Source organism: Anser anser, assembly GCF_964211835.1.
Source record: "Anser anser genome assembly, chromosome: 13".
In the NCBI taxonomy this organism is placed as follows: domain Eukaryota; kingdom Metazoa; phylum Chordata; class Aves; order Anseriformes; family Anatidae; genus Anser; species Anser anser.
This window is the reverse complement of record NC_139734.1, coordinates 69,227-211,292: the sequence shown is the minus strand read 5'-3', so window position 1 is coordinate 211,292 and position 142,066 is coordinate 69,227. Positions and strand designations below refer to the sequence as shown.

General features: G+C 41.4%; 6 protein-coding genes and 2 long non-coding RNA genes across 8 annotated transcripts; all 8 read left to right on the top strand.

The window, feature by feature from the left end:
* Positions 1–9,634: 9,634 nt before the first annotated feature.
* Positions 9,635–11,880, top strand: LOC310880681. Its single transcript, XR_014571851.1, has 3 exons — positions 9,635–9,728; positions 9,811–9,933; positions 11,770–11,880. It is a non-coding gene; the product is annotated as an uncharacterized lncRNA (long non-coding RNA).
* Positions 11,881–31,654: 19,774 nt separating this feature from the next.
* Positions 31,655–33,360, top strand: LOC310880679. The gene is made up of 3 exons (XR_014571850.1): positions 31,655–31,846; positions 32,373–32,418; positions 33,237–33,360. It is a non-coding gene; the product is annotated as an uncharacterized lncRNA (long non-coding RNA).
* Positions 33,361–38,647: 5,287 nt separating this feature from the next.
* LOC310880706 (nuclear pore complex protein Nup153-like) lies at positions 38,648–41,535 on the top strand (the record flags this gene model as incomplete). Its single annotated transcript, XM_083796908.1, has 2 exons — positions 38,648–38,877; positions 41,317–41,535. Exons 1-2 carry the CDS (start codon positions 38,656–38,658, stop codon positions 41,533–41,535), a joined length of 441 nt encoding a protein of 146 aa, XP_083653034.1. The 5' UTR covers positions 38,648–38,655.
* A 10,606-nt stretch (positions 41,536–52,141) lies between these two features.
* Positions 52,142–58,442, top strand: LOC310880705 (uncharacterized protein; the record flags this gene model as incomplete). Its single annotated transcript, XM_083796907.1, has 4 exons — positions 52,142–52,188; positions 54,872–54,998; positions 56,623–57,069; positions 58,311–58,442. The coding sequence occupies exons 2-4, from the start codon at positions 54,948–54,950 to the stop codon at positions 58,440–58,442; spliced, it is 630 nt and encodes a 209-aa protein (XP_083653033.1). The 5' UTR covers positions 52,142–52,188; positions 54,872–54,947.
* An 8,934-nt stretch (positions 58,443–67,376) lies between these two features.
* LOC310880678 (uncharacterized protein C6orf52) lies at positions 67,377–69,409 on the top strand. The gene is made up of 3 exons (XM_083796863.1): positions 67,377–67,625; positions 68,152–68,197; positions 69,016–69,409. The coding sequence occupies exons 1-3, from the start codon at positions 67,566–67,568 to the stop codon at positions 69,150–69,152; spliced, it is 243 nt and encodes an 80-aa protein (XP_083652989.1). The 5' UTR covers positions 67,377–67,565; the 3' UTR covers positions 69,153–69,409.
* A 5,172-nt stretch (positions 69,410–74,581) lies between these two features.
* LOC310880677 (nuclear pore complex protein Nup153-like) lies at positions 74,582–105,000 on the top strand. The gene is made up of 10 exons (XM_083796862.1): positions 74,582–74,656; positions 77,160–77,370; positions 79,502–79,750; positions 81,008–81,099; positions 81,182–81,304; positions 83,141–83,251; positions 87,644–87,696; positions 103,020–103,215; positions 103,742–103,787; positions 104,606–105,000. Exons 2-10 carry the CDS (start codon positions 77,175–77,177, stop codon positions 104,740–104,742), a joined length of 1,203 nt encoding a protein of 400 aa, XP_083652988.1. The 5' UTR covers positions 74,582–74,656; positions 77,160–77,174; the 3' UTR covers positions 104,743–105,000.
* A 13,712-nt stretch (positions 105,001–118,712) lies between these two features.
* LOC310880704 (nuclear pore complex protein Nup153-like) lies at positions 118,713–129,224 on the top strand (the record flags this gene model as incomplete). The annotated part of the gene is made up of 8 exons (XM_083796906.1): positions 118,713–118,824; positions 118,962–119,000; positions 119,100–119,153; positions 121,408–121,566; positions 122,662–122,714; positions 125,397–125,523; positions 127,144–127,377; positions 129,216–129,224. The coding sequence occupies exons 2-8, from the start codon at positions 118,974–118,976 to the stop codon at positions 129,222–129,224; spliced, it is 663 nt and encodes a 220-aa protein (XP_083653032.1). The 5' UTR covers positions 118,713–118,824; positions 118,962–118,973.
* Positions 129,225–136,808: 7,584 nt separating this feature from the next.
* Positions 136,809–139,312, top strand: LOC310881017 (tRNA selenocysteine 1-associated protein 1-like). The gene is made up of 4 exons (XM_083797677.1): positions 136,809–137,011; positions 137,193–137,388; positions 137,915–137,960; positions 138,779–139,312. Exons 1-4 carry the CDS (start codon positions 136,941–136,943, stop codon positions 138,913–138,915), a joined length of 450 nt encoding a protein of 149 aa, XP_083653803.1. The 5' UTR covers positions 136,809–136,940; the 3' UTR covers positions 138,916–139,312.
* Positions 139,313–142,066: the final 2,754 nt, after the last annotated feature.

The following is a 142,066-nucleotide window of genomic DNA, read 5'->3' as shown; positions in this document are numbered from 1 at the left end:
AAATGGGATGCTACAGATATGTGTTGGCCCAGCAGTATCAGTGCTGGTTTTTGGCCTTTGAGAGGTTGGTCCATAACATGTGACCTGTGTAACGAGAGGCCCACATAGATTGGTGACTTCATTAAGTCTGATGCTGTGGTGGTGTGTGACCCAAGGCCCTGAACGTCAGAAAATCAGGCTGTGGCCACCTATTTTATGCAGACTTTGCCTATTAACAAGGTCTCTACACTGTACGTTAGAGACGTGCGCCTCCTTTTCCGGACTAGATAGCGAAAATACCAGTTTTGTAGTTCAGTGAATGAGATTGGTTGGGCTGTTTGTTCTCCAGAGCTGAAAAATGTTGGGAGTGTATTCTCTTGGAGTCCACAGAAATGAAAATGATGAGAGGAAGAGAACGTTGGTTGCAGCCCGCGTGCTGCTGTTATAAAGTAGTTCTCTGATGTCTTTTTCCCTCTGCTGAGACTTATCAGCCTATCGTCCTTTCCTGTTAGGAGCGCATACCTGGCTTGGGATGGTGTGCGCAGGGCAGATTCTTTACCGTAAGAGCACAGTGAATGCCAGACTTCTTCCTGTACTGCCGTGTTAACCGTGAGTCACAAATTCAGGAAGCAGTGATTGCATCGGAACTGCTAGAATGCTTTGCGGAGTCTTTTTACTGGGTAAACTTCACAGCTGCAGTTACAACTTCCAGCCTGTGTTAGCTGAACACATCGTACTGGTGCCCGCCATCAGTTTGACAAAGATGGGATTGCAGTAGGAACTTGCTTTCTTCCTTCTTTTTAATTAAACAAGTCTTTGAAGCAACTTTTCCAACACCGCCATACTTCACTTCTTCCAGTTATTTTCTGTTTTACTTAGCTGAAATGTTTTTTTTTCTTCCAAGCTTGAGGAAGTTTTCTACAAGAATGTCCCGTAATGATTTCATAAACTCTTTTCGTTGTACCTAGCTGCAACAGAGAGTGGGGGGAAGATTGATCAAATGGTGATGATCGCTGTCATTCTGCTGGACACGCAGATACTTGCCTTTTGTTTTGGCTCATTTCTAATACCAATTAACTTCAGTGCCTCGCGTTAATAGACACCGTTTGACTGCATCGGCAAATGTTTCTGAGTCGTGAGTGTCATTAAAGGCCTGTCACCCTATGGAAATCCTTCTAAATAAGAAAAATGGCATTCAAATAAATAAATAAAGCAGCGTTTGAACTTATGAGCAAACCTAGCGTAGCTGCCTTTGACGCTGATCTGGAGGAGAAAAATCACGTTATCACACTACTATGGTTGCCTTAATAGGTTTGGTGTACATGAGGGAGGGAAGTATTATGTGATGTTTGCCTAGCTATTACATGGCCGATGCAGGAGGGGTTTTAGTCAGTTCCCTGAGCACGTATTGTTGCAGAAGTCGGTGATTTCACTGCCCAATGTCTGTTATTAAGGGCACGATTCATGTCCCGTTATCGTTTTTATTCTTTATTTATGTGTTTATTTTCTGGGGCGGCGATCTGTCACGATGCCCATCGTTCCCCTGCCGTGGGGTAGAATTTAGCGTGACGACTGCCTCCCGGACCAACGGGGCCACGAATCCGGCCTAAAACACTGCTTGTGCGTTGGTTGTCGGCGTGGGGGCTGTTGGTTGTCGGTGCGGGGGTATCGGTTGTCGGTGCGGGGCTTTTCTGACGAGCACTGTGGGCTCGGGGCGCCGTCCCACGCCCGGCGCGGTGCTGCGGCACACCAGCGGTCGGCGCCACGGCGCGGGGAGGCTCTGGAGGTGACTCCTAGCCCCGTGCTTACGGTGGCCGGGCCGGGGTTCATTATGGCGGCCGGGTCCTGAGGGCGGGAGCGGGAGGGCGGCGGGACCGGGACGGGACCGGGGCGGGGCGAGGAACGGGAGCGGCAGCGGGAGGGGGGGGCGCGCGTTCCCGTGAGGGGAGGGGGCGCGCGAGGGAGGGAGGGGGAGGGTGTGAGAAACACTCCGTAGCCAATAACTTGGGCTCAGGCGAGGAGCTCGGCGAAGCAGGAATTTATTCGCGATCGCAGTGGCGGGCGTCCCGTCCGTGCGAGGACTACCGCACACCAAATTTCCCTGGTGTATTGCCAAGCACTTCCCCGTGCAAGGGCTTACCATACACCACATTTCCCGAGACTCTTCCTTTCTCTCCCTTATCTCACGCTTCGTCCGTCTCCGGCCGCGCCCCTCGCGGAGCTGCGGAACCGCGGATCAGGACTCCACACTCGCTCCGTACAAAAGTACGTCTCAATCACACGGCACACAGAGTCTCACCCGACCCCCAAGGCAATACTTCCTATTTCTTACCTTGGTCTGTGCACAGAGTTACCGGATCAATTCTCAAAGCCGGAGTGCCTGCCTTCTTCCCTTCCCCACTCCTTCACGGATCCTGCCTCTTTCATCAGTCTCGGGCCCTCTGTCAGCTCTCCGCAGAACCGCCGCCGTCGATGCACAGGACCGCTGAAATCAGCGGGGCATGCCTTCCTGCTGCTGCGGCGGTGGGGCTCCCCAGTAGGCGACTGGCTCCCGGACGAGCCCCCAAATTGTGAGAAACACTCCGTAGCCAATAACTTGGGCTCAGGCGAGGAGCTCAGCGAAGCAGGAATTTATTCGCGATCGCAGTGGCGGGCGTCCCACGAGCAGGAGCGCCCCTGCTGGTTCCAAAACCCAGTTTATATACTTTTTGATGACGGGACCCTCCCCTGTTTCCCCACTGAGGGGGTGATCCAGGCTCACAATCTGTCTGATGCTTCCCAGACAATGCATGGCCTTCAGTTGCCGGCCTGTTAAATTTCGAATTTCTTTCGACTTTTTTACTGGTTGAAGCGGTAATGGTTCTTCACTTACCTGACTTGACTCAACACCGTGATTTTCCCCGAATTGTTCTACGGAGTCTGGTTGTCTGCATTTTACAAGGTCGCCTGCTAAGCGTTCTTATCGCTGCAAGCACACCTCGATACCCCATTCCTTACCTTTAAACAACGTAACTCTGCAAAAACAACATTTTTATTCCCACGAGGGGCAGGGCAGGCCCCGCGGCGCGTGGCGGCGGGGGGCGGGGGGGCCCCGTGACGGCACCGAACGCGGGGGGGGGGCGGTATGGCCTCGGGCGGCGCGACCGGTAGCGGCGCGACCGGCAGCGGCATGGCCGGCGGTGGCAGGGCCGGTGGCGGCGGGGCGCCGGGCGGCAGCCCAGGAGCCCGATCAGGAGGAGGAGGAGCAGGAGGAGGAGGAGGAGGAGGAGGAGCGGCCGGCGGCAAGGTGAAGAGGCGGCGCCACCGTTTGGGCGCCGCGAAGCCCCCCTGTGCCAGGAGCAAGCGGGTGAGGAGCGGCCCCCCCACAGCGGGCCCTTCCCCCTCAGCCCGCCAGTTACCCCCTTACTTACCCCCTTACCTTACCCGCCCCTTTATCCCCTTAGTTACCCCCTACCCACCTCCTTACCCCCTTAGTTACCCCCTCGACCGCTTAGTTACCCCCTTAGTTACCCCCTCAACGGCTTAGTTACCCCCTTAGTTACCCCCTCAACCGTTTAGTTACCCCCTTAGTTACCCCCTCAGCCCCTTCCTAACCCCCTCAGTTACCCCCTCAGCCCCTTACTTACCCCCTTACCCCTCTACCCAGCCCATTACCCCCCTCCTCCCCCTCCCCTTCACCCCCAGCCCGCTGCCCTCAGGACCCCCAGTGCCACCCCCAGGGCTTTCCCCGCTCCCTGCACCCCTCCTCAGCCCATCATCAATTCTCTGAACGTTACCTGCCAGGCTTTGCTTCTCGTTTGTGCTGTAGGGTACAGCAGGTTGATGGTGAAAGCGGTCCGTCAATTCGGGGTGTGAAAATCCCCGTGCTGGAGGGGGGACGCGCCGAGATCCCTCCCAGCAGCTCTTTGCTAAGAAATGTCAGGACGCCCAGAGAGATGCTCTGGAGATGCCCTCTGCACATGTTTGTTCAGCCAAAACCTCTCCGCTATTAAATGAGCAACGTAGCTGAGGGGATTGATTATCATATGCAAAACCAAGGGAGCGCTACGCATGGATAGCTGCTCAATTAGGTTTTTATCACTTGCAGAAATGCCAAGTCCCTTATACCACATATTGACAATCAATCTTGTCCATCTAAAGCTGGCCTGGAAGGGCAATGCAAACATTCCCCACGCTTACAGAGCAACCGTTGAAACCTCTGGCTTGAACAGTGCATTAATGTTGAAAGTGCCATAGCTTGCGTGTGCCGACACTGTGTAGCTAACTGATAAACCTTACACGTGGATTGAAAATAATCAGTGGAGATGGTTTTCTAACTTTTCCATTGTCTGTTATCTCTGCGTGTTTTCCAGTAGGTTTATTTAAAGAGTGTGCCAGAGCAAACACGTGCGTGGGGATATCTGGGGGATTCTGCACAGAGAATGGCTGCTGCACATCCAGCGCAGATCAAATTAACAGTAACTTATCGGGGAAGAGTTTTAATGATTTGATAAATAGACAAACTGATAGGTGTTACATGTGTGCATTTATTATAGCAGTTAGCTTTGTAACCAGACGAATCGTGCAAATGTTCATAACGTAAAAGGACGAGCTTTGAGCAGATAGCTTGCTTAGAGCATTTGTCAATTAATTTCAGTTTATTTTCAATATCATGTCCACTCTGCAGAAGGTTCTGTGGCTTAATGTTAATTGTCTCTCAGTGATGCAGTTGGGGAGGCACGAAAGCGACCGATGCGATTTTGTGAGGTTATACCTCTGGTTCTGATCCCTACCCCGCTGTTTTTCTCATCCTTCCCCCTACAACTTTAGTCGATAAGTCGATTCTTAGAAATACTTAAATAGATGTGTTTTGTGTGCTTGTGATCGTAATTACAGCCCACCAAACCCTCTGTCTCTTACCATTAAGCTCCGAAGGTGCCTGGGCACTGTAGACAGTATAGTTAGCAGCTTCAAAGTTCCTGGGAACTAGTCCTGGATCTAATTTACCTTTTTTTTTTCCCCCTGCCTGCAGGAGGGATGATTAGCAGGATGCCTAGCTCATGATTGTCAGCTTTCTGGATATTAATTTTTATTATTAATTTTTATTATTAATTATATTCATTTATATTAATGTATCTTTTATTTAACCGTAGTTCCTGGGGCTTTCGGTCAGGTGGGAATTCTCCGATCGTACCCGATGTATGCCGCAGAGTCAGTCTTCTACAAAATACAGCAACAGCTTTAGAAGGCTCTTGCAAGAGGAGGTGCTGGTGCTATAGCTATAGCTGTGTTTCTTCCAGGACATCTTCTGGGTTAGCCTGACTGTTGAGAGCAGAACTGGTTTTTGTGCGTATAGTCACTGCAATTCAGCATTACTAAAATTGAAAATATTTAGATTCACTGATTTTAATGGGTAGTATGGTCCTGACTGTCGCAGTAGATAATTGCTGAACTTCTGGTTTAGTTGGTTTTCACGGGAGGGTGCGAAGAGGAAGAGTCCTGGAACAAGTCTGTAGGTCAGGAGCTGTTCAGGCGTAGAGTTTCCTGATAGCCTTGCAGATTGACGACCTGCTGGTGAATTTTGGCAGAGGTTTCAAAACTTTGAACCTTGCCAAGGTCACTTGGAAGTGCAGACAGTGATAGGTAGTTGTAAATCAATCTTAGGTGAATTTAGGTTTACCAGAAGTGTAGCGATCCTATGCCAGGGATCAACCTCGTCGTCGTCTTCTGAATATTTGCTGTATAATATCTGTCTTCAAGGTCCGTGGAAGGTGGTATCCCAGCATATGCTGTTGACTGCGTTTCTGTAATTAAACAAGTGTTTTTTCTTTCAAGCAGGGATTAATTAGCAGAATGACAGAAACTGTGAAAAATATTGTACCGGCCTGGCTGCAGAAGTATTTCAATAAGCGTGAGGAGGAGTGTGTAGACAGAAATGAATCTGCAAACCAGGAGGAGACTCCGGTAAACTATCACCACGATTATTCAGATGAAGATACCATAATCGATGAGAGATTCACGCCTGAACCAGCAGGAATTAGTAGACGAGGTATGTGAAAAATCATTTGGAATTCTGGCCATCTGTATTTATTCACAGATTTCTAGTTTTGAATCTGAATTTCAAAAGGAAATTGGAATGAGGGTTTTGACAGAATGAAAAAAACCCAAAAAAAGTCAAAACAACTGTTTGTGAAACCGTCTTAGCTTTAAACTGTATACACAGTTACGAAGCATACATCTTATGCTCTTGGAAGGCATCAGTTAACTTTAGGTACTCTATTAGCCAGGTGCTAAATGCTGAAAATAAGTCATTTGCAAGTGTGCTGGGTTGCATTTTCCATCTTTTAAAAGATATGGAATGAAAATCTGTCTAATTGCCTAAGGCAATTAAAAAAATTAATTTGTTTTGCAGTCTTCGAAACAAAAGACTAGATGCTAGAATGGCAGAGGAAAATTCCGTCTCGTGTCCTGAGTTTGTTTGTTTTGTTTTGGTTTTTTTTGTTCTGGGCTTTGATCAATTTAGTAAAGTTCCTTGTTAACTTGATGGTGAACTGGGGAACTTGTGCACGGATGTGGTTTATGAGATTATTATCCTTAAAATATTCAATAATTTTAAGGTCTACGCGGGGGGAGGGGGTGTCTTTGAAAAGGTATTTGACCGTTGGCAACGAGGTTTGCAACTCCTTTACCTCATGAAAGATTAATTTGTCTTATATCCAGTGCCTCTCACTGTTCCTGTAGTCCTGTTGTATAAATTTGCATCTATTCTTATTTGAGTTTCTCTTAAATTAGCTGTTTTGGGGAAGTCAGCTTTTAATAAGTGAAGAAGTTTTGTCTGAGCGTGCGTAGGTAACCATAGATAATGTGGAAAGTCAGTTGCTTCTGTTGTTGGCAGAATCAAAAAATAAGGAGGAAATATCTTTGCCTCCAATCTCATCTAATTGTAAACAAGGAGATTGATGGCTTTCTGTGTAGCTGTAGCTTGGGAATGAGTTTGGAGAAAAGAATAGAGAAGGTCTTCGTGACTGAGGAACACATGTTGGCTTTCCTATGTAACTGCGTGAAAGGAGCTTTCATTAAGAACAGCTGCACTGCAAGCTTGCTAACTCCAGGAGATCAGGAGCAGGTGGACACCCTGGAACCTTTTGCAGCTTATGTTGCTGTCCGTGGGTGTTGCTTACTATGCTTAAGAATAAGATTATTTTTTTTAATTATTACTACATTTTGAAACCAATGTGTTTCTTCAGTTCTGAGGTATCAGTGTGCTGGAGCCTATATTGGGTGGCCTTCCGCCTGAAGAACTTTCTGTATCTCAAACGGTGCTGTCCTAAAAATCTGCTCATGGTTTGGAGAGCTAATTAGTGGTACTGCAGTGGTTATGAAGATTGAACTAACTAGTTTAAGCTTCAGTTCAAGTATCAAGAGGATAGTGGCTCAAAGTCATTTGAATTGCCCAGATTCCTGGGAGAGACAGTAGGCTTTCATCAGGCAAAATACCCATGAATAGTTCCATTCATTTAGCAAGATAGACTTCAAGGCCACCTATTCCAGGCCACTGGCATTGTTTGCAGACCCTTTGCTTCAAGAGGGAAAAATGCTCATCTGGTTACTTGGGTCAACATCCTTGTCCCTTGGGTCAAAATCCCAATAGTTAATGGGTAGGAGATGATGTTTTGCCTCTAACGTGAGCTGATATGGAAGAACTTGGGAAAAAAGTACTGCAAACGTTCATTTTCATGTTGTGTATTCAGATTAATGTAACCTTTGTTCCAATATTATGGAAGCTGCAGTGTTATCTGTAATTTACCGTGTAATCTCAAATTTTGTAAAGCTTATTGCAAGCTGTACATGGGAGAAGGAGTATATATGTTTGATTTAGTGAACGGCCAAGTCAGCGTTAGAGCATTTGAGCACGGGGTCAGAATGTGGTGTTGTAAAACCTCATAGTTAACTACTTCTGGATGCAACATTAATACTGTGTATCGCAAGCAGTGTTGTTGTTGTAGCCAGACAGTTAGATGCAACCGTATCTGGGTGAGGAAGAAGTTAAATTTGGCTTCTCTCTTTTTGCGCTTAGAACTTGGCAATAGCATGGCTGTCGATAGGAAACAGGTTTTGGCTTCTGTGAGCTTGTCTATAGCAAAGCTAATTATCTCCCTGTTCTTGTCTAGAACCATCCACAAGTAGATCAGCACTGAACTTCCCAGTTGTGTTAACAAGGCCCTCTCTTCATCGGAGCCGTCTGAATTATACCATGCTGGATTCTCCTGTCCCACCTTGTCAGCCCTCGACATCTTCTGTATTTGGCATTGGCAGTCCTAGGCTGTCCTTCATAAAAGAAATAGAAGATTCTACCTCTCAACAAGACGATGATAACATCTCAACAACCAGTGATTCCTCCTCTAGAGCATCTGATGAAGGTGATTTTTGTGTTCTCTGTTTAATTGACTTTTTTTTTAATGTGAAGTACCTTGCGTTCTTTAATATTCCACATCACCTTAGTAAATAAAATAGGTGAATGTCAACTTTGGATGCGAGAATTAAATTGAATTTTTAGTGTTTTAGAAGTATATAATCCTATCACCTTTTTAATAGAAGCGTGCTTTGGAATACGTTTATGATACCCTGATGTTAGAAAGAGTCAATGCTGAAATATACACATTCAGCTAGGTTATATGTAAATTTTGAACTGGGACGGTAGGAAATCAGGCTGACTTGCCGTAGCTTGACAACTAGGCTGATTGTCTAGAAGGAAGAGTGACTCAGAATATCTAACAGACAGCTGGTTAAATGTGAATAAGTGCAGGTGACAAATAGGAACACGAGATGTTTTCCTGTGTTTCAGCAAGAGAAGATAAAGAAACTACTCTGACATAAGCTATAGGCTGTTTTTTGACCTTTCTTGGTAGAAGGCTTCAGCTGTCAATACTTTTCATGTCTTTTGCCAAATTCATTGAGGAAAGCACACCATTTTAAAATAAAAAATAAGCATCGTGTCGATGTAGGTTGGTACGTAGGTCTTCTCGCTGAAAGGGCGAACAGCAGGTTTGCAGCTTTTTCTAGTCCCCCATATAGACAGGGACTGACGTGTGCTCAGCAGGTTTTGCAGAGAACTTTTGTACAGCTGAGTAGTAGAGTAGAGTTGCTGGGCTTTAGCAATATAACCTGAGTGCACTAGAACTTTCTGGTGTGTCTTCGTAAAACATACATGGGCAGAAGATCGTTAACTCTTAGAGCAGCCTTTGGGGAATCTTCCAGGTTTAAAACCTGTGCGATTATGATCTGTGCTGGCCTCCAGCCTTTTACCAACACAGAAAAAAGCTTTGTCCGTACAAATGCACTGATGTTTATGCGGTCCTCTTTTATCTTAGCCTGAAGGAAAAAAATATCTGCATTGGAAGCACAGTATTAACTTGGTAAGATTGCTGAAAACTACTTGCAGCTCTGTGAACAGTTTTCAAGTTTGTAGGTGATACTTGGTTTTCAGTCTGTACGTGAAGTTGATCTATTTAAAGAAGCTGAAGTCATGCTTATTTTTCTGTATTGAAGAACTTGAATTAGTGTGATCTTTATTGTTAAAGTTCTGTACGTACGAGAGGCATTTACATCTAGCATACGTCATTTTGGCAGATGTTGCAGTTTTAAAAAATACTTCATCATCACTGCTCTTGCCCGCAGGAGCTGAAAGAACTCATTCCCTCTCGCAGCATTCTGCAGCTAGCTCTAAGAAACCTGCATTCGGTTTATCTGCTTTTGGAGGACTGTGTCCTGTAAGTACTGCACAGTATTTCTTTTAATCAGTTTGAATGTGTACCTGTTTTTCTATCCACCTATCGTACTGTGTTTCCGTAGGCACGTGGAAGCACATCTGTTTTTAAGCAAAACCAGCTTGGGTTTTCTCCATTTTACCCCGGAAAGACGGCCTATGGTGGTGCAGCTGTAAGATCAAGGCAGCGAAGAACGGAACCTTATCGGGTATGACAAAAGTAGTGTAGTATTAGTAGTCAAATGTAGTAGTCAAACCTGGCTAATATTTATCTGTGGATCTTCTTTTCCAAGCATGCCTACATTCATGCTATGGATATGTTGTATAAACCTGCAGTCTTTGAAAATATCTAAAATCAACTTTGCTGATCCTTTGTTCTTCTGGTACACAGAGGCATGCAGGACTAAATGCAGTCTCAAGATAAGCAGTAACATGCTTTCTGTTTTGAACGATTCATATAGTTCTTGGAGAGAGTTATTTGCCCCCAAGTGTTCTTGGAAATAGCAAATAAAAACTGCTGACAACTCTGATTAGCTAGAGCTGAATCGAAAAGGAAAGTCAAGTCAGGTTTGGTAGGAATGTATTTAAATGAAAGTGACTTTTATCGATAAATCAAAAGGAATTTTAAGAAAATGAAAACGCGGGTTTGCTGGCTCTGTTCTGACAGTCCATTTGTGCAACGGAAAAAGGGCAGTACAAGTACCTCACTTACGGGAAACCTTGAAACCTTGTGGTGCAAAGCTGGGAACCCTCTTTGGTCGGCTATTTTTGTTTTTTACAATATTACTGCATTATGGTAAAAAGAGGAACCAAAATACTAGGCTTTTAAAGGAGAGAGTAGCTTGCTTCTTGCTGCTTGCTGTGAATGACAGCAAGGTACTAGAGAGTCCAGCGAAGGGCCACCAAGATGGTCAAGGGACTGGGAGCACCTCTCCTCTGAGGAGAGGCAGGGACTGCTGGGCCTGTTTAGCATGGAGGAGAGGAGGTGCAGGGGGGATCTTATTGGTGTATATAAATACCTGAATGGATGGTGCAAAGAGCATAGAGAGCCATTGTGTTTTCAGCGGTGCCCAGTGCCAGGTCAAGAGGCAACAGGCACAAACTGAAACGTGAGGCTCTGTCTGAGCATCAGGAAATGCTTTTGCACTGTGCGGCTGATGGAGCCCTGGCACGGGTTGCCCGGAGAGGCTGTGGAGTCTCCCTCTTTGGAGGTCTTCAAGAGCTGACTTGACATGGTCCTGGGCAACCTGCTCGGGGTGGCCCTGCTTGAGCGGGGGGGTAGACCAGGCGATCTCTAGAGGTCACTTCCAACCTTAACCATTCTGTGGTTCTGTGAGTCTCACTTGTGTTTTTACATGCTGCGTGGTCTGCTTCCTGTCTTCACATCGTGTGATAAGCACAGTGTGGTTATATGAGGGGTTTAACCTGGGAAGAAAAAAAGTCACACCAAAGGAAGTTTTTGACTGATATTTGAAGTTGGGTGGTGCAAATAAACAGTTTACTTTTTCAGTGTAATGTTTAGATCTGTTACAGTTTAAATCAGATCTTTATCTTTTAAGACAAAGATTTGCAGCCAACTTTAATCTTGGGGGAAGGGAGGAAGCAAGAGAGAAGTAAAACTAGTTCCTGGTTATGATTGTATACACTGATTTTAAGATGGTACACTTAGACCATCGTGAAACTCTGAGGTCTGTGTTGTTACTGAAAATGCTTTCTGTACCACAAGCCTTTTCTTGAGTTCTGTTTCCCTGATTACTGCTTCGGAGGCCTTAGCAGTCCTAGCATCATCCGTCTTGACCTTTTACAAGTACGGAGTTCTTTTATTGCTCGTGCAACAAGCACGTGCAAGATGCACTGAGGCCCAAGGTAAACTTCATTAAACTCCGAATGTATTCTCTTCTTTATGGCTTAAACTCCCAGTGACTGCATTTTTCTCTGTCATCAGAATATATTGATTGTATCATCAGTGTAGCCTTGGGACGTAAAATACATGCCTCTTTAGCTCAGAATTGACCATTGTAACACTTAAAATGCTAATTTTTCAGGCACAAAGGAGAGCGAAAGCTAGACAAGAAACTGTGTGGTCCCACGCTACCTTGAGTACCTCAGCACGGCGCATCTTGGAGGCAATGGAGAAGCTGTCAAGCCCTTTGTTGGTAAATAGCACTTCTTTTAATCTGTTTTTGCTTCATGTGTTTATAAAACTTAGTAAATGTGCCATCAAAGCATAAAGATAAAACTATTCTTCCTTACGTTGTGGCCGGTTTAATTTATTGCGCTGTTTTTTCAACAGGATGCTAAAAGAATGGCATCTGTTTTGCCGCTGTGTTGTGTAAGTTGACCATGAACCCCCACATTTTTGTTGCAGGGAACCCTCTCTCTCAGGAAAAAAAAAAATGCCCTCTAATATTTATGCTTTGTTTTTTCCCTTAGCCTCCGGACATAGATAAACCGGATATTACTGACTTCCAGTCCAAACGAAGAAAGGTAAGAACCAATAATGTCTTAAGCTGAGGTAGATAACTTTTTCAATGCTTTATCACTATTAGAAAAATTTTCTCAAACCTCAGTGACGACATAGACATCAAATCAAGTTAATATTGGCATGTATCCACAATAGATGATGGGTTGTGAAGATTACTCAGGTTAAGAATTATGTTATCTTTGTAAGTTGAGAGCAACAACTCTAGAACACACCAAGTCGTTTTATCTTGTCCCCCAACTTGGGGTGAAGCTGCATATTAAAATTCCTGTTGAGGCAAGTTTTCTCTTGAAGAAATGATCACAAATAGAAAAATACTGATTGAGTGGTCATATAGACTTTGTACAGACTTCCGTGTTCATTCGGGCACAGAAAACTAGTTTTTGTGCTTTTTATCACCATTCAAAGTAAAGAGGAGGAAAATTGTTAATTTCCGACGCTATAAATCTTACGCTCCTAAATTCCTATTTGGAGGTAGCACAGAACTGGTGATAATGCTGTGGTAAAGCATGATTTCCTTTCATTTTCTTTAAAAAATGAAAACTAGTCATCTTTTTTTGATGACTTTAGTTAGGGGTATCATTAAACTGCAAAACTGTACCAGGCACAATAGCTCTTGGTGTATTAAATGCCTAACTGGGGGAATTAATATTTTTCATTTTTACCTTTAAAACCAGCGATGAACCATCGTTGGAGTCTGATAAATTTTCCATAAAATTAAATGGGCATCTCTTTCTGCGAAAACATCTGTGTTTCCAGTATCAGTCTGAGTGTACAAATGACCACTTGTTAAGTGTATGGGCTTCTTAGGCTGGAAATCAAAGTGGACAGTAATACTGGTTGCTTATTGCTTTTAACTCTTTCAATCTCTGTATTGTTTAGCCAGCACAATCTCCATTTGGTAAAGTTCTAAAATGAATGTAGCAGCAACTGCTTAGTTTTTAGGGGGGTAGAGGTTTTTTTTTTCTTTTTCTTTTTCGACGCTATAAATCTTAACGCTCCTAAATTCCTATTTGGAGGTAGCACAGAACTGGTGATAATGCTGTGGTAAAGCATGATTTCCTTTCATTTTCTTTAAAAAATGAAAACTAGTCATCTTTTTTTGACGACTTTAGTTAGGGGTATCCTTGGGCTTATTAAATTGCAAAACCCTTAAATGACCACTTGAAGATCAGGTGACTGAAGGAAATAACAAGATGTGCAAACTTTTCATCTTCTGTTCTAATGAGCAAAGGGACAGTGTCTCAAGAAGTTTCTGTGCTAATTCCTTGATTGGATGGATGTATAATTAAGTTTACAATCACTTCAGAGTTTACAAACATCTCAGATTTCCTGGACCATCTTTTCACCATCTGCCAAATTACAAGGGCATGGAGAAGTGAAGTATATCATAAATATTATCCAAATAACTAAAACCAAATCTGGTGTGAATTCTCAGTTATATTATAGCAATATACCTGTGATAAGGCATTAAGAAAGATCTGCCAGATTTGCAACAGAGAGCCTGAAATTGTCAGCCACTAAATGAATGTTGCACGCAGCTGTCAGTGGGTGAAAGGAGATAGATTGTCTATTCATAATACTAGAATTCATAATGGTGGCGGGAGAAGGGTAGCCCGCAATGAGAAGCAATTATTTGCTGAGGAGATGATCGTTTGTTTTCCTGCTAAAGTGAACATGCGGTTGACGGAACACTTGTGCACTCAGGCTAAACTTCTGCAGTGGGTAGCAGTGATGTGGTATTTTTCTTATTTCAAGGAACTGTACCAGGCAGAATAGCTCTTGGTGTATTGAATGCCTAACTGGGGGAATTAATATTTTTCATTTTTACCTTTAAAACCAGCAATGAACCGTCGTTCACTCGAAGTAGATTTGTGAACTTACATAAAACATGTCTTATTCAAGGTTTCAAACTGAATGTAATATTTTTTAGAAAGATGTATTTTTGTATACTTTAGAGAGAGTGTGAATCCTATTACTAAGAGCTGGGAGATACTGTGAAATTAAAGCTGCAGCGTAAACAATTTCCTGTTGGTATTGATTTGAACAATAGCATGCTTCCTAAGACTGTATTTTCTGATCCTTAAGACCGCAGGCGGAGCCATCGGTAAATCTTGTAGCCTTTAGGGTTTGTTTTCTGTCTGACAGTTCAGTTAAGTCAGTTTTGCAGAACACGCAGTGGTCTGTGTTAAAAATTAACTCTGGTCTGTGAAAATGCTTTGAAAAGGGAAGTCAAACCCACTACTTGAAGTGCATCTAATGCACATGTAAAGCATTGGATCATATTTTAATGAATGAGATTATTGTAAGATTGACAAGTTGTTTTTTTTTTGAGTGTGTTCTATTGTTTGTGTAACTTTGAAGAGGGAAAATGTAGGGAATGTGAAGCCCAGAAGCCTGTATAATTAGTTGCTTAACACTTCGAATGTTAAATTAATGAATTAAGCTACTAAAAAAAAAAAATCACAGTGTGGGCAGAGGAAAAGATAGGAGCATATTCTAGGAACATGGGTTATTTTAATTATGGTAGCATGAATTATTTTGTCTATGAAGCTAACTGCCAAATTTTGAAATGGAATTCAGTCAGACTTTGGCTACTTATATATAGCTTTATGGATTTTGTTACTGGTTTTCTGGTGATTTCCCTCTACAAGTTGAACGGTCTTCAGAATTTTCAAATTGTATTCACTGAGTGCCAAGACCGATGGGGGGAGGTTTATAGTTCTGTAATTTGTTTTCATCAATAAATATTGGAATTAATTTGGGTGGACGTAAGGATAAATTGATTGCTGTTTCCCTTTCAAAGCTGGAATCCCAGAATGCATTCCAGCCTCCACCTGTTAAGAGACTTGTGACACCAACGGTAAACTGTCAACCGATGCGTTATACGCGGTATTCTGAACCATCACCGACTTCAACTACTCAGTCCAGCAAAATTTGCCAGAGAGGAGACACAAAGTACCAAGTGAGTACATTTTTGAGTCCTTATGTGCCTGTTTTTTTTTTCCAGTCTTGGAATGTTTCTCAAACCAATTGTTATCCTATCTTTGCAAAAAGTACTGATAGTATGTTTGAGGCGAGCTTTAAGGCAGTGGGAACCATTGTGAAATAGATTGAGCTTTTATGGATTTAATTCTGTTTTTGGAACACTCAGTGTCTTGTGGTTGTTTTCACGATGTCATGATGTGCTATTGAGTCATCCTGTTGTCAGTGAAAGAATATTAAAAGACAGAAATGTTTTCCTTTTATATTCTCATGTACACAAAGCTGTCACTGATGAAACATGCTTGTGTTCTGTGTAAACTATTCCAGGTGAGCTATGTGCTCCAAGTGAGAGTTCTGACAATGTGCTGAGTTATCGGTTTTGATTGCTTTGGAGTAGATGGAGTCTAATAAATTTTCCATAAAATTAAATGGGCATCTCTTTCTGCGAAAACATCTGTGTTTCCAGTATCAGTCTGAGTGTACAAATGACCACGTGTTAAGTGTATGGGCTTCTTAGGCTGGAAATCAAAGTGGTCAGTAATACTGGTTGCTTATTGCTTTTAACTCTTTCAATCTCTGTGTTGTTTAGCCAGCACAATCTCCATTTGGTAAAGTTCTAAAATGAATGTAGCAGCAACTGCTTAGTTTTTAGGGGGGTAGAGTTTTTTTTTTCTTGTTTGTTGATAAATGATAGAAAACAGAAAAGTATGTCCCTTTTACGGGGCTGGTAAACACAAGTTTTGATGAAAACTCTCCCCCCCCCACACACAATTTTTGTCATTTTGTTTAAAATAATTACTTTCTTTGTTAGAGGATTTGACAAATTTGATTTAGTGTTCTATCAGTTTGTCCTCAATGCTGAGTGAAGCAGTGATGCTTACTTTAGCCCCAAAATTTAACTGAACTGTACCCACAATGCTGAATTACGGAACAACGTTAAGTAGGTGAGGTGTATTCAGTGCTATAAAATTAAAAATAAATAAATAAAATAAAAACCACAAAAAAACCACATGAAGTGGTTGTTGGTACTTTGTGTATGCTGTACATATTCAGCTAAGTCTTGAACTAAACTTAACTTGCAGGGGATGAGAGAGAAGACTTTGCCTGCAGAACAGCGAGCAGAACCATCTGAAAGGTATGACATCTATTAATTTAAAACTTACTTGAAGAAAGAAAGAAATCTCCTTTTTCAGTACGGTCTGCACCTGAAAGGTGGTGACAGTTCTCAGTAAAAGGAATGGGAAATCCAATGAAAATTTTGTATTTTGAGGGAGCTGCAAAGTCTGGATTGTGTTTGAAGATCAATATAACTTTGAGAAAATTGTTGTTTTTATGAACGGAAGGAAGATGAGCAAGAATAAAAGTACTGATACACCACTTTTTATCCCAAGTTTATCTTCTGAGTAGGATACGAAGATGGGAAACGAGGCACGTTATAATGCTGTATCCACAGAAAGGATCTTTGCTATTGGAGGCCTAATTTTTTCCTTCTACAGGAAATATGGCTCATTTTGTAGTTTAACTAAATCTGTAGCGTTACAAATTTTGCTTTGACAGATATTTCATGGTTTATAACTCAGTTTACTTATAACAAAATAATTTGTCCCTCCTAATGTTCCCTAGGGGAAAAGCTATTAGTTTTAGCTATTTAATTGCTTGCAGTTTGAAAGCTCTGTCCTAATGGGATGATTCTTTCTGAAGTATTCTTTAGAAGGTGAAGTAGGGGAAGTGAGTTACAGTTCAGGAGGATGTTTATTGATGTGTTTTTTTCTTTATTTTTTAAGCAAAAACATGGAGGAAGATTTATGATTTATTATTCATTTTTTTAATACTCCTTTCATGATGAAGTTAATTGTCTGCTTTGAGTTCACATGAAGACCATGTGTTCTTTAGGATCATTTGAGGCCAAATGCTAACTCATCTCTAAAATAAAAAAAATCCAGCAGAATTAATTGAATTTCTTCTTGAGGAGACTGCTTTGTGTTATACTGCTTTCTTGGTTTAGGTCAAATGAGTTATCCTCCAGATAATATTGATGGCTTTTCCTTCTGGGCAAATGGTGTTTTGGGTAATAATGCTTGAGTTAAGGGACTTTGCACTCGGTTTTTAGGGGGTCGCTCTTTTCAAAGAACAGTAGCAGGGAATTTTGTTGACTCTATGCTCATCTGCCAAGCAATTCTTATGTGACCATGGGCATTCTTTGGCTTGCAGAAAGAACTCAACACTTTGTTTTGGCATCTAAAAGTTGGACTTCACAACAACCACCTTTTTAGGGGTGGAAGCGACTGGCTTTAAGGTTCTGGTACAGGTGCAATCAGGTGCTGGGTTTTAATTATGTTTTTTTCAAACTGTTCTAAATTGTCTCTGTTAGAACTCCTTTCTACTTCTCCATTTAGGAAGGAGATACAGAAAACTCACACTGCTTTTGATTTCGTTCACAAAGTTTATTGCAGTGCCCTACCTTTTGTTTGTAGAGTAGGTAGTGGTGGTAGTGTTTTTTGTGATGCTGGTCTCTGTTGGGTGCCATGTTCTGGAGCAGGAGCACCACACTGATCTGCTGGCAAGAGTCCCTTTGGACAGTTGAGTTGGAATACTCAGTAAATCTCTGGCCCACCAATGCTATATATCTATGCGTGTGTGTGTATATATATATATTTTATATCCTGAGTCCAATTGTAGATTAGACTTGCTTGAAGGCTGACAGCTGTCTTTGCCCCCTTGAAGCTCACAGGTGTTAACAGAAAGAGGAATATGGGCTGTTATGGGCAAGCGATAGTTGTCTGAATGAAGATCTATTTTGATGTAAGACTTTTTTCAGAATTCTAATGGATTGACAGTTCGGATTAGAGAAAAGTCTGAGCATATGCCTTAGGGATCTTTCTTCCTCTATGCAGTTACAGTGCTAAGCAGGCTGTTGTCAAGTATTTGACAAGTTTAGACCAGTTCTCCTCCTCAGTATTGTGGGAGTTTGACCTGGTGTCTTCCAGTGCGATCTAATGCACTTCTGTACTGACTGACTGATTGGCTGCAAGATAAGCTTTGATGTCATGGTTTTTCCAGGCATACTTCATTTTCTTGCCATAGTACTTTTGTTAGAGTTATTCCCTATTTCACTTCTGGTTTGGGTTATTTTTTCCCCATTTGCTCTTGGATTAGGATATCTTTCTGGTTTTGAGCTAGGCTTTTTTAAGTACCAGAAAAACGCCTTTGTATGCCTTACAAAAGGGATCTGTATTCATGTCTGAAAAGACTTCTGGAATGTTGGCATACCCAAACACCTCTGCTGTTCCTGCTGATGGCCACATGAAAGCCAGAGCTGCTTCTGAAGCTTAGGCCATATTACCTTGCCACACAAGTCTAAGGCGTCCCTATTCTATCAGAGCTGTTGGCAGTGTTTCCCATGTGTATGTGTGCATATGTGCACTCTTTCTGTATTTTTGTGAGCTGTTCTTTTATATCCCTGCAAAAGATACACGTGCATCGCAGAATCAGAGAACCAGTCCTATTTAAAGGAAGCACTGGAAAATAACAATCTAAATCAGCTCTTCTATTTCAGGTCTTCTGGCTTAGTCATTGTTCCCATGTGAACGGTGCACTTATGTATGTCCTTTTCATTGCTGCTGTTAATAAAGTTTTTCCTATTTAGAACATCAAGTATTTACCAGCGTTTAGCAACTTGTGAGACAGCTTTAGTTTTTTTCTGATCAGCAGGTTTCAATTCTAGGACTAATAACAGCTCTAATATCTTGAAAAAAAAATTTGGCTGGTAATTTTTTTTTCTCTTGTTTCCCCCAACTTCTGTACTGTCGTGTGCTAGCAATGTGACCAGCTACAAATTCAGTACTGCTGCGTCCAATGGTCTGTCTTCAGGAGTGAGTAGCGGAGGTGGCAAAATGAGAAGGGAAAGAGGAATACACTATTTATCAAGAGCTGTACAAGAACAGGTAAGTGACTCTTAAATTAATTGCTGTCACTGAGCTTACTGAAGTAACTAGCTAAGTGTGTCAGTTTTATTGCATCATAGTAAATTATAACAATACCGCTTTATTTTTGCATTGTTTTTGTTTTCTTGTGGGTTTCAGAGCAGGCTCCAATTGATTTCCTGTGTTTGAATACCTGAACTTTGCTTATGTAATTTTGAAATTTTTAATTCTCTTACCTTGGAGATTCTTCAAACTATAACATTTCTCGTTAGCAATTGAATGAATGAGTCCTAAGAAGAGAAGTTTTGGTGAAGGTTTGTATAGTTTTTCTACAGGAATGATACTTGAAACGAGTGCCAAGTATAAAAAGAAAAAAAAAGCTTAATTTTTGGTTTCATATTTAAGTCATACAGAAAGATACAGGCCAAGAGTGTGAAAAAGAGTAGTAGAAGACAGCATTCTGCATGTCTGCTAACGATGACTCAGTTTTTGATACTCACCAAACTCATTGTGAGAGAGTTTTTTTCTCATTTTAATAGGAAAAATCTATTCCATAAAACTATGACCATGAATATTCAGATTATTTTTTCTTTTATTGGATGTTATATAAGCTGCCTGTAAGTTAATTTAAGTATTTATGTTAACATTAAGTATTTAATTAATATTAAGTTAATATTAAGTATTTAAGTTAATTTAAGTTTCAAATCATTAAATGGGACTTCTGGATGATGCAATATAAAGAAATCGTAAACACTGTTGTTTATTCCTGTAACACAAATAAAATAATGGTCCAAATATCAAAGGTTCCATAAACTTTTCAAATCAAAACTGTGAAACAGATGTAAGCTACAGGATGCACTGAATATCAGTAGTACCAACTTACATCCCTGCCTAGTCATTTCTAAGTAGATCATGATAGTACTGTACAAATTTCGGTCAGATTTTCTATGCCATTTAAAACATAACTCATCCAATCTTAGTAATCAAATAAAGTAAGTGGCAGGGATGAAAATTGAAGTTGTTAAGAGGCTCTCTTCTGATTTTTATATTTGCATCCTGATACATGGTATAGACTGTATTTACCAGAACACAATCTTCAGTGCTGCTAGTCTGACTTTCTTTGGTGCTTTTTGTGTTTAGTTTGGTTGTTGAACCTACCTGCTTCTTTAAACATTACCTTTTTCCACGTTCACTGCTGTAGTGACTTTAGAAACTTTGGCAGCTATCCTGCCTAATTTTGCAAGAGGAACACTTTCTCACTTGTCTTGAGAGTGTACTCTTAATTGAAGCCATGCGAGGGTAGTTAGAAAGGATGATGCTTCTCCAGAGCTTTGATGACTAAAGTATAGAAAAGAAAGAAAGAAAATGTGATCTGTGCGTCTCTGTTCTGCACAGGTTTTGAGTTAACTTTCAGTGTTCTTGCTGTACAGTTGTTGAATAGAGTATAATGTGGAAGCAGGCCTGCCATAAATTAAAATGACGTGGTAGACAGAGGTGGGGAGATCGGGATTTCTTCTGGAAACTTGCTTTCTCTTAATTTGTATGGATTTTTGTTCTATTTAATTTTGTTAATAAATTGGGTGCGATGGGGTGAGAAAGTAGTATGTCTTGTATAAGAAAAATTAAAATTTGCAACTTTAGGAAGTGGAGGAACCAGTGCTACCGAACATACCCCTACCCATCAGTGCTGCATCACTGCCTCAGTTCAATTCTAGTTTCGTTGGTAGTAGCGCTGTCTCAGCGTCACCGAGCGCTGTTTCAACAGCAGCAATGAGCACGGCAACTCCAGCAGCTGCGACGGGCATGGCAAATCCATCAGAGGTGGAGGGCATGACAGATCCATCAGAGGTGGAGGGCATGACAGATCCATCGGAGGTGGAGGACTTGACAGATCTATCAGAGGAGGAGGTGGAGGACATGATATATACAACGGCGACGTCGGGCATAACGTGTTCAACAGTGCCCTCAGGCTTGACATATCCAATAATGGCGGCGGGCATGCCATATCTGCTGATGACAAAGGACAAGGCAAAGTCAACAGCGGCAACGACAAGCGTGGCAAATTCAACGGAGGCGGCAGGCATGGCAGATGCAGCAGCGACGGCGGCGGGCAAGGTAAATCTTTATGCTATAAATAATGTTTACAATGAGTATACTGCTTTATTGCGAGTTGACTTTTTCTGTGGTGCTCATGAAACTAACAAATATTAGTTTCTACGCAGCTGAATGAATTGGGGTTGTATGCCAGTTTGGGGAAAAAGGCATAAATGTTTTGATTCTGCTTCTCTCAGTCTTAGAGCCTGCCAACTCCCATTTAACGTGATTGTATAACTGCTTCAAATGCTGTGGAAGTCTGCGGGGGAAGGGGGGTGTGGACTTTATGCCAAGTTATTTATAGTGGTTTTGGCAGGGGTAGAGTTAATTTTCTTCGTAGTAGATGATGCTGTGTTGCAGATTTGTGAGCAAAACAGTGTTGGTAAGGCACTGGTGTTTTAGCTGTTGCTGAGCAGTGCTTACACAGTGACAAGTCCTTTTCTGTGTCTCACGCTGCCCTGCCAGCGAGGAGGTCGGGGATGCACAAGAGGCTGGGAGGGCACTCAGCCAGGACAGCGGAGCCCAGAGGACCGAAGGGATATTCCACACCATTTAGCATCGTGCTCAGCAATAAATGCTGGGGGAAAGAAGGGGAAGGAGTGGGGAGTATGTACAGGGTTATGGCATTTGTCTTTCCAGGTAGCCATTACATGCGATGAGTCATTAATGCTACCTCAAATTTAACAACTTTACTTCTTTATTTCCAGTTCTTTTCCCTGTTCCACTTGGAGGGAGTGAGCGAGTGGCTGTGTGGTGCTTAGTTGCCTGCAATGGTTAAACCACAACTTTATTTAAGTTATTAAATTAGAGGTAACGTGGTCATATAAGCCTCACATAGAATGAGCCTAGGGTGCAATAATTGGCATATTATTGCAATAAAATAAACATTAATCTGTTCCAGAGTACTTGAAATATTTTTTGTACGGTTTGAAGTAGACAGCTGCTTTAACATGTTGAGGTGTTTGCTGAAGTTCTTGGAGTATCATTGGGCTGAGTTTGCCGTTCTTCAGCTTCCTGGCTTGCTTTTCCGTGCATTTAGACCTAAGTAGCATCTCCAGCTTTTCCTCTCAGTTTCTGGAATTTGGTTTTGAAGATATTGTCCTATACCCACTTGGAAACTTCCCTGTGTTTTATTATTACTTTTATCTGCAAAATAACTCAAACATCAGGTTTTTCGACGTCACTGCGGGACTTCTGTTGGGTAGTGAATTCAGGTAGTTGTTGCTCTTAAATATAAACCTTTAATTCTTTTGAAAATACAGATACAACCAACAAGTACTGTTAGCAGTCCTGAGTTTGCGTTTTCATCTCCAGTTGTGAAATCTACTGAGGCAGAAGTGCTACCTACGTCTTCTGTAAGTAAAATAATAAAGGAGCTTGACTTTTTTTCTTAGGCATTTAGTAGGCTGTTGCAGAACACTAAAGCAGAATCTGCCTTGATGGAGAAAAGTATGTAGGCTTCTGGCTTATAATTTGTCATTCAGCATGCGTGCTACAAATGTGAAGAGCAGCTTTCAGATTTGGTTTTGTGTGTGCATTCGATTGAAGTTCCTGTGGCTTGAGAATCTGAAAAACCTCTCTTGTTCATAGCAGATTGGGTTTACATTTAGTGTTCCCGTTGTAAAATCAGCAGAACTTTCTGGACCCAGTGGTACTCCAGTGACGCCCTTTCTTACCCTAGGTAACTGAAACTTTAGCACTTCAGATCTGAAGTGCTGATTTTCCTTTTTTTCTTTATTAAATCTTCAATCTGTCCTGTCTGCGCATGCTAGCAATTCCAGGCAGTGTTGGACTTCTGCAGTATTTTTCCAGTGACAGATCTGCTTTTATAATTTTTGTTTTGTTTTGTTGCTTTTTGTTTTGCTTGTAATCATAAAGCATTGCAAAGTAAGTAGAATTTGTGAAGATTCTTATGTGAGAAGCATGAAAGCTGGAAATTCTTGTTTCTAACAAAAGTGAGTATAATCTGCTCTAACTAGGTCACATTGTGAAAGCTGTTTTTGTTTTCTTTTGTTTCAAAAGACACCACCACCTCAACCAACATCAACACACAGAAAGAGGAGGTCAAAGATTTTGCTGGTGGTCCCTTCACCACTGCCCACGTATTAAAGGAAGGAAGCGTCTTAGACGTTCTAAAAAATCCTGGAGAGATAATGAACTCCTTTTAAAAAGATGCTGCAAAAAATACGCTAGCATTTTTTATTAAAAAAAAAACCAACACACGACTTATGGTTAATAGAGTATCTGCTATAAATATGAATGTAGGAGAACATTACATTAAGCGCTGCGTTTGTTAGGGTGCATCTGCCCCCTTCTATTCTAAGTGGTGTTTGTTGCTGGAAGTAAAACTGCAAGATGAAAAGCAGATGGGTTGCATCTCCTTTACGTGTTAGGATGTAATTGTAAATGAGGTACTAAGAGAATTAGCCAGATAATCGGTGTTTCATTTTAAGTAAATACAATTTGTGGAATTGAAAAGGAAATGTTTGTAAAACTCAACACTCCTGTCCCACCTTCAGCCCAGGTGAAGAAAGAATAGGAAAGAGCTTCAGTTCCAAATACATGGCGAAAGCTGCGAATCTTTGGGCCTTAGCTTACAATGGCTCCTGTGGATTAAAATTTAAACTGCAAACAGAAGTGGAGTGTTTTACGTTAAAAACCCTTTTCTGAATTTTGTTTTTAAGCAATTGCAATTGTTTTCAACAGTTTCATAAAGTGTGTCTGTGGAAAAGATATCTTTTAAGAAAAAGGGCTTTATTGAATTTGATCTTTTCCCAAAAGTCTTCTTCTAACTTACATACTTGTGAAGAAGGCAGCACATTTCTCTACTGGAAAGAGCTAAGTGAGAGAAAATACATTGTGCATTTTGTTTAAGGAAAGACCTCTGAGTGAAGTGACATTCACTTTCTTTATCGGTTTAAAAGAAGCAGAATCTAAATCCACATTGTTCAAAGACTTCATTTTTGACTAAAAAAAAAACAACAAACAAACCACAAAACAACTATGTTCAAGGTAGATTTACAAGCAACTTGAGCTGCTGTTTAAGATGCATTTCCTTTAGTCTTTCTGTATTAGTAGCTTGTCTTTTCTGTTAAAATTGCCACCTTTTAAATAAGGAGTTGTCCTGTGTCCGATGCATTTTGAAAAAGATTATAGAAAATTAGACAGTTGTTCAATTGTCTTGAGGTTTTATTATTTAATTAATATTCAGCATCTGTGGGAAAATACCGTATGGATTGCTGCTCCGAGTACAAACTTCTGTACAGTTACTGGAGTAGATTTGAGTCATCTGCTACGGAAGGAGGAGCTTTAGAAATTTGATTCGATTGGGCATCGCGTCTTAATCAAATTGTATTATTTCCATTCCACGTTGGACTGTCAGATTTCAGTCAGCTACTGTCTGTTTGTACTTGTATCGACCAGTGAAAATGTTGATTTAAAGCTTGCTTGGAAACAAAGAGTTAAATGAAGCTTTAACGAAATGTTCTGTTGTGACCCAGTGCAGCAGATGAAATTTCATCCGTTTAGATAAGATTTCTGGGGACTTCCTGTTGCGCTCGGTCTGAATGTCTAGTTGTAACCATTGGCACCTGAGTTGAAATTTTTGCCCTCTAGTAAAGTCACTTAGTTACATGTAGTGAGGTGCTGCGCTAACAGGAAGACTTTTTTTTCTTGCTTCCTAGACTTTGGATTGTTGAAAACACGCTCTTCTACGTCTGCGCAACCTACAACAAGCACAGTGGTTTATACTAGGCCTGCAATAACAACTTTTTCTGCAGGTAAAGAGACTTCTAAACAAGCATCGTACTGGCAATCTGATACATGTGACCCTTTTCTGCAAAACAAAGACATAAAGGACAAATGTGTAACTTGTCAAGCTACTAAAGCCTCAACAGTTGAGAGTATGAAACAGACAGTAAGTTCAAGTCAATGCGACACCTCAAAGCCAGCAGCGCCCCCAGCAGGGATGCTGGGCTTTGGAGACAAATTCAAAACAGTACCTGGAACGTGGGATTGTGATACATGTCTTGTCCAAAACAAACCGGAAGCTACAAAATGTATAGCATGTGAGACACCAAAACCTGGAACGGGAGTAATGCCTGCTCTGACATGACCAGTGGTCACAGACAGCTCGGTGACAGTGACATCCTCCTCGAGCAGCACTGACACAACAGCCACTCTGGGCTTTGGAGACAAATTTAAGAAGGCGAAAGGCTCTTGGGACTGTGGAATATGCCTTGTACCAAATAAGACGGAAGATAACAAATGTGTAGCCTGTCAGTCTGAGAAACCAGGTATGGTCCTTTTTTTCCTGTTGTTTCCATCCTAGCCTCTGTGAATCTTGTACAGAATAAAAGTACGTTGCATATATGGAATATTTTAAGCAACACGATTCCCAGGTACGGTTGATGGGTTAGCGGCTGTCTGCAGGATTGGTTTACAGGCACTTCAGAGGTCTCAGCCCAGGTTCCAGCCTGTCGCATAAATTGAACTGATTGTGAAATGTATTAGTACGGAGCTGGATCAATGCAGATACCCCCGGCTTTGCAGCTGGTGAGGGAAGATGGCTGAAGTGAGTGACTTAATTTAAAAACAACATAGTGATTTTTCACTGGCGAAAATGAGAACTCCATAGAAAGAGTTAAAAATGACTGCGTTTTTCTCTTTCAAAAAATAAGTAAAAAAAATTACAGAATGTGGCCAAAATGCCTCTACTCACCGTTTGTATGTAATTGAGGGGAGATGTGAAGCCAGATTTCAAGACAGTGTAGTCTTAACTAGTCTTAAGCTAAAGCAGAGAGATGCCTATGAAGGTCAGTGGTAGGCTTCAAGAAAGCGAGTGACCCGCTGGGTAACTTCTTCAGGGCAGTACTGGGTTGTTTCCCATTGTGTGTGACCGTAATTGATTTTGAGCGTGGTTGTATTGTTTTTAAAATACGATTCTAATTCTAACTTTGACTCTAAATGTCATTTAACATGCCATTACATCGAAAAACACCTGTGCAAATATATCCTGGAAGAAACAAATTAAGGTGGACTAGACCGGGCTTTTGTAATCATCCTGTGCGGTAAGACTGAAATTTCATGAGGTAAGATAATGGATTTCAGACAGAGTTGATTCTCTTGGACTTCCAACCTCTGAGCGGTCAGTCGGCATCTTTGTCTGAGGCTCTTGCCATTGCAAGGAGGAATTTTGGAAATGAGGGGTTTACTGTGACCATGGTGCAGTGAATTGCACGGTTACGTTGCACTTGTCAGGAGGAAGAGCGATGCAAGTAATACTAGGATAAAAGTTTTCTGCGTGTGCCGTGGAAGGGAAGAGCCATTCTTGTCTTTCCGGTTTTGAATTTGAAGCGTTATCTTCTGCTTCTCTCTTAAAAGGCACCTTTTTTTTTAAAAGGCACCTGTCAGGCCTCTTTATGGAGGTTACACTGTCGTCAACAGCAGCAGAAGCTTGTGTGCTGAACAGAGTTGTGTGTTGTTTGGAAGCTTTGAGTTCCACTCTGGTTTTTTTGTTTGTTTCTTTGTTTCTTTGTGGGTTTTTGGTGGCTTTTATTTTCTTCAGGGGCGGGGGGGGGAGTTGCGGAGTAGTTTTGAACATTTCTGTGGGATTTGACAAATCAAATTTAAAAGTTAATGCTCATTTTATAGTTCATGTTCAAACAGGATGGTTAACTGTCTTGTTTGTCTCACAGAGGGTCCAACACCTGTGACCAGTAGCAGTGCATCTGCATTTTCTGCTCCTTCTGGAGAATTTCTGGATTTAGACAAATTCAAGAAGCCTGAAGGAAGCTGGGATTGGGAGACCTGCTTGGTTCAAAACAAAGCAGAGGCCACGAAGTGTGTAGCCTGTGAAAGTGCAAAGCCAAGCACCAAAGCAGAGCTCAAAGGTAATACTTAATGATTAAAACGAGGATGCATATTCTGTGATTTATTTTTTGGTTTGCTCTGATTTTTTTTATTTTCTTACCTGTTAAGCACAATTATTTTTTCCTTTGAGGTGTGGCAAAATTATTCGTTTTTCCTGTAGGAATATTGCCTAGATAACATCTGTTTCCACACTTTTCCCCAAGAATAAGTTTATCCTTTTTAGAGAAAAGCTTTCATTAATGACGTGCTTGTTCTTTACATGCCCTACACGTTGTTCATTTGGAGTTCAGACTAAAAACATGATCTTTCAAAGAAGTTCGTATACTTTTTAAAGCCAGGTGGTGGGCAGAAAACACAGTTGTGAAAAGTTTTATGTAGAGAGGAAGCATGGGGTTTTCTTGTTTGTTTTACTGTTTGGTGGGTTGTTTTTTAAACAGTTTTGACTGGAAAGATCAGGACTAGAATGTAGTTCAAACCTTCACGTACTGCAGATACACCGTGGGTTACGGACTTGACATTCACTTATTTCTGCAGGTTTTGGTACTGCGACTGCGTCCACAAAATGCTGCCTTGCCATCATTTACATTCGGTGTTCACTCAGAGTGTTCAGGTGCAGAGTCTGCAGCTGCCTCACAGTTTATTTTGGGAAGGACAGAAGAGAAGCAGGATTCTGTCACTACTGCTGCTCCGTTAGTGTTTGGAAAGAAAGCTGATACTGAAGAGTCAAAGACACAGCATCTCAACACTAGGTTTAGACGAAAAATTGCGACACCTTAAGGAACCTGTCCTGCATCTCATACAAGCACAGAAGTTGCAGTGTCTCAATGCTAGCAGTACAGTTGGTGGTAAAATCTTTAGTAGGGTGAAATAGAGGCCTCACACCTTTCAGAGAAAAAAAGAGATTATTCCCACATACTTGCAACTATGCTGCAGAGTGTACTGCTGTTACTCTAGTGCTACAAAGGTCCAAAAATCACTGAACAGTTATTAGCCAGTTTTGTATTCCTTTAATTTGTTGAAAGACTGCAGTAGAGGATTGAAGTTTTTATTGAGGATCACTGTGTGGAAAAATTCTGATTGTTAAATGTCATTTGTATGACTTAAGAACCGCGTTTTGGAGTACAGAATTCAGTATTAATTCCAGAAGGGGTAAGGGGAAGGACATTAGCTAGTAATCCCGAACAAAAGCAGTGTATAGAGCTATACTGATTTTAATCGCAGTATTCTTACAGTTGGTCTGTTACTGAACAGATATGTTTTGGGGAGATATGGTGGCCAGGGAGGCGTGTGTGTTTGTGTGCTTCCTCTTCTAGTTAAGGTTCTGGGGTTTGGTTTAGTCAGGAAAATTCGATGAGGCACCTTGTGTAAAAGGAAATGTTAACCAGCATTTTTCAACACGGTGTAGTCCCTTAAAAGTGTCATAGATGAAAAGAGGCCATAACCGCTGGGGGAAAAAGTTAGTGGGAAACTGAGAGCAGGATCACATTCAGTAGTGAGAGAGCAGCAGCCTAGGGAAAGCTGATGAATGACTGTAACAGATAGTTCTATTTTAAGTGTAAAACAACACTCAGTACTTTATAATGGTGGTCTTACCAGAGGGTTCTTCTCCATGGCTCCTAAAAGCACGTCTTGAAGGCATTCAAGTGCAGTGAACTTAAGCTGTAAGAGTTGGGCTGGTAAGCTTGGCCTGATTTGAAGCTGTAGGCACGGGGCTATAATTTCTGAACAGGCTACAAAAGAAACTGTACCACTGTGCTTTTCAGTGCTCCGTTTAGCAAAGCCATCAAATTGTTGCAGGCAATTGATGTTGTTCTTCTAAGAGCACCTGAAAGATATTTTTGTTTGAAGAGTTCAGAGGTACCGGTTAATACTGGTTCAGATAATTACAGCCAGCTCTTGGTGTTTGTGACCAATAAAGTTTGTGGCTCCAAAAGGAGTGGGTTAGTGCTAACTGATTAACTGCTGTATATGCAGAAATATGGAATCTGATTACTTACGCAGAGAGCACTTAAAATGTATTGTTTTGCTGGCTCTCAGTGAGTTGCATCTTAATGCTACCAAGGAATAAGCTTTTTGCTTCTGGCCCAAGTGTTTTAATTTGGTGAAAGCCTTTTCTGTGCACGCGCACATGCCAGAGAGGTTGCTTAAGTAATAGAAGCTATAGTAGCTGCTATCTTCTGTTTTTTGTAGAAGACAGAAACTGAATTCGTTAGCTTTGTAACTGTTATGCATACTAGAATTGGTTTTCTCCCTTTTGAAAATAGTAGAGGGTATGCCTATGTCAGATTTGGTGAGCAAGGTGATCAGATGAGGGCACTGCAAGACTGCCAGAACGCACCAGGTCTGGGGGGAAAAGGAATCCGGCTGAGCATAGGAATTTCTAAAAGGTAACCAAGGAGTTGTGCATTGATACAGTTATTCTAAATAATCAGATTCTTGTAGCTCTGCCTTTGGAAAGTCTGTGGCCCTTGCTGTAGTGGCTGCACACAGGATGCAGTCTACAAAACCAGAAATGCAGAAGTCCTATGTTTTGACTCCCTGGATTCATCAACCTGCTTCAGGATGGCTGGGGGAATCCAACTGTTAAGTCTAGCCAGACAGCGCAACTTGGGCTTAGCTGCCATTGTAACCAGCCTTGTTTCTCAACAGCAGCAAAGCTGAATGCATTGGTAAATATTTTCAGGTTTGGGCCTGCATAAGGTAGAAGGGACAACAAGTGGTTTTATATGCTAGGGAGTTCTTGTTCTTAGAGCTTTCCCTCTAGTTTGAGAGAAGCACATAACTAGTTTTATAGTGGGTTGACAGGAAAGAAGTGGGGGGGAAAAATGGGAACGCAGGGGGAAAGCCAAAGGCGTTATTACTAGAACAGGTTTAAAATGCTATTCTTTGCTTTTCATGAGCTTAGGGCAATGGGGAGTTTAAAGCTTAGCACTTCCTGAGAGGGTTTCTTACTCTACCGGCTCAGTTCTATCACTTATTTAAGGCAATTCAGGTCTCTGAACGGTTAAAGAATTGATACCAAATTTGATGAACTTTGATTCAGGATACTGACAAAACAGGACTTCATATAAACAATTTCAGTATGTTCATGAGGTTAGCTTGTGTGTTCTGTTAAATAGTAAAAAATGACACTTCTGTTTCTGTTTACCTAGCATAATTCTGCAAATGTTGCCTCCTTCTGCTTTAGAATGGAAATGCTCTTCTCCAAGAGAGCACTGTCCAAACTTCTTTGCCAAAATTTTTTGATTAAATTAATATTGTTTTATTTTGAAAACAAGAATAAGCCACAAACATGTTTTCTTGCTTCGGCTATCCAGAAGAACGTCAACAGTATTTTCAGATTTTCCTTCCCTACACAACTGTATGTAGGAAGAGTGCAGTTGGAAGCAGAAGACCTAAGATGATGTATCTTCTGTTTGTTTACTACAGTAACAAGACAATGGATTACCTCTTTATTAGAACTTGTGTAGCTTTGCAGTATTGAAACAAATGTAGGTATTAAAATACACATCAGTAATACGTTTCTGAATGGCTGAGTACCGTGCTCTCTTAGCATTGAAATACCCAGCCATTGGATTAGTTTGTCCCTCATGTTTGCTGAGTTTGGAAGCTATTTCAGAATGCCTTCAGCTTGTATTCTTCCCCAAAAGCATAGAACTCACTTCTCTGCATCCCCAATTCAAGTCAGAGAAACTGGGCACTGCAGACACAGGAGGTCTGCCTGTACAGAATCAGTGAAGACAAGTCTAAACAGCGGATTTTTTTGAATATGCAGCTGGGTTATCTGAATGTTCTTTATGCAGTGTACCTCAGTTTTAGTACAGATAGCACTTGTCTTGGTTCTTGTCATTAGTCTGAAGCTGCCCCTGAGAAAATCTTGAAAGGGAAAGTAGTGAAAGCTAATCAGCTGGCCCTTTCTTCTTAAGAACCAGCGTATTTTGTAATTCTCCCACTAATAATAAGGCGTCACGCTGGAGAATCGCGATTGTGTTGTTAAGCAAGACTGACTTCACCTGAGCGGTATAGTTGGCAGCTGTTGAATGTTTAATGGACTTTAAACAAACAAAAAAACTGAGCAGGTGGAGGTAGACATGGCAAACTGACAGGCAGCGTCAGATGCTTCTTTGAAATGGATAATCTGACTCCATTCACTTCTTTCTGGAAATAAGATCTAGTAATTAACCAAACAAAAGATAGAAGGGTTAAGACTGCATCTTTAAAGCAGCTGTGCTTGATAAATGTCTCTGGTCTTAAATCAATCTTTAGCAAAGCACAGAGACATAGCAGCAGCTTGCTTATGCCAACGCTAAAAATACTTGATGTGTACAGGTAACCATGTCAAGGCTCTGGAGTTAATCCATGAGAACAATTCCTTCTGGTATTGGCAAAGGTGAGGATGCTTGCTTCTATAGAAATGAGGTTTTGAGCTGTGACTTAAGCTGTCACTTAGGTGACTGTTTAGGAAAGCTTCCTTTTAAGCTTTGAAGTATGTAAGCTGACAAATTGTTTAAGTTCAGAACTGGGTTTACAGTCTCTTGTTCTCTGACTGTATGCAACTTCTCATGTTTCAGACTGAAAGCAGAATTGCAGCGGTACCAGTCATGCAACTATAATGATTATTGCCAAGATTACCAGAACTACCACTCGCAGAGGAGTTACGATGCTTACGCTGACTACAACTACAGCTCCTATGCTCCCTATGACAGCATGCAAGCTGTTGGAGACTGCTCTTTAGGAGATTCTTTAATGGCTCCAGCTGTTTTTGAGGTAAAGATAGTGCACGCTTGCTGTAAAGAAAATATTTCACAGATAATACGTTGTACAGATTTGTGTGAATCAGCAAAAAGAATCCGAAGTTGAAAACATTCTTTCTGCTTAGTGTGAAGTTAAAAGAGCAGATTCCATTCAGAGGTGTTTGTATTTAAGTGCTTAAATAGTAAATCCATAGAATTAGTGATTTATACACCATTATTTGTTCACGCATACCAAAGAATGGTTTTGACAGCATAATTGCGTACGCTTCTTCTGTTCCTGTTCTTCTGATTTGCTTTGCTTAAAGCAAATTAAACAGTTGTTTTAAGTGGTCTTATCGTGGTCAATGTATTAGTTGTGACCTCCGGAAGTCCCTTCCAACCTGTACTGTAATATTGGCTTTCTTCTAAAAATAAGTAGATAAAATGCCATCTATCCTTGTAGTTGTAGGAAGAAGGAATGGGTTGAGACTGCAGCACTTTGAATCTGTGATGCTTTCTGAAATGAGTTATGATTAAACTTAGCCTTTTCTGTCTTTCAGGAATCTTCAGTTATGACTGCAATCGGTGATGACCTAATTACTGACGGTAATAAGGGTTCTATCATTGTCACTTGAGTTTAGCCATCCTTGTGCCTTTTAACAATACAAGCCAACCTCTACTGGATGAAGAACATCTTGAAAATTCAGCTGAGGTCAAACCTCTGTGGGGTTGATCTGCAATCAGCTGGGGTTTTAAAGCTGATACAGCATACACTGACCGCATCAAGTAAAACGGGACACTGTCAATGCTTCGCAGCAGGTTTCTTGTACCTGTGCCTTCATTCCCATTTGAAAATGGTCTAAGACAGAATTTTGTTCTTTGTATTGGTTCCGCTAAACAGATTTTATATTAGAAACTCAGTAATATGCAAAAGCTTTGTTCTCCACCCTGAGGTAAAAGCTTATGTTGCAGATTCCAAAAGGAGGATTCAGCTTGCACTTACAAATACGGTACAAAACATATTTGTGTCCTGGAAGGTTTGCAAAGTTCCTCACGTGGAGGCATTTTGTGTTAGTGTTTAGAAACTATCCTATGTAACGTGTATTGCCGTAGAAGTGAATTAAATGACTCTTGGGAGGGTTTCATGGCTGATTATCCGTAAACGTTATCTTTACTATCTTAAACATTGTCTTTGTCTTTATCTTGAAAGACAGTTCTAGTCCCAGCCTTCTAATATAAAAATTCCCAAAAGTTGGAGCTGTGAGGCTCAAAATTTTAGAGGACTAAATACCTCACTAAAATTAGTAGATCTAATAGCTTATTACACTTAGCTTAAAATACATTTTATTAGCCATTTCACGTGAAGTTTTTTTGTGCGCATGCCTCAGATTTGATACTTGGACTTACCAGGCTTTTATTTTCAGATCCACAGCTCTACTTGGATGTTGATGAAATGAACAGACAATTCACGGAGACAAGCGAAGAACTCTACGATTCACTCATGAATTGTCACTGGCAACCTCTGGATACGGTCACTTCTGAAATCCCCTCTGCTATTTAAGCGTCTTCTAGAGCATGACCGTTATGACCAAAGTGCTAAAACTACATTTCTTCTACATTATTCTAGCTCATAAGTTTTAAAGCACAATGATAGGTTGGGTTTTTTTTGCTATGCTTTTGACAGTTTCTGTAATCTTTTTGTTCATCACTCCCTTCTTGGAGCATCATGAAGTCATGTAAATATTCGAGAAATGTAAAGAGGTAAATGGGGTCTAAAGATAGACTTGCCTGTGTAAATAAAAAATTTGTTTCTGCAAACCTGCCAGCAAGAGATTTTACTTGTACCTGTGTGCAGCACGTTCTCTTCCGGCTTATGGAATTTAACAAGGTAGTAAGGGTATTTCATCTGTCTTTATTTTTATATGGGCATTAGGACACAAGCAAAATCTAGCTTCCCCTTGTTTTCCTGGTTCCTTAGGTAAGCGACAAGCCAAGCCTTTCATGTGCTTGCTTAGACTGGAAGTATGTATGGGAGACACTCACAGGCCTTGCTATGGAAACACCTGTGCCCACTTTTTCCTGCAGGCTGCTGGCTCTAACTGTACTACTGATACATGCTAGGTCAGCTAAAATTGGCTTATAAATAGGGTATGTTAAGCATATGGAAGTGTAGACTTCAACTGCCATAGCTACAAACATCCCGTGGAATGAGGATGATGTCTGCTGGCACTCTCTGCATCAGCATTCAGTTTTCCCTTGCCCTTCTTACTGTTAGACTTCTCAGCTGACGCTTTACAGCGAAGAAATTGCTACAACATAATCCGTGTTCTTAAACCTAAAAAAAAAAAATCTTGGAGAAAACAACTTGCTGGTTTTCCCTCCTTGCTGGCAAGGAGAAAAATAGTCCACCAGGAACAACAAAAAAATCCTAGTAACAGCTCCTTAAGTTATACCCTCTGCTACCCTCTCTGATTGCTCTGGTCTTCCTTCATTCGTGGTAATGAAGTTTTTAAAGCTCTGGTAGAAGGATGACAGCACTCAAGTCAAAGGAGATGAGAGCAATGAGGAAAGCTTTGCTTTAAGCTAGAGCAGTCTTGCGAGTTGCTGCCTTTATGCTGTTCTTATCTTGAAGGGTACAGAGTCTTTTCCAGTCATAGGGACTCCATAACCCTATGAGTATGGAGAAATAGTTGCTAATTAACAGTGTGTATAATAAGTAAGTGAGGCTGGAAACAAAAGAATATTCCTCCAAGAAAAAAAAGGAAGCAGAAATTACTGTACTTAATAGCTGGGGAAGCTGTTAAAGCTAGTTGACACAGTTCTGGTACTGCCGTGTGTGTTTTGGGGGCAACATAAACCATAATTGCTGTGATGGCAGGTAAGAATCCAATTCTTTTTTATGGCTTAGTGTAGTCAGTGAAAGCAGTGGTCCTAAGCTGCATGCTGTTCTTAAATGTAATGCAAATTCTCTTTTGTGACTCCTCAGTACTTCCAGGTTACTTGTAGCTGATCACCAGCAACTGCTTCTGTTAGCTATTAGCTGTTGGGTTTTTGCTAGGAATACTTTCAGTCCTGAATTGAAATGATGACATCCTGAAACAGAAGAGGCTCTTGGAGTATTGTAGGAAGCACATTCTTCCTGGTTCTAGTGCAGGTGTACATGTAGGAGGAGACAGAAGGCAAAGAACCTCACATAGGTGGAGGGGGTGAGGTGGCATCACAGTTAGAGCTGTTGCAGTTAACTCTTCCCAAAGCATGAAAGCAACGTGGCTGGGAACAGGGATTTGTTGGGTTGCTTCTTTGTGTGAGCCAGGGAGTCTTTTGAGGGGCAGATTAATAAGAATATGACACAAGGTAGAGGTGGAATAGATGAAGCAAAGAATCTGGGTGTGAAAAGGGTTGCTTGTACGTGTCTATGGAATTGTTTCAGGGGACTGAGCTGGGGCAAATTCAAGATAATAGATGCAGCCTCCTTGAATTTGGATGGCAGTGCTGAAGCTTCAAAACCTTACAAGGTTTGATGCCACTTCAATTGCAGTGCATAGCTGTGGTACTTGAGCTCAGAAGTGCAAACTGCACAGGATTTTTTTATCTATTTTCTTCAATGTGAGCAGCAAAACATCTTCCAGGAATGTGCCTGGGTGCTACGCTGCTTTGACACGGCTTGCTTTGCATCACCAAACACAGTAGTTAGGTTGCATCGAGTACTTTGTGGAAACATTCATTGTGTTGTCACCCAGAAATGGGATGCTACAGATATGTGTTGGCCCAGCAGTATCAGTGCTGGTTTTTGGCCTTTGAGAGGTTGGTCCATAACATGTGACCTGTGTAACGAGAGGCCCACATAGATTGGTGACTTCATTAAGTCTGATGCTGTGGTGGTGTGTGACCCAAGGCCCTGAACGTCAGAAAATCAGGCTGTGGCCACCTATTTTATGCAGACTTTGCCTATTAACAAGGTCTCTACACTGTACGTTAGAGACGTGCGCCTCCTTTTCCGGACTAGATAGCGAAAATACCAGTTTTGTAGTTCAGTGAATGAGATTGGTTGGGCTGTTTGTTCTCCAGAGCTGAAAAATGTTGGGAGTGTATTCTCTTGGAGTCCACAGAAATGAAAATGATGAGAGGAAGAGAACGTTGGTTGCAGCCCGCGTGCTGCTGTTATAAAGTAGTTCTCTGATGTCTTTTTCCCTCTGCTGAGACTTATCAGCCTATCGTCCTTTCCTGTTAGGAGCGCATACCTGGCTTGGGATGGTGTGCGCAGGGCAGATTCTTTACCGTAAGAGCACAGTGAATGCCAGACTTCTTCCTGTACTGCCGTGTTAACCGTGAGTCACAAATTCAGGAAGCAGTGATTGCATCGGAACTGCTAGAATGCTTTGCGGAGTCTTTTTACTGGGTAAACTTCACAGCTGCAGTTACAACTTCCAGCCTGTGTTAGCTGAACACATCGTACTGGTGCCCGCCATCAGTTTGACAAAGATGGGATTGCAGTAGGAACTTGCTTTTTTCCTTCTTTTTAATTAAACAAGTCTTTGAAGCAACTTTTCCAACACCGCCATACTTCACTTCTTCCAGTTATTTTCTGTTTTACTTAGCTGAAATGTTTTTTTTTCTTCCAAGCTTAAGGAAGTTTTCTACAAGAATGTCCCGTAATGATTTCATAAACTCTTTTCGTTGTACCTAGCTGCAACAGAGAGTGGGGGGAAGATTGATCAAATGGTGATGATCGCTGTCATTCTGCTGGACACGCAGATACTTGCCTTTCGTTTTGGCTCATTTCTAATACCAATTAACTTCAGTGCCTCGCGTTAATAGACACCGTTTGACTGCATCGGCAAATGTTTCTGAGTCGTGAGTGTCATTAAAGGCCTGTCACCCTATGGAAATCCTTCTAAATAAGAAAAATGGCATTCAAATAAATAAATAAAGCAGCGTTTGAACTTATGAGCAAACCTAGCGTAGCTGCCTTTGACGCTGATCTGGAGGAGAAAAATCACGTTATCACACTACTATGGTTGCCTTAATAGGTTTGGTGTACATGAGGGAGGGAAGTATTATGTGATGTTTGCCTAGCTATTACATGGCCGATGCAGGAGGGGTTTTAGTCAGTTCCCTGAGCACGTATTGTTGCAGAAGTCGGTGATTTCACTGCCCAATGTCTGTTATTAAGGGCACGATTCATGTCCCGTTATCGTTATTATTCTTTATTTATGTGTTTATTTTCTGGGGCGGCGATCTGTCACGATGCGCATCGTTCCCCTGCCGTGGGGTAGAATTTAGCGTGACGACTGCCTCCCGGACCAACGGGGCCACGAATCCGGCCTAAAACACTGCTTGTGCGTTGGTTGTCGGCGTGGGGGCTGTTGGTTGTCGGTGCGGGGGTATCGGTTGTCGGTGCGGGGCTTTTCTGACGAGCACTGTGGGCTCGGGGCGCCGTCCCACGCCCGGCGCGGTGCTGCGGCACACCAGCGGTCGGCGCCACGGCGCGGGGAGGCTCTGGAGGTGACTCCTAGCCCCGTGCTTACGGTGGCCGGGCCGGGGTTCATTATGGCGGCCGGGTCCTGAGGGCGGGAGCGGGAGGGCGGCGGGACCGGGACGGGACCGGGGCGGGGCGAGGAACGGGAGCGGCAGCGGGAGGGGGGGGCGCGCGTTCCCGTGAGGGGAGGGGGCGCGCGAGGGAGGGAGGGGGAGGGTGTGAGAAACACTCCGTAGCCAATAACTTGGGCTCAGGCGAGGAGCTCGGCGAAGCAGGAATTTATTCGCGATCGCAGTGGCGGGCGTCCCGTCCGTGCGAGGACTACCGCACACCAAATTTCCCTGGTGTATTGCCAAGCACTTCCCCGTGCAAGGGCTTACCATACACCACATTTCCCGAGACTCTTCCTTTCTCTCCCTTATCTCACGCTTCGTCCGTCTCCGGCCGCGCCCCTCGCGGAGCTGCGGAACCGCGGATCAGGACTCCACACTCGCTCCGTACAAAAGTACGTCTCAATCACACGGCACACAGAGTCTCACCCGACCCCCAAGGCAATACTTCCTATTTCTTACCTTGGTCTGTGCACAGAGTTACCGGATCAATTCTCAAAGCCGGAGTGCCTGCCTTCTTCCCTTCCCCACTCCTTCACGGATCCTGCCTCTTTCATCAGTCTCGGGCCCTCTGTCAGCTCTCCGCAGAACCGCCGCCGTCGATGCACAGGACCGCTGAAATCAGCGGGGCATGCCTTCCTGCTGCTGCGGCGGTGGGGCTCCCCAGTAGGCGACTGGCTCCCGGACGAGCCCCCAAATTGTGAGAAACACTCCGTAGCCAATAACTTGGGCTCAGGCGAGGAGCTCAGCGAAGCAGGAATTTATTCGCGATCGCAGTGGCGGGCGTCCCACGAGCAGGAGCGCCCCTGCTGGTTCCAAAACCCAGTTTATATACTTTTTGATGACGGGACCCTCCCCTGTTTCCCCACTGAGGGGGTGATCCAGGCTCACAATCTGTCTGATGCTTCCCAGACAATGCATGGCCTTCAGTTGCCGGCCTGTTAAATTTCGAATTTCTTTCGACTTTTTTACTGGTTGAAGCGGTAATGGTTCTTCACTTACCTGACTTGACTCAACACCGTGATTTTCCCCGAATTGTTCTACGGAGTCTGGTTGTCTGCATTTTACAAGGTCGCCTGCTAAGCGTTCTTATCGCTGCAAGCACACCTCGATACCCCATTCCTTACCTTTAAACAACGTAACTCTGCAAAAACAACATTTTTATTCCCACGAGGGGCAGGGCAGGCCCCGCGGCGCGTGGCGGCGGGGGGCGGGGGGGCCCCGTGACGGCACCGAACGCGGGGGGGGGGCGGTATGGCCTCGGGCGGCGCGACCGGTAGCGGCGCGACCGGCAGCGGCATGGCCGGCGGTGGCAGGGCCGGTGGCGGCGGGGCGCCGGGCGGCAGCCCAGGAGCCCGATCAGGAGGAGGAGGAGCAGGAGGAGGAGGAGGAGGAGGAGGAGCGGCCGGCGGCAAGGTGAAGAGGCGGCGCCACCGTTTGGGCGCCGCGAAGCCCCCCTGTGCCAGGAGCAAGCGGGTGAGGAGCGGCCCCCCCACAGCGGGCCCTTCCCCCTCAGCCCACCAGTTACCCCCTTACTTACCCCCTTACCTTACCCGCCCCTTTATCCCCTTAGTTACCCCCTACCCACCTCCTTACCCCCTTAGTTACCCCCTCGACCGCTTAGTTACCCCCTTAGTTACCCCCTCAACGGCTTAGTTACCCCCTTAGTTACCCCCTCAGCCCCTTCCTAACCCCCTCAGTTACCCCCTCAGCCCCTTACTTACCCCCTTACCCCTCTACCCAGCCCATTACCCCCCTCCTCCCCCTCCCCTTCACCCCCAGCCCGCTGCCCTCAGGACCCCCAGTGCCACCCCCAGGGCTTTCCCCGCTCCCTGCACCCCTCCTCAGCCCATCATCAATTCTCTGAACGTTACCTGCCAGGCTTTGCTTCTCGTTTGTGCTGTAGGGTACAGCAGGTTGATGGTGAAAGCGGTCCGTCAATTCGGGGTGTGAAAATCCCCGTGCTGGAGGGGGGACGCGCCGAGATCCCTCCCAGCAGCTCTTTGCTAAGAAATGTCAGGACGCCCAGAGAGATGCTCTGGAGATGCCCTCTGCACATGTTTGTTCAGCCAAAACCTCTCCGCTATTAAATGAGCAACGTAGCTGAGGGGATTGATTATCATATGCAAAACCAAGGGAGCGCTACGCATGGATAGCTGCTCAATTAGGTTTTTATCACTTGCAGAAATGCCAAGTCCCTTATACCACATATTGACAATCAATCTTGTCCATCTAAAGCTGGCCTGGAAGGGCAATGCAAACATTCCCCACGCTTACAGAGCAACCGTTGAAACCTCTGGCTTGAACAGTGCATTAATGTTGAAAGTGCCATAGCTTGCGTGTGCCGACACTGTGTAGCTAACTGATAAACCTTACACGTGGATTGAAAATAATCAGTGGAGATGGTTTTCTAACTTTTCCATTGTCTGTTATCTCTGCGTGTTTTCCAGTAGGTTTATTTAAAGAGTGTGCCAGAGCAAACACGTGCGTGGGGATATCTGGGGGATTCTGCACAGAGAATGGCTGCTGCACATCCAGCGCAGATCAAATTAACAGTAACTTATCGGGGAAGAGTTTTAATGATTTGATAAATAGACAAACTGATAGGTGTTACATGTGTGCATTTATTATAGCAGTTAGCTTTGTAACCAGACGAATCGTGCAAATGTTCATAACGTAAAAGGACGAGCTTTGAGCAGATAGCTTGCTTAGAGCATTTGTCAATTAATTTCAGTTTATTTTCAATATCATGTCCACTCTGCAGAAGGTTCTGTGGCTTAATGTTAATTGTCTCTCAGTGATGCAGTTGGGGAGGCACGAAAGCGACCGATGCGATTTTGTGAGGTTATACCTCTGGTTCTGATCCCTACCCCGCTGTTTTTCTCATCCTTCCCCCTACAACTTTAGTCGATAAGTCGATTCTTAGAAATACTTAAATAGATGTGTTTTGTGTGCTTGTGATCGTAATTACAGCCCACCAAACCCTCTGTCTCTTACCATTAAGCTCTGAAGGTGCCTGGGCACTGTAGACAGTATAGTTAGCAGCTTCAAAGTTCCTGGGAACTAGTCCTGGATCTAATTTACCTTTTTTTTTTCCCCCTGCCTGCAGGAGGGATGATTAGCAGGATGCCTAGCTCATGATTGTCAGCTTTCTGGATATTAATTTTTATTATTAATTTTTATTATTAATTATATTCATTTATATTAATTTATCTTTTATTTAACCGTAGTTCCTGGGGCTTTCGGTCAGGTGGGAATTCTCCGATCGTACCCGATGTATGCCGCAGAGTCAGTCTTCTACAAAATACAGCAACAGCTTTAGAAGGCTCTTGCAAGAGGAGGTGCTGGTGCTATAGCTATAGCTGTGTTTCTTCCAGGACATCTTCTGGGTTAGCCTGACTGTTGAGAGCAGAACTGGTTTTTGTGCGTATAGTCACTGCAATTCAGCATTACTAAAATTGAAAATATTTAGATTCACTGATTTTAATGGGTAGTATGGTCCTGACTGTCGCAGTAGATAATTGCTGAACTTCTGGTTTAGTTGGTTTTCACGGGAGGGTGCGAAGAGGAAGAGTCCTGGAACAAGTCTGTAGGTCAGGAGCTGTTCAGGCGTAGAGTTTCCTGATAGCCTTGCAGATTGATGACCTGCTGGTGAATTTTGGCAGAGATTTCAAAACTTTGAACCTTGCCAAGGTCACTTGGAAGTGCAGACAGTGATAGGTAGTTGTAAATCAATCTTAGGTGAATTTAGGTTTACCAGAAGTGTAGCGATCCTATGCCAGGGATCAACCTCGTCGTCGTCTTCTGAATATTTGCTGTATAATATCTGTCTTCAAGGTCCGTGGAAGGTGGTATCCCAGCATATGCTGTTGACTGCGTTTCTGTAATTAAACAAGTGTTTTTTCTTTCAAGCAGGGATTAATTAGCAGAATGACAGAAACTGTGAAAAATATTGTACCGGCCTGGCTGCAGAAGTATTTCAATAAGCGTGAGGAGGAGTGTGTAGACAGAAATGAATCTGCAAACCAGGAGGAGACTCCGGTAAACTATCACCACGATTATTCAGATGAAGATACCATAATCGATGAGAGATTCACGCCTGAACCAGCAGGAATTAGTAGACGAGGTATGTGAAAAATCATTTGGAATTCTGGCCATCTGTATTTATTCACAGATTTCTAGTTTTGAATCTGAATTTCAAAAGGAAATTGGAATGAGGGTTTTGACAGAATGAAAAAAACCCAAAAAAAGTCAAAACAACTGTTTGTGAAACCGTCTTAGCTTTAAACTGTATACACAGTTACGAAGCATACATCTTATGCTCTTGGAAGGCATCAGTTAACTTTAGGTACTCTATTAGCCAGGTGCTAAATGCTGAAAATAAGTCATTTGCAAGTGTGCTGGGTTGCATTTTCCATCTTTTAAAAGATATGGAATGAAAATCTGTCTAATTGCCTAAGGCAATTAAAAAAATTAATTTGTTTTGCAGTCTTCGAAACAAAAGACTAGATGCTAGAATGGCAGAGGAAAATTCCGTCTCGTGTCCCGACTTTGTTTGTTTTGTTTTGTTTTTTTTTTGTTTTGGGCTTTGATCAATTTAGTAAAGTTCCTCGTTAACTTGATGGTGAACTGGGGAACTTGTGCACGGATGTGGTTTATGAGATTATTATCCTTAAAATATTCAATAACTTTAAGGTCTACGCGGGGGGAGGGGGTGTCTTTGAAAAGGTATTTGGACCGTTGGCAACGAGGTTTGCAACTCCTTTACCTCATGAAAGATTAATTTGTCTTATATCCAGTGCCTCTCACTGTTCCTGTAGTCCTGTTGTATAAATTTGCATCTATTCTTATTTGAGTTTCTCTTAAATTAGCTGTTTTGGGGAAGTCAGCTTTTAATAAGTAAAGAAGTTTTGTCTGAGCGTGCGTAGGTAACCATAGATAATGTGGAAAGTCAGTTGCTTCTGTTGTTGGCAGAATCAAAAAATAAGGAGGAAATATCTTTGCCTCCAATCTCATCTAATTGTAAACAAGGAGATTGATGGCTTTCTGTGTAGCTGTAGCTTGGGAATGAGTTTGGAGAAAAGAATAGAGAAGGTCTTCGTGACTGAGGAACACATGTTGGCTTTCCTATGTAACTGCGTGAAAGGAGCTTTCAGTAAGAACAGCTGCACTGCAAGCTTGCTAACTCCAGGAGATCAGGAGCAGGTGGACACCCTGGAACCTTTTGCAGCTTATGTTGCTGTCCGTGGGTGTTGCTTACTATGCTTAAGAATAAGATTATTTTTTTTAATTATTACTACATTTTGAAACCAATGTGTTTCTTCAGTTCTGAGGTATCAGTGTGCTGGAGCCTATATTGGGTGGCCTTCCGCCTGAAGAACTTTCTGTATCTCAAACGGTGCTGTCCTAAAAATCTGCTCATGGTTTGGAGAGCTAATTAGTGGTACTGCAGTGGTTATGAAGATTGAACTAACTAGTTTAAGCTTCAGTTCAAGTATCAAGAGGATAGTGGCTCAAAGTCATTTGAATTGCCCAGATTCCTGGGAGAGACAGTAGGCTTTCATCAGGCAAAATACCCATGAATAGTTCCATTCATTTAGCAAGATAGACTTCAAGGCCACCTATTCCAGGCCACTGGCATTGTTTGCAGACCCTTTGCTTCAAGAGGGAAAAATGCTCATCTGGTTACTTGGGTCAACATCCTTGTCCCTTGGGTCAAAATCCCAATAGTTAATGGGTAGGAGATGATGTTTTGCCTCTAACGTGAGCTGATATGGAAGAACTTGGGAAAAAAGTACTGCAAACGTTCATTTTCATGTTGTGTATTCAGATTAATGTAACCTTTGTTCCAATATTATGGAAGCTGCAGTGTTATCTGTAATTTACCGTGTAATCTCAAATTTTGTAAAGCTTATTGCAAGCTGTACATGGGAGAAGGAGTATATATGTTTGATTTAGTGAACGGCCAAGTCAGCGTTAGAGCATTTGAGCACGGGGTCAGAATGTGGTGTTGTAAAACCTCATAGTTAACTACTTCTGGATGCAACATTAATACTGTGTATCGCAAGCAGTGTTGTTGTTGTAGCCAGACAGTTAGATGCAACCGTATCTGGGTGAGGAAGAAGTTAAATTTGGCTTCTCTCTTTTTGCGCTTAGAACTTGGCAATAGCATGGCTGTCGATAGGAAACAGGTTTTGGCTTCTGTGAGCTTGTCTATAGCAAAGCTAATTATCTCCCTGTTCTTGTCTAGAACCATCCACAAGTAGATCAGCACTGAACTTCCCAGTTGTGTTAACAAGGCCCTCTCTTCATCGGAGCCGTCTGAATTATACCATGCTGGATTCTCCTGTCCCACCTTGTCAGCCCTCGACATCTTCTATATTTGGCATTGGCAGTCCTAGGCTGTCCTTCATAAAAGAAATAGAAGATTCTACCTCTCAACAAGACGATGATAACATCTCAACAACCAGTGATTCCTCCTCTAGAGCATCTGATGAAGGTGATTTTTGTGTTCTCTGTTTAATTGACTTTTTTTTTAATGTGAAGTACCTTGAGTTCTTTAATATTCCACATCACCTTAGTAAATAAAATAGGTGAATGTCAACTTTGGATGCGAGAATTAAATTGAATTTTTAGTGTTTTAGAAGTATATAATCCTATCACCTTTTTAATAGAAGCGTGCTTTGGAATACGTTTATGATACCCTGATGTTAGAAAGAGTCAATGCTGAAATATACACATTCAGCTAGGTTATATGTAAATTTTGAACTGGGACGGTAGGAAATCAGGCTGACTTGCCGTAGCTTGACAACTAGGCTGATTGTCTAGAAGGAAGAGTGACTCAGAATATCTAACAGACAGCTGGTTAAATGTGAATAAGTGCAGGTGACAAATAGGAACACGAGATGTTTTCCTGTGTTTCAGCAAGAGAAGATAAAGAAACTACTCTGACATAAGCTATAGGCTGTTTTTTGACCTTTCTTGGTAGAAGGCTTCAGCTGTCAATACTTTTCATGTCTTTTGCCAAATTCATTGAGGAAAGCACACCATTTTAAAATAAAAAATAAGCATCGTGTCGATGTAGGTTGGTACGTAGGTCTTCTCGCTGAAAGGGCGAACAGCAGGTTTGCAGCTTTTTCTAGTCCCCCATATAGACAGGGACTGACGTGTGCTCAGCAGGTTTTGCAGAGAACTTTTGTACAGCTGAGAGTAGAGTTGCTGGGCTTTAGCAATATAACCTGAGTGCACTAGAACTTTCTGGTGTGTCTTCGTAAAACATACATGGGCAGAAGATCGTTAACTCTTAGAGCAGCCTTTGGGGAATCTTCCAGGTTTAAAACCTGTGCGATTATGATCTGTGCTGGCCTCCAGCCTTTTACCAACACAGAAAAAAGCTTTGTCCGTACAAATGCACTGATGTTTATGCGGTCCTCTTTTATCTTAGCCTGAAGGAAAAAAATACCTGCATTGGAAGCACAGTATTAACTTGGTAAGATTGCTGAAAACTACTTGCAGCTCTGTGAACAGTTTTCAAGTTTGTAGGTGATACTTGGTTTTCAGTCTGTACGTGAAGTTGATCTATTTAAAGAAGCTGAAGTCATGCTTATTTTTCTGTATTGAAGAACTTGAATTAGTGTGATCTTTATTGTTAAAGTTCTGTACGTACGAGAGGCATTTACATCTAGCATACGTCATTTTGGCAGATGTTGCAGTTTTAAAAAATACTTCATCGTCACTGCTCTGGCCCACACAAGATGAAAGAACTCATTCCCTCTCGCAGCATTCTGCAGCTAGCTCTAAGAAACCTGCATTCAGTTTATTTGTTTTTGGAGGACTGTGTCCTGTAAGTACTGCACAGTATTTCTTTTAATCAGTTTGAATGTGTACCTGTTTTTCTATCCACTTCTCATACTGTGTTTCCGTAGGTACGTGGAAGCACGTCTGTTTTTAAGCAAAACCAGCTTGGGTTTTCTCCATTTTACCCCGGAAAGACGGCCTATGCCGGTGGTGCAGCTGTAAGATCAAGGCAGCCAAAGACGGAACCTTATCAGGTATGAGAAAAGTAGTGTAGTGGGAAATAGTGATGGAAATAAAAAAAGCAGCACTGCCAAAGGAGCTTTGAGCAGGGAGCTGAATATGTGGTAACAGTTGCTCTTCTGCCCTCTTGGTCTACAAAAATAGACGAGATTGATTTCTGTTTAAATTCTTTAATGACAGTTTTTACCACAGGTAATACTTGTCAGAAAGAACAAGAATGACAGTTTGGGCTAGTTGTTGGTAGTTGGGGTTTCCTCTGTTGTTAGGTCTTTCAAAAAATTCCATTCAAGTGCCATTGTCTGCCTCTGACTACATTACGTTAAAATAACTTGATGCAAAAAAACCAATGACAGCATAACTTTGAAAACTTGTGTTTATGGTAGCAAAAGCTACAGTAGTCAAACCTGGCTAATATTTATCTGTGGATCTTCTTTTCCAAGCATGCCTACATTCATGCTATGGATATGTTGTATAAACCTGCAGTCTTTGAAAATATCTAAAATCAACTTTGCTGATCCTTTGTTCTTCTGGTACACAGAGGCATGCAGGACTAAATGCAGTCCCAAGATAAGCAGTAACATGCTTTCTGTTTTGAATGATTCATATAGTTCTTGGAGAGAGTTATTTGCCCCCAAGAGTTCTTGGAAATAGCAAATAAAAACTGCTGACAACTCTGATTAGCTAGAGCTGAATCGAAAAGGAAAGTCAAATCAGGTTTGGTAGGAATGTATTTAAATGAAAGTGACTTTTATCGATAAATCAAAAGGAATTTGAAGAAAATGAAAACGCGGGTTTGCTGGCTCTGTTCTGACAGTCCATTTGTGCAACGGAAAAAGGGCAGTACAAGTACCTCACTTACGGGAAACCTTGAAACCTTGTGGTGCAAAGCTGGGAACCCTCTTTGGTCGGCTATTTTTGTTTTTTACAATATTACTGCATTATGGTAAAAAGAGGAACCAAAATACTAGGCTTTTAAAGGAGAGAGTAGCTTGCTTCTTGCTGCTTGCTGTGAATGACAGCAAGGTACTAGAGAGTCCAGCGAAGGGCCACCAAGAAGATCAAGGGACTGGGAGCACCTCTCCTCTGAGGAGAGGCAGGGACTGCTGGGCCTGTTTAGTATGGAGGAGATGAGGTTCAGGGGGGATCTTATTGGTGTATATAAATACCTGAATGGATGGTGCAAAGAGCATAGAGAGCCATTGTGTTTTCAGCGGTGCCCAGTGCCAGGTCAAGAGGCAACAGGCACAAACTGAAACGTGAGGCTCTGTCTGAGCATCAGGAAATGCTTTTGCACTGTGCGGCTGATGGAGCCCTGGCACGGGTTGCCCGGAGAGGCTGTGGAGTCTCCCTCTTTGGAGGTCTTCAAGAGCTGACTTGACATGGTCCTGGGCAACCTGCTCGGGGTGGCCCTGCTTGAGCGGGGGGGTAGACCAGGCGATCTCTAGAGGTCACTTCCAACCTTAACCATTCTGTGGTTCTGTGAGTCTCACTTGTGTTTTTACATGCTGCGTGGTCTGCTTCCTGTCTTCACATCGTGTGATAAGCACAGTGTGGTTATATGAGGGGTTTAACCTGGGAAGAAAAAAAGTCACACCAAAGGAAGTTTTTGACTGATATTTGAAGTTGGGTGGTGCAAATAAACAGTTTACTTTTTCAGTGTAATGTTTAGATCTGTTACAGTTTAAATCAGATCTTTATCTTTTAAGACAAAGATTTGCAGCCAACTTTAATCTTGGGGGAAGGGAGGAAGCAAGAGAGAAGTAAAACTAGTTCCTGGTTATGATTGTATACACTGATTTTAAGATGGTACACTTAGACCATCGTGAAACTCTGAGGTCTGTGTTGTTACTGAAAATGCTTTCTGTACCACAAGCCTTTTCTTGAGTTCTGTTTCCCTGATTACTGCTTCGGAGGCCTTAGCAGTCCTGGCATCATCCGTCTTGACCTTTTACAAGTACGGAGTTCTTTTATTGCTCGTGCAACAAGCACGTGCAAGATGCACTGAGGCCCAAGGTAAACTTCATTAAACTCCGAATGTATTCTCTTCTTTATGGCTTGAACTCCCAGTGACTGCATGTTTCTCTGTCATCAGAATATATTGATTGTATCATCAGTGTAGCCTTGGGACATAAAATACATGCCTCCTTAGCTGAGAATTGACCATTGTAACACTTAAAATGCTAATTTTTCAGGCACAAAAGAGAGCGAAAGCTAGACAAGAAACTGTGTGGTCCCACGCTACCTTGAGTACCTCAGCGTGGTGCATCTTGGAGGCAGTGGAGAAGCTGTCAACCGCTTTGTTGGTAAATAGCACTTCTTTTAATCTGTTTTTGCTTCATGTGTTTATAAAACTTAGTAAATGTGCCATCAAAGGATAAAGATAAAACTATTCTTCCTTACGCTGTGGCCGGTTTAATTTATTGCGCTATTTTTTCAACAGGATGCTAAAAGAATGACATCTCTTTTGCCGCTGTGTTGTGTAAGTTGACCATGAACCCCCACATTTTTGTTGCAGGGAACCCTCTCTCTCAGGAAAAAAAAATTGCCCTCTAATAGTTATGCTTTGTTTTTTCCCTTAGCCTCCGGACATAGATAAACCGGATATTACTGACTTCCAGTCCAAACGAAGAAAGGTAAGAACCAATAATGTCTTAAGCTGAGGTAGATAACTTTTTCAATGCTTTATCACTATTAGAAAAATTTTCTCAAACCTCAGTGACAACATAGACATCAAATCAAGTTAATATTGGCATGTATCCACAGTAGATGATGGGCTGTGAAGATTACTCAGGTTAAGAATTATGTTATCTTTGTAAGTTGAGAGCAACAACTCTAGAACACACCAAGTCGTTTTATCTTGTCCCCCAACTTGGGGTGAAGCTGCATATTAAAATTCCTGTTGAGGCAAGTTTGCTCTTGAAGAAATGATCACAAATAGAAAAATACTGATTGAGTGGTCATATAGACTTTGTACAGACTTCCGTGTTCATTCGGGCACAGAAAACTATTTTTTGTGCTTTTTATCACCATTCAAAGTAAAGAGGAGGAAAATTGTTAATTTCCGACGCTATAAATCTTACGCTCCTAAATTCCTATTTGGAGGTAGCACAGAACTGGTGAGAATGCTGTGGTAAAGCATGATTTCCTTTCATTTTGTTTAAAAAATGAAAACTAGTCATCTTTTTTTGATGACTTTAGTTAGGGGTATCATTAAATTGCAAAACTGTACCAGGCACAATAGCTCTTGGTGTATTAAATGCCTAACTGGGGGAATTAATATTTTTCATTTTTACCTTTAAAACCAGCGATGAACCATCGTTGGAGTCTGATAAATTTTCCATAAAATTAAATGGGCATCTCTTTCTGCGAAAACATCTGTGTTTCCAGTATCAGTCTGAGTGTACAAATGACCACTTGTTAAGTGTATGGGCTTCTTAGGCTGGAAATCAAAGTGGACAGTAATACTGGTTGCTTATTGCTTTTAACTCTTTCAATCTCTGTATTGTTTAGCCAGCACAATCTCCATTTGGTAAAGTTCTAAAATGAATGTAGCAGCAACTGCTTAGTTTTTAGGGGGGTAGAGGTTTTTTTTTTTCTTTTTCTTTTCTGACGCTATAAATCTTAACGCTCCTAAATTCCTATTTGGAGGTAGCACAGAACTGGTGATAATGCTGTGGTAAAGCATGATTTCCTTTCATTTTCTTTAAAAAATGAAAACTAGTCATCTTTTTTTGACGACTTTAGTTAGGGGTATCCTTGGGCTTATTAAATTGCAAAACCCTTAAATGACCACTTGAAGATCAGGTGACTGAAGGAAATAACAAGATGTGCAAACTTTTCATCTTCTGTTCTAATGAGAAAAGGGACAGTGTCTCAAGAAGTTTCTGTGCCAATTCCTTGATTGGATGGATGTATAATTAAGTTTACAATCACTTCAGAGTTTACAAACATCTCAGATTTCCTGGACCATCTTTTCACCATCTGCCAAATTACAAGGGCATGGAGAAGTGAAGTATATCATAAATATTATCCAAATAACTAAAACCAAATCTGGTGTGAATTCTCAGTTATATTATAGCAATATACCTGTGATAAGGCATTAAGAAAGATCTGCCAGATTTGCAACAGAGAGCCTGAAATTGTCAGCCACTAAATGAATGTTGCACGCAGCTGTCAGTGGGTGAAAGGAGATAGATTGTCTATTCATAATACTAGAATTCATAATGGTGGCGGGAGAAGGGTAGCCCGTGATGAGAAGCAATTATTTGCTGAGGAGACGATCGTGTGTTTTCCTGCTAAAGTGAACATGCGGTTGACGGAACACTTGTGCACTCGGGCTAAACTTCTGCAGTGGGTAGCAGTGATGTGGTATTTTTCTTATTTCAAGGAACTGTACCAGGCAGAATAGCTCTTGGTGTATTGAATGCCTAACTGGGGGAATTAATATTTTTCTTTTTTACCTTTAAAACCAGCAATGAACCGTCGTTCACTCGAAGTAGATTTGTGAACTTACATAAAACATGTCTTATTCAAGGTTTCAAACTGAATGTAATATTTTTTAGAAAGATGTATTTTTATATACTTTAGAGAGAGTGTGAATCCTATTACTAAGAGCTGGGAGATACTGTGAAATTAAAGCTGCAGCGTAAACAAAAATTTCCTGTTGGTATTGATTTGAACAATAGCATGCTTCCTAAGACTGTATTTTCTGATCCTTAAGACCGCAGGCGGAGCCATCGGTAAATCTTGTAGCCTTTAGGGTTTGTTTTCTGTCTGACAGTTCAGTTAAGTCAGTTTTGCAGAACACGCAGTGGTCTGTGTTAAAAATTAACTCTGGTCTGTGAAAATGCTTTGAAAAGGGAAGTCAAACCCACTACTTGAAGTGCATCTAATGCACATGTAAAGCATTGGATCATATTTTAATGAATGAGATTATTGTAAGACTGACAAGTTGGTTTTTTTGAGTGTGTTCTATTGTTTGTGTAACTTTGAAGAGGGAAAATGTAGGGAATGTGAAGCCCAGAAGCCTGTATAATTAGTTGCTTAACACTTCGAATGTTAAATTAATGAATTAAGCTACTGAAAAAAAAAAATCACAGTGTGGGCAGAGGAAAAGATAGGAGCATATTCTAGGAACATGGGTTATTTTAATTATGGTAGCATGAATTATTTTGTCTATGAAGCTAACTGCCAAATTTTGAAACGGAATTCAGTCAGACTTTGGCTACTTATATATAGCTTTATGGATTTCGTTACTGGTTTTCTGGTGATTTCCCTCTACAAGTTGAACGGTCTTCAGAATTTTCAAATCGTATTCACTGAGTGCCAAGACCGATGGGGGGAGGTTTATAGTTCTGTAATTTGTTTTCATCAATAAATATTGGAATTAATTTGGGTGGACGTAAGGATAAATTGATTGCTGTTTCCCTTTCAAAGCTGGAATCCCAGAATGCATTCCAGCCTCCACCTGTTAAGAGACTTGTGACACCAACGGTAAACCGTCAACCGATGCGTTATACGCGGTATTCTGAACCATCACCGACTTCAACTACTCAGTCCAGCAAAATTTGCCAGAGAGGAGACACAAAGTACCAAGTGAGTACATTTTTGAGTCCTTATGTGCCTGTTTTTTTTTTCCAGTCTTGGAATGTTTCTCAAACCAATTGTTATCCTATCTTTGCAAAAAGTACTGATAGTATGTTTGAGGCGAGCTTTAAGGCAGTGGGAACCATTGTGAAATAGATTGAGCTTTTATGGATTTAATTCTGTTTTTGAAACACTCAGTGTCTTGTGGTTGTTTTCACGATGTCATGATGTGCTATTGAGTCATCCTGTTCTCAGTGAAAGAATATTAAAAGACAGAAATGTTTTCCTTTTATATTCTCATGTACACAAAGCTGTCACTGATGAAACATGCTCGTGTTCTGTGTAAACTATTCCAGGTGAGCTATGTGCTCCAAGTGAGAGTTCTGACAATGTGCTGAGTTATCGGTTTTGATTGCTTTGGAGTAGATGGAGTCTGATAAATTTTCCATAAAATTAAATGGGCATCTCTTTCTGCGAAAACATCTGTGTTTCCAGTATCAGTCTGAGTGTACAAATGACCACGTGTTAAGTGTATGGGCTTTTTAGGCTGGAAATCAAAGTGGACAGTAATACTGGTTGCTTATTGCTTTTAACTCTTTCAATCTCTGTGTTGTTTAGCCAGCACAATCTCCATTTGGTAAAGTTCTAAAATGAATGTAGCAGCAACTGCTTAGTTTTTAGGGGGGTAGAGTTTTTTTTTTTCTTGTTTGTTGATAAATGATAGAAAACAGAAAAGTATGTCCCTTTTACGGGGTTGGCAAACACAAGTTTTGATGAAAACTCTCCCCCCCACACACACAATTTTTGTCATTTTGTTTAAAATAATTACTTTCTTTGTTAGAGGATTTGACAAATTTGATTTAGTGTTCTATCAGTTTGTCCTCAATGCTGAGTGAAGCAGTGATGCTTACTTTAGCCCCAAAATTTAACTGAACTGTACCCACAATGCTGAATTAGGGAACAACGTTAAGTAGGTGAGGTGTATTCAGGGCTATAAAATTAAAAATAAATAAATAAAATAAAAACCACAAAAAAACACATGAAGTGGTTGTTGGTACTTTGTGTATTCTGTACATATTCAGCTAAGTCTTGAACTAAACTTAACTTGCAGGGGATGAGAGAGAAGACTTTGCCTGCAGAACAGCGAGCAGAACCATCTGAAAGGTATGACATCTATTAATTTAAAACTTACTTGAAGAAAGAAAGAAATCTCCTTTTTCAGTACGGTCTGCACCTGAAAGGTGGTGACAGTTCTCAGTAAAAGGAATGGGAAATCCAATGAAAATTTTGTATTTTGAGGCAGCTGCAAAGTCTGGATTGTGTTTGAAGATCAATATAACTTTGAGAAAATTGTTGTTTTTATGAAAGGAAGGAAGATGAGCAAGAATAAAAGTACTGATACACCGCTTTTTATCCCAAGTTTATCTTCTGAGAAGGATACGAAGATGGGAAACGAAGCACGTTATAATGCTGTATCCACAGAAAGGATCTTTGCTATTGGAGGCCTTATTTTTTCCTTCTACAGGAAATATGGCTCATTTTGTAGTTTAACTAAATCTGTAGCGTTACAAATTTTGCTTTGACAGATATTTCATGGTTTATAACTCAGTTTACTTATAACAAAATAATTTGTCCCTCTTAATGTTCCCTAGGGGAAAAGCTATTAGTTTTAGCTATTTAATTGCTTGCAGTTTGAAAGCTCTGTCCTAATGGGATGATTCTTTCTGAAGCATTCTTTAGAAGGTGAAGTAGGCGAAGTGAGTTACAGTTCAGGAGGATGTTTATTGATGTGTTTTTTTCTTTATTTTTTAAGCAAAAACATGGAGGAAGATTTATGATTTATTATTCATTTTTTTAATACTCCTTTCATGATGAAGTTAATTGTCTGCTTTGAGTTCACATGAAGACCATGTGTTCTTTAGAATCATTTGAGGCCAAATGCTAACTCATCTCTAAAATAAAAAAAATCCAGCAGAATTAATTGAATTTCTTCTTGAGGAGACTGCTTTGTGTTATACTGCTTTCTTGGTTTAGGTCAAATGAGTTATCCTCCAGATAATATTGATGGCTTTTCCTTCTGGGCAAATGGTGTTTTGGGTAATAATGCTTGAGTTAAGGGACTTTGCACTCGGTTTTTAGGGAGTCGCTCTTTTCAAAGAACAGTAGCAGGGAATTTTGTTGACTCTATGCTCATCTGCCAAGCAATTCTTAGGTGACCATGGGCATTCTTTGGCTTGCAGAAAGAACTCAACACTTTGTTTTGGCATCTAAAAGTTGGACTTCACAACAACCACCTTTTTAGGGGTGGAAGCGACTGGCTTTAAGGTTCTGGTACAGGTGCAATCAGGTGCTGGGTTTTAATTATGTTTTTTTCAAACTGTTCTAAATTGTCTCTGTTAGAACTCCTTTCTACTTCTCCATTTAGGAAGGAGATACAGAAAACTCACACTGCTTTTGATTTCGTTCACAAAGTTTATTGCAGTGCCCTACCTTTTGTTTGTAGAGTAGGTAGTGGTGGTAGTGTTTTTTGTGATGCTGGTCTCTGTTGGGTGCCATGTTCTGGAGCAGGAGCACCACACTGATCTGCTGGCAAGAGTCCCTTTGGACAGTTGAGTTGGAATACTCAGTAAATCTCTGGCCCACCAATGCTATATATCTATGCGTGTGTGTGTATATATATATATATTTTATATCCTGAGTCCAATTGTAGATTAGACTTGCTTGAAGGCTGACAACTGTCTTTGCCCCCTTGAAGCTCACAGGTGTTAACAGAAAGAGGAATATGGGCTGTTATGGGCAAGCGATAGTTGTCTGAATGAAGATCTATTTTGATGTAAGACTTTTTTCAGAATTCTAATGGATTGACAGTTTGGATTAGAGAAAAGTCTGAGCATCTGCCTTAGGGATCTGTCTTCCTCTATGCAGTTACAGTGCTAAGCAGGCTGTTGTCAAGTATTTGACAAGTTTAGACCAGTTCTCCTCCTCAGTATTGTGGGAGTTTGACCTGGTGTCTTCCAGTGCGATCTAATGCACTTTTGTACTGACTGACTGATTGGCTGCAAGATAAGCTTTGAGGTCACGGTTTTTCCAGGCATACTTCATTTTCTTGCCATAGTACTTTTGTTAGAGTTATTCCCTATTCCACTTCTGGTTTGGGTTATTTTTTCCCCATTTGCTCTTGGATTAGGATATCTTTCTGGTTTTGAGCTAGGCTTTTTTAAGTACCAGAAAAACGCCTTTGTATGCCTTACAAAAGGGATCTGTATTCATGTCTGAAAAGACTTCTGGAATGTTGGCATACCCAAACACCTCTGCTGTTCCTGCTGATGGCCACATGAAAGCCAGAGCTGCTTCTGAAGCTTAGGCCATATTACCTTGCCACACAAGTCTAAGGCGTCCCTATTCTATCAGAGCTGTTGGCAGTGTTTCCCATGTGTATGTGTGCATATGTGCACTCTTTCTGTATTTTTGTGAGCTGTTCTTTTATATCCCTGCAAAAGATACACGTGCATCGCAGAATCAGAGAACCAGTCCTATTTAAAGGAAGCACTGGAAAATAACAATCTAAATCAGCTCTTCTATTTCAGGTCTTCTGGCTTAGTCATTGTTCCCATGTGAACGGTGCACTTATGTATGTCCTTTTCATTGCTGCTGTTAATAAAGTTTTTCCTATTTAGAACATCAAGTATTTACCAGCGTTTAGCAACTTGTGAGACAGCTTTAGTTTTTTTCTGATCAGCAGGTTTCAATTCTAGGACTAATAACAGCTCTAATATCTTGAAAAAAAATTTGGCTGGTGATTTTTTTTTCTCTTGTTTCCCCCAACTTCTGTACTGTCGTGTGCTAGCAATGTGACCAGCTACAAATTCAGTACTGCTGCGTCCAATGGTCTGTCTTCAGGAGTGAGTAGCGGAGGCGGCAAAATGAGAAGGGAAAGAGGAATACACTATTTATCAAGAGCTGTACAAGAACAGGTAAGTGACTCTTAAATTAATTGCTGTCACTGAGCTTACTGAAGTAACTAGCTAAGTGTGTCAGTTTTATTGCATCATAGTAAATTATAACAATACCGCTTTATTTTTGCATTGTTTTTGTTTTCTTGTGGGTTTCAGAGCAGGCTCCAATTGATTTCCTGTCTTTGAATACCTGAACTTTGCTTATGTAATTTTGAAATTTTTAATTCTCTTACCTTGGAGATTCTTCAAACTATAACATTTCTCGTTAGCAATTGAATGAATGAGTCCTAAGAAGAGAAGTAATGTTTTGGTGAAGGTTTGTATAGTTTTTCTACAGGAATGATACTTGAAACGAGTGCCAAGTATAAAAAGAAAAAAAAAAGCTTAATTTTTGGTTTCATATTTAAGTCATACAGAAAGATACAGGCCAAGAGTTTGAAAGAGTAGTAGAAGACAGCATTCTGCATGTCTGCTAACGATGACTCAGTTTTTGATACTCACCAAACTCATTGTGAGAGAGTTTTTTTCTCATTTTAATAGGAAAAATCTATTCCATAAAACTATGACCATGAATATTCAGATTAATTTTTCTTTTATTGGATGTTATATAAGCTGCCTGTAAGTTAATTTAAGTATTTACGTTAATATTAAGTATTTAATTAATATTAAGTTAATATTAAGTATTTAAGTTAATTTAAGTTTCAAATCATTAAATGGGACTTCAGGATGATGCAATATAAAGAAATCGTAAACACTGTTGTTTATTCCTGTAACACAAATAAAATAATGGTCCAAATATCAAAAGTTCCATAAACTTTTCAAATCAAAACTGTGAAACAGATGTAAGCTACAGGATGCACTGAATATCAGTAGTACCAACTTACATCCCTGCCTAGTCATTTCTAAGTAGATCATGATAGTACTGTACAAATTTTGGTCAGATTTCCTATGCCATTTAAAACATAACTCATCCAATCTTAGTAATCAAATAAAGTAAGTGGCAGGGATGAAAATTGAAGTTGTTAAGAGGCTGTTTTCTGATTTTTATATTTGCATCCTGATACATGGTATAGACTGTATTTACCAGAACACAATCTTCAGTGCTGCTAGTCTGACTTTCTTTGGTGCTTTTTGTGTTTAGTTTGGTTGTTGAACCTACCTGCTTCTTTAAACATTACCTTTTTCCACGTTCACTGCTGTAGTGACTTTAGAAACTTTGGCAGCTATCCTGCCTAATTTTGCAAGAGGAACACTTTCTCACTTGTCTTGAGAGTGTACTCTTAATTGAAGCCATGCGAGGGTAGTTAGAAAGGATGATGCTTCTCTAGAGCTTTGATGACTAAAGTACAGAGAAGAAAGAAAAAAAATGTGATCTGTGCGTCTCTGTTCCGCACAGGTTTTGAGTTAACTTTCAGTGTTCTTGCTGTACAGTTGTTGAATAGAGTATAATGTGGAAGCAGGCCTGCCATAAATTAAAATGACGTGGTAGACAGAGGTGGGGAGATCGGGATTTCTTCTGGAAACTTGCTTTCTCTTAATTTGTATGGATTTTTGTTCTATTTAATTTTGTTAATAAATTGGGTGGGATGGGGTGAGAAAGTAGTATGTCTTGTATAAGAAAAATTAAAATTTGCAACTTTAGGAAGTGGAGGAACCAGTGCTACCGAAAATACCCCTACCCATCAGTGCTGCATCGCTGCCTCAGTTCAATTCCAGTTTCGTTGGTAGTAGCGCTGTCTCAGCGTCACCGAGCGCTGTTTCAACAGCAGCAATGAGCACGGCAACTCCAGCAGCTGCGACGGGCATGGCAAATCCATCAGAGGTGGAGGGCATGACAGATCCATCGGAGGTGGAGGACTTGACAGATCTATCAGAGGAGGAGGTGGAGGACATGATATATACAACGGCGACGTCAGGCATAACGTGTTCAACAGTGCCCTCAGGCTTGACATATCCAATAATGGCGGCGGGCATGCCATACCTGCTGATGACAAAGGACATATCAAGGTCAACAGCGGCAACGACAAGCGTGGCAAATTCAACGGAGGCGGCAGGCATGGCAGATGCAGCAGCGACGGCGGCGGGCAAGGTAAATCTTTATGCTATAAATAATGTTTACAATGAGTATACTGCTTTATTGCGAGTTGACTTTTTCTGTGGTGCTCATGAAACTAACAAATATTAGTTTCTACGCAGCTGAATGAATTGGGGTTGTATGCCAGTTTGGGGAAAAAGGCATAAATGTTTTGATTCTGCTTCTCTCAGTCTTAGAGCCTGCCAACTCCCATTTAACGTGATTGTATAACTGCTTCAAATGCTGTGGAAGTCTGCGGGGGAAGGGGGGTGTGGACTTTATGCCAAGTTATTTATAGTGGTTTTGGCAGGGGTAGAGTTAATTTTCTTCGTAGTAGATGATGCTGTGTTGCAGATTTGTGAGCAAAACAGTGTTGGTAAGGCACTGGTGTTTTAGCTGTTGCTGAGCAGTGCTTACACAGTGACAAGTCCTTTTCTGTTTCTCACGCTGCCCTGCCAGCGAGGAGGTCGGGGATGCACAAGAGGCTGGGAGGGCACTCAGCCAGGACAGCGGAGCCCAGAGGACCGAAGGGATATTCCACACCATTTAGCATCGTGCTCAGCAATAAATGCTGGGGGAAAGAAGGGGAAGGAGTGGGGAGTATGTACAGGGTTATGGCATTTGTCTTTCCAGGTAGCCATTACATGCGATGAGTCATTAATGCTACCTCAAATTTAACAACTTTACTTCTTTACTTCCGGTTCTTTTCCCTGTTCCACTTGGAGGGAGTGAGCGAGTGGCTGTGTGGTGCTTAGTTGCCTGCAATGGTTAAACCACAACTTTATTTAAGTTATTAAATTAGAGGTAACGTGGTCATATAAGCCTCACATAGAATGAGCCTAGGGTGCAATAATTGGCATATTATTGCAATAAAATAAACATTAATCTGTTCCAGAGTACTTGAAATATTTTTTGTACGGTTTGAAGTAGACAGCTGCTTTAACATGTTGAGGTGTTTGCTGAAGTTCTTGGAGTATCATTGGGCTGAGTTTGCCGTTCTTCAGCTTCCTGGCTTGCTTTTCCGTGCATTTAGACCTAAGTAGCATCTCCAGCTTTTCCTCTCAGTTTCTGGAATTTGGTTTTGAAGATATTGTCCTATACCCACTTGGAAACTTCCCTGTGTTTTATTATTACTTTTATCTGCAAAATAACTCAAACATCAGGTTTTTCGACGTCACTGCGGGACTTCTGTTGGGTAGTGAATTCAGGTAGTTGTTGCTCTTAAATATAAACCTTTAATTCTTTTGAAAATACAGATACAACCAACAAGTACTGTTAGCAGTCCTGAGTTTGCGTTTTCATCTCCAGTTGTGAAATCTACTGAGGCAGAAGTGCTACCTACGTCTTCTGTAAGTAAAATAATAAAGGAGCTTGACTTTTTTTCTTAGGCATTTAGTAGGCTGTTGCAGAACACTAAAGCAGAATCTGCCTTGATGGAGAAAAGTATGTAGGCTTCTGGCTTATAATTTGTCATTCAGCATGCGTGCTACAAATGTGAAGAGCAGCTTTCAGATTTGGTTTTGTGTGTGCATTCGATTGGAGTTCCTGTGGCTTGAGAATCTGAAAAACCTCTCTTGTTCATAGCAGATTGGGTTTACATTTAGTGTTCCCGTTGTAAAATCGGCAGAACTTTCTGGACCCAGTGGTACTCCAGTGACGCCCTTTCTTACCCTAGGTAACTGAAACTTTAGCACTTCAGATCTGAAGTGCTGATTTTCCTTTTTTTCTTTATTAAATCTTCAATCTGTCCTGTCTGCGCATGCTAGCAATTCCAGGCAGTGTTGGACTTCTGCAGTATTTTTCCAGTGACAGATCTGCTTTTATAATTTTTGTTTTGTTTTGTTGCTTTTTGTTTTGCTTGTAATCATAAAGCATTGCAAAGTAAGTAGAATTTGTGAAGATTCTTATGTGAGAAGCATGAAAGCTGGAAATTCTTGTTTCTAACAAAAGTGAGTATAATCTGCTCTAACTAGGTCACATTGTGAAAGCTGTTTTTGTTTTCTTTTGTTTCAAAAGACACCACCACCTCAACCAACATCAACACACAGAAAGAGGAGGTCAAAGATTTTGCTGGTGGTCCCTTCACCACTGCCCACGTATTAAAGGAAGGAAGCGTCTTAGACGTTCTAAAAAATCCTGGTGAGATAATGAACTCCTTTTAAAAAGATGCTGCAAAAAATACGCTAGCATTTTTTATTAAAAAAAAACCAACACACGACTTATGGTTAATAGAGTATCTGCTATAAATATGAATGTAGGAGAGCATTACATTAAGCGCTGCGTTTGTTAGGGTGCATCTGCCCCCTTCTATTCTAAGTGGTGTTTGTTGCTGGAAGTAAAACTGCAAGATGAAAAGCAGATGGGTTGCATCTCCTTTACGTGTTAGGATGTAATTGTAAATGAGGTACTAAGAGAATTAGCCAGATAATCGGTGTTTCATTTTAAGTAAATACAATTTGTGGAATTGAAAAGGAAATGTTTGTAAAGCTCAACACTCCTGTCCCACCTTCAGCCCAGGTGAAGAAAGAATAGGAAAGAGCTTCAGTTCCAAATACATGGCGAAAGCTGCGAATCTTTGGGCCTTAGCTTACAATGGCTCCTGTGGATTAAAATTTAAACTGCAAACAGAAGTGGAGTGTTTTACGTTAAAAACCCTTTTCTGAATTTTGTTTTTAAGCAATTGCAATTGTTTTCAACAGTTTCATAAAGTGTGTCTGTGGAAAAGATATCTTTTAAGAAAAAGGGCTTTATTGAATTTGATCTTTTCCCAAAAGTCTTCTTCTAACTTACATACTTGTTAAGAAGGCAGCACATTTCTCTGTTGGAAAGAGCTAAGTGAGAGAAAATACATTGTGCATTTTGTTTAAGGAAAGACCTCTGAGTGAAGTGACATTCACTTTCTTTATCGGTTTAAAAGAAGCAGAATCTAAATCCACATTGTTCAAAGACTTCATTTTTGATTAAAAAAAACCAACAAACAAACCACAAAACAACTATGTTCAAGGTAGATTTACAAGCAACTTGAGCTGCTGTTTAAGATGCATTTCCTTTAGTCTTTCTGTATTAGTAGCTTGTCTTTTCTGTTAAAATTGCCACCTTTTAAATAAGGAGTTGTCCTAATTATAGAAAATTAGACAGTTGTTCAATTGTCTTGAGTTTTTATTATTTAATTAATATTCAGCATCTGTGGGAAAATACCGTATGGATTGCTGCTCCGAGTACAAACTTCTGTACAGTTACTGGAGTAGATTTGAGTCATCTGCTACGGAAGGAGGAGCTTTAGAAATCTGATTCGATTGGGCATCGCGTCTTAATCAAATTGTATTATTTCCATTCCACGTTGGACTGTCAGATTTCAGTCAGCTACTGTCTGTTTGTACTTGTATCGACCAGTGAAAATGTTGATTTAAAGCTTGCTTGGAAACAAAGAGTTAAATGAAGCTTTAACGAAATGTTCTGTTGTGACCCAGTGCAGCAGATGAAATTTCATCCGTTTAGATAAGATTTCTGGGGACTTCCTGTTGCGCTCGATCTGAATGTCTAGTTGTAACCATTGGCACCTGAGTTGAAATTTTTGCCCTCTAGTAAAGTCACTTAGTTACATGTAGTGAGGTGCTGCGCTAACAGGAAGACTTTTTTTTCTTGCTTCCTAGACTTTGGATTGTTGAAAACACGCTCTTCTACGTCTGCGCAACCTACAACAAGCACAGTGGTTTATACTAGGCCTGCAATAACAACTTTTTCTGCAGGTAAAGAGACTTCTAAACAAGCATCGTACTGGCAATCTGATACATGTGACCCTTTTCTGCAAAACAAAGACATGAAGGACAAATGTGTAACTTGTCAAGCTACTAAAGTGTCAACAGTTGAGAGTATGAAACAGACAGTAAGTTCAAGTCAATGCGACACCTCAAAGCCAGCAGCGCCCCCAGCAGGGATGCTGGGCTTTGGAGACAAATTCAAAACAGTACCTGGAACGTGGGATTGTGATACATGTCTTGTCCAAAACAAACCGGAAGCTACAAAATGTATAGCATGTGAGACACCAAAACCTGGAACGGGAGTAATGCCTGCTCTGACATGACCAGTGGTCACAGACAGCTCGGTGACAGTGACATCCTCCTCGAGCAGCACTGACACAACAGCCACTCTGGGCTTTGGAGACAAATTTAAGAAGGACAAAGGCTCTTGGGACTGTGGAATATGCCTTGTACCAAATAAGACGGAAGATAACAAATGTGTAGCCTGTCAGTCTGAGAAACCAGGTATGGTCCTTTTTTTCCTGTTGTTTCCATCCTAGCCTCTGTGAATCTTGTACAGAATAAAAGTACGTTGCATATATGGAATATTTTAAGCAACACGATTCCCAGGTACGGTTGATGGGTTAGCGGCTGTCTGCAGGATTGGTTTACAGGCACTTCAGAGGTCTCAGCCCAGGTTCCAGCCTGTCGCATAAATTGAACTGATTGTGAAATGTATTAGTACGGAGCTGGATCAATGCAGATACCCCCGGCTTTGCAGCTGGTGAGGGAAGATGGCTGAAGTGGGTGACTTAATTTAAAAACAACATAGTGATTTTTCACTGGCGAAAATGAGAACTCCATAGAAAGAGTTAAAAATTAGTGTTTTTCTCTTTCAAAAAATAAGTAAAAAAAATTACAGAATGTGTCCAAAATGCCTCTACTCACCGTTTGTATGTAATTGAGGGGAGATGTGAAGCCAGATTTCAAGACAGTGTAGTCTTAACTAGTCTTAAGCTAAAGCAGAGAGATGCCTATGAAGGTCAGTGGTAGGCTTCAAGAAAGCGAGTGACCCGCTGGGTAACTTCTTCAGGGCAGTACTGGGTTGTTTCCCATTGTGTGTGACCGTAATTGATTTTGAGCGTGGTTGTATTGTTTTTAAAATACGATTCTAATTCTAACTTTGACTCTAAATGTCATTTAACATGCCATTACATCGAAAAACACCTGTGCAAATATATCGTGGAAGAAACAAATTAAGATGGACTAGACCGGGCTTTTGTAATCATCCTGTGCGGTAAGACTGAAATTTCATGAGGTAAGATAATGGATTTCAGACAGAGTTGATTCTCTTGGACTTCCAACCTCTGAGCGGTCAGTCGGCATCTTTGTCTGAGGCTCTTGCCATTGCAAGGAGGAATTTTGGAAATGAGGGGTTTACTGTGACCATGGTGCAGTGAATTGCACGGTTACGTTGCACTTGTCAAGAGGAAGAGCGATGCAAGTAATACTAGGATAAAAGTTTTCTGCGTGTGCTGTGGAAGGGAAGAGCCATTCTTGTCTTTCCGGTTTTGAATTTGAAGCGTTATCTTCTGCTTCTCTCTTAAAAGGCACCTTTTTTTTAAAAGGCACCTGTCAGGCCTCTTTATGGAGGTTACACTGTGGTCAACAGCAGCAGAAGCTTGTGTGCTGAACAGAGTTGTGTGTTGTTTGGAAGCTTTGAGTTCCACTCTGGTTTTTTTGTTTGTTTGTTTGTTTCTTTGTGGGTTTTTGGTGGCTTTTATTTTTTTCAGGGGCGGGGGGGGGGGGGGAGTTGCGGAGTAGTTTTGAACATTTCTGTGGGATTTGACAAATCAAATTTAAAAGTTAATGTTCATTTTATAGTTCATGTTCAAACAGGATGGTTAACTGTCTTGTTTGTCTCACAGAGGGTCCAACACCTGTGACCAGTAGCAGTGCATCTGCATTTTCTGCTCCTTCTGGAGAATTTCTGGATTTAGACAAATTCAAGAAGCCTGAAGGAAGCTGGGATTGGGAGACCTGCTTGGTTCAAAACAAAGCAGAGGCCACGAAGTGTGTAGCCTGTGAAAGTGCAAAGCCAAGCACCAAAGCAGAGCTCAAAGGTAATCCTTAATGATTAAAACGAGGATGCATATTCTGTGATTTATTTTTTGGTTTGCTCTGATTTTTTTTATTTTCTTACCTGTTAAGCACAATTATTTTTTCCTTTGAGGTGTGGCAAAATTATTCGTTTTTCCTGTAGGAATATTGCCTAGATAACATCTGTTTCCACACTTTTCCCCAAGAATAAGTTTATCCTTTTTAGAGAAAAGCTTTCATTAATGACGTGCTTGTTCTTTACATGCCCTACACGTTGTTCATTTGGAGTTCAGACTAAAAACATGATCTTTCAAAGAAGTTCGTATACTTTTTAAAGCCAGGTGGTGGGCAGAAAACACAATTGTGAAAAGTTTTATGTAGAGAGGAAGCATGGGGTTTTCTTGTTTGTTTTACTGTTGGTGGGTTGTTTTTTAAACAGTTTTGACTGGAAAGATCAGGACTAGAATGTAGTTCAAACCTTCATGTACTTCAGGTAAACAGAATATCTTTTGTCTTCACTTGTGCGCTTATGTCCATCAAGTAAGACCTCTGAAACCATACTAGAAAAAATCTGCGGGATTTGATATGTTCATGTACTAGAGCTTTAGAAAAAGTTTAATTCCTATATGCAGCATGTCTTCTGTCCTGGTTATTGATACGTACGCAATTAGTAGCAATCCCTTTTTTGATCTCAACACTAGGTTTAGACAAAAAATTGCGACACCTTAAGGAACCTGTCCTGCATCTCATACAAGCACAGAAGTTGCAGTGTCTCAATGCTAGCAGTACAGTTGGTGGTAAAATCTTTAGTAGGGTGAAATAGAGGCCTCACACTTTTCAGAGAAAAAAAGAGATGAGAGAGAGTATCTTATTCCCACGTACTTGCAACTATGCTGCAGAGTGTACTGCTGTTACTCTAGTGCTACAAAGGTCCAAAAATCACTGAACAGTTATTAGCCAGTTTTGTATTCCTTTAATTTGTTGAAAGACTGCAGTAGAGGATTGAAGTTTTTATTGAGGATCACTGTGTGGAAAAATTCTGATTGTTAAATGTCTTTGTATGACTTAAGAACCGCGTTTTGGAGTACAGAATTCAGTATTAATTCCAGAAGGGGTAAGGGGAAGGACATTAGCTAGTAATCCCAAACAAAAGCAGTGTATAGAGCTATACTGATTTTAATCGCAGTATTCTTACAGTTGGTCTGTTACTGAACAGATATGTTTTGGGGAGATATGGTGGCCAGGGAGGCGTGTGTGTTTGTGTGCTTCCTCTTCTAGTTAAGGTTCTGGGGTTTGGTTTAGTCAGGAAAATTCGATGAGGCACCTTGTGTAAAAGGAAATGTTAACCAGCATTTTTCAACACGGTGTAGTCCCTTAAAAGTGTCATAGATGAAAAGAGGCCATAACCGCTGGGGGAAAAAGTTAGTGGGAAACTGAGAGCAGGATCACATTCAGTAGTGAGAGAGCAGCAGCCTAGGGAAAGCTGATGAATGACTGTAACAGATAGTTCTATTTTAAGTGTAAAACAACACTCAGTACTTTATAATGGTGGTCTTACCAGAGGGTTCTTCTCCATGGCTCCTAAAAGCACGTCTTGAAGGCATTCGAGTGCAGTGAACTTAAGCTGTAAGAGTTGGGCTGGTAAGCTTGGCCTGATTTGAAGCTGTAGGCACGGGGCTATAATTTCTGAACAGGCTACAAAAGAAACTGTACCACTGTGCTTTTCAGTGCTCCGTTTAGCAAAGCCATCAAATTGTTGCAGGCAATTGATGTTGTTCTTCTAAGAGCACCTGAAAGATATTTTTGTTTGAAGAGTTCAGAGGTACCGGTTAATACTGGTTCAGATAATTACAGCCAGCTCTTGGTGTTTGTGACCAATAAAGTTTGTGGCTCCAAAAGGAGTGGGTTAGTGCTAACTGATTAACTGCTGTATATGCAGAAATATGGAATCTGATTACTTACGCAGAGAGCACTTAAAATGTATTGTTTTGCTGGCTCTCAGTGAGTTGCATCTTAATGCTACCAAGGAATAAGCTTTTTGCTTCTGGCCCAAGTTTTTTAATTTGGTGAAAGCCTTTTCTGTGCACGTGCACATGCCAGAGAGGTTGCTTAAGTAATAGAAGCTATAGTAGCTGCTATCTTCTGTTTTTTGTAGAAGACAGAAACTGAATTCGTTAGCTTTGTAACTGTTATGCATACCAGAATTGGTTTTCTCCCTTTTGAAAATAGTAGAGGGTATGCCTATGACAGATTTGGTGAGCAAGGTGATCAGATGAGGGCACTGCAAGACTGCCAGAACGCACCAGGTCTGGGGGGAAAAGGAATCCGGCTGAGCATAGGAATTTCTAAAAGGTAACCAAGGAGTTGTGCATTGATACAGTTATTCTAAATAATCAGATTCTTGTAGCTCTGCCTTTGGAAAGTCTGTGGCCCTTGCTGTAGTGGCTGCACACAGGATGCAGTCTACAAAACCAGAAATGCAGAAGTCCTATGTTTTGACTCCCTGGATTCATCAACCTGCTTCAGGATGGCTGGGGGAATCCAACTGTTAAGTCTAGCCAGACAGCGCAACTTGGGCTTAGCTGCCATTGTAACCAGCCTTGTTTCTCAACAGCAGCAAAGCTGAATGCATTGGTAAATATTTTCAGGTTTGGGCCTGCATAAGGTAGAAGGGACAACAAGTGGTTTTATATGCTAGGGAGTTCTTGTTCTTAGAGCTTTCCCTCTAGTTTGAGAGAAGCACATAACTAGTTTTACAGTGGGTTGACAGGAAAGAAGTGGGGGGGAAAAATGGGAACGCAGGGAGAAAGCCAAAGGCGTTATTACTAGAACAGGTTTAGAATGCTATTCTTTGCTTTTCATGAGCTTAGGGCAATGGGGAGTTTAAAGCTTAGCACTTCCTGAGAGGGTTTCTTACTCTACCGGCTCAGTTCTATCACTTATTTAAGGCAATTCAGGTCTCTGAACGGTTAAAGAATTGATACCAAATTTGATGAACTTTGATCCAGGATACTGACAAAACAGGACTTCATATAAACAATTTCAGTATGTTCATGAGGTTAGCTTGTGTGTTCTGTTAAATAGTAAAAAATGACACTTCTGTTTCTGTTTACCTAGCATAATTCTGCAAATGTTGCCTCCTTCTGCTTTAGAATGGAAATGCTCTTCTCCAAGAGAGCACTGTCCAAACTTCTTTGCCAAAATTTTTTGATTAAATTAATATTGTTTTATTTTGAAAACAAGAATAAGCCACAAACATGTTTTCTTGCTTCGGCTATCCAGAAGAACGTCAACAGTATTTTCAGATTTTCCTTCCCTACACAACTGTATGTAGGAAGAGTGCAGTTGGAAGCAGAAGACCTAAGATGATGTATCTTCTGTTTGTTTACTACAGTAACAAGACAATGGATTACCTCTTTATTAGAACTTGTGTAGCTTTGCAGTATTGAAACAAATGTAGGTATTAAAATACACATCAGTAATACGTTTCTGAATGGCTGAGTACCGTGCTCTCTTAGCATTGAAATACCCAGCCATTGGATTAGTTTGTCCCTCATGTTTGCTTAGTTTGGAAGCTATTTCAGAATGCCTTCAGCTTGTATTCTTCCCCAAAAGCATAGAACTCACTTCTCTGCATCCCCAATTCAAGTCAGAGAAACTGGGCACTGCAACCACAGGAGGTCTGCCTGTACAGAATCAGTGAAGACAAGTCTAAACAGCGGATTTTTTTGAATATGCAGCTGGGTTATCTGAATGTTCTTTATGCAGTGTACCTCAGTTTTAGTACAGATAGCACTTGTCTTGGTTCTTGTCATTAGTCTGAAGCTGCCCCTGAGAAAATCTTGAAAGGGAAAGTAGTGAAAGCTAATCAGCTGGCCCTTTCTTCTTAAGAACCAGTGTATTTTGTAATTCTCCCACTAATAATAAGGCGTCACGCTGGAGAATCGCGATTGTGTTGTTAAGCAAGACTGACTTCACCTGAGCGGTATAGTTGGCAGCTGTTGAATGTTTAATGGACTTTAAACAAACAAAAAAACTGAGCAGGTGGAGGTAGACATGGCAAACTGACAGGCAGCGTCAGATGCTTCTTTGAAATGGATAATCTGACTCCATTCACTTCTTTCTGGAAATAAGATCTAGTAATTAACCAAACAAAAGATAGAAGGGTTAAGACTGCATCTTTAAAGCAGCTGTGCTTGATAAATGTCTCTGGTCTTAAATCAATCTTTAGCAAAGCACAGAGACTTAGCAGCAGCTTGCTTATGCCAACGCTAAAAATACTTGATGTGTACAGGTAACCATGTCAAGGCTCTGGAGTTAATCCATGAGAACAATTCCTTCTGGTATTGGCAAAGGTGAGGATGCTTGCTTCTATAGAAATGAGGTTTTGAGCTGTGACTTAAGCTGTCACTTAGGTGACTGTTTAGGAAAGCTTCCTTTTAAGTTTTGAAGTATGTAAGCTGACAAATTGTTTAAGTTCAGAACTGGGTTTACAGTTTCTGTTCTCTGACTGTATGCAACTTCTCATGTTTCAGACTGAAAGCAGAATTGCAGCGGTACCAGTCATACAACTATAATGCTTATTGCCAAGATTACCAGAACTACCACTCGCAGAGGAGTTACGATGCTTACGCTGACTACAACTACAGCTCCTATGCTCCCTATGACAGCATGCAAGCTGTTGGAGACTGCTCTTTAGGAGATTCTTTAATGGCTCCAGCTGTTTTTGAGGTAAAGATAGTGCACGCTTGCTGTAAAGAAAATATTTCACAGATAATATGTTGTACAGATTTGTGTGAATCAGCAAAAAGAATCCGAAGTTGAAAACATGCTTTCTGCTTAGTGTGAAGTTAAAAGAGCAGATTCCATTCAGAGGTGTTTGTATTTAAGTGCTTAAATAGTAAATCCATAGAATTAGTGATTTATACACCATTATTTGTTCACGCATACCAAAGAATGGTTTTGACAGCATAATTGCGTACGCTTCTTCTGTTCCTGTTCTTCTGATTTGCTTTGCTTAAAGCAAATTAAACAGTTGTTGTAAGTGGTCTTATCGTGGTCAATGTATTAGTTGTGACCTCCGGAGGTCCCTTCCAACCTGTACTGTAATATTGGCTTTCTTCTAAAAATAAGTAGATAAAATGCCATCTATCCTTGTAGTTGTAGGAAGAAGGAATGGGTTGAGACTGCAGCACTTTGAATCTGTGATGCTTTCTGAAATGAGTTATGATTAAACTTAGCCTTTTCTGTCTTTCAGGAATCTTCAGTTATGACTGCAATCGGTGATGACCTAATTACTGACGGTAATAAGGGTTCTGTCATTGTCACTTGAGTTTAGCCATACTTGTGCCTTTTAACAATACAAGCCAACCTCTACTGGATGAAGAACATCTTGAAAATTCAGCTGAGGTCAAACCTCTGTGGGGTTGATCTGCAATCAGCTGGGGTTTTAAAGCTGATACAGCATACACTGACCGCATCAAGTAAAACGGGACACTGTCAATGCTTCGCAGCAGGTTTCTTGTACCTGTGCCTTCATTCCCATTTGAAAATGGTCTAAGACAGAATTTTGTTCTTTGTATTGGTTCCGCTAAACAGATTTTATATTAGAAACTCAGTAATATGCAAAAGCTTTGTTCTCCACCCTGAGGTAAAAGCTTATGTTGCAGATTCCAAAAGGAGGATTCAGCTTGCACTTACAAATACGGTACAAAACATATTTGTGTCCTGGAAGGTTTGCAAAGTTCCTCACGTGGAGGCATTTTGTGTTAGTGTTTAGAAACTATCCTATGTAACGTGTATTGCCGTAGAAGTGAATTAAATGACTCTTGGGAGGGTTTCATGGCTGATTATCCGTAAACGTTATCTTTACTATCTTAAACATTGTCTTTGTCTTTATCTTGAAAGACAGTTCTAGTCCCAGCCTTCTAATATACAAATTCCCAAAAGTTGGAGTTGTGAGGCTCAAAATTTTAGAGGACTAAATACCTCACTAAAATTAGTAGATCTAATAGCTTATTACACTTAGCTTAAAATACATTTTGTTAGCCATTTCACGTGAAGTTTTTTTGTGCGCATGCCTCAGATTTGATACTTGGACTTACCAGGCTTTTATTTTCAGATCCACAGCTCTACTTGGATGTTGATGAAATGAACAGACAATTCACGGAGACAAGCGAAGAACTCTACGATTCACTCATGAATTGTCACTGGCAACCTCTGGATACGGTCACTTCTGAAATCCCCTCTGCTATTTAAGCGTCTTCTAGAGCATGACCGTTAGGACCAAAGTGCTAAAACTACATTTCTTCTACATTATTCTAGCTCATAAGTTTTAAAGCACAATGATAGGTTGGGTTTTTTTTGCTATGCTTTTGACAGTTTCTGTAATCTTTTTGTTCATCACTCCCTTCTTGGAGCATCATGAAGTCATGTAAATATTCGAGAAATGTAAAGAGGTAAATGGGGTCTAAAGATAGACTTGCCTGTGTAAATAAAAAATTTGTTTCTGCAAACCTGCCAGCAAGGGATTTTACTTGTACCTGTGTGCAGCACGTTCTCTTCCGGCTTATGGAATTTAACAAGGTAGTAAGGGTATTTCATCTGTCTTTATTTTTATATGGGCATTAGGACACAAGCAAAATCTAGCTTCCCCTTGTTTTCCTGGTTCCTTAGGTAAGCGACAAGCCAAGCCTTTCATGTGCTTGCTTAGACTGGAAGTATGTATGGGAGACACTCACAGGCCTTGCTATGGAAACACCTGTGCCCACTTTTTCCTGCAGGCTGCTGGCTCTAACTGTACTACTGATACATGCTAGGTCAGCTAAAATTGGCTTATAAATAGGGTATGTTAAGCATATGGAAGTGTAGACTTCAACTGCCATAGCTACAAACATCCCGTGGAATGAGGATGATGTCTGCTGGCACTCTCTGCATCAGCATTCAGTTTTCCCTTGCCCTTCTTACTGTTAGACTTCTCAGCTGACGCTTTACAGCGAAGAAATTGCTACAACATAATCCGTGTTCTTAAACCTAAAAAAAAAAAATCTTGGAGAAAACAACTTGCTGGTTTTCCCTCCTTGCTGGCAAGGAGAAAAATAGTCCACCAGGAACAACAAAAAAATCCTAGTAACAGCTCCTTAAGTTATACCCTCTGCTACCCTCTCTGATTGCTCTGGTCTTCCTTCATTCGTGGTAATGAAGTTTTTAAAGCTCTGGTAGAAGGATGACAGCACTCAAGTCAAAGGAGATGAGAGCAATGAGGAAAGCTTTGCTTTAAGCTAGAGCAGTCTTGCGAGTTGCTGCCTTTATGCTGTTCTTATCTTGAAGGGTACAGAGTCTTTTCCAGTCATAGGGACTCCATAACCCTATGAGTATGGAGAAATAGTTGCTAATTAACAGTGTGTATAATAAGTAAGTGAGGCTGGAAACAAAAGAATATTCCTCCAAGAAAAAAAAGGAAGCAGAAATTACTGTACTTAATAGCTGGGGAAGCTGTTAAAGCTAGTTGACACAGTTCTGGTACTGCCGTGTGTGTTTTGGGGGCAACATAAACCATAATTGCTGTGATGGCAGGTAAGAATCCAATTCTTTTTTATGGCTTAGTGTAGTCAGTGAAAGCAGTGGTCCTAAGCTGCATGCTGTTCTTAAATGTAATGCAAATTCTCTTTTGTGACTCCTCAGTACTTCCAGGTTACTTGTAGCTGATCACCAGCAACTGCTTCTGTTAGCTATTAGCTGTTGGGTTTTTGCTAGGAATACTTTCAGTCCTGAATTGAAATGATGACATCCTGAAACAGAAGAGGCTCTTGGAGTATTGTAGGAAGCACATTCTTCCTGGTTCTAGTGCAGGTGTACATGTAGGAGGAGACAGAAGGCAAAGAACCTCACATAGGTGGAGGGGGTGAGGTGGCATCACAGTTAGAGCTGTTGCAGTTAACTCTTCCCAAAGCATGAAAGCAACGTGGCTGGGAACAGGGATTTGTTGGGTTGCTTCTTTGTGTGAGCCAGGGAGTCTTTTGAGGGGCAGATTAATAAGAATATGACACAAGGTAGAGGTGGAATAGATGAAGCAAAGAATCTGGGTGTGAAAAGGGTTGCTTGTACGTGTCTATGGAATTGTTTCAGGGGACTGAGCTGGGGCAAATTCAAGATAATAGATGCAGCCTCCTTGAATTTGGATGGCAGTGCTGAAGCTTCAAAACCTTACAAGGTTTGATGCCACTTCAATTGCAGTGCATAGCTGTGGTACTTGAGCTCAGAAGTGCAAACTGCACAGGATTTTTTTATCTATTTTCTTCAATGTGAGCAGCAAAACATCTTCCAGGAATGTGCCTGGGTGCTACGCTGCTTTGACACGGCTTGCTTTGCATCACCAAACACAGTAGTTAGGTTGCATCGAGTACTTTGTGGAAACATTCATTGTGTTGTCACCCAGAAATGGGATGCTACAGATGTGTGTTGGCCCGGCAGTATCAGTGCTGGTTTTTGGCCTTTGAGAGGTTGGTCCATAACATGTGACCTGTGTAACGAGAGGCCCACATAGATTGGTGACTTCATTAAGTCTGATGCTGTGGTGGTGTGTGACCCAAGGCCCTGAACGTCAGAAAATCAGGCTGTGGCCACCTATTTTATGCAGACTTTGCCTATTAACAAGGTCTCTACACTGTACGTTAGAGACGTGCGCCTCCTTTTCCGGACTAGATAGCGAAAATACCAGTTTTGTAGTTCAGTGAATGAGATTGGTTGGGCTGTTTGTTCTCCAGAGCTGAAAAATGTTGGGAGTGTATTCTCTTGGAGTCCACAGAAATGAAAATGATGAGAGGAAGAGAACGTTGGTTGCAGCCCGCGTGCTGCTGTTATAAAGTAGTTCTCTGATGTCTTTTTCCCTCTGCTGAGACTTATCAGCCTATCGTCCTTTCCTGTTAGGAGCGCATACCTGGCTTGGGATGGTGTGCGCAGGGCAGATTCTTTACCGTAAGAGCACAGTGAATGCCAGACTTCTTCCTGTACTGCCGTGTTAACCGTGAGTCACAAATTCAGGAAGCAGTGATTGCATCGGAACTGCTAGAATGCTTTGCGGAGTCTTTTTACTGGGTAAACTTCACAGCTGCAGTTACAACTTCCAGCCTGTGTTAGCTGAACACATCGTACTGGTGCCCGCCATCAGTTTGACAAAGATGGGATTGCAGTAGGGACTTGCTTTTTTCCTTCTTTTTAATTAAACAAGTCTTTGAAGCAACTTTTCCAACACCGCCATACTTCACTTCTTCCAGTTATTTTCTGTTTTACTTAGCTGAAATGTTTTTTTTTCTTCCAAGCTTGAGGAAGTTTTCTACAAGAATGTCCCGTAATGATTTCATAAACTCTTTTCGTTGTACCTAGCTGCAACAGAGAGTGGGGGGAAGATTGATCAAATGGTGATGATCGCTGTCATTCTGCTGGACACGCAGATACTTGCCTTTCGTTTTGGCTCATTTCTAATACCAATTAACTTCAGTGCCTCGCGTTAATAGACACCGTTTGACTGCATCGGCAAATGTTTCTGAGTCGTGAGTGTCATTAAAGGCCTGTCACCCTATGGAAATCCTTCTAAATAAGAAAAATGGCATTCAAATAAATAAATAAAGCAGCGTTTGAACTTATGAGCAAACCTAGCGTAGCTGCCTTTGACGCTGATCTGGAGGAGAAAAATCACGTTATCACACTACTATGGTTGCCTTAATAGGTTTGGTGTACATGAGGGAGGGAAGTATTATGTGATGTTTGCCTAGCTATTACATGGCCGATGCAGGAGGGGTTTTAGTCAGTTCCCTGAGCACGTATTGTTGCAGAAGTCGGTGATTTCACTGCCCAATGTCTGTTATTAAGGGCACGATTCATGTCCCGTTATCGTTATTATTCTTTATTTATGTGTTTATTTTCTGGGGCGGCGATCTGTCACGATGCCCATCGTTCCCCTGCCGTGGGGTAGAATTTAGCGTGACGACTGCCTCCCGGACCAACGGGGCCACGAATCCGGCCTAAAACACTGCTTGTGCGTTGGTTGTCGGCGTGGGGGCTGTTGGTTGTCGGTGCGGGGGTATCGGTTGTCGGTGCGGGGCTTTTCTGACGAGCACTGTGGGCTCGGGGCGCCGTCCCACGCCCGGCGCGGTGCTGCGGCACACCAGCGGTCGGCGCCACGGCGCGGGGAGGCTCTGGAGGTGACTCCTAGCCCCGTGCTTACGGTGGCCGGGCCGGGGTTCATTATGGCGGCCGGGTCCTGAGGGCGGGAGCGGGAGGGCGGCGGGACCGGGACGGGACCGGGGCGGGGCGAGGAACGGGAGCGGCAGCGGGAGGGGGGGGCGCGCGTTCCCGTGAGGGGAGGGGGCGCGCGAGGGAGGGAGGGGGAGGGTGTGAGAAACACTCCGTAGCCAATAACTTGGGCTCAGGCGAGGAGCTCGGCGAAGCAGGAATTTATTCGCGATCGCAGTGGCGGGCGTCCCGTCCGTGCGAGGACTACCGCACACCAAATTTCCCTGGTGTATTGCCAAGCACTTCCCCGTGCAAGGGCTTACCATACACCACATTTCCCGAGACTCTTCCTTTCTCTCCCTTATCTCACGCTTCGTCCGTCTCCGGCCGCGCCCCTCGCGGAGCTGCGGAACCGCGGATCAGGACTCCACACTCGCTCCGTACAAAAGTACGTCTCAATCACACGGCACACAGAGTCTCACCCGACCCCCAAGGCAATACTTCCTATTTCTTACCTTGGTCTGTGCACAGAGTTACCGGATCAATTCTCAAAGCCGGAGTGCCTGCCTTCTTCCCTTCCCCACTCCTTCACGGATCCTGCCTCTTTCATCAGTCTCGGGCCCTCTGTCAGCTCTCCGCAGAACCGCCGCCGTCGATGCACAGGACCGCTGAAATCAGCGGGGCATGCCTTCCTGCTGCTGCGGCGGTGGGGCTCCCCAGTAGGCGACTGGCTCCCGGACGAGCCCCCAGATTGTGAGAAACACTCCGTAGCCAATAACTTGGGCTCAGGCGAGGAGCTCAGCGAAGCAGGAATTTATTCGCGATCGCAGTGGCGGGCGTCCCACGAGCAGGAGCGCCCCTGCTGGTTCCAAAACCCAGTTTATATACTTTTTGATGACGGGACCCTCCCCTGTTTCCCCACTGAGGGGGTGATCCAGGCTCACAATCTGTCTGATGCTTCCCAGACAATGCATGGCCTTCAGTTGCCGGCCTGTTAAATTTCGAATTTCTTTCGACTTTTTTACTGGTTGAAGCGGTAATGGTTCTTCACTTACCTGACTTGACTCAACACCGTGATTTTCCCCGAATTGTTCTACGGAGTCTGGTTGTCTGCATTTTACAAGGTCGCCTGCTAAGCGTTCTTATCGCTGCAAGCACACCTCGATACCCCATTCCTTACCTTTAAACAACGTAACTCTGCAAAAACAACATTTTTATTCCCACGAGGGGCAGGGCAGGCCCCGCGGCGCGTGGCGGCGGGGGGCGGGGGGGCCCCGTGACGGCACCGAACGCGGGGGGGGGGCGGTATGGCCTCGGGCGGCGCGACCGGTAGCGGCGCGACCGGCAGCGGCATGGCCGGCGGTGGCAGGGCCGGTGGCGGCGGGGCGCCGGGCGGCAGCCCAGGAGCCCGATCAGGAGGAGGAGGAGCAGGAGGAGGAGGAGGAGGAGGAGGAGCGGCCGGCGGCAAGGTGAAGAGGCGGCGCCACCGTTTGGGCGCCGCGAAGCCCCCCTGTGCCAGGAGCAAGCGGGTGAGGAGCGGCCCCCCCACAGCGGGCCCTTCCCCCTCAGCCCGCCAGTTACCCCCTTACTTACCCCCTTACCTTACCCGCCCCTTTATCCCCTTAGTTACCCCCTACCCACCTCCTTACCCCCTTAGTTACCCCCTCGACCGCTTAGTTACCCCCTTAGTTACCCCCTCAACGGCTTAGTTACCCCCTTAGTTACCCCCTCAACCGTTTAGTTACCCCCTTAGTTACCCCCTCAGCCCCTTCCTAACCCCCTCAGTTACCCCCTCAGCCCCTTCCTAACCCCCTCAGTTACCCCCTCAGCCCCTTACTTACCCCCTTACCCCTCTACCCAGCCCATTACCCCCCTCCTCCCCCTCCCCTTCACCCCCAGCCCGCTGCCCTCAGGACCCCCAGTGCCACCCCCAGGGCTTTCCCCGCTCCCTGCACCCCTCCTCAGCCCATCATCAATTCTCTGAACGTTACCTGCCAGGCTTTGCTTCTCGTTTGTGCTGTAGGGTACAGCAGGTTGATGGTGAAAGCGGTCCGTCAATTCGGGGTGTGAAAATCCCCGTGCTGGAGGGGGGACGCGCCGAGATCCCTCCCAGCAGCTCTTTGCTAAGAAATGTCAGGACGCCCAGGGAGATGCTCTGGAGATGCCCTCTGCACATGTTTGTTCAGCCAAAACCTCTCCGCTATTAAATGAGCAACGTAGCTGAGGGGATTGATTATCATATGCAAAACCAAGGGAGCGCTACGCATGGATAGCTGCTCAATTAGGTTTTTATCACTTGCAGAAATGCCAAGTCCCTTATACCACATATTGACAATCAATCTTGTCCATCTAAAGCTGGCCTGGAAGGGCAATGCAAACATTCCCCACGCTTACAGAGCAACCGTTGAAACCTCTGGCTTGAACAGTGCATTAATGTTGAAAGTGCCATAGCTTGCGTGTGCCGACACTGTGTAGCTAACTGATAAACCTTACACGTGGATTGAAAATAATCAGTGGAGATGGTTTTCTAACTTTTCCATTGTCTGTTATCTCTGCGTGTTTTCCAGTAGGTTTATTTAAAGAGTGTGCCAGAGCAAACACGTGCGTGGGGATATCTGGGGGATTCTGCACAGAGAATGGCTGCTGCACATCCAGCGCAGATCAAATTAACAGTAACTTATCGGGGAAGAGTTTTAATGATTTGATAAATAGACAAACTGATAGGTGTTACATGTGTGCATTTATTATAGCAGTTAGCTTTGTAACCAGACGAATCGTGCAAATGTTCATAACGTAAAAGGACGAGCTTTGAGCAGATAGCTTGCTTAGAGCATTTGTCAATTAATTTCAGTTTATTTTCAATATCATGTCCACTCTGCAGAAGGTTCTGTGGCTTAATGTTAATTGTCTCTCAGTGATGCAGTTGGGGAGGCACGAAAGCGACCGATGCGATTTTGTGAGGTTATACCTCTGGTTCTGATCCCTACCCCGCTGTTTTTCTCATCCTTCCCCCTACAACTTTAGTCGATAAGTCGATTCTTAGAAATACTTAAATAGATGTGTTTTGTGTGCTTGTGATCGTAATTACAGCCCACCAAACCCTCTGTCTCTTACCATTAAGCTCTGAAGGTGCCTGGGCACTGTAGACAGTATAGTTAGCAGCTTCAAAGTTCCTGGGAACTAGTCCTGGATCTAATTTACCTTTTTTTTTTCCCCCTGCCTGCAGGAGGGATGATTAGCAGGATGCCTAGCTCATGATTGTCAGCTTTCTGGATATTAATTTTTATTATTAATTTTTATTATTAATTATATTCATTTATATTAATGTATCTTTTATTTAACCGTAGTTCCTGGGGCTTTCGGTCAGGTGGGAATTCTCCGATCGTACCCGATGTATGCCGCAGAGTCAGTCTTCTACAAAATACAGCAACAGCTTTAGAAGGCTCTTGCAAGAGGAGGTGCTGGTGCTATAGCTATAGCTGTGTTTCTTCCAGGACATCTTCTGGGTTAGCCTGACTGTTGAGAGCAGAACTGGTTTTTGTGCGTATAGTCACTGCAATTCAGCATTACTAAAATTGAAAATATTTAGATTCACTGATTTTAATGGGTAGTATGGTCCTGACTGTCGCAGTAGATAATTGCTGAACTTCTGGTTTAGTTGGTTTTCACGTGAGGGTGCGAAGAGGAAGAGTCCTGGAACAAGTCTGTAGGTCAGGAGCTGTTCAGGCGTAGAGTTTCCTGATAGCCTTGCAGATTGACGACCTGCTGGTGAATTTTGGCAGAGGTTTCAAAACTTTGAACCTTGCCAAGGTCACTTGGAAGTGCAGACAGTGATAGGTAGTTGTAAATCAATCTTAGGTGAATTTAGGTTTACCAGAAGTGTAGCGATCCTATGCCAGGGATCAACCTCGTCGTCGTCTTCTGAATATTTGCTGTATAATATCTGTCTTCAAGGTCCGTGGAAGGTGGTATCCCAGCATATGCTGTTGACTGCGTTTCTGTAATTAAACAAGTGTTTTTTCTTTCAAGCAGGGATTAATTAGCAGAATGACAGAAACTGTGAAAAATATTGTACCGGCCTGGCTGCAGAAGTATTTCAATAAGCGTGAGGAGGAGTGTGTAGACAGAAATGAATCTGCAAACCAGGAGGAGACTCCGGTAAACTATCACCACGATTATTCAGATGAAGATACCATAATCGATGAGAGATTCACGCCTGAACCAGCAGGAATTAGTAGACGAGGTATGTGAAAAATCATTTGGAATTCTGGCCATCTGTATTTATTCACAGATTTCTAGTTTTGAATCTGAATTTCAAAAGGAAATTGGAATGAGGGTTTTGACAGAATGAAAAAAAAAAACAAACAATCAAAAAAGTCGAAACAACTGTTTGTGAAACCGTCTTAGCTTTAAACTGTATACACAGTTACGAAGCATACATCTTATGCTCTTGGAAGGCATCAGTTAACTTTAGGTACTCTATTAGCCAGGTGCTAAATGCTGAAAATAAGTCATTTGCAAGTGTGCTGGGTTGCATTTTCCATCTTTTAAAAGATATGGAATGAAAATCTGTCTAATTGCCTAAGGCAATTAAAAAAATTAATTTGTTTTGCAGTCTTCGAAACAAAAGACTAGATGCTAGAATGGCAGAGGAAAATTCCGTCTCGTGTCCTGAGTTTGTTTGTTTTGTTTTGTTTTTTTTTGTTCTGGGCTTTGATCAATTTAGTAAAGTTCCTTGTTAACTTGATGGTGAACTGGGGAACTTGTGCACGGATGTGGTTTATGAGATTATTATCCTTAAAATATTCAATAATTTTAAGGTCTACGCGGGGGGAGGGGGTGTCTTTGAAAAGGTATTTGACCGTTGGCAACGAGGTTTGCAACTCCTTTACCTCATGAAAGATTAATTTGTCTTATATCCAGTGCCTCTCACTGTTCCTGTAGTCCTGTTGTATAAATTTGCATCTATTCTTATTTGAGTTTCTCTTAAATTAGCTGTTTTGGGGAAGTCAGCTTTTAATAAGTAAAGAAGTTTTGTCTGAGCGTGCGTAGGTAACCATAGATAATGTGGAAAGTCAGTTGCTTCTGTTGTTGGCAGAATCAAAAAATAAGGAGGAAATATCTTTGCCTCCAATCTCATCTAATTGTAAACAAGGAGATTGATGGCTTTCTGTGTAGCTGTAGCTTGGGAATGAGTTTGGAGAAAAGAATAGAGAAGGTCTTCGTGACTGAGGAACACATGTTGGCTTTCCTATGTAACTGCGTGAAAGGAGCTTTCAGTAAGAACAGCTGCACTGCAAGCTTGCTAACTCCAGGAGATCAGGAGCAGGTGGACACCCTGGAACCTTTTGCAGCTTATGTTGCTGTCCGTGGGTGTTGCTTACTATGCTTAAGAATAAGATTATTTTTTTTAATTATTACTACATTTTGAAACCAATGTGTTTCTTCAGTTCTGAGGTATCAGTGTGCTGGAGCCTATATTGGGTGGCCTTCCGCCTGAAGAACTTTCTGTATCTCAAACGGTGCTGTCCTAAAAATCTGCTCATGGTTTGGAGAGCTAATTAGTGGTACTGCAGTGGTTATGAAGATTGAACTAACTAGTTTAAGCTTCAGTTCAAGTATCAAGAGGATAGTGGCTCAAAGTCATTTGAATTGCCCAGATTCCTGGGAGAGACAGTAGGCTTTCATCAGGCAAAATACCCATGAATAGTTCCATTCATTTAGCAAGATAGACTTCAAGGCCACCTATTCCAGGCCACTGGCATTGTTTGCAGACCCTTTGCTTCAAGAGGGAAAAATGCTCATCTGGTTACTTGGGTCAACATCCTTGTCCCTTGGGTCAAAATCCCAATAGTTAATGGGTAGGAGATGATGTTTTGCCTCTAACGTGAGCTGATATGGAAGAACTTGGGAAAAAAGTACTGCAAACGTTCATTTTCATGTTGTGTATTCAGATTAATGTAACCTTTGTTCCAATATTATGGAAGCTGCAGTGTTATCTGTAATTTACCGTGTAATCTCAAATTTTGTAAAGCTTATTGCAAGCTGTACATGGGAGAAGGAGTATATATGTTTGATTTAGTGAACGGCCAAGTCAGCGTTAGAGCATTTGAGCACGGGGTCAGAATGTGGTGTTGTAAAACCTCATAGTTAACTACTTCTGGATGCAACATTAATACTGTGTATCGCAAGCAGTGTTGTTGTTGTAGCCAGACAGTTAGATGCAACCGTATCTGGGTGAGGAAGAAGTTAAATTTGGCTTCTCTCTTTTTGCGCTTAGAACTTGGCAATAGCATGGCTGTCGATAGGAAACAGGTTTTGGCTTCTGTGAGCTTGTCTATAGCAAAGCTAATTATCTCCCTGTTCTTGTCTAGAACCATCCACAAGTAGATCAGCACTGAACTTCCCAGTTGTGTTAACAAGGCCCTCTCTTCATCGGAGCCGTCTGAATTATACCATGCTGGATTCTCCTGTCCCACCTTGTCAGCCCTCGACATCTTCTATATTTGGCATTGGCAGTCCTAGGCTGTCCTTCATAAAAGAAATAGAAGATTCTACCTCTCAACAAGACGATGATAACATCTCAACAACCAGTGATTCCTCCTCTAGAGCATCTGATGAAGGTGATTTTTGTGTTCTCTGTTTAATTGACTTTTTTTTTAATGTGAAGTACCTTGCGTTCTTTAATATTCCACATCACCTTAGTAAATAAAATAGGTGAATGTCAACTTTGGATGCGAGAATTAAATTGAATTTTTAGTGTTTTAGAAGTATATAATCCTATCACCTTTTTAATAGAAGCGTGCTTTGGAATACGTTTATGATACCCTGATGTTAGAAAGAGTCAATGCTGAAATATACACATTCAGCTAGGTTATATGTAAATTTTGAACTGGGACGGTAGGAAATCAGGCTGACTTGCCGTAGCTTGACAACTAGGCTGATTGTCTAGAAGGAAGAGTGACTCAGAATATCTAACAGACAGCTGGTTAAATGTGAATAAGTGCAGGTGACAAATAGGAACACGAGATGTTTTCCTGTGTTTCAGCAAGAGAAGATAAAGAAACTACTCTGACATAAGCTATAGGCTGTTTTTTGACCTTTCTTGGTAGAAGGCTTCAGCTGTCAATACTTTCATGTCTTTTGCCAAATTCATTGAGGAAAGCACACCATTTTAAAATAAAAAATAAGCATCGTGTCGATGTAGGTTGGTACGTAGGTCTTCTCGCTGAAAGGGCGAACAGCAGGTTTGCAGCTTTTTCTAGTCCCCCATATAGACAGGGACTGACGTGTGCTCAGCAGGTTTTCCAGAGAACTTTTGTACAGCTGAGTAGTAGAGTAGAGTTGCTGGGCTTTAGCAATATAACCTGAGTGCACTAGAACTTTCTGGTGTGTCTTCGTAAAACATACATGGGCAGAAGATCGTTAACTCTTAGAGCAGCCTTTGGGGAATCTTCCAGGTTTAAAACCTGTGCGATTATGATCTGTGCTGGCCTCCAGCCTTTTACCAACACAGAAAAAAGCTTTGTCCGTACAAATGCACTGATGTTTATGCGGTCCTCTTTTATCTTAGCCTGAAGGAAAAAAATATCTGCATTGGAAGCACAGTATTAACTTGGTAAGATTGCTGAAAACTACTTGCAGCTCTGTGAACAGTTTTCAAGTTTGTAGGTGATACTTGGTTTTCAGTCTGTACGTGAAGTTGATCTATTTAAGGAAGCTGAAGTCATGCTTATTTTTCTGTATTGAAGAACTTGAATTAGTGTGATCTTTATTGTTAAAGTTCTGTACGTACGAGAGGCATTTACATCTAGCATACGTCATTTTGGCAGATGTTGCAGTTTTAAAAAATACTTCATCATCACTGCTCTTGCCCGCAGGAGCTGAAAGAACTCATTCCCTCTCGCAGCATTCTGCAGCTAGCTCTAAGAAACCCGCATTCGGTTTATCTGCTTTTGGAGGACTGTGTCCTGTAAGTACTGCACAGTATTTCTTTTAATCAGTTTGAATGTGTACCTGTTTTTCTATCCACCTATCGTACTGTGTTTCCGTAGGCACGTGGAAGCACATCTGTTTTTAAGCAAAACCAGCTTGGGTTTTCTCCATTTTACCCCGGAAAGACGGCCTATGGTGGTGCAGCTGTAAGATCAAGGCAGCGAAGAACGGAACCTTATCGGGTATGACAAAAGTAGTGTAGTATTAGTAGTCAAATGTAGTAGTCAAACCTGGCTAATATTTATCTGTGGATCTTCTTTTCCAAGCATGCCTACATTCATGCTATGGATATGTTGTATAAACCTGCAGTCTTTGAAAATATCTAAAATCAACTTTGCTGATCCTTTGTTCTTCTGGTACACAGAGGCATGCAGGACTAAATGCAGTCTCAAGATAAGCAGTAACATGCTTTCTGTTTTGAACGATTCATATAGTTCTTGGAGAGAGTTATTTGCCCCCAAGTGTTCTTGGAAATAGCAAATAAAAACTGCTGACAACTCTGATTAGCTAGAGCTGAATCGAAAAGGAAAGTCAAGTCAGGTTTGGTAGGAATGTATTTAAATGAAAGTGACTTTTATCGATAAATCAAAAGGAATTTTAAGAAAATGAAAACGCGGGTTTGCTGGCTCTGTTCTGACAGTCCATTTGTGCAACGGAAAAAGGGCAGTACAAGTACCTCACTTACGGGAAACCTTGAAACCTTGTGGTGCAAAGCTGGGAACCCTCTTTGGTCGGCTATTTTTGTTTTTTACAATATTACTGCATTATGGTAAAAAGAGGAACCAAAATACTAGGCTTTTAAAGGAGAGAGTAGCTTGCTTCTTGCTGCTTGCTGTGAATGACAGCAAGGTACTAGAGAGTCCAGCGAAGGGCCACCAAGATGGTCAAGGGACTGGGAGCACCTCTCCTCTGAGGAGAGGCAGGGACTGCTGGGCCTGTTTAGCATGGAGGAGAGGAGGTGCAGGGGGGATCTTATTGGTGTATATAAATACCTGAATGGATGGTGCAAAGAGCATAGAGAGCCATTGTGTTTTCAGCGGTGCCCAGTGCCAGGTCAAGAGGCAACAGGCACAAACTGAAACGTGAGGCTCTGTCTGAGCATCAGGAAATGCTTTTGCACTGTGCGGCTGATGGAGCCCTGGCACGGGTTGCCCGGAGAGGCTGTGGAGTCTCCCTCTTTGGAGGTCTTCAAGAGCTGACTTGACATGGTCCTGGGCAACCTGCTCGGGGTGGCCCTGCTTGAGCGGGGGGGTAGACCAGGCGATCTCTAGAGGTCACTTCCAACCTTAACCATTCTGTGGTTCTGTGAGTCTCACTTGTGTTTTTACATGCTGCGTGGTCTGCTTCCTGTCTTCACATCGTGTGATAAGCACAGTGTGGTTATATGAGGGGTTTAACCTGGGAAGAAAAAAAGTCACACCAAAGGAAGTTTTTGACTGATATTTGAAGTTGGGTGGTGCAAATAAACAGTTTACTTTTTCAGTGTAATGTTTAGATCTGTTACAGTTTAAATCAGATCTTTATCTTTTAAGACAAAGATTTGCAGCCAACTTTAATCTTGGGGGAAGGGAGGAAGCAAGAGAGAAGTAAAACTAGTTCCTGGTTATGATTGTATACACTGATTTTAAGATGGTACACTTAGACCATCGTGAAACTCTGAGGTCTGTGTTGTTACTGAAAATGCTTTCTGTACCACAAGCCTTTTCTTGAGTTCTGTTTCCCTGATTACTGCTTCGGAGGCCTTAGCAGTCCTAGCATCATCCGTCTTGACCTTTTACAAGTACGGAGTTCTTTTATTGCTCGTGCAACAAGCACGTGCAAGATGCACTGAGGCCCAAGGTAAACTTCATTAAACTCCGAATGTATTCTCTTCTTTATGGCTTAAACTCCCAGTGACTGCATTTTTCTCTGTCATCAGAATATATTGATTGTATCATCAGTGTAGCCTTGGGACGTAAAATACATGCCTCTTTAGCTCAGAATTGACCATTGTAACACTTAAAATGCTAATTTTTCAGGCACAAAGGAGAGCGAAAGCTAGACAAGAAACTGTGCGGTCCCACGCTACCTTAAGTACCTCAGCACGGCGCATCTTGGAGGCAATGGAGAAGCTGTCAAGCCCTTTGTTGGTAAATAGCACTTCTTTTAATCTGTTTTTGCTTCATGTGTTTATAAAACTTAGTAAATGTGCCATCAAAGCATAAAGATAAAACTATTCTTCCTTACGTTGTGGCCGGTTTAATTTATTGCGCTGTTTTTTCAACAGGATGCTAAAAGAATGGCATCTGTTTTGCCGCTGTGTTGTGTAAGTTGACCATGAACCCCCACATTTTTGTTGCAGGGAACCCTCTCTCTCAGGAAAAAAAAAAATGCCCTCTAATATTTATGCTTTGTTTTTTCCCTTAGCCTCCGGACATAGATAAACCGGATATTACTGACTTCCAGTCCAAACGAAGAAAGGTAAGAACCAATAATGTCTTAAGCTGAGGTAGATAACTTTTTCAATGCTTTATCACTATTAGAAAAATTTTCTCAAACCTCAGTGACGACATAGACATCAAATCAAGTTAATATTGGCATGTATCCACAATAGATGATGGGTTGTGAAGATTACTCAGGTTAAGAATTATGTTATCTTTGTAAGTTGAGAGCAACAACTCTAGAACACACCAAGTCGTTTTATCTTGTCCCCCAACTTGGGGTGAAGCTGCATATTAAAATTCCTCTTGAGGCAAGTTTTCTCTTGAAGAAATGATCACAAATAGAAAAATACTGATTGAGTGGTCATATAGACTTTGTACAGACTTCCGTGTTCATTCGGGCACAGAAAACTAGTTTTTGTGCTTTTTATCACCATTCAAAGTAAAGAGGAGGAAAATTGTTAATTTCCGACGCTATAAATCTTACGCTCCTAAATTCCTATTTGGAGGTAGCACAGAACTGGTGATAATGCTGTGGTAAAGCATGATTTCCTTTCATTTTCTTTAAAAAATGAAAACTAGTCATCTTTTTTTGATGACTTTAGTTAGGGGTATCATTAAACTGCAAAACTGTACCAGGCACAATAGCTCTTGGTGTATTAAATGCCTAACTGGGGGAATTAATATTTTTCATTTTTACCTTTAAAACCAGCGATGAACCATCGTTGGAGTCTGATAAATTTTCCATAAAATTAAATGGGCATCTCTTTCTGCGAAAACATCTGTGTTTCCAGTATCAGTCTGAGTGTACAAATGACCACTTGTTAAGTGTATGGGCTTCTTAGGCTGGAAATCAAAGTGGACAGTAATACTGGTTGCTTATTGCTTTTAACTCTTTCAATCTCTGTATTGTTTAGCCAGCACAATCTCCATTTGGTAAAGTTCTAAAATGAATGTAGCAGCAACTGCTTAGTTTTTAGGGGGGTAGAGGTTTTTTTTTTCTTTTTCTTTTTCGACGCTATAAATCTTAACGCTCCTAAATTCCTATTTGGAGGTAGCACAGAACTGGTGATAATGCTGTGGTAAAGCATGATTTCCTTTCATTTTCTTTAAAAAATGAAAACTAGTCATCTTTTTTTGACGACTTTAGTTAGGGGTATCCTTGGGCTTATTAAATTGCAAAACCCTTAAATGACCACTTGAAGATCAGGTGACTGAAGGAAATAACAAGATGTGCAAACTTTTCATCTTCTGTTCTAATGAGCAAAGGGACAGTGTCTCAAGAAGTTTCTGTGCTAATTCCTTGATTGGATGGATGTATAATTAAGTTTACAATCACTTCAGAGTTTACAAACATCTCAGATTTCCTGGACCATCTTTTCACCATCTGCCAAATTACAAGGGCATGGAGAAGTGAAGTATATCATAAATATTATCCAAATAACTAAAACCAAATCTGGTGTGAATTCTCAGTTATATTATAGCAATATACCTGTGATAAGGCATTAAGAAAGATCTGCCAGATTTGCAACAGAGAGCCTGAAATTGTCAGCCACTAAATGAATGTTGCACGCAGCTGTCAGTGGGTGAAAGGAGATAGATTGTCTATTCATAATACTAGAATTCATAATGGTGGCGGGAGAAGGGTAGCCCGCAATGAGAAGCAATTATTTGCTGAGGAGATGATCGTTTGTTTTCCTGCTAAAGTGAACATGCGGTTGACGGAACACTTGTGCACTCAGGCTAAACTTCTGCAGTGGGTAGCAGTGATGTGGTATTTTTCTTATTTCAAGGAACTGTACCAGGCAGAATAGCTCTTGGTGTATTGAATGCCTAACTGGGGGAATTAATATTTTTCTTTTTTACCTTTAAAACCAGCAATGAACCGTCGTTCACTCGAAGTAGATTTGTGAACTTACATAAAACATGTCTTATTCAAGGTTTCAAACTGAATGTAATATTTTTTAGAAAGATGTATTTTTGTATACTTTAGAGAGAGTGTGAATCCTATTACTAAGAGCTGGGAGATACTGTGAAATTAAAGCTGCAGCGTAAACAATTTCCTGTTGGTATTGATTTGAACAATAGCATGCTTCCTAAGACTGTATTTTCTGATCCTTAAGACCGCAGGCGGAGCCATCGGTAAATCTTGTAGCCTTTAGGGTTTGTTTTCTGTCTGACAGTTCAGTTAAGTCAGTTTTGCAGAACACGCAGTGGTCTGTGTTAAAAATTAACTCTGGTCTGTGAAAATGCTTTGAAAAGGGAAGTCAAACCCACTACTTGAAGTGCATCTAATGCACATGTAAAGCATTGGATCATATTTTAATGAATGAGATTATTGTAAGATTGACAAGTTGTTTTTTTTTTGAGTGTGTTCTATTGTTTGTGTAACTTTGAAGAGGGAAAATGTAGGGAATGTGAAGCCCAGAAGCCTGTATAATTAGTTGCTTAACACTTCGAATGTTAAATTAATGAATTAAGCTACTAAAAAAAAAAATCACAGTGTGGGCAGAGGAAAAGATAGGAGCATATTCTAGGAACATGGGTTATTTTAATTATGGTAGCATGAATTATTTTGTCTATGAAGCTAACTGCCAAATTTTGAAATGGAATTCAGTCAGACTTTGGCTACTTATATATAGCTTTATGGATTTTGTTACTGGTTTTCTGGTGATTTCCCTCTACAAGTTGAACGGTCTTCAGAATTTTCAAATTGTATTCACTGAGTGCCAAGACCGATGGGGGGAGGTTTATAGTTCTGTAATTTGTTTTCATCAATAAATATTGGAATTAATTTGGGTGGACGTAAGGATAAATTGATTGCTGTTTCCCTTTCAAAGCTGGAATCCCAGAATGCATTCCAGCCTCCACCTGTTAAGAGACTTGTGACACCAACGGTAAACTGTCAACCGATGCGTTATACGCGGTATTCTGAACCATCACCGACTTCAACTACTCAGTCCAGCAAAATTTGCCAGAGAGGAGACACAAAGTACCAAGTGAGTACATTTTTGAGTCCTTATGTGCCTGTTTTTTTTTTCCAGTCTTGGAATGTTTCTCAAACCAATTGTTATCCTATCTTTGCAAAAAGTACTGATAGTATGTTTGAGGCGAGCTTTAAGGCAGTGGGAACCATTGTGAAATAGATTGAGCTTTTATGGATTTAATTCTGTTTTTGGAACACTCAGTGTCTTGTGGTTGTTTTCACGATGTCATGATGTGCTATTGAGTCATCCTGTTGTCAGTGAAAGAATATTAAAAGACAGAAATGTTTTCCTTTTATATTCTCATGTACACAAAGCTGTCACTGATGAAACATGCTTGTGTTCTGTGTAAACTATTCCAGGTGAGCTATGTGCTCCAAGTGAGAGTTCTGACAATGTGCTGAGTTATCGGTTTTGATTGCTTTGGAGTAGATGGAGTCTAATAAATTTTCCATAAAATTAAATGGGCATCTCTTTCTGCGAAAACATCTGTGTTTCCAGTATCAGTCTGAGTGTACAAATGACCACGTGTTAAGTGTATGGGCTTCTTAGGCTGGAAATCAAAGTGGTCAGTAATACTGGTTGCTTATTGCTTTTAACTCTTTCAATCTCTGTGTTGTTTAGCCAGCACAATCTCCATTTGGTAAAGTTCTAAAATGAATGTAGCAGCAACTGCTTAGTTTTTAGGGGGGTAGAGTTTTTTTTTTCTTGTTTGTTGATAAATGATAGAAAACAGAAAAGTATGTCCCTTTTACGGGGCTGGCAAACACAAGTTTTGATGAAAACTCTCCCCCCCACACACACAATTTTTGTCATTTTGTTTAAAATAATTACTTTCTTTGTTAGAGGATTTGACAAATTTGATTTAGTGTTCTATCAGTTTGTCCTCAATGCTGAGTGAAGCAGTGATGCTTACTTTAGCCCCAAAATTTAACTGAACTGTACCCACAATGCTGAATTAGGGAACAACGTTAAGTAGGTGAGGTGTATTCAGTGCTATAAAATTAAAAATAAATAAATAAAATAAAAACCACAAAAAAACCACATGAAGTGGTTGTTGGTACTTTGTGTATGCTGTACATATTCAGCTAAGTCTTGAACTAAACTTAACTTGCAGGGGATGAGAGAGAAGACTTTGCCTGCAGAACAGCGAGCAGAACCATCTGAAAGGTATGACATCTATTAATTTAAAACTTACTTGAAGAAAGAAAGAAATCTCCTTTTTCAGTACGGTCTGCACCTGAAAGGTGGTGACAGTTCTCAGTAAAAGGAATGGGAAATCCAATGAAAATTTTGTATTTTGAGGGAGCTGCAAAGTCTGGATTGTGTTTGAAGATCAATATAACTTTGAGAAAATTGTTGTTTTTATGAACGGAAGGAAGATGAGCAAGAATAAAAGTACTGATACACCACTTTTTATCCCAAGTTTATCTTCTGAGTAGGATACGAAGATGGGAAACGAGGCACGTTATAATGCTGTATCCACAGAAAGGATCTTTGCTATTGGAGGCCTAATTTTTTCCTTCTACAGGAAATATGGCTCATTTTGTAGTTTAACTAAATCTGTAGCGTTACAAATTTTGCTTTGACAGATATTTCATGGTTTATAACTCAGTTTACTTATAACAAAATAATTTGTCCCTCCTAATGTTCCCTAGGGGAAAAGCTATTAGTTTTAGCTATTTAATTGCTTGCAGTTTGAAAGCTCTGTCCTAATGGGATGATTCTTTCTGAAGTATTCTTTAGAAGGTGAAGTAGGGGAAGTGAGTTACAGTTCAGGAGGATGTTTATTGATGTGTTTTTTTCTTTATTTTTTAAGCAAAAACATGGAGGAAGATTTATGATTTATTATTCATTTTTTTAATACTCCTTTCATGATGAAGTTAATTGTCTGCTTTGAGTTCACATGAAGACCATGTGTTCTTTAGGATCATTTGAGGCCAAATGCTAACTCATCTCTAAAATAAAAAAAATCCAGCAGAATTAATTGAATTTCTTCTTGAGGAGACTGCTTTGTGTTATACTGCTTTCTTGGTTTAGGTCAAATGAGTTATCCTCCAGATAATATTGATGGCTTTTCCTTCTGGGCAAATGGTGTTTTGGGTAATAATGCTTGAGTTAAGGGACTTTGCACTCGGTTTTTAGGGGGTCGCTCTTTTCAAAGAACAGTAGCAGGGAATTTTGTTGACTCTATGCTCATCTGCCAAGCAATTCTTATGTGACCATGGGCATTCTTTGGCTTGCAGAAAGAACTCAACACTTTGTTTTGGCATCTAAAAGTTGGACTTCACAACAACCACCTTTTTAGGGGTGGAAGCGACTGGCTTTAAGGTTCTGGTACAGGTGCAATCAGGTGCTGGGTTTTAATTATGTTTTTTTCAAACTGTTCTAAATTGTCTCTGTTAGAACTCCTTTCTACTTCTCCATTTAGGAAGGAGATACAGAAAACTCACACTGCTTTTGATTTCGTTCACAAAGTTTATTGCAGTGCCCTACCTTTTGTTTGTAGAGTAGGTAGTGGTGGTAGTGTTTTTTGTGATGCTGGTCTCTGTTGGGTGCCATGTTCTGGAGCAGGAGCACCACACTGATCTGCTGGCAAGAGTCCCTTTGGACAGTTGAGTTGGAATACTCAGTAAATCTCTGGCCCACCAATGCTATATATCTATGTGTGTGTGTGTGTGTGTATATATTTTAAACCTGAGTCCAATTGTAGATTAGACTTGCTTGAAGGCTGACAATTGTCTTTGCCCCCTTGAAGCTCACAGGTGTTAACAGAAAGAGGAATATGGGCTGTTATGGGCAAGCGATAGTTGTCTGAATGAAGATCTATTTTGATGTAAGACTTTTTTCAGAATTCTAATGGATTGACAGTTTGGATTAGAGAAAAGTCTGAGCATCTGCCTTAGGGATCTGTCTTCCTCTATGCAGTTACAGTGCTAAGCAGGCTGTTGTCAAGTATTTGACAAGTTTAGACCAGTTCTCCTCCTCAGTATTGTGGGAGTTTGACCCGGTGTCTTCCAGTGCGATCTAATGCACTTCTGTACTGACTGACTGATTGGCTGCAAGATAAGCTTTGATGTCACGGTTTTTCCAGGCATACTTCATTTTCTTGCCATAGTACTTTTGTTAGAGTTATTCCCTATTCCACTTCTGGTTTGGGTTATTTTTTCCCCATTTGCTCTTGGATTAGGATATCTTTCTGGTTTTGAGCTAGGCTTTTTTAAGTACCAGAAAAACGCCTTTGTATGCCTTACAAAAGGGATCTGTATTCATGTCTGAAAAGACTTCTGGAATGTTGGCATACCCAAACACCTCTGCTGTTCCTGCTGATGGCCACATGAAAGCCAGAGCTGCTTCTGAAGCTTAGGCCATATTACCTTGCCACACAAGTCTAAGGCGTCCCTATTCTATCAGAGCTGTTGGCAGTGTTTCCCATGTGTATGTGTGCATATGTGCACTCTTTCTGTATTTTTGTGAGCTGTTCTTTTATATCCCTGCAAAAGATACACGTGCATCGCAGAATCAGAGAACCAGTCCTATTTAAAGGAAGCACTGGAAAATAACAATCTAAATCAGCTCTTCTATTTCAGGTCTTCTGGCTTAGTCATTGTTCCCATGTGAACGGTGCACTTATGTATGTCCTTTTCATTGCTGCTGTTAATAAAGTTTTTCCTATTTAGAACATCAAGTATTTACCAGCGTTTAGCAACTTGTGAGACAGCTTTAGTTTTTTTCTGATCAGCAGGTTTCAATTCTAGGACTAATAACAGCTCTAATATCTTGAAAAAAAAATTTGGCTGGTAATTTTTTTTTCTCTTGTTTCCCCCAACTTCTGTACTGTCGTGTGCTAGCAATGTGACCAGCTACAAATTCAGTACTGCTGCGTCCAATGGTCTGTCTTCAGGAGTGAGTAGCGGAGGTGGCAAAATGAGAAGGGAAAGAGGAATACACTATTTATCAAGAGCTGTACAAGAACAGGTAAGTGACTCTTAAATTAATTGCTGTCACTGAGCTTACTGAAGTAACTAGCTAAGTGTGTCAGTTTTATTGCATCATAGTAAATTATAACAATACCGCTTTATTTTTGCATTGTTTTTGTTTTCTTGTGGGTTTCAGAGCAGGCTCCAATTGATTTCCTGTGTTTGAATACCTGAACTTTGCTTATGTAATTTTGAAATTTTTAATTCTCTTACCTTGGAGATTCTTCAAACTATAACATTTCTCGTTAGCAATTGAATGAATGAGTCCTAAGAAGAGAAGTTTTGGTGAAGGTTTGTATAGTTTTTCTACAGGAATGATACTTGAAACGAGTGCCAAGTATAAAAAGAAAAAAAAAGCTTAATTTTTGGTTTCATATTTAAGTCATACAGAAAGATACAGGCCAAGAGTGTGAAAAAGAGTAGTAGAAGAGAGCATTCTGCATGTCTGCTAACGATGACTCAGTTTTTGATACTCACCAAACTCATTGTGAGAGAGTTTTTTTCTCATTTTAATAGGAAAAATCTATTCCATAAAACTATGACCATGAATATTCAGATTATTTTTTCTTTTATTGGATGTTATATAAGCTGCCTGTAAGTTAATTTAAGTATTTATGTTAACATTAAGTATTTAATTAATATTAAGTTAATATTAAGTATTTAAGTTAATTTAAGTTTCAAATCATTAAATGGGACTTCTGGATGATGCAATATAAAGAAATCGTAAACACTGTTGTTTATTCCTGTAACACAAATAAAATAATGGTCCAAATATCAAAGGTTCCATAAACTTTTCAAATCAAAACTGTGAAACAGATGTAAGCTACAGGATGCACTGAATATCAGTAGTACCAACTTACATCCCTTCCTAGTCATTTCTAAGTAGATCATGATAGTACTGTACAAATTTTGGTCAGATTTCCTATGCCATTTAAAACATAACTCATCCAATCTTAGTAATCAAATAAAGTAAGTGGCAGGGATGAAAATTGAAGTTGTTAAGAGGCTCTCTTCTGATTTTTATATTTGCATCCTGATACATGGTATAGACTGTATTTACCAGAACACAATCTTCAGTGCTGCTAGTCTGACTTTCTTTGGTGCTTTTTGTGTTTAGTTTGGTTGTTGAACCTACCTGCTTCTTTAAACATTACCTTTTTCCACGTTCACTGCTGTAGTGACTTTAGAAACTTTGGCAGCTATCCTGCCTAATTTTGCAAGAGGAACACTTTCTCACTTGTCTTGAGAGTGTACTCTTAATTGAAGCCATGCGAGGGTAGTTAGAAAGGATGATGCTTCTCCAGAGCTTTGATGACTAAAGTATAGAAAAGAAAGAAAGAAAATGTGATCTGTGCGTCTCTGTTCTGCACAGGTTTTGAGTTAACTTTCAGTGTTCTTGCTGTACAGTTGTTGAATAGAGTATAATGTGGAAGCAGGCCTGCCATAAATTAAAATGACGTGGTAGACAGAGGTGGGGAGATCGGGATTTCTTCTGGAAACTTGCTTTCTCTTAATTTGTATGGATTTTTGTTCTATTTAATTTTGTTAATAAATTGGGTGCGATGGGGTGAGAAAGTAGTATGTCTTGTATAAGAAAAATTAAAATTTGCAACTTTAGGAAGTGGAGGAACCAGTGCTACCGAACATACCCCTACCCATCAGTGCTGCATCGCTGCCTCAGTTCAATTCTAGTTTCGTTGGTAGTAGCGCTGTCTCAGCGTCACCGAGCGCTGTTTCAACAGCAGCAATGAGCACGGCAACTCCAGCAGCTGCGACGGGCATGGCAAATCCATCAGAGGTGGAGGGCATGACAGATCCATCAGAGGTGGAGGGCATGACAGATCCATCGGAGGTGGAGGACTTGACAGATCTATCAGAGGAGGAGGTGGAGGACATGATATATACAACGGCGACGTCGGGCATAACGTGTTCAACAGTGCCCTCAGGCTTGACATATCCAATAATGGCGGCGGGCATGCCATATCTGCTGATGACAAAGGACAAGGCAAAGTCAACAGCGGCAACGACAAGCGTGGCAAATTCAACGGAGGCGGCAGGCATGGCAGATGCAGCAGCGACGGCGGCGGGCAAGGTAAATCTTTATGCTATAAATAATGTTTACAATGAGTATACTGCTTTATTGCGAGTTGACTTTTTCTGTGGTGCTCATGAAACTAACAAATATTAGTTTCTACGCAGCTGAATGAATTGGGGTTGTATGCCAGTTTGGGGAAAAAGGCATAAATGTTTTGATTCTGCTTCTCTCAGTCTTAGAGCCTGCCAACTCCCATTTAACGTGATTGTATAACTGCTTCAAATGCTGTGGAAGTCTGCGGGGGAAGGGGGGTGTGGACTTTATGCCAAGTTATTTATAGTGGTTTTGGCAGGGGTAGAGTTAATTTTCTTCGTAGTAGATGATGCTGTGTTGCAGATTTGTGAGCAAAACAGTGTTGGTAAGGCACTGGTGTTTTAGCTGTTGCTGAGCAGTGCTTACACAGTGACAAGTCCTTTTCTGTGTCTCACGCTGCCCTGCCAGCGAGGAGGTCGGGGATGCACAAGAGGCTGGGAGGGCACTCAGCCAGGACAGCGGAGCCCAGAGGACCGAAGGGATATTCCACACCATTTAGCATCGTGCTCAGCAATAAATGCTGGGGGAAAGAAGGGGAAGGAGTGGGGAGTATGTACAGGGTTATGGCATTTGTCTTTCCAGGTAGCCATTACATGCGATGAGTCATTAATGCTACCTCAAATTTAACAACTTTACTTCTTTATTTCCGGTTCTTTTCCCTGTTCCACTTGGAGGGAGTGAGCGAGTGGCTGTGTGGTGCTTAGTTGCCTGCAATGGTTAAACCACAACTTTATTTAAGTTATTAAATTAGAGGTAACGTGGTCATATAAGCCTCACATAGAATGAGCCTAGGGTGCAATAATTGGCATATTATTGCAATAAAATAAACATTAATCTGTTCCAGAGTACTTGAAATATTTTTTGTACGGTTTGAAGTAGACAGCTGCTTTAACATGTTGAGGTGTTTGCTGAAGTTCTTGGAGTATCATTGGGCTGAGTTTGCCGTTCTTCAGCTTCCTGGCTTGCTTTTCCGTGCATTTAGACCTAAGTAGCATCTCCAGCTTTTCCTCTCAGTTTCTGGAATTTGGTTTTGAAGATATTGTCCTATACCCACTTGGAAACTTCCCTGTGTTTTATTATTACTTTTATCTGCAAAATAACTCAAACATCAGGTTTTTCGACGTCACTGCGGGACTTCTGTTGGGTAGTGAATTCAGGTAGTTGTTGCTCTTAAATATAAACCTTTAATTCTTTTGAAAATACAGATACAACCAACAAGTACTGTTAGCAATCCTGAGTTTGCGTTTTCATCTCCAGTTGTGAAATCTACTGAGGCAGAAGTGCTACCTACGTCTTCTGTAAGTAAAATAATAAAGGAGCTTGACTTTTTTTCTTAGGCATTTAGTAGGCTGTTGCAGAACACTAAAGCAGAATCTGCCTTGATGGAGAAAAGTATGTAGGCTTCTGGCTTATAATTTGTCATTCAGCATGCGTGCTACAAATGTGAAGAGCAGCTTTCAGATTTGGTTTTGTGTGTGCATTCGATTGAAGTTCCTGTGGCTTGAGAATCTGAAAAACCTCTCTTGTTCATAGCAGATTGGGTTTACATTTAGTGTTCCCGTTGTAAAATCGGCAGAACTTTCTGGACCCAGTGGTACTCCAGTGACGCCCTTTCTTACCCTAGGTAACTGAAACTTTAGCACTTCAGATCTGAAGTGCTGATTTTCCTTTTTTTCTTTATTAAATCTTCAATCTGTCCTGTCTGCGCATGCTAGCAATTCCAGGCAGTGTTGGACTTCTGCAGTATTTTTCCAGTGACAGATCTGCTTTTATAATTTTTGTTTTGTTTTGTTGCTTTTTGTTTTGCTTGTAATCATAAAGCATTGCAAAGTAAGTAGAATTTGTGAAGATTCTTATGTGAGAAGCATGAAAGCTGGAAATTCTTGTTTCTAACAAAAGTGAGTATAATCTGCTCTAACTAGGTCACATTGTGAAAGCTGTTTTTGTTTTCTTTTGTTTCAAAAGACACCACCACCTCAACCAACATCAACACACAGAAAGAGGAGGTCAAAGATTTTGCTGGTGGTCCCTTCACCACTGCCCACGTATTAAAGGAAGGAAGCGTCTTAGACGTTCTAAAAAATCCTGGAGAGATAATGAACTCCTTTTAAAAAGATGCTGCAAAAAATACGCTAGCATTTTTTATTAAAAAAAAAACCAACACACGACTTATGGTTAATAGAGTATCTGCTATAAATATGAATGTAGGAGAGCATTACATTAAGCGCTGCGTTTGTTAGGGTGCATCTGCCCCCTTCTATTCTAAGTGGTGTTTGTTGCTGGAAGTAAAACTGCAAGATGAAAAGCAGATGGGTTGCATCTCCTTTACGTGTTAGGATGTAATTGTAAATGAGGTACTAAGAGAATTAGCCAGATAATCGGTGTTTCATTTTAAGTAAATACAATTTGTGGAATTGAAAAGGAAATGTTTGTAAAGCTCAACACTCCTGTCCCACCTTCAGCCCAGGTGAAGAAAGAATAGGAAAGAGCTTCAGTTCCAAATACATGGCGAAAGCTGCGAATCTTTGGGCCTTAGCTTACAATGGCTCCTGTGGATTAAAATTTAAACTGCAAACAGAAGTGGAGTGTTTTACGTTAAAAACCCTTTTCTGAATTTTGTTTTTAAGCAATTGCAATTGTTTTCAACAGTTTCATAAAGTGTGTCTGTGGAAAAGATATCTTTTAAGAAAAAGGGCTTTATTGAATTTGATCTTTTCCCAAAAGTCTTCTTCTAACTTACATACTTGTGAAGAAGGCAGCACATTTCTCTACTGGAAAGAGCTAAGTGAGAGAAAATACATTGTGCATTTTGTTTAAGGAAAGACCTCTGAGTGAAGTGACATTCACTTTCTTTATCGGTTTAAAAGAAGCAGAATCTAAATCCACATTGTTCAAAGACTTCATTTTTGACTAAAAAAAAACCAACAAACAAACCACAAAACAACTATGTTCAAGGTAGATTTACAAGCAACTTGAGCTGCTGTTTAAGATGCATTTCCTTTAGTCTTTCTGTATTAGTAGCTTGTCTTTTCTGTTAAAATTGCCACCTTTTAAATAAGGAGTTGTCCTGTGTCCGATGCATTTTGAAAAAGATTATAGAAAATTAGACAGTTGTTCAATTGTCTTGAGGTTTTATTATTTAATTAATATTCAGCATCTGTGGGAAAATACCGTATGGATTGCTGCTCCGAGTACAAACTTCTGTACAGTTACTGGAGTAGATTTGAGTCATCTGCTACGGAAGGAGGAGCTTTAGAAATTTGATTCGATTGGGCATCGCGTCTTAATCAAATTGTATTATTTCCATTCCACGTTGGACTGTCAGATTTCAGTCAGCTACTGTCTGTTTGTACTTGTATCGACCAGTGAAAATGTTGATTTAAAGCTTGCTTGGAAACAAAGAGTTAAATGAAGCTTTAACGAAATGTTCTGTTGTGACCCAGTGCAGCAGATGAAATTTCATCCGTTTAGATAAGATTTCTGGGGACTTCCTGTTGCGCTCGGTCTGAATGTCTAGTTGTAACCATTGGCACCTGAGTTGAAATTTTTGCCCTCTAGTAAAGTCACTTAGTTACATGTAGTGAGGTGCTGCGCTAACAGGAAGACTTTTTTTTCTTGCTTCCTAGACTTTGGATTGTTGAAAACACGCTCTTCTACGTCTGCGCAACCTACAACAAGCACAGTGGTTTATACTAGGCCTGCAATAACAACTTTTTCTGCAGGTAAAGAGACTTCTAAACAAGCATCGTACTGGCAATCTGATACATGTGACCCTTTTCTGCAAAACAAAGACATAAAGGACAAATGTGTAACTTGTCAAGCTACTAAAGCCTCAACAGTTGAGAGTATGAAACAGACAGTAAGTTCAAGTCAATGCGACACCTCAAAGCCAGCAGCGCCCCCAGCAGGGATGCTGGGCTTTGGAGACAAATTCAAAACAGTACCTGGAACGTGGGATTGTGATACATGTCTTGTCCAAAACAAACCGGAAGCTACAAAATGTATAGCATGTGAGACACCAAAACCTGGAACGGGAGTAATGCCTGCTCTGACATGACCAGTGGTCACAGACAGCTCGGTGACAGTGACATCCTCCTCGAGCAGCACTGACACAACAGCCACTCTGGGCTTTGGAGACAAATTTAAGAAGGCGAAAGGCTCTTGGGACTGTGGAATATGCCTTGTACCAAATAAGACGGAAGATAACAAATGTGTAGCCTGTCAGTCTGAGAAACCAGGTATGGTCCTTTTTTTCCTGTTGTTTCCATCCTAGCCTCTGTGAATCTTGTACAGAATAAAAGTACGTTGCATATATGGAATATTTTAAGCAACACGATTCCCAGGTACGGTTGATGGGTTAGCGGCTGTCTGCAGGATTGGTTTACAGGCACTTCAGAGGTCTCAGCCCAGGTTCCAGCCTGTCGCATAAATTGAACTGATTGTGAAATGTATTAGTACGGAGCTGGATCAATGCAGATACCCCCGGCTTTGCAGCTGGTGAGGGAAGATGGCTGAAGTGAGTGACTTAATTTAAAAACAACATAGTGATTTTTCACTGGCGAAAATGAGAACTCCATAGAAAGAGTTAAAAATGACTGCGTTTTTCTCTTTCAAAAAATAAGTAAAAAAAATTACAGAATGTGGCCAAAATGCCTCTACTCACCGTTTGTATGTAATTGAGGGGAGATGTGAAGCCAGATTTCAAGACAGTGTAGTCTTAACTAGTCTTAAGCTAAAGCAGAGAGATGCCTATGAAGGTCAGTGGTAGGCTTCAAGAAAGCGAGTGACCCGCTGGGTAACTTCTTCAGGGCAGTACTGGGTTGTTTCCCATTGTGTGTGACCGTAATTGATTTTGAGCGTGGTTGTATTGTTTTTAAAATACGATTCTAATTCTAACTTTGACTCTAAATGTCATTTAACATGCCATTACATCGAAAAACACCTGTGCAAATATATCCTGGAAGAAACAAATTAAGGTGGACTAGACCGGGCTTTTGTAATCATCCTGTGCGGTAAGACTGAAATTTCATGAGGTAAGATAATGGATTTCAGACAGAGTTGATTCTCTTGGACTTCCAAACTCTGAGCGGTCAGTCGGCATCTTTGTCTGAGGCTCTTGCCATTGCAAGGAGGAATTTTGGAAATGAGGGGTTTACTGTGACCATGGTGCAGTGAATTGCACGGTTACGTTGCACTTGTCAGGAGGAAGAGCGATGCAAGTAATACTAGGATAAAAGTTTTCTGCGTGTGCCGTGGAAGGGAAGAGCCATTCTTGTCTTTCCGGTTTTGAATTTGAAGCGTTATCTTCTGCTTCTCTCTTAAAAGGCACCTTTTTTTTTAAAAGGCACCTGTCAGGCCTCTTTATGGAGGTTACACTGTCGTCAACAGCAGCAGAAGCTTGTGTGCTGAACAGAGTTGTGTGTTGTTTGGAAGCTTTGAGTTCCACTCTGGTTTTTTTGTTTGTTTCTTTGTTTCTTTGTGGGTTTTTGGTGGCTTTTATTTTCTTCAGGGGCGGGGGGGGGAGTTGCGGAGTAGTTTTGAACATTTCTGTGGGATTTGACAAATCAAATTTAAAAGTTAATGCTCATTTTATAGTTCATGTTCAAACAGGATGGTTAACTGTCTTGTTTGTCTCACAGAGGGTCCAACACCTGTGACCAGTAGCAGTGCATCTGCATTTTCTGCTCCTTCTGGAGAATTTCTGGATTTAGACAAATTCAAGAAGCCTGAAGGAAGCTGGGATTGGGAGACCTGCTTGGTTCAAAACAAAGCAGAGGCCACGAAGTGTGTAGCCTGTGAAAGTGCAAAGCCAAGCACCAAAGCAGAGCTCAAAGGTAATACTTAATGATTAAAACGAGGATGCATATTCTGTGATTTATTTTTTGGTTTGCTCTGATTTTTTTTATTTTCTTACCTGTTAAGCACAATTATTTTTTCCTTTGAGGTGTGGCAAAATTATTCGTTTTTCCTGTAGGAATATTGCCTAGATAACATCTGTTTCCACACTTTTCCCCAAGAATAAGTTTATCCTTTTTAGAGAAAAGCTTTCATTAATGACGTGCTTGTTCTTTACATGCCCTACACGTTGTTCATTTGGAGTTCAGACTAAAAACATGATCTTTCAAAGAAGTTCGTATACTTTTTAAAGCCAGGTGGTGGGCAGAAAACACAGTTGTGAAAAGTTTTATGTAGAGAGGAAGCATGGGGTTTTCTTGTTTGTTTTACTGTTTGGTGGGTTGTTTTTTAAACAGTTTTGACTGGAAAGATCAGGACTAGAATGTAGTTCAAACCTTCACGTACTGCAGATACACCGTGGGTTACGGACTTGACATTCACTTATTTCTGCAGGTTTTGGTACTGCGACTGCGTCCACAAAATGCTGCCTTGCCATCATTTACATTCGGTGTTCACTCAGAGTGTTCAGGTGCAGAGTCTGCAGCTGCCTCACAGTTTATTTTGGGAAGGACAGAAGAGAAGCAGGATTCTGTCACTACTGCTGCTCCGTTAGTGTTTGGAAAGAAAGCTGATACTGAAGAGTCAAAGACACAGCATCTCAACACTAGGTTTAGACGAAAAATTGCGACACCTTAAGGAACCTGTCCTGCATCTCATACAAGCACAGAAGTTGCAGTGTCTCAATGCTAGCAGTACAGTTGGTGGTAAAATCTTTAGTAGGGTGAAATAGAGGCCTCACACCTTTCAGAGAAAAAAAGAGATTATTCCCACATACTTGCAACTATGCTGCAGAGTGTACTGCTGTTACTCTAGTGCTACAAAGGTCCAAAAATCACTGAACAGTTATTAGCCAGTTTTGTATTCCTTTAATTTGTTGAAAGACTGCAGTAGAGGATTGAAGTTTTTATTGAGGATCACTGTGTGGAAAAATTCTGATTGTTAAATGTCATTTGTATGACTTAAGAACCGCGTTTTGGAGTACAGAATTCAGTATTAATTCCAGAAGGGGTAAGGGGAAGGACATTAGCTAGTAATCCCGAACAAAAGCAGTGTATAGAGCTATACTGATTTTAATCGCAGTATTCTTACAGTTGGTCTGTTACTGAACAGATATGTTTTGGGGAGATATGGTGGCCAGGGAGGCGTGTGTGTTTGTGTGCTTCCTCTTCTAGTTAAGGTTCTGGGGTTTGGTTTAGTCAGGAAAATTCGATGAGGCACCTTGTGTAAAAGGAAATGTTAACCAGCATTTTTCAACACGGTGTAGTCCCTTAAAAGTGTCATAGATGAAAAGAGGCCATAACCGCTGGGGGAAAAAGTTAGTGGGAAACTGAGAGCAGGATCACATTCAGTAGTGAGAGAGCAGCAGCCTAGGGAAAGCTGATGAATGACTGTAACAGATAGTTCTATTTTAAGTGTAAAACAACACTCAGTACTTTATAATGGTGGTCTTACCAGAGGGTTCTTCTCCATGGCTCCTAAAAGCACGTCTTGAAGGCATTCAAGTGCAGTGAACTTAAGCTGTAAGAGTTGGGCTGGTAAGCTTGGCCTGATTTGAAGCTGTAGGCACGGGGCTATAATTTCTGAACAGGCTACAAAAGAAACTGTACCACTGTGCTTTTCAGTGCTCCGTTTAGCAAAGCCATCAAATTGTTGCAGGCAATTGATGTTGTTCTTCTAAGAGCACCTGAAAGATATTTTTGTTTGAAGAGTTCAGAGGTACCGGTTAATACTGGTTCAGATAATTACAGCCAGCTCTTGGTGTTTGTGACCAATAAAGTTTGTGGCTCCAAAAGGAGTGGGTTAGTGCTAACTGATTAACTGCTGTATATGCAGAAATATGGAATCTGATTACTTACGCAGAGAGCACTTAAAATGTATTGTTTTGCTGGCTCTCAGTGAGTTGCATCTTAATGCTACCAAGGAATAAGCTTTTTGCTTCTGGCCCAAGTGTTTTAATTTGGTGAAAGCCTTTTCTGTGCACGCGCACATGCCAGAGAGGTTGCTTAAGTAATAGAAGCTATAGTAGCTGCTATCTTCTGTTTTTTGTAGAAGACAGAAACTGAATTCGTTAGCTTTGTAACTGTTATGCATACTAGAATTGGTTTTCTCCCTTTTGAAAATAGTAGAGGGTATGCCTATGTCAGATTTGGTGAGCAAGGTGATCAGATGAGGGCACTGCAAGACTGCCAGAACGCACCAGGTCTGGGGGGAAAAGGAATCCGGCTGAGCATAGGAATTTCTAAAAGGTAACCAAGGAGTTGTGCATTGATACAGTTATTCTAAATAATCAGATTCTTGTAGCTCTGCCTTTGGAAAGTCTGTGGCCCTTGCTGTAGTGGCTGCACACAGGATGCAGTCTACAAAACCAGAAATGCAGAAGTCCTATGTTTTGACTCCCTGGATTCATCAACCTGCTTCAGGATGGCTGGGGGAATCCAACTGTTAAGTCTAGCCAGACAGCGCAACTTGGGCTTAGCTGCCATTGTAACCAGCCTTGTTTCTCAACAGCAGCAAAGCTGAATGCATTGGTAAATATTTTCAGGTTTGGGCCTGCATAAGGTAGAAGGGACAACAAGTGGTTTTATATGCTAGGGAGTTCTTGTTCTTAGAGCTTTCCCTCTAGTTTGAGAGAAGCACATAACTAGTTTTATAGTGGGTTGACAGGAAAGAAGTGGGGGGGAAAAATGGGAACGCAGGGGGAAAGCCAAAGGCGTTATTACTAGAACAGGTTTAAAATGCTATTCTTTGCTTTTCATGAGCTTAGGGCAATGGGGAGTTTAAAGCTTAGCACTTCCTGAGAGGGTTTCTTACTCTACCGGCTCAGTTCTATCACTTATTTAAGGCAATTCAGGTCTCTGAACGGTTAAAGAATTGATACCAAATTTGATGAACTTTGATTCAGGATACTGACAAAACAGGACTTCATATAAACAATTTCAGTATGTTCATGAGGTTAGCTTGTGTGTTCTGTTAAATAGTAAAAAATGACACTTCTGTTTCTGTTTACCTAGCATAATTCTGCAAATGTTGCCTCCTTCTGCTTTAGAATGGAAATGCTCTTCTCCAAGAGAGCACTGTCCAAACTTCTTTGCCAAAATTTTTTGATTAAATTAATATTGTTTTATTTTGAAAACAAGAATAAGCCACAAACATGTTTTCTTGCTTCGGCTATCCAGAAGAACGTCAACAGTATTTTCAGATTTTCCTTCCCTACACAACTGTATGTAGGAAGAGTGCAGTTGGAAGCAGAAGACCTAAGATGATGTATCTTCTGTTTGTTTACTACAGTAACAAGACAATGGATTACCTCTTTATTAGAACTTGTGTAGCTTTGCAGTATTGAAACAAATGTAGGTATTAAAATACACATCAGTAATACGTTTCTGAATGGCTGAGTACCGTGCTCTCTTAGCATTGAAATACCCAGCCATTGGATTAGTTTGTCCCTCATGTTTGCTGAGTTTGGAAGCTATTTCAGAATGCCTTCAGCTTGTATTCTTCCCCAAAAGCATAGAACTCACTTCTCTGCATCCCCAATTCAAGTCAGAGAAACTGGGCACTGCAGACACAGGAGGTCTGCCTGTACAGAATCAGTGAAGACAAGTCTAAACAGCGGATTTTTTTGAATATGCAGCTGGGTTATCTGAATGTTCTTTATGCAGTGTACCTCAGTTTTAGTACAGATAGCACTTGTCTTGGTTCTTGTCATTAGTCTGAAGCTGCCCCTGAGAAAATCTTGAAAGGGAAAGTAGTGAAAGCTAATCAGCTGGCCCTTTCTTCTTAAGAACCAGCGTATTTTGTAATTCTCCCACTAATAATAAGGCGTCACGCTGGAGAATCGCGATTGTGTTGTTAAGCAAGACTGACTTCACCTGAGCGGTATAGTTGGCAGCTGTTGAATGTTTAATGGACTTTAAACAAACAAAAAAACTGAGCAGGTGGAGGTAGACATGGCAAACTGACAGGCAGCGTCAGATGCTTCTTTGAAATGGATAATCTGACTCCATTCACTTCTTTCTGGAAATAAGATCTAGTAATTAACCAAACAAAAGATAGAAGGGTTAAGACTGCATCTTTAAAGCAGCTGTGCTTGATAAATGTCTCTGGTCTTAAATCAATCTTTAGCAAAGCACAGAGACATAGCAGCAGCTTGCTTATGCCAACGCTAAAAATACTTGATGTGTACAGGTAACCATGTCAAGGCTCTGGAGTTAATCCATGAGAACAATTCCTTCTGGTATTGGCAAAGGTGAGGATGCTTGCTTCTATAGAAATGAGGTTTTGAGCTGTGACTTAAGCTGTCACTTAGGTGACTGTTTAGGAAAGCTTCCTTTTAAGCTTTGAAGTATGTAAGCTGACAAATTGTTTAAGTTCAGAACTGGGTTTACAGTCTCTTGTTCTCTGACTGTATGCAACTTCTCATGTTTCAGACTGAAAGCAGAATTGCAGCGGTACCAGTCATGCAACTATAATGATTATTGCCAAGATTACCAGAACTACCACTCGCAGAGGAGTTACGATGCTTACGCTGACTACAACTACAGCTCCTATGCTCCCTATGACAGCATGCAAGCTGTTGGAGACTGCTCTTTAGGAGATTCTTTAATGGCTCCAGCTGTTTTTGAGGTAAAGATAGTGCACGCTTGCTGTAAAGAAAATATTTCACAGATAATACGTTGTACAGATTTGTGTGAATCAGCAAAAAGAATCCGAAGTTGAAAACATTCTTTCTGCTTAGTGTGAAGTTAAAAGAGCAGATTCCATTCAGAGGTGTTTGTATTTAAGTGCTTAAATAGTAAATCCATAGAATTAGTGATTTATACACCATTATTTGTTCACGCATACCAAAGAATGGTTTTGACAGCATAATTGCGTACGCTTCTTCTGTTCCTGTTCTTCTGATTTGCTTTGCTTAAAGCAAATTAAACAGTTGTTTTAAGTGGTCTTATCGTGGTCAATGTATTAGTTGTGACCTCCGGAAGTCCCTTCCAACCTGTACTGTAATATTGGCTTTCTTCTAAAAATAAGTAGATAAAATGCCATCTATCCTTGTAGTTGTAGGAAGAAGGAATGGGTTGAGACTGCAGCACTTTGAATCTGTGATGCTTTCTGAAATGAGTTATGATTAAACTTAGCCTTTTCTGTCTTTCAGGAATCTTCAGTTATGACTGCAATCGGTGATGACCTAATTACTGACGGTAATAAGGGTTCTATCATTGTCACTTGAGTTTAGCCATCCTTGTGCCTTTTAACAATACAAGCCAACCTCTACTGGATGAAGAACATCTTGAAAATTCAGCTGAGGTCAAACCTCTGTGGGGTTGATCTGCAATCAGCTGGGGTTTTAAAGCTGATACAGCATACACTGACCGCATCAAGTAAAACGGGACACTGTCAATGCTTCGCAGCAGGTTTCTTGTACCTGTGCCTTCATTCCCATTTGAAAATGGTCTAAGACAGAATTTTGTTCTTTGTATTGGTTCCGCTAAACAGATTTTATATTAGAAACTCAGTAATATGCAAAAGCTTTGTTCTCCACCCTGAGGTAAAAGCTTATGTTGCAGATTCCAAAAGGAGGATTCAGCTTGCACTTACAAATACGGTACAAAACATATTTGTGTCCTGGAAGGTTTGCAAAGTTCCTCACGTGGAGGCATTTTGTGTTAGTGTTTAGAAACTATCCTATGTAACGTGTATTGCCGTAGAAGTGAATTAAATGACTCTTGGGAGGGTTTCATGGCTGATTATCCGTAAACGTTATCTTTACTATCTTAAACATTGTCTTTGTCTTTATCTTGAAAGACAGTTCTAGTCCCAGCCTTCTAATATACAAATTCCCAAAAGTTGGAGCTGTGAGGCTCAAAATTTTAGAGGACTAAATACCTCACTAAAATTAGTAGATCTAATAGCTTATTACACTTAGCTTAAAATACATTTTATTAGCCATTTCACGTGAAGTTTTTTTGTGCGCATGCCTCAGATTTGATACTTGGACTTACCAGGCTTTTATTTTCAGATCCACAGCTCTACTTGGATGTTGATGAAATGAACAGACAATTCACGGAGACAAGCGAAGAACTCTACGATTCACTCATGAATTGTCACTGGCAACCTCTGGATACGGTCACTTCTGAAATCCCCTCTGCTATTTAAGTGTCTTCTAGAGCATGACCGTTAGGACCAAAGTGCTAAAACTACATTTCTTCTACATTATTCTAGCTCATAAGTTTTAAAGCACAATGATAGGTTGGGTTTTTTTTGCTATGCTTTTGACAGTTTCTGTAATCTTTTTGTTCATCACTCCCTTCTTGGAGCATCATGAAGTCATGTAAATATTCGAGAAATGTAAAGAGGTAAATGGGGTCTAAAGATAGACTTGCCTGTGTAAATAAAAAATTTGTTTCTGCAAACCTGCCAGCAAGGGATTTTACTTGTACCTGTGTGCAGCATGTTCTCTTCCGGCTTATGGAATTTAACAAGGTAGTAAGGGTATTTCATCTGTCTTTATTTTTATATGGGCATTAGGACACAAGCAAAATCTAGCTTTCCCTTGTTTTCCTGGTTCCTTAGGTAAGCGACAAGCCAAGCCTTTCATGTGCTTGCTTAGACTGGAAGTATGTATGGGAGACACTCACAGGCCTTGCTATGGAAACACCTGTGCCCACTTTTTCCTGCAGGCTGCTGGCTCTAACTGTACTACTGATACATGCTAGGTCAGCTAAAATTGGCTTATAAATAGGGTATGTTAAGCATATGGAAGTGTAGACTTCAACTGCCATAGCTACAAACATCCCGTGGAATGAGGATGATGTCTGCTGGCACTCTCTGCATCAGCATTCAGTTTTCCCTTGCCCTTCTTACTGTTAGACTTCTCAGCTGACGCTTTACAGCGAAGAAATTGCTACAACATAATCCGTGTTCTTAAACCTAAAAAAAAAAAATCTTGGAGAAAACAACTTGCTGGTTTTCCCTCCTTGCTGGCAAGGAGAAAAATAGTCCACCAGGAACAACAAAAAAATCCTAGTAACAGCTCCTTAAGTTATACCCTCTGCTACCCTCTCTGATTGCTCTGGTCTTCCTTCATTCGTGGTAATGAAGTTTTTAAAGCTCTGGTAGAAGGATGACAGCACTCAAGTCAAAGGAGATGAGAGCAATGAGGAAAGCTTTGCTTTAAGCTAGAGCAGTCTTGCGAGTTGCTGCCTTTATGCTGTTCTTATCTTGAAGGGTACAGAGTCTTTTCCAGTCATAGGGACTCCATAACCCTATGAGTATGGAGAAATAGTTGCTAATTAACAGTGTGTATAATAAGTAAGTGAGGCTGGAAACAAAAGAATATTCCTCCAAGAAAAAAAAGGAAGCAGAAATTACTGTACTTAATAGCTGGGGAAGCTGTTAAAGCTAGTTGACACAGTTCTGGTACTGCCGTGTGTGTTTTGGGGGCAACATAAACCATAATTGCTGTGATGGCAGGTAAGAATCCAATTCTTTTTTATGGCTTAGTGTAGTCAGTGAAAGCAGTGGTCCTAAGCTGCATGCTGTTCTTAAATGTAATGCAAATTCTCTTTTGTGACTCCTCAGTACTTCCAGGTTACTTGTAGCTGATCACCAGCAACTGCTTCTGTTAGCTATTAGCTGTTGGGTTTTTGCTAGGAATACTTTCAGTCCTGAATTGAAATGATGACATCCTGAAACAGAAGAGGCTCTTGGAGTATTGTAGGAAGCACATTCTTCCTGGTTCTAGTGCAGGTGTAGACGTAGGAGGAGACAGAAGGCAAAGAACCTCACATAGGTGGAGGGGGTGAGGTGGCATCACAGTTAGAGCTGTTGCAGTTAACTCTTCCCAAAGCATGAAAGCAACGTGGCTGGGAACAGGGATTTGTTGGGTTGCTTCTTTGTGTGAGCCAGGGAGTCTTTTGAGGGGCAGATTAATAAGAATATGACACAAGGTAGAGGTGGAATAGATGAAGCAAAGAATTTGGGTGGGAAAAGGGTTGCTTGTACGTGTCTATGGAATTGTTTCAGGGGACTGAGCTGGGGCAAATTCAAGATAATAGATGCAGCCTCCTTGAATTTGGATGGCAGTGCTGAAGCTTCAGAACCTTACAAGGTTTGATGCCACTGCAATTGTAGTGCATAGCTGTGGTACTTGAGCTCAGAAGTGCAAACTGCACAGGATTTTTTTATCTATTTTCTTCAACGTGAGCAGCAAAACATCTTCCAGGAATGTGCCTGGGTGCTACGCTGCTTTGACACGGCTTGCTTTGCATCACCAAACACAGTAGTTAGGTTGCATCGAGTACTTTGTGGAAACATTCATTGTGTTGTCACCCAGAAATGGGATGCTACAGATATGTGTTGGCCCGGCAGTATCAGTGCTGGTTTTTGGCCTTTGAGAGGTTGGTCCATAACATGTGACCTGTGTAACGAGAGGCCCACATAGATTGGTGACTTCATTAAGTCTGATGCTGTGGTGGTGTGTGACCCAAGGCCCTGAACGTCAGAAAATCAGGCTGTGGCCACCTATTTTATGCAGACTTTGCCTATTAACAAGGTCTCTACACTGTACGTTAGAGACGTGCGCCTCCTTTTCCGGACTAGATAGCGAAAATACCAGTTTTGTAGTTCAGTGAATGAGATTGGTTGGGCTGTTTGTTCTCCAGAGCTGAAAAATGTTGGGAGTGTATTCTCTTGGAGTCCACAGAAATGAAAATGATGAGAGGAAGAGAACGTTGGTTGCAGCCCGCGTGCTGCTGTTATAAAGTAGTTCTCTGATGTCTTTTTCCCTCTGCTGAGACTTATCAGCCTATCGTCCTTTCCTGTTAGGAGCGCATACCTGGCTTGGGATGGTGTGCGCAGGGCAGATTCTTTACCGTAAGAGCACAGTGAATGCCAGACTTCTTCCTGTACTGCCGTGTTAACCGTGAGTCACAAATTCAGGAAGCAGTGATTGCATCGGAACTGCTAGAATGCTTTGCGGAGTCTTTTTACTGGGTAAACTTCACAGCTGCAGTTACAACTTCCAGCCTGTGTTAGCTGAACACATCGTACTGGTGCCCGCCATCAGTTTGACAAAGATGGGATTGCAGTAGGAACTTGCTTTTTTCCTTCTTTTTAATTAAACAAGTCTTTGAAGCAACTTTTCCAACACCGCCATACTTCACTTCTTCCAGTTATTTTCTGTTTTACTTAGCTGAAATGTTTTTTTTTCTTCCAAGCTTGAGGAAGTTTTCTACAAGAATGTCCCGTAATGATTTCATAAACTCTTTTCGTTGTACCTAGCTGCAACAGAGAGTGGGGGGAAGATTGATCAAATGGTGATGATCGCTGTCATTCTGCTGGACACGCAGATACTTGCCTTTCGTTTTGGCTCATTTCTAATACCAATTAACTTCAGTGCCTCGCGTTAATAGACACCGTTTGACTGCATCGGCAAATGTTTCTGAGTCGTGAGTGTCATTAAAGGCCTGTCACCCTATGGAAATCCTTCTAAATAAGAAAAATGGCATTCAAATAAATAAATAAAGCAGCGTTTGAACTTATGAGCAAACCTAGCGTAGCTGCCTTTGACGCTGATCTGGAGGAGAAAAATCACGTTATCACACTACTATGGTTGCCTTAATAGGTTTGGTGTACATGAGGGAGGGAAGTATTATGTGATGTTTGCCTAGCTATTACATGGCCGATGCAGGAGGGGTTTTAGTCAGTTCCCTGAGCACGTATTGTTGCAGAAGTCGGTGATTTCACTGCCCAATGTCTGTTATTAAGGGCACGATTCATGTCCCGTTATCGTTATTATTCTTTATTTATGTGTTTATTTTCTGGGGCGGCGATCTGTCACGATGCCCATCGTTCCCCTGCCGTGGGGTAGAATTTAGCGTGACGACTGCCTCCCGGACCAACGGGGCCACGAATCCGGCCTAAAACACTGCTTGTGCGTTGGTTGTCGGCGTGGGGGCTGTTGGTTGTCGGTGCGGGGGTATCGGTTGTCGGTGCGGGGCTTTTCTGACGAGCACTGTGGGCTCGGGGCGCCGTCCCACGCCCGGCGCGGTGCTGCGGCACACCAGCGGTCGGCGCCACGGCGCGGGGAGGCTCTGGAGGTGACTCCTAGCCCCGTGCTTACGGTGGCCGGGCCGGGGTTCATTATGGCGGCCGGGTCCTGAGGGCGGGAGCGGGAGGGCGGCGGGACCGGGACGGGACCGGGGCGGGGCGAGGAACGGGAGCGGCAGCGGGAGGGGGGGGCGCGCGTTCCCGTGAGGGGAGGGGGCGCGCGAGGGAGGGAGGGGGAGGGTGTGAGAAACACTCCGTAGCCAATAACTTGGGCTCAGGCGAGGAGCTCGGCGAAGCAGGAATTTATTCGCGATCGCAGTGGCGGGCGTCCCGTCCGTGCGAGGACTACCGCACACCAAATTTCCCTGGTGTATTGCCAAGCACTTCCCCGTGCAAGGGCTTACCATACACCACATTTCCCGAGACTCTTCCTTTCTCTCCCTTATCTCACGCTTCGTCCGTCTCCGGCCGCGCCCCTCGCGGAGCTGCGGAACCGCGGATCAGGACTCCACACTCGCTCCGTACAAAAGTACGTCTCAATCACACGGCACACAGAGTCTCACCCGACCCCCAAGGCAATACTTCCTATTTCTTACCTTGGTCTGTGCACAGAGTTACCGGATCAATTCTCAAAGCCGGAGTGCCTGCCTTCTTCCCTTCCCCACTCCTTCACGGATCCTGCCTCTTTCATCAGTCTCGGGCCCTCTGTCAGCTCTCCGCAGAACCGCCGCCGTCGATGCACAGGACCGCTGAAATCAGCGGGGCATGCCTTCCTGCTGCTGCGGCGGTGGGGCTCCCCAGTAGGCGACTGGCTCCCGGACGAGCCCCCAAATTGTGAGAAACACTCCGTAGCCAATAACTTGGGCTCAGGCGAGGAGCTCAGCGAAGCAGGAATTTATTCGCGATCGCAGTGGCGGGCGTCCCACGAGCAGGAGCGCCCCTGCTGGTTCCAAAACCCAGTTTATATACTTTTTGATGACGGGACCCTCCCCTGTTTCCCCACTGAGGGGGTGATCCAGGCTCACAATCTGTCTGATGCTTCCCAGACAATGCATGGCCTTCAGTTGCCGGCCTGTTAAATTTCGAATTTCTTTCGACTTTTTTACTGGTTGAAGCGGTAATGGTTCTTCACTTACCTGACTTGACTCAACACCGTGATTTTCCCCGAATTGTTCTACGGAGTCTGGTTGTCTGCATTTTACAAGGTCGCCTGCTAAGCGTTCTTATCGCTGCAAGCACACCTCGATACCCCATTCCTTACCTTTAAACAACGTAACTCTGCAAAAACAACATTTTTATTCCCACGAGGGGCAGGGCAGGCCCCGCGGCGCGTGGCGGCGGGGGGCGGGGGGGCCCCGTGACGGCACCGAACGCGGGGGGGGGGCGGTATGGCCTCGGGCGGCGCGACCGGTAGCGGCGCGACCGGCAGCGGCATGGCCGGCGGTGGCAGGGCCGGTGGCGGCGGGGCGCCGGGCGGCAGCCCAGGAGCCCGATCAGGAGGAGGAGGAGCAGGAGGAGGAGGAGGAGGAGGAGGAGCGGCCGGCGGCAAGGTGAAGAGGCGGCGCCACCGTTTGGGCGCCGCGAAGCCCCCCTGTGCCAGGAGCAAGCGGGTGAGGAGCGGCCCCCCCACAGCGGGCCCTTCCCCCTCAGCCCACCAGTTACCCCCTTACTTACCCCCTTACCTTACCCGCCCCTTTATCCCCTTAGTTACCCCCTACCCACCTCCTTACCCCCTTAGTTACCCCCTCGACCGCTTAGTTACCCCCTTAGTTACCCCCTCAACGGCTTAGTTACCCCCTTAGTTACCCCCTCAGCCCCTTCCTAACCCCCTCAGTTACCCCCTCAGCCCCTTCCTAACCCCCTCAGTTACCCCCTCAGCCCCTTACTTACCCCCTTACCCCTCTACCCAGCCCATTACCCCCCTCCTCCCCCTCCCCTTCACCCCCAGCCCGCTGCCCTCAGGACCCCCAGTGCCACCCCCAGGGCTTTCCCCGCTCCCTGCACCCCTCCTCAGCCCATCATCAATTCTCTGAACGTTACCTGCCAGGCTTTGCTTCTCGTTTGTGCTGTAGGGTACAGCAGGTTGATGGTGAAAGCGGTCCGTCAATTCGGGGTGTGAAAATCCCCGTGCTGGAGGGGGGACGCGCCGAGATCCCTCCCAGCAGCTCTTTGCTAAGAAATGTCAGGACGCCCAGAGAGATGCTCTGGAGATGCCCTCTGCACATGTTTGTTCAGCCAAAACCTCTCCGCTATTAAATGAGCAACGTAGCTGAGGGGACTGATTATCATATGCAAAACCAAGGGAGCGCTACGCATGGATAGCTGCTCAATTAGGTTTTTATCACTTGCAGAAATGCCAAGTCCCTTATACCACATATTGACAATCAATCTTGTCCATCTAAAGCTGGCCTGGAAGGGCAATGCAAACATTCCCCACGCTTACAGAGCAACCGTTGAAACCTCTGGCTTGAACAGTGCATTAATGTTGAAAGTGCCATAGCTTGCGTGTGCCGACACTGTGTAGCTAACTGATAAACCTTACACGTGGATTAAAAATAATCAGTGGAGATGGTTTTCTAACTTTTCCATTGTCTGTTATCTCTGCGTGTTTTCCAGTAGGTTTATTTAAAGAGTGTGCCAGAGCAAACACGTGCGTGGGGATATCTGGGGGATTCTGCACAGAGAATGGCTGCTGCACATCCAGCGCAGATCAAATTAACAGTAACTTATCGGGGAAGAATTTTAATGATTTGATAAATAGACAAACTGATAGATGTTACATGTGTGCATTTATTATAGCAGTTAGCTTTGTAACCAGACGAATCGTGCAAATGTTCATAACGTAAAAGGACGAGCTTTGAGCAGATAGCTTGCTTAGAGCATTTGTCAATTAATTTCAGTTTATTTTCAATATCATGTCCACTCTGCAGAAGGTTCTGTGGCTTAATGTTAATTGTCTCTCAGTGATGCAGTTGGGGAGGCACGAAAGCGACCGATGCGATTTTGTGAGGTTATACCTCTGGTTCTGATCCCTACCCCGCTGTTTTTCTCATCCTTCCCCCTACAACTTTAGTCGATAAGTCGATTCTTAGAAATACTTAAATAGATGTGTTTTGTGTGCTTGTGATCGTAATTACAGCCCACCAAACCCTCTGTCTCTTACCATTAAGCTCTGAAGGTGCCTGGGCACTGTAGGCAGTATAGTTAGCAGCTTCAAAGTTCCTGGGAACTAGTCCTGGATCTAATTTACCTTTTTTTTTTCCCCCTGCCTGCAGGAGGGATGATTAGCAGGATGCCTAGCTCATGATTGTCAGCTTTCTGGATATTAATTTTTATTATTAATTTTTATTATTAATTATATTCATTTATATTAATTTATCTTTTATTTAACCGTAGTTCCTGGGGCTTTCGGTCAGGTGGGAATTCTCCGATCGTACCCGATGTATGCCGCAGAGTCAGTCTTCTACAAAATACAGCAACAGCTTTAGAAGGCTCTTGCAAGAGGAGGTGCTGGTGCTATAGCTATAGCTGTGTTTCTTCCAGGACATCTTCTGGGTTAGCCTGACTGTTGAGAGCAGAACTGGTTTTTGTGCGTATAGTCACTGCAATTCAGCATTACTAAAATTGAAAATATTTAGATTCACTGATTTTAATGGGTAGTATGGTCCTGACTGTCGCAGTAGATAATTGCTGAACTTCTGGTTTAGTTGGTTTTCACGTGAGGGTGCGAAGAGGAAGAGTCCTGGAACAAGTCTGTAGGTCAGGAGCTGTTCAGGCGTAGAGTTTCCTGATAGCCTTGCAGATTGACGACCTGCTGATGAATTTTGGCAGAGGTTTCAAAACTTTGAACCTTGCCAAGGTCACTTGGAAGTGCAGAAAGTGATAGGTAGTTGTAAATCAATCTTAGGTGAATTTTAGGTTTACCAGAAGTTTAGCGATCCTATGCCAGGGATCAACCTCGTCGTCATCTTCTGAATATTTGCTGTATAATATCTGTCTTCAAGGTCCGTGGAAGGTGGTATCGCAGCATATGCTGTTGACTGCGTTTCTGTAATTAAACAAGTGTTTTTTCTTTCAAGCAGGGAATAATTAGCAGAATGACAGAAACTGTGAAAAATATTGTACCGGCCTGGCTGCAGAAGTATTTCAATAAGCGTGAGGAGGAGTGTGTAGACAGAAATGAATCTGCAAACCAGGAGGAGACTCCGGTAAACTATCATCACGATTATTCAGATGAAGATACCATAATCGATGAGAGATTCACGCCTGAACCAGCAGGAATTAGTAGACGAGGTATGTGAAAAATCATTTGGAATTCTGGCCATCTGTATTTATTCACTGATTTCTAGTTTTGAATCTGAATTTCAAAAGGAAATTGGAATGAGGGTTTTGACAGAATGAAAAAAAAAAACAAACAATCAAAAAAGTCGAAACAACTGTTTGTGAAACCGTCTTAGCTTTAAACTGTATACACAGTTACGAAGCATACATCTTATGCTCTTGGAAGGCATCAGTTAACTTTAGGTACTCTATTAGCCAGGTGCTAAATGCTGAAAATAAGTCATTTGCAAGTGTGCTGGGTTGCATTTTCCATCTTTTAAAAGATATGGAATGAAAATCTGTCTAATTGCCTAAGGCAATTAAAAAAATTAATTTGTTTTGCAGTCTTCGAAACAAAAGACTAGATGCTAGAATGGCAGAGGAAAATTCCGTCTCGTGTCCTGAGTTTGTTTGTTTTGTTTTGGTTTTTTTTGTTCTGGGCTTTGATCAATTTAGTAAAGTTCCTTGTTAACTTGATGGTGAACTGGGGAACTTGTGCACGGATGTGGTTTATGAGATTATTATCCTTAAAATATTCAATAATTTTAAGGTCTACGCGGGGGGAGGGGGTGTCTTTGAAAAGGTATTTGACCGTTGGCAACGAGGTTTGCAACTCCTTTACCTCATGAAAGATTAATTTGTCTTATATCCAGTGCCTCTCACTGTTCCTGTAGTCCTGTTGTATAAATTTGCATCTATTCTTATTTGAGTTTCTCTTAAATTAGCTGTTTTGGGGAAGTCAGCTTTTAATAAGTAAAGAAGTTTTGTCTGAGCGTGCGTAGGTAACCATAGATAATGTGGAAAGTCAGTTGCTTCTGTTGTTGGCAGAATCAAAAAATAAGGAGGAAATATCTTTGCCTCCAATCTCATCTAATTGTAAACAAGGAGATTGATGGCTTTCTGTGTAGCTGTAGCTTGGGAATGAGTTTGGAGAAAAGAATAGAGAAGGTCTTCGTGACTGAGGAACACATGTTGGCTTTCCTATGTAACTGCGTGAAAGGAGCTTTCATTAAGAACAGCTGCACTGCAAGCTTGCTAACTCCAGGAGATCAGGAGCAGGTGGACACCCTGGAACCTTTTGCAGCTTATGTTGCTGTCCGTGGGTGTCGAATACTATGCTTAAGAATAAGATTTTTTTTAGCAAGATAGACTTCAAGGCCACCTATTCCAGGCCACTGGCATTGTTTGCAGACCCTTTGCTTCAAGAGGGAAAAATGCTCATCTGGTTACTTGGGTCAACATCCTTGTCCCTTGGGTCAAAATCCCAATAGTTAATGGGTAGGAGATGATGTTTTGCCTCTAACGTGAGCTGATATGGAAGAACTTGGGAAAAAAGTACTGCAAACGTTCATTTTCATGTTGTGTATTCAGATTAATATAACCTTTGTTCCAATATTATGGAAGCTGCAGTGTTATCTGTAATTTACCGTGTAATCTCAAATTTTGTAAAGCTTATTGCAAGCTGTACATGGGAGAAGGAGTATATATGTTTGATTTAGTGAACGGCCAAGTCAGCGTTAGAGCATTTGAGCACGGGGTCAGAATGTGGTGTTGTAAAACCTCATAGTTAACTACTTCTGGATGCAACATTAATACTGTGTATCGCAAGCAGTGTTGTTGTTGTAGCCAGACAGTTAGATGCAACCGTATCTGGGTGAGGAAGAAGTTAAATTTGGCTTCTCTCTTTTTGCGCTTAGAACTTGGCAATAGCATGGCTGTCGATAGGAAACAGGTTTTGGCTTCTGTGAGCTTGTCTATAGCAAAGCTAATTATCTCCCTGTTCTTGTCTAGAACCATCCACAAGTAGATCAGCACTGAACTTCCCAGTTGTGTTAACAAGGCCCTCTCTTCATCGGAGCCGTCTGAATTATACCATGCTGGATTCTCCTGTCCCACCTTGTCAGCCCTCGACATCTTCTATATTTGGCATTGGCAGTCCTAGGCTGTCCTTCATAAAAGAAATAGAAGATTCTACCTCTCAACAAGACGATGATAACATCTCAACAACCAGTGATTCCTCCTCTAGAGCATCTGATGAAGGTGATTTTTGTGTTCTCTGTTTAATTGACTTTTTTTTTAATGTGAAGTACCTTGCGTTCTTTAATATTCCACATCACCTTAGTAAATAAAATAGGTGAATGTCAACTTTGGATGCGAGAATTAAATTGAATTTTTAGTGTTTTAGAAGTATATAATCCTATCACCTTTTTAATAGAAGCGTGCTTTGGAATACGTTTATGATACCCTGATGTTAGAAAGAGTCAATGCTGAAATATACGCATTCAGCTAGGTTATATGTAAATTTTGAACTGGGACGGTAGGAAATCAGGCTGACTTGCCGTAACTTGACAACTAGGCTGATTGTCTAGAAGGAAGAGTGACTCAGAATATCTAACAGACAGCTGGTTAAATGTGAATAAGTGCAGGTGACAAATAGGAACACGAGATGTTTTCCTGTGTTTCAGCAAGAGAAGATAAAGAAACTACTCTGACATAAGCTATAGGCTGTTTTTTGACCTTTCTTGGTAGAAGGCTTCAGCTGTCAATACTTTCATGTCTTTTGCCAAATTCATTGAGGAAAGCACACCATTTTAAAATAAAAAATAAGCATCGTGTCGATGTAGGTTGGTACGTAGGTCTTCTCGCTGAAAGGGCGAACAGCAGGTTTGCAGCTTTTTCTAGTCCCCCATATAGACAGGGACTGACGTGTGCTCAGCAGGTTTTGCAGAGAACTTTTGTACAGCTGAGAGTAGAGTTGCTGGGCTTTAGCAATATAACCTGAGTGCACTAGAACTTTCTGGTGTGTCTTCGTAAAACATACATGGGCAGAAGATCGTTAACTCTTAGAGCAGCCTTTGGGGAATCTTCAGGTTTAAAACCTGTGCGATTATGATCTGTGCTGGCCTCCAGCCTTTTACCAACACAGAAAAAAGCTTTGTCCGTACAAATGCACTGATGTTTATGCGGTCCTCTTTTATCTTAGCATGAAGGAAAAAAATACCTGCATTGGAAGCACAGTATTAACTTGGTAAGATTGGTGAAAACTACTTGCAGCTCTGTGAACAGTTTTCAAGTTTGTAGGTGATACTTGGTTTTCAGTCTGTACGTGAAGTTGATCTATTTAAAGAAGCTGAAGTCATGCTTATTTTTCTGTATTGAAGAACTTGAATTAGTGTGATCTTTATTGTTAAAGTTCTGTACGTACGAGAGGCATTTACATCTAGCATACGTCATTTTGGCAGATGTTGCAGTTTTAAAAAATACTTCATCGTCACTGCTCTGGCCCACAGAAGCTGAAAGAACTCATTCCCTCTCGCAGCATTCTGCAGCTAGCTCTAAGAAACCTGCATTCAGTTTATTTGTTTTTGGAGGACTGTGTCCTGTAAGTACTGCACAGTATTTCTTTTAATCAGTTTGAATGTGTACCTGTTTTTCTATCCACTTCTCATACTGTGTTTCCGTAGGTACGTGGAAGCACGTCTGTTTTTAAGCAAAACCAGCTTGGGTTTTCTCCATTATACCCCGGAAAGACGGCTTATGCCGGTGGTGCAGCTGTAAGATCAAGGCAGCCAAAGACGGAACCTTATCAGGTATGAGAAAAGTAGTGTAGTGGGAAATAGTGATGGAAATAATAAAAGGAGCACTGCCGAAGGGGAAACGTTTTGCCAAACAGTTGCTCTTCTGCCCTCTTGGTCTACAAAAATAGACGAGATTGATTTCTGTTTAAATTCTTTAATGACAGTTTTTACCACAGGTAATACTTGTCAGAAAGAACAAGAATGACAGTTTGGGCTAGTTGTTGGTAGTTGGGGTTTCCTCTGTTGTTAGGTCTTTCAAAAAATTCCATTTAAGTGCCATTGTCTGCCTCTGACTACATTACGTTAAAATAACTTGATGCAATTTTTTGCACCAATGACAGCATAACTTTGAAAACTTGTGTTTATGGTAGCAAAAGCTACAGTAGTCAAACCTGGCTAATATTTATCTGTGGATCTTCTTTTCCAAGCATGCCTACATTCATGCTATGGATATGTTGTATAAACCTGCAGTCTTTGAAAATATCTAAAATCAACTTTGCTGATCCTTTGTTCTTCTGTTACACAGAGGCATGCAGGACTAAATGCAGTCCCAAGATAAGCAGTAACATGCTTTCTGTTTTGAACGATTCATATAGTTCTTGGAGAGAGTTATTTGCCCCCAAGAGTTCTTGGAAATAGCAAATAAAAACTGCTGACAACTCTGATTAGCTAGAGCTGAATCGAAAAGGAAAGTCAAATCAGGTTTGGTAGGAATGTATTTAAATGAAAGTGACTTTTATCGATAAATCAAAAGGAATTTGAAGAAAATGAAAACGCGGGTTTGCTGGCTCTGTTCTGACAGTCCATTTGTGCAACGGAAAAAGGGCAGTACAAGTACCTCACTTACGGGAAACCTTGAAACCTTGTGGTGCAAAGCTGGGAACCCTCTTTGGTCGGCTATTTTTGTTTTTTACAATATTACTGCATTATGGTAAAAAGAGGAACCAAAATACTAGGCTTTTAAAGGAGAGAGTAGCTTGCTTCTTGCTGCTTGCTGTGAATGACAGCAAGGTACTAGAGAGTCCAGCGAAGGGCCACCAAGATGATCAAGGGACTGGGAGCACCTCTCCTCTGAGGAGAGGCAGAGACTGCTGTGCCCGTTTAGCATGGAGGAGAGGAGGTTTGGGGGGATCTTATTGGTGTATATAAATACCTGAATGGATGGTGCAAAGAGCATAGAGAGCCATTGTGTTTTCAGCGGTGCCCAGTGCCAGGTCAAGAGGCAACAGGCACAAACTGAAACGTGAGGCTCTGTCTGAGCATCAGGAAATGCTTTTGCACTGTGCGGGTGATGGAGCCCTGGCACAGGTTGCCCGGAGAGGCTGTGGAGTCTCCCTCTTTGGAGGTCTTCAAGAGCTGACTTGACATGGTCCTGGGCAGCCTGCTCGGGGTGGCCCTGCTTGAGCGGGGGGGTAGACCAGGCGATCTCTAGAGGTCACTTCCAACCTTAACCATTCTGTGGTTCTGTGAGTCTCACTTGTGTTTTTACACGCTGCGTGGTCTGCTTCCTGTCTTCACATCGTGTGATAAGCACAGTGTGGTTATTTGAGGGGTTTAACCTGGGAAGAAAAAAAGTCACACCAAAGGAAGTTTTTGACTGATATTTGAAGTTGGGTGGTGCAAATAAACAGTTTACTTTTTCAGTGTAATGTTTAGATCTGTTACAGTTTAAATCAGATCTTTATCTTTTAAGACAAAGATTTGCAGCCAACTTTAATCTTGGGGGAAGGGAGGAAGCAAGAGAGAAGTAAAACTAGTTCCTGGTTATGATTGTATACACTGATTTTAAGATGGTACACTTAGACCATCGTGAAACTCTGAGGTCTGTGTTGTTACTGAAAATGCTTTCTGTACCACAAGCCTTTTCTTGAGTTCTGTTTCCCTGATTACTGCTTCGGAGGCCTTAGCAGTCCTAGCATCATCCGTCTTGACCTTTTACAAGTACGGAGTTCTTTTATTGCTCGTGCAACAAGCACGTGCAAGATGCACTGAGGCCCAAGGTAAACTTCATTAAACTCCGAATGTATTCTCTTCTTTATGGCTTAAACTCCCAGTGACTGCATTTTTCTCTGTCATCAGAATATATTGATTGTATCATCAGTGTAGCCTTGGGACGTAAAAAACATGCCTCCTTAGCTGAGAATTGACCATTGTAACACTTAAAATGCTAATTTTTCAGGCACAAAAGAGAGCGAAAGCTAGAGAAGAAACTGTGCGGTCCCACGCTACCTTGAGTACCTCAGCGTGGTGCATCTTGGAGGCAGTGGAGAAGCTGTCAAGCCCTTTGTTGGTAAATAGCACTTCTTTTAATCTGTTTTTGCTTCATGTGTTTATAAAACTTAGTAAATGTGCCATCAAAGGATAAAGATAAAACTATTCTTCCTTACGTTGTGGCCGGTTTAATTTATTGCGCTGTTTTTTCAACAGGATGCTAAAAGAATGACATCTCTTTTGCCGCTGTGTTGTGTAAGTTGACCATGAACCCCCACATTTTTGTTGCAGGGAACCCTCTCTCTCAGGAGAAAAAAATTGCCCTCTAATAGTTATGCTTTGTTTTTTCCTCAGCCTCCGGACATAGATAAACCGGATATTACTGACTTCCAGTCCAAACGAAGAAAGGTAAGAACCAATAATGTCTTAAGCTGAGGTAGATAACTTTTTCAATGCTTTATCACTATTAGAAAAATTTTCTCAAACCTCAGTGACAACATAGACATCAAATCAAGTTAATATTGGCATGTATCCACAATAGATGATGGGCTGTGAAGATTACTCAGGTTAAGAATTATGTTATCTTTGTAAGTTGAGAGCAACAACTCTAGAACACACCAAGTCGTTTTATCTTGTCCCCCAACTTGGGGTGAAGCTGCATATTAAAATTCCTCTTGAGGCAAGTTTTCTCTTGAAGAAATGATCACAAATAGAAAAATACTGCTTGAGTGGTCATATAGACTTTGTACAGACTTCCGTGTTCATTCGGGCACAGAAAACTAATTTTTCTGCTTTTTATCACCATTCAAAGTAAAGAGGAGGAAAATTGTTAATTTCCGACGCTATAAATCTTACGCTCCTAAATTCCTATTTGGAGGTAGCACAGAACTGGTGATAATGCTGTGGTAAAGCATGATTTCCTTTCATTTTCTTTAAAAAATGAAAACTAGTCATCTTTTTTTGATGACTTTAGTTAGGGGTATTCTTGGGCTTATTAAATTGCAAAACCCTTAAATGACCACTTGAAGATCAGGTGACTGAAGGAAATAACAAGATGTGCAAACTTTTCATCTTCTGTTCTAATGAGAAAAGGGACAGTGTCTCAAGAAGTTTCTGTGCCAATTCCTTGATTGGATGGATGTATAATTAAGTTTACAATCACTTCAGAGTTTACAAACATCTCAGATTTCCTGGACCATCTTTTCACCATCTGCCAAATTACAAGGGCATGGAGAAGTGAAGTATATCATAAATATTATCCAAATAACTAAAACCAAATCTGGTGTGAATTCTCAGTTATATTATAGCAATACACCTGTGATAAGGCATTAAGAAAGATCTGCCAGATTTGCAACAGAGAGCCTGAAATTGTCAGCCACTAAATGAATGTTGCACGCAGCTGTCAGTGGGTGAAAGGAGATAGATTGTCTATTCATAATACTAGAATTCATAATGGTGGCGGGAGAAGGGTAGCCCGTGATGAGAAGCAATTATTTGCTGAGGAGACGATCGTGTGTTTTCCTGCTAAAGTGAACATGCGGTTGACGGAACACTTGTGCACTCGGGCTAAACTTCTGCAGTGGGTAGCAGTGATGTGGTATTTTTCTTATTTCAAGGAACTGTACCAGGCAGAATAGCTCTTGGTGTATTGAATGCCTAACTGGGGGAATTAATATTTTTCTTTTTTACCTTTAAAACCAGCAATGAACCGTCGTTCACTCGAAGTAGATTTGTGAACTTACATAAAACATGTCTTATTCAAGGTTTCAAACTGAATGTAATATTTTTTAGAAAGATGTATTTTTGTATACTTTAGAGAGAGTGTGAATCCTATTACTAAGAGCTGGGAGATACTGTGAAATTAAAGCTGCGGTGTAAACGATTTCCTGTTGGTATTGATTTGAACAATAGCATGCTTCCTAAGACTGTATTTTCTGATCCTTAAGACCGCAGGCGGAGCCATCGGTAAATCTTGTAGCCTTTAGGGTTTGTTTTCTGTCTGACAGTTCAGTTAAGTCAGTTTTGCAGAACACGCAGTGGTCTGTGTTAAAAATTAACTCTGGTCTGTGAAAATGCTTTGAAAAGGGAAGTCAAACCCACTACTTGAAGTGCATCTAATGCACATGTAAAGCATTGGATCATATTTTAATGAATGAGATTATTGTAAGATTGACAAGTTGTTTTTTTTGAGTGTGTTCTATTGTTTGTGTAACTTTGAAGGGGGAAAATGTAGGGGATGTGAAGCCCAGAAGCCTGTATAATTAGTTGCTTAACACTTCAAATGTTAAATTAATGAATTAAGCTACTAAAAAAAAAAAATCACAGTGTGGGCAGAGGAAAAGATAGGAGCATATTCTAGGAACATGGATTATTTTAATTATGGTAGCATGAATTATTTTGTCTATGAAGCTAACTGCCAAATTTTGAAACGGAATTCAGTCAGACTTTGGCTACTTATATATAGCTTTATGGATTTCGTTACTGGTTTTCTGGTGATTTCCCTCTACAAGTTGAACGGTCTTCAGAATTTTCAAATTGTATTCACTGAGTGCCAAGACCGATGGGGGGAGGTTTATAGTTCTGTAATTTGTTTTCATCAATAAATATTGGAATTAATTTGGGTGGACATAAGGATAAATTGATTGCTGTTTCCCTTTCAAAGCTGGAATCCCAGAATGCATTCCAGCCTCCACCTGTTAAGAGACTTGTGACACCAACAGTAAACCGTCAGCCGATGCGTTATACGCGGTATTCTGAACCATCACCGACTTCAACTACTCAGTCCAGCAAAATTTGCCAGAGAGGAGACACAAAGTTCCAAGTGAGTACATTTTTGAGTCCTTATGTGCCTGTTTTTTTTTTCCAGTCTTGGAATGTTTCTCAAACCAATTGTTATCCTATCTTTGCAAAAAGTACTGATAGTATGTTTGAGGCGAGCTTTAAGGCAGTGGGAACCATTGTGAAATAGATTGAGCTTTTATGGATTTAATTCTGTTTTTGGAACACTCAGTGTCTTGTGGTTGTTTTCACGATGTCATGATGTGCTATTGAGTCATCCTGTTCTCAGTGAAAGAATATTAAAAGACAGAAATGTTTTCCTTTTATATTCTCATGTACACAAAGCTGTCACTGATGAAACATGCTCGTGTTCTGTGTAAACTATTCCAGGTGAGCTATGTGCTCCAAGTGAGAGTTCTGACAATGTGCTGAGTTATCGGTTTTGATTGCTTTGGAGTAGATGGAGTCTGATAAATTTTCCATAAAATTAAATGGGCATCTCTTTCTGCGAAAACATCTGTGTTTCCAGTATCAGTCTGAGTGTACAAATGACCACTTGTTAAGTGTATGGGCTTCTTAGGCTGGAAATCAAAGTGGACAGTAATACTGGTTGCTTATTGCTTTTAACTCTTTCAATCTCTGTATTGTTTAGCCAGCACAATCTCCATTTGGTAAAGTTCTAAAATGAATGTAGCAGCAACTGCTTAGTTTTTAGGGGGGTAGAGGTTTTTTTTTTCTTGTTTGTTGATAAATGACAGAAAACAGAAAAGTATGTCCCTTTTACGGGGTTGGCAAACACAAGTTTTGATGAAAACTCTCCCCCACACACACAATTTTTGTCATTTTGTTTAAAGTAATTACTTTCTTTGTTAGAGGATTTGACAAATTTGATTTAGTGTTCTATCAGTTTGTCCTCAATGCTGAGTGAAGCAGTGATGCTTACTTTAGCCCCAAAATTTAACTGAACTGTACCCACAATGCTGAATTAGGGAACAACGTTAAGTAGGTGAGGTGTATTCAGTGCTATAAAATTAAATATAAATAAATAAAAACCACAAAAAACCACATGAAGTGGTTGTTGGTACTTTGTGTATTCTGAACATATTCAGCTAAGTCTTGAACTAAACTTAACTTGCAGGGGATGAGAGAGAAGACTTTGCCTGCAGAACAGCGAGCAGAACCATCTGAAAGGTATGACATCTATTAATTTAAAACTTACTTGAAGGAAGAAAGACATCTCCTTTTTCAGTACGGTCTGCACCTGAAAGGTGGTGACAGTTCTCAGTAAAAGGAATGGGAAATCCAATGAAAATTTTGTATTTTGAGGGAGCTGCAAAGTCTGGATTGTGTTTGAAGATCAATATAACTTTGAGAAAATTGTTGTTTTTATGAAAGGAAGGAAGATGAGCAAGAATAAAAGTACTGATACACCACTTTTTATCCCAAGTTTATCTTCTGAGTAGGATACGAAGATGGGAAACGAGGCACGTTATAATGCTGTATCCACAGAAAGGATCTTTGCTATTGGAGGCCTAATTTTTTCCTTCTACAGGAAATATGGCTCATTTTGTAGTTTAACTAAATCTGTAGCGTTACAAATTTTGCTTTGACAGATATTTCATGGTTTATAACTCAGTTTACTTATAACAAAATAATTTGTCCCTCCTAATGTTCCCTAGGGGAAAAGCTATTAGTTTTAGCTATTTAATTGCTTGCAGTTTGAAAGCTCTGTCCTAATGGGATGATTCTTTCTGAAGTATTCTTTAGAAGGTGAAGTAGGGGAAGTGAGTTACAGTTCAGGAGGATGTTTATTGATGTGTTTTTTTCTTTATTTTTTAAGCAAAAACATGGAGGAAGATTTATGATTTATTATTCTTTTTTTTAATACTCCTTTCATGATGAAGTTAATTGTCTGCTTTGAGTTCACATGAAGACCATGTGTTCTTTAGAATCATTTGAGGCCAAATGCTAACTCATCTCTAAAATAAAAAAAATCCAGCAGAATTAATTGAATTTCTTCTTGAGGAGACTGCTTTGTGTTATACTGCTTTCTTGGTTTAGGTCAAATGAGTTATCCTCCAGATAATATTGATGGCTTTTCCTTCTGGGCAAATGGTGTTTTGGGTAATAATGCTTGAGTTAAGAGACTTTGCACTCGGTTTTTAGGGGGTCGCTCTTTTCAAAGAACAGTAGCAGGGAATTTTGTTGACTCTATGCTCATCTGCCAAGCAATTCTTATGTGACCATGGGCATTCTTTGGCTTGCAGAAAGAACTCAACACTTTGTTTTGGCATCTAAAAGTTGGACTTCACAACAACCACCTTTTTAGGGGTGGAAGCGACTGGCTTTAAGGTTCTGGTACAGGTGCAATCAGGTGCTGGGTTGTAATTATGTTTTTTTCAAACTGTTCTAAATTGTCTTTGCTAGAACTCCTTTCTACTTCTCCATTTAGGAAGGAGATACAGCAAACTCATACTGCTTTTGATTTCGTTCACAAAGTTTATTGCAGTGCCCTACCTTTTGTTTGTAGAGTAGGTAGTGGTGGTAGTGTTTTTTGTGATGCTGGTCTCTGTTGGGTGCCATGTTCTGGAGCAGGAGCACCACACTGATCTGCTGGCAAGAGTCCCTTTGGACAGTTGAGTTGGAATACTCAGTAAATCTCTGGCCCACCAATGCTATATATCTATGCGTGTGTGTGTATATATATATATATTTTATATCCTGAGTCCAATTGTAGATTAGACTTGCTTGAAGGCTGACAACTGTCTTTGCCCCCTTGAAGCTCACAGGTGTTAACAGAAAGAGGAATATGGGCTGTTAGGGGCAAGCGATAGTTGTCTGAATGAAGATCTATTTTGATGTAAGACTTTTTTCAGAATTCTAATGGATTGACAGTTTGGATTAGAGAAAAGTCTGAGCATCTGCCTTAGGGATCTGTCTTCCTCTATGCAGTTACAGTGCTAAGCAGGCTGTTGTCAAGTATTTGACAAGTTTAGACCAGTTCTCCTCCTCAGTATTGTGGGAGTTTGACCTGGTGTCTTCCAGTGCGATCTAATGCACTTTTGTACTGACTGACTGATTGGCTGCAAGATAAGCTTTGATGTCACGGTTTTTCCAGGCATACTTCATTTTCTTGCCATAGTACTTTTGTTAGTTATTCCCTATTCCACTTCTGGTTTGGGTTATTTTTTCCCCATTTGCTCTTGGATTAGGATATCTTTCTGGTTTTGAGCTAGGCTTTTTTAAGTACCAGAAAAACGCCTTTGTATGCCTTACAAAAGGGATCTGTATTCATGTCTGAAAAGACTTCTGGAATGTTGGCATACCCAAACACCTCTGCTGTTCCTGCTGATGGCCACACGAAAGCCAGAGCTGCTTCTGAAGCTTAGGCCATATTACCTTGCCACACAAGTCTAAGGCGTCCCTATTCTATCAGAGCTGTTGGCAGTGTTTCCCATGTGTATGTGTGCATATGTGCACTCTTTCTGTATTTTTGTGAGCTGTTCTTTTATATCCCTGCAAAAGATACACGTGCATCGCAGAATCAGAGAACCAGTCCTATTTAAAGGAAGCACTGGAAAATAACAATCTAAATCAGCTCTTCTATTTCAGGTCTTCTGGCTTAGTCATTGTTCCCATGTGAACGGTGCACTTATGTATGTCCTTTTCATTGCTGCTGTTAATAAAGTTTTTCCTATTTAGAACATCAAGTATTTACCAGCGTTTAGCAACTTGTGAGACAGCTTTAGTTTTTTTCTGATCAGCAGGTTTCAATTCTAGGACTAATAACAGCTCTAATATCTTGAAAAAAAAATTTGGCTGGTAATTTTTTTTTCTCTTGTTTCCCCCAACTTCTGTACTGTCGTGTGCTAGCAATGTGACCAGCTACAAATTCAGTACTGCTGCGTCCAGTGGTCTGTCTTCAGGAGTGAGTAGCGGAGGCGGCAGAATGAGAAGGGAAAGAGGAATACACTATTTATCAAGAGCTGTACAAGAACAGGTAAGTGACTCTTAAATTAATTGCTGTCACTGAGCTTACTGAAGTAACTAGCTAAGTGTGTCAGTTTTATTGCATCATAGTAAATTATAACAATACCGCTTTATTTTTGCATTGTTTTTGTTTTCTTGTGGGTTTCAGAGCAGGCTCCAATTGATTTCCTGTGTTTGAATACCTGAACTTTGCTTATGTAATTTTGAAATTTTTAATTCTCTTACCTTGGAGATTCTTCAAACTATAACATTTCTCGTTAGCAATTGAATGAATGAGTCCTAAGAAGAGAAGTTTTGGTGAAGGTGTGTATAGTTTTTCTACAGGAATGATACTTGAAACGAGTGCCAAGTATAAAAAGAAAAAAAAAGCTTAATTTTTGGTTTCATATTTAAGTCGTACAGAAAGATACAGGCCAAGAGTGTGAAAAAGAGTAGTAGAAGAGAGCATTCTGCATGTCTGCTAACGATGACTCAGTTTTTGATACTCACCAAACTCATTGTGAGAGAGTTTTTTTCTCATTTTAATAGGAAAAATCTATTCCATAAAACTATGACCATGAATATTCAGATTATTTTTTCTTTTATTGGATGTTATATAAGCTGCCTGTAAGTTAATTTAAGTATTTACGTTAACATTAAGTATTTAATTAATATTAAGTTAATATTAAGTATTTAAGTTAATTTAAGTTTCAAATCATTAAATGGGACTTCTGGATGATGCAATATAAAGAAATCGTAAACACTGTTGTTTATTCCTGTAACGCAAATAAAATAATGGTCCAAATATCAAAAGTTCCATAAACTTTTCAAATCAAAACTGTGAAACAGATGTAAGCTACAGGATGCACTGAATATCAGTAGTACCAACTTACATCCCTTCCTAGTCATTTCTAAGTAGATCATGATAGTACTGTACAAATTTTGGTCAGATTTCCTATGCCATTTAAAACATAACTCATCCAATCTTAGTAATCGAATAAAGTAAGTGGCAGGGATGAAAATTGAAGTTGTTAAGAGGCTGTTTTCTGATTTTTATATTTGCATCCTGATACATGGTATAGACTGTATTTACCAGAACACAATCTTCAGTGCTGCTAGTCTGACTTTCTTTGGTGCTTTTTGTGTTTAGTTTGGTTGTTGAACCTACCTGCTTCTTTAAACATTACCTTTTTCCACGTTCACTGCTGTAATGACTTTAGAAACTTTGGCAGCTATCCTGCCTAATTTTGCAAGAGGAACACTTTCTCACTTGTCTTGAGAGTGTACTCTTAATTGAGGCCATGCGAGGGTAGTTAGAAAGGATGATGCTTCTCCAGAGCTTTGATGACTAAAGTATAGAAAAGAAAGAAAAAAAATGTGATCTGTGCGTCTCTGTTCTGCACAGGTTTTGAGTTAACTTTCAGTGTTCTTGCTGTACAGTTGTTGAATAGAGTATAATGTGGAAGCAGGCCTGCCATAAATTAAAATGACGTGGTAGACAGAGGTGGGGAGATCGGGATTTCTTCTGGAAACTTGCTTTCTCTTAATTTGTATGGATTTTTGTTCTATTTAATTTTGTTAATAAATTGGGTGGGATGGGGTGAGAAAGTAGTATGTCTTGTATAAGAAAAATTAAAATTTGCAACTTTAGGAAGTGGAGGAACCAGTGCTACCGAACATACCCCTACCCATCAGTGCTGCATCGCTGCCTCAGTTCAATTCTAGTTTCGTTGGTAGTAGCGCTGTCTCAGCGTCACCGAGCGCTGTTTCAACAGCAGCAATGAGCACGGCAACTCCAGCAGCTGCGACGGGCATGGCAAATCCATCAGAGGTGGAGGGCATGACAGATCCATCAGAGGTGGAGGGCATGACAGATCCATCAGAGGTGGAGGACTTGACAGATCTATCAGAGGAGGAGGTGGAGGACATGATATATACAACGGCGACGTCGGGCATAACGTGTTCAACAGTGCCCTCAGGCTTGACATATCCAATAATGGCGGCGGGCATGCCATATCTACTGATGACAAAGGACATATCAAGGTCAACAGCGGCAACGACAAGCGTGGCAAATTCAACGGAGGCGGCAGGCATGGCAGATGCAGCAGCGACGGCGGCGGGCAAGGTAAATCTTTATGCTATAAATAATGTTTACAATGAGTATACTGCTTTATTGCGAGTTGACTTTTTCTGTGGTGCTCATGAAACTAACAAATATTAGTTTCTACGCAGCTGAATGAATTGGGGTTGTATGCCAGTTTGGGGAAAAAGGCATAAATGTTTTGATTCTGCTTCTCTCAGTCTTAGAGCCTGCCAACTCCCATTTAACGTGATTGTATAACTGCTTCAAATGCTGTGGAAGTCTGCGGGGGAAGGGGGGTGTGGACTTTATGCCACGTTATTTATAGTGGTTTTGGCAGGGGTAGAGTTAATTTTCTTCGTAGTAGATGATGCTGTGTTGCAGATTTGTGAGCAAAACAGTGTTGGTAAGGCACTGGTGTTTTAGCTGTTGCTGAGCAGTGCTTACACAGTGAGAAGTCCTTTTCTGTTTCTCACGCTGCCCTGCCAGCGAGGAGGTCGGGGATGCACAAGAGGCTGGGAGGGCACTCAGCCAGGACAGCGGAGCCCAGAGGACCGAAGGGATATTCCACACCATTTAGCATCGTGCTCAGCAATAAATGCTGGGGGAAAGAAGGGGAAGGAGTGGGGAGTATGTACAGGGTTATGGCATTTGTCTTTCCAGGTAGCCATTACATGCGATGAGTCATTAATGCTACCTCAAATTTAACAACTTTACTTCTTTATTTCCAGTTCTTTTCCCTGTTCCATTTGGAGGGAGTGAGCGAGTGGCTGTGTGGTGCTTAGTTGCCTGCAATGGTTAAACCACAACTTTATTTAAGTTATTAAATTAGAGGTAACGTGGTCATATAAGCCTCACATAGAATGAGCCTAGGGTGCAATAATTGGCATATTATTGCAATAAAATAAACATTAATCTGTTCCAGAGTACTTGAAATATTTTTTGTACGGTTTGAAGTAGACAGCTGCTTTAACATGTTGAGGTGTTTGCTGAAGTTCTTGGAGTATCATTGGGCTGAGTTTGCCGTTCTTCAGCTTCCTGGCTTGCTTTTCCGTGCATTTAGACCTAAGTAGCATCTCCAGCTTTTCCTCTCAGTTTCTGGAATTTGGTTTTGATGAAGTGCTGATTTTCCTTTTTTTCTTTATTAAATCTTCAATCTGTCCTGTCTGCGCATGCTAGCAATTCCAGGCAGTGTTGGACTTCTGCAGTATTTTTCCAGTGACAGATCTGCTTTTATATTTTTTTTTTGTTTTGTTGCTTTTTGTTTTGCTTGTAATCATAAAGCATTGCAAAGTAAGTAGAATTTGTGAAGATTCTTATGTGAGAAGCATGAAAGCTGGAAATTCTTGTTTCTAACAAAAGTGAGTATAATCTGCTCTAACTAGGTCACATTGTGAAAGCTGTTTTTGTTTTCTTTTGTTTCAAAAGACACCACCACCTCAACCAACATCAACACACAGAAAGAGGAGGTCAAAGATTTTGCTGGTGGTCCCTTCACCACTGCCCACGTCTTAAAGGAAGGAAGCGTCTTAGACGTTCTAAAAAATCCTGGAGAGATAATGAACTCCTTTTAAAAAGATGCTGCAAAAAATACGCTAGCATTTTTTATTAAAAAAAAACCAACACACGACTTAATAGATTAGGTTAATTAGGTTAATTAGGTTAATAGAGTATCTGCTATAAATATGAATGTAGGAGAGCATTACATTAAGCGCTGCGTTTGTTAGGGTGCATCTGCCCCCTTCTATTCTAAGTGGTGTTTGTTGCTGGAAGTAAAACTGCAAGATGAAAAGCAGATGGGTTGCATCTCCTTTACGTGTTAGGATGTAATTGTAAATGAGGTACTAAGAGAATTAGCCAGATAATCGGTGTTTCATTTTAAGTAAATACAATTTGTGGAATTGAAAAGGAAATGTTTGTAAAGCTCAACACTCCTGTCCCACCTTCAGCCCAGGTGAAGAAAGAATAGGAAAGAGCTTCAGTTCCAAATACATGGCGAAAGCTGCGAATCTTTGAGCCTTAGCTTACAATGGCTCCTGTGGATTAAAATTTAAACTGCAAACAGAAGTGGAGTGTTTTACGTTAAAAACCCTTTTCTGAATTTTGTTTTTAAGCAATTGCAATTGTTTTCAACAGTTTCATAAAGTGTGTTTTTCACATTGTTCAAAGACTTCATTTTTGACTAAAAAAAAACCAACAAACAAACCACAAAACAACTATGTTCAAGGTAGATTTACAAGCAACTTGAGCTGCTGTTTAAGATGCATTTCCTTTAGTCTTTCTGTATTAGTAGCTTGTCTTTTCTGTTAAAATTGCCACCTTTTAAATAAGGAGTTGTCCTGTGTCCGATGCATTTTGAAAAAGATTATAGAAAATTAGACAGTTGTTCAATTGTCTTGAGTTTTTATTATTTAATTAATATTCAGCATCTGTGGGAAAATACCGCATGGATTGCTGCTCCGAGTACAAACTTCTGTACAGTTACTGGAGTAGATTTGAGTCATCTGCTACGGAAGGAGGAGCTTTAGAAATTTGATTCGATTGGGCATCGCGTCTTAATCAAATTGTATTATTTCCATTCCACGTTGGACTGTCAGATTTCAGTCAGCTACTGTCTGTTTGTACTTGTATCGACCAGTGAAAATGTTGATTTAAAGCTTGCTTGGAAACAAAGAGTTAAATGAAGCTTTAACGAAATGTTCTGTTGTGACCCAGTGCAGCAGATGAAATTTCATCCGTTTAGATAAGATTTCTGGGGACTTCCTGTTGCGCTCGGTCTGAATGTCTAGTTGTAACCATTGGCACCTGAGTTGAAATTTTTGCCCTCTAGTAAAGTCACTTAGTTACATGTAGTGAGGTGCTGCGCTAACAGGAAGACTTTTTTTTCTTGCTTCCTAGACTTTGGATTGTTGAAAACACGCTCTTCTACGTCTGCGCAACCTACAACAAGCACAGTGGTTTATACTAGGCCTGCAATAACAACTTTTTCTGCAGGTAAAGAGACTTCTAAACAAGCATCGTACTGGCAATCTGATACATGTGACCCTTTTCTGCAAAACAAAGACATAAAGGACAAATGTGTAACTTGTCAAGCTACTAAAGCGTCAACAGTTGAGAGTATGAAACAGACAGTAAGTTCAAGTCAATGCGACACCTCAAAGCCAGCAGCGCCCCCAGCAGGGATGCTGGGCTTTGGAGACAAATTCAAAACAGTACCTGGAACGTGGGATTGCGATACATGTCTTGTCCAAAACAAACCGGAAGCTACAAAATGTATAGCATGTGAGACACCAAAACCTGGAACGGGAGTAATGCCTGCTCTGACATGACCAGTGGTCACAGACAGCTCGGTGACAGTGACATCCTCCTCGAGCAGCACTGACACAACAGCCACTCTGGGCTTTGGAGACAAATTTAAGAAGGCGAAAGGCTCTTGGGACTGTGGAATATGCCTTGTACCAAATAAGACGGAAGATAACAAATGTGTAGCCTGTCAGTCTGAGAAACCAGGTATGGTCCTTTTTTTCCTGTTGTTTCCATCCTAGCCTCTGTGAATCTTGTACAGAATAAAAGTACGTTGCATATATGGAATATTTTAAGCAACACGATTCCCAGGTACGGTTGATGGGTTAGCGGCTGTCTGCAGGATTGGTTTACAGGCACTTCAGAGGTCTCAGCCCAGGTTCCAGCCTGTCGCATAAATTGAACTGATTGTGAAATGTATTAGTACGGAGCTGGATCAATGCAGATACCCCCGGCTTTGCAGCTGGTGAGGGAAGATGGCTGAAGTGGGTGACTTAATTTAAAAACAACATAGTGATTTTTCACTGGTGAAAATGAGAACTCCATAGAAAGAGTTAAAAATGACTGCGTTTTTCTCTTTCAAAAAATAAGTAAAAAAAATTACAGAATGTGGCCAAAATGCCTCTACTCACCGTTTGTATGTAATTGAGGGGAGATGTGAAGCCAGATTTCAAGACAGTGTAGTCTTAACTAGTCTTAAGCTAAAGCAGAGAGATGCCTATGAAGGTCAGTGGTAGGCTTCAAGAAAGCGAGTGACCCGCTGGGTAACTTCTTCAGGGCAGTACTGGGTTGTTTCCCATTGTGTGTGACCGTAATTGATTTTGAGCGTGGTTGTATTGTTTTTAAAATACGATTCTAATTCTAACTTTGACTCTAAATGTCATTTAACATGCCATTACATCGAAAAACACCTGTGCAAATATATCCTGGAAGAAACAAATTAAGATGGACTAGACCGGGCTTTTGTAATCATCCTGTGCGGTAAGACTGAAATTTCATGAGGTAAGATAATGGATTTCAGACAGAGTTGATTCTCTTGGACTTCCAACCTCTGAGCGGTCAGTCGGCATCTTTGTCTGAGGCTCTTGCCATTGCAAGGAGGAATTTTGGAAATGAGGGGTTTACTGTGACCATGGTGCAGTGAATTGCACGGTTACGTTGCACTTGTCAAGAGGAAGAGCGATGCAAGTAATACTAGGATAAAAGTTTTCTGCGTGTGCCGTGGAAGGGAAGAGCCATTCTTGTCTTTCCGGTTTTGAATTTGAAGCGTTATCTTCTGCTTCTCTCTTAAAAGGCACCTTTTTTTTAAAAGGCACCTGTCAGGCCTCTTTATGGAGGTTACACTGTGGTCAACAGCAGCAGAAGCTTGTGTGCTGAACAGAGTTGTGTGTTGTTTGGAAGCTTTGAGTTCCACTCTGTTTTTTTTGTTTGTTTGTTTGTTTCTTTGTGGGTTTTTGGTGGCTTTTATTTTTTTCAGGGGCGGGGGGGGGAGTTGTGGAGTAGTTTTGAACATTTCTGTGGGATTTGACAAATCAGATTTAAAAGTTAATGCTCATTTTATAGTTCATGTTCAAACAGGATGGTTAACTGTCTTGTTTGTCTCACAGAGGGTCCAACACCTGTGACCAGTAGCAGTGCATCTGCATTTTCTGCTCCTTCTGGAGAATTTCTGGATTTAGACAAATTCAAGAAGCCTGAAGGAAGCTGGGATTGGGAGACCTGCTTGGTTCAAAACAAAGCAGAGGCCACGAAGTGTGTAGCCTGTGAAAGTGCAAAGCCAAGCACCAAAGCAGAGCTCAAAGGTAATCCTTAATGATTAAAACGAGGATGCATATTCTGTGATTTATTTTTTGGTTTGCTCTGATTTTTTTTATTTTCTTACCTGTTAAGCACAATTATTTTTTCCTTTGAGGTGTGGCAAAATTATTCGTTTTTCCTGTAGGAATATTGCCTAGATAACATCTGTTTCCACACTTTTCCCCAAGAATAAGTTTATCCTTTTTAGAGAAAAGCTTTCATTAATGACGTGCTTGTTCTTTACATGCCCTACACGTTGTTCATTTGGAGTTCAGACTAAAAACATGATCTTTCAAAGAAGTTCGTATACTTTTTAAAGCCAGGTGGTGGGCAGAAAACACAATTGTGAAAAGTTTTATGTAGAGAGGAAGCATGGGGTTTTCTTGTTTGTTTTACTGTTTGGTGGGTTGTTTTTTAAACAGTTTTGACTGGAAAGATCAGGACTAGAATGTAGTTCAAACCTTCATGTACTTCAGGTAAACAGAATATCTTTTGTCTTCACTTGTGCGCTTATGTCCATCAAGTAAGACCTCTGAAACCATACTAGAAAAAATCTGCGGGATTTGATATGTTCATGTACTAGAGCTTTAGAAAAAGTTTAATTCCTATATGCAGCATGTCTTCTGTCCTGGTTATTGATACGTACGCAATTAGTAGCAATCCCTTTTTTGATCTCAACACTAGGTTTAGACAAAAAATTGCGACACCTTAAGGAACCTGTCCTGCATCTCATACAAGCACAGAAGTTGCAGTGTCTCAATGCTAGCAGTACAGTTGGTGGTAAAATCTTTAGTAGGGTGAAATAGAGGCCTCACACTTTTCAGAGAAAAAAAGAGATGAGAGAGAGTATCTTATTCCCACGTACTTGCAACTATGCTGCAGAGTGTACTGCTGTTACTCTAGTGCTACAAAGGTCCAAAAATCACTGAACAGTTATTAGCCAGTTTTGTATTCCTTTAATTTGTTGAAAGACTGCAGTAGAGGATTGAAGTTTTTATTGAGGATCACTGTGTGGAAAAATTCTGATTGTTAAATGTCATTTGTATGACTTAAGAACCGCGTTTTGGAGTACAGAATTCAGTATTAATTCCAGAAGGGGTAAGGGGAAGGACATTAGCTAGTAATCCCGAACAAAAGCAGTGTATAGAGCTATACTGATTTTAATCGCAGTATTCTTACAGTTGGTCTGTTACTGAACAGATATGTTTTGGGGAGATATGGTGGCCAGGGAGGCGTGTGTGTTTGTGTGCTTCCTCTTCTAGTTAAGGTTCTGGGGTTTGGTTTTGTCAGGAAAATTCGATGAGGCACCTTGTGTAAAAGGAAATGTTAACCAGCATTTTTCAACACGGTGTAGTCCCTTAAAAGTGTCATAGATGAAAAGAGGCCATAAACGCTGGGGGAAAAAGTTAGTGGGAAACTGAGAGCAGGATCACATTCAGTAGTGAGAGAGCAGCAGCCTAGGGAAAGCTGATGAATGACTGTAACAGATAGTTCTATTTTAAGTGTAAAACAACACTCAGTACTTTATAATGGTGGTCTTACCAGAGGGTTCTTCTCCATGGCTCCTAAAAGCACGTCTTGAAGGCATTCGAGTGCAGTGAACTTAAGCTGTAAGAGTTGGGCTGGTAAGCTTGGCCTGATTTGAAGCTGTAGGCACGGGGCTATAATTTCTGAACAGGCTACAAAAGAAACTGTACCACTGTGCTTTTCAGTGCTCCGTTTAGCAAAGCCATCAAATTGTTGCAGGCAATTGATGTTGTTCTTCTAAGAGCACCTGAAAGATATTTTTGTTTGAAGAGTTCAGAGGTACCGGTTAATACTGGTTCAGATAATTACAGCCAGCTCTTGGTGTTTGTGACCAATAAAGTTTGTGGCTCCAAAAGGAGTGGGTTAGTGCTAACTGATTAACTGCTGTATATGCAGAAATATGGAATCTGATTACTTACGCAGAGAGCACTTAAAATGTATTGTTTTGCTGGCTCTCAGTGAGTTGCATCTTAATGCTACCAAGGAATAAGCTTTTTGCTCCTGGCCCAAGTTTTTTAATTTGGTGAAAGCCTTTTCTGTGCACGTGCACATGCCAGAGAGGTTGCTTAAGTAATAGAAGCTATAGTAGCTGCTATCTTCTGTTTTTTGTAGAAGACAGAAACTGAATTCGTTAGCTTTGTAACTGTTATGCATACTAGAATTGGTTTTCTCCCTTTTGAAAATAGTAGAGGGTATGCCTATGTCAGATTTGGTGAGCAAGGTGATCAGATGAGGGCACTGCAAGACTGCCAGAACGCACCAGGTCTGGGGGGAAAAGGAATCCGGCTGAGCATAGGAATTTCTAAAAGGTAACCAAGGAGTTGTGCATTGATACAGTTATTCTAAATAATCGGATTCTTGTAGCTCTGCCTTTGGAAAGTCTGTGGCCCTTGCTGTAGTGGCTGCACACAGGATGCAGTCTACAAAACCAGAAATGCAGAAGTCCTATGTTTTGACTCCCTGGATTCATCAACCTGCTTCAGGATGGCTGGGGGAATCCAACTGTTAAGTCTAGCCAGACAGCGCAACTTGGGCTTAGCTGCCATTGTAACCAGCCTTGTTTCTCAACAGTAGCAAAGCTGAATGCATTGGTAAATATTTTCAGGTTTGGGCCTGCATAAGGTAGAAGGGACAACAAGTGGTTTTATATGCTAGGAAGTTCTTGTTCTTAGAGCTTTCCCTCTAGTTTGAGAGAAGCACATAACTAGTTTTACAGTGGGTTGAAAGGAAAGAAGTGGGGGGGAAAAATGGGAACGCAGGGAGAAAGCCAAAGGCGTTATTACTAGAACAGGTTTAGAATGCTATTTTTTGCTTTTCATGAGCTTAGGGCAATGGGGAGTTTAAAGCTTAGCACTTCCTGAGAGGGTTTCTTACTCTACCGGCTCAGTTCTATCACTTATTTAAGGCAATTCAGGTCTCTGAACGGTTAAAGAATTGATACCAAATTTGATGAACTCTGATCCAGGATACTGACAAAACAGGACTTCATATAAACAATTTCAGTATGTTCATGAGGTTAGCTTGTGTGTTCTGTTAAATAGTAAAAAATGACACTTCTGTTTCTGTTTACCTAGCATAATTCTGCAAATGTTGCCTCCTTCTGCTTTAGAATGGAAATGCTCTTCTCCAAGAGAGCACTGTCCAAACTTCTTTGCCAAAATTTTTTGATTAAATTAATATTGTTTTATTTTGAAAACAAGAATAAGCCACAAACATGTTTTCTTGCTTCGGCTATCCAGAAGAACGTCAACAGTATTTTCAGATTTTCCTTCCCTACACAACTGTATGTAGGAAGAGTGCAGTTGGAAGCAGAAGACGTAAGATGATGTATCTTCTGTTTGTTTACTACAGTAACAAGACAATGGATTACCTCTTTATTAGAACTTGTGTAGCTTTGCAGTATTGAAACAAATGTAGGTATTAAAATACACATCAGTAGTACGTTTCTGAATGGCTGAGTACCGTGCTCTCTTAGCATTGAAATACCCAGCCATTGGATTAGTTTGTCCCTCATGTTTGCTTAGTTTGGAAGCTATTTCAGAATGCCTTCAGCTTGTATTCTTCCCCAAAAGCATAGAACTCACTTCTCTGCATCCCCAATTCAAGTCAGAGAAACTGGGCACTGCAACCACAGGAGGTCTGCCTGTACAGAATCAGTGAAGACAAGTCTAAACAGCGGATTTTTTTGAATATGCAGCTGGGTTATCTGAATGTTCTTTATGCAGTGTACCTCAGTTTTAGTACAGATAGCACTTGTCTTGGTTCTTGTCATTAGTCTGAAGCTGCCCCTGAGAAAATCTTGAAAGGGAAAGTAGTGAAAGCTAATCAGCTGGCCCTTTCTTCTTAAGAACCAGCGTATTTTGTAATTCTCCCACTAATAATAAGGCGTCACGCTGGAGAATCGCGATTGTGTTGTTAAGCAAGACTGACTTCACCTGAGCGGTATAGTTGGCAGCTGTTGAATGTTTAATGGACTTTAAACAAACAAAAAAACTGAGCAGGTGGAGGTAGACATGGCAAACTGACAGGCGGTGTCAGATGCTTCTTTGAAATGGATAATCTGACTCCATTCACTTCTTTCTGGAAATAAGATCTAGTAATTAAACAAATAAAAGATAGAAGGGTTAAGACTGCATCTTTAAAGCAGCTGTGCTTGATAAATGTCTCTGGTCTTAAATCAATCTTTAGCAAAGCACAGAGACTTAGCAGCAGCTTGCTTATGCCAACGCTAAAAATACTTGATGTGTACAGGTAACCATGTCAAGGCTCTGGAGTTAATCCATGAGAACAATTCCTTCTGGTATTGGCAAAGGTGAGGATGCTTGCTTCTATAGAAATGAGGTTTTGAGCTGTGACTTAAGCTGTCACTTAGGTGACTGTTTAGGAAAGCTTCCTTTTAAGCTTTGAAGTATGTAAGCTGACAAATTGTTTAAGTTCAGAACTGGGTTTACAGTCTCTTGTTCTCTGACTGTATGCAACTTCTCATGTTTCAGACTGAAAGCAGAATTGCAGCGGTACCAGTCATACAACTATAATGATTATTGCCAAGATTACCAGAACTACCACTCGCAGAGGAGTTACGATGCTTACGCTGACTACAACTACAGCTCCTATGCTCCCTATGACAGCATGCAAGCTGTTGGAGACTGCTCTTTAGGAGATTCTTTAATGGCTCCAGCTGTTTTTGAGGTAAAGATAGTGCACGCTTGCTGTAAAGAAAATATTTCACAGATAATATGTTGTACAGATTTGTGTGAATCAGCAAAAAGAATCCGAAGTTGAAAACATGCTTTCTGCTTAGTGTGAAGTTAAAAGAGCAGATTCCATTCAGAGGTGTTTGTATTTAAGTGCTTAAATAGTAAATCCATAGAATTAGTGATTTATACACCATTATTTGTTCACGCATACCAAAGAATGGTTTTGACAGCATAATTGCGTACGCTTCTTCTGTTCCTGTTCTTCTGATTTGCTTTGCTTAAAGCAAATTAAACAGTTGTTGTAAGTGGTCTTATCGTGGTCAATTTATTAGTTGTGACCTCCGGAAGTCCCTTCCAACCTGTACTGCAATATTGGCTTTCTTCTAAAAATAAGTAGATAAAATGCCGTCTATCCTTGTAGTTGTAGGAAGAAGGAATGGATTGAGACTGCAGCACTTTGAATCTGTGATGCTTTCTGAAATGAGTTATGATTAAACTTAGCCTTTTCTGTCTTTCAGGAATCTTCAGTTATGACTGCAATCGGTGATGACCTAATTACTGATGGTAATAAGGGTTCTATCATTGTCACTTGAGTTTAGCCATCCTTGTGCCTTTTAACAATACAAGCCAACCTCTACTGGATGAAGAACATCTTGAAAGTTCAGCTGAGGTCAAACCTCTGTGGGGTTGATCTGCAATCAGCTGGGGTTTTAAAGCTGATACAGCATACACTGACCGCATCAAGTAAAACGGGACACTGTCAATGCTTCGCAGCAGGTTTCTTGTACCTGTGCCTTCATTCCCATTTGAAAATGGTCTAAGACAGAATTTTGTTCTTTGTATTGGTTCCGCTAAACAGATTTTATATTAGAAACTCAGTAATATGCAAAAGCTTTGTTCTCCACCCTGAGGTAAAAGCTTATGTTGCAGATTCCAAAAGGAGGATTCAGCTTGCACTTACAAATACGGTACAAAACATATTTGTGTCCTGGAAGGTTTGCAAAGTTCCTCACGTGGAGGCATTTTGTGTTAGTGTTTAGAAACTATCCTATGTAACGTGTATTGCCGTAGAAGTGAATTAAATGACTCTTGGGAGGGTTTCATGGCTGATTATCCGTAAACGTTATCTTTACTATCTTAAACATTGTCTTTGTCTTTATCTTGAAAGACAATTCTAGTCCCAGCCTTCTAATATACAAATTCCCAAAAGTTGGAGTTGTGAGGCTCAAAATTTTAGAGGACTAAATACCTCACTAAAATTAGTAGATCTAATAGCTTATTACACTTAGCTTAAAATACATTTTATTAGCCATTTCACGTGAAGTTTTTTTGTGCGCATGCCTCAGATTTGATACTTGGACTTACCAGGCTTTTATTTTCAGATCCACAGCTCTACTTGGATGTTGATGAAATGAACAGACAATTCACGGAGACAAGCGAAGAACTCTACGATTCACTCATGAATTGTCACTGGCAACCTCTGGATACGGTCACTTCTGAAATCCCCTCTGCTATTTAAGTGTCTTCTAGAGCATGACCGTTAGGACCAAAGTGCTAAAACTACATTTCTTCTACATTATTCTAGCTCATAAGTTTTAAAGCACAATGATAGGTTGGGTTTTTTTTGCTATGCTTTTGACAGTTTCTGTAATCTTTTTGTTCATCACTCTCTTGGAGCACCATGAAGTCATGTAAATATTCGAGAAATGTAAAGAGGTAAATGGGGTCTAAAGATAGACTTGCCTGTGTAAATAAAAAATTTGTTTCTGCAAACCTGCCAGCAAGGGATTTTACCTGTACCTGTGTGCAGCACGTTCTCTTCCGGCTTATGGAATTTAACAAGGTAGTAAGGGTATTTCATCTGTCTTTATTTTTATATGGGCATTAGGACACAAGCAAAATCTAGCTTCCCCTTGTTTTCCTGGTTCCTTAGGTAAGCGACAAGCCAAGCCTTTCATGTGCTTGCTTAGACTGGAAGTATGTATGGGAGACACTCACAGGCCTTGCTATGGAAACACCTGTGCCCACTTTTTCCTGCAGGCTGCTGGCTCTAACTGTACTACTGATACATGCTAGGTCAGCTAAAATCGGCTTATAAATAGGGTATGTTAAGCATATGGAAGTGTAGACTTCAACTGCCATAGCTACAAACATCCCGTGGAATGAGGATGATGTCTGCTGGCACTCTCTGCATCAGCATTCAGTTTTCCCTTGCCCTTCTTACTGTTAGACTTCTCAGCTGACGCTTTACAGCGAAGAAATTGCTACAACATAATCCGTGTTCTTAAACCTAAAAAAAAAAAAATCTTGGAGAAAACAACTTGCTGGTTTTCCCTCCTTGCTGGCAAGGAGAAAAATAGTCCACCAGGAACAACAAAAAAATCCTAGTAACAGCTCCTTAAGTTATACCCTCTGCTACCCTCTCTGATTGCTCTGGTCTTCCTTCATTCACGGTAATGAAGTTTTAAAGCTCTGGTAGAAGGATGACAGTACTCAAGTCAAAGGAGATGAGAGCAATGAGGAAAGCTTTGCTTTAAGCTAGAGCAGTCTTGCGAGTTGCTGCCTTTATGCTGTTCTTATCTTGAAGGGTACAGAGTCTTTTCCACTCATAGGGACTCCATAACCCTATGAGTATGGAGAAATAGTTGCTAATTAACAGTGTGTATAATAAGTAAGTGAGGCTGGAAACAAAAGAATATTCCTCCAAGAAAAAAAAGGAAGCAGAAATTACTGTACTTAATAGCTGGGGAAGCTGTTAAAGCTAGTTGACACAGTTCTGGTACTGCCGTGTGTGTTTTGGGGGCAACATAAACCATAATTGCTGTGATGGCAGGTAAGAATCCAGTTCTTTTTTATGGCTTAGTGTAGTCAGTGAAAGCAGTGGTCCTAAGCTGCATGCTGTTCTTAAATGTAATGCAAATTCTCTTTTGTGACTCCTCAGTACTTCCAGGTTACTTGTAGCTGATCACCAGCAACTGCTTCTGTTAGCTATTAGCTGTTGGGTTTTTGCTAGGAATACTTTCAGTCCTGAATTGAAATGATGACATCCTGAAACAGAAGAGGCTCTTGGAGTATTGTAGGAAGCACATTCTTCCTGGTTCTAGTGCAGGTGTACACGTAGGAGGAGACAGAAGGCAAAGAACCTCACATAGGTGGAGGGGGTGAGGTGGCATCACAGTTAGAGCTGTTGCAGTTAACTCTTCCCAAAGCATGAAAGCAACGTGGCTGGGAACGGGGATTTGTTGGGTTGCTTCTTTGTGTGAGCCAGGGAGTCTTTTGAGGGGCAGATTAATAAGAATATGACACAAGGTAGAGGTGGAATAGATGAAGCAAAGAATCTGGGTGGGAAAAGGGTTGCTTGTACGTGTCTATGGAATTGTTTCAGGGGACTGAGCTGGGGCAAATTCAAGATAATAGATGCAGCCTCCTTGAATTTGGATGGCAGTGCTGAAGCTTCAGAACCTTACAAGGTTTGATGCCACTGCAATTGTAGTGCATAGCTGTGGTACTTGAGCTCAGAAGTGCAAACTGCACAGGATTTTTTTATCTATTTTCTTCAATGTGAGCAGCAAAACATCTTCCAGGAATGTGCCTGGGTGCTACGCTGCTTTGACACGGCTTGCTTTGCATCACCAAACACAGTAGTTAGGTTGCATCGAGTACTTTGTGGAAACATTCATTGTGTTGTCACCCAGAAATGGGATGCTACAGATATGTGTTGGCCCAGCAGTATCAGTGCTGGTTTTTGGCCTTTGAGAGGTTGGTCCATAACATGTGACCTGTGTAACGAGAGGCCCACATAGATTGGTGACTTCATTAAGTCTGATGCTGTGGTGGTGTGTGACCCAAGGCCCTGAACGTCAGAAAATCAGGCTGTGGCCACCTATTTTATGCAGACTTTGCCTATTAACAAGGTCTCTACACTGTACGTTAGAGACGTGCGCCTCCTTTTCCGGACTAGATAGCGAAAATACCAGTTTTGTAGTTCAGTGAATGAGATTGGTTGGGCTGTTTGTTCTCCAGAGCTGAAAAATGTTGGGAGTGTATTCTCTTGGAGTCCACAGAAATGAAAATGATGAGAGGAAGAGAACGTTGGTTGCAGCCCGCGTGCTGCTGTTATAAAGTAGTTCTCTGATGTCTTTTTCCCTCTGCTGAGACTTATCAGCCTATCGTCCTTTCCTGTTAGGAGCGCATACCTGGCTTGGGATGGTGTGCGCAGTGCAGATTCTTTACCGTAAGAGCACAGTGAATGCCAGACTTCTTCCTGTACTGCCGTGTTAACCGTGAGTCACAAATTCAGGAAGCAGTGATTGCATCGGAACTGCTAGAATGCTTTGCGGAGTCTTTTTACTGGGTAAACTTCACAGCTGCAGTTACAACTTCCAGCCTGTGTTAGCTGAACACATCGTACTGGTGCCCGCCATCAGTTTGACAAAGATGGGATTGCAGTAGGAACTTGCTTTTTTCCTTCTTTTTAATTAAACAAGTCTTTGAAGCAACTTTTCCAACACCGCCATACTTCACTTCTTCCAGTTATTTTCTGTTTTACTTAGCTGAAATGTTTTTTTTTCTTCCAAGCTTGAGGAAGTTTTCTACAAGAATGTCCCGTAATGATTTCATAAACTCTTTTCGTTGTACCTAGCTGCAACAGAGAGTGCTTTTATTCAAAA

Excerpts from the sequence above, each read along its gene's own strand:
- LOC310880678 (XM_083796863.1), top strand. The coding sequence starts at position 67,566 with ATGCAAGCTGTTGGAGACTGCTCTTTAGGAGATTCTTTAATGGCTCCA. Across the intron at positions 67,626-68,151 it reads TGGCTCCAGCTGTTTTTGAG|GAATCTTCAGTTATGACTGC; the intron begins GTAAAGATAGTG and ends TCTGTCTTTCAG. Across the intron at positions 68,198-69,015 it reads TGATGACCTAATTACTGACG|ATCCACAGCTCTACTTGGAT; the intron begins GTAATAAGGGTT and ends TTTTATTTTCAG.
- LOC310880677 (XM_083796862.1), top strand. The coding sequence starts at position 77,175 with ATGACAGAAACTGTGAAAAATATTGTACCGGCCTGGCTGCAGAAGTAT. Across the intron at positions 77,371-79,501 it reads AGCAGGAATTAGTAGACGAG|AACCATCCACAAGTAGATCA; the intron begins GTATGTGAAAAA and ends GTTCTTGTCTAG. Across the intron at positions 81,305-83,140 it reads GAAGAACGGAACCTTATCGG|GCACAAAGGAGAGCGAAAGC; the intron begins GTATGACAAAAG and ends CTAATTTTTCAG.
- LOC310881017 (XM_083797677.1), top strand. The coding sequence starts at position 136,941 with ATGTGTACAGGTAACCATGTCAAGGCTCTGGAGTTAATCCATGAGAAC. Across the intron at positions 137,389-137,914 it reads TGGCTCCAGCTGTTTTTGAG|GAATCTTCAGTTATGACTGC; the intron begins GTAAAGATAGTG and ends TCTGTCTTTCAG. Across the intron at positions 137,961-138,778 it reads TGATGACCTAATTACTGATG|ATCCACAGCTCTACTTGGAT; the intron begins GTAATAAGGGTT and ends TTTTATTTTCAG.